At 33.2% G+C, this 136,854-nt stretch overlaps 5 protein-coding genes across 10 annotated transcripts in view; 4 read left to right on the top strand and 1 right to left on the bottom strand.

The window, feature by feature from the left end:
- Nucleotides 1-22,655: 22,655 nt before the first annotated feature.
- On the top strand, nucleotides 22,656-29,430 carry LOC147393464 (uncharacterized). 2 transcript variants are annotated; one of them, XM_086455828.1, is made up of 5 exons: nucleotides 22,656-22,885; nucleotides 25,523-25,748; nucleotides 25,975-26,148; nucleotides 26,464-26,998; nucleotides 27,890-29,430. In XM_086455828.1, exons 2-5 carry the CDS (start codon nucleotides 25,641-25,643, stop codon nucleotides 29,215-29,217), a joined length of 2,145 nt encoding a protein of 714 aa, XP_086311954.1. In that variant the 5' UTR covers nucleotides 22,656-22,885; nucleotides 25,523-25,640; the 3' UTR covers nucleotides 29,218-29,430. The 2 variants fall into 2 exon arrangements, with proteins under 2 accessions (XP_086311954.1, XP_086311953.1); XM_086455827.1 differs by having other exon boundaries at nucleotides 22,657-22,885; nucleotides 25,531-25,748.
- Nucleotides 29,431-47,565: 18,135 nt separating this feature from the next.
- Nucleotides 47,566-62,844, top strand: LOC147393463 (adenine phosphoribosyltransferase 4-like). Its single transcript, XM_086456777.1, has 6 exons — nucleotides 47,566-47,877; nucleotides 48,014-48,124; nucleotides 49,741-49,833; nucleotides 52,287-52,436; nucleotides 61,509-61,567; nucleotides 62,523-62,844. The coding sequence occupies exons 1-6, from the start codon at nucleotides 47,796-47,798 to the stop codon at nucleotides 62,574-62,576; spliced, it is 549 nt and encodes a 182-aa protein (XP_086312903.1). The 5' UTR covers nucleotides 47,566-47,795; the 3' UTR covers nucleotides 62,577-62,844.
- A 14,548-nt stretch (nucleotides 62,845-77,392) lies between these two features.
- On the bottom strand, nucleotides 77,393-78,344 carry LOC147393462 (uncharacterized). The gene has a single exon (XM_086457199.1). The coding sequence runs from the start codon at nucleotides 78,271-78,273 to the stop codon at nucleotides 77,407-77,409; it is 867 nt and encodes a 288-aa protein (XP_086313325.1). The 5' UTR covers nucleotides 78,274-78,344; the 3' UTR covers nucleotides 77,393-77,406.
- Nucleotides 78,345-97,098: 18,754 nt separating this feature from the next.
- On the top strand, nucleotides 97,099-97,969 carry LPPBETA (Phosphatidic acid phosphatase (PAP2) family protein). The gene has a single exon (XM_086455474.1). The coding sequence runs from the start codon at nucleotides 97,219-97,221 to the stop codon at nucleotides 97,888-97,890; it is 672 nt and encodes a 223-aa protein (XP_086311600.1). The 5' UTR covers nucleotides 97,099-97,218; the 3' UTR covers nucleotides 97,891-97,969.
- Nucleotides 97,970-129,608: 31,639 nt separating this feature from the next.
- LOC147393460 (oxysterol-binding protein-related protein 2A-like) overlaps nucleotides 129,609-136,854 on the top strand; it is a 17,670-nt gene continuing 10,424 nt past the window's right edge. For 3 of the 5 annotated variants that reach the window (XR_015181976.1, XR_015181977.1, XM_086455266.1), the window contains exons 1-2: nucleotides 129,614-130,001; nucleotides 130,086-130,529. Coding sequence is in view for 3 of the 5 variants with exons in the window: in XM_086455266.1 (XP_086311392.1) it covers nucleotides 130,131-130,529 (399 nt within the window). In the remaining 2 variants the exon portion in view is untranslated. Of the gene's footprint in view, nucleotides 130,002-130,085; nucleotides 130,530-136,854 lie in introns of all 5 variants that reach the window. The other 2 variants (XM_086455268.1, XM_086455267.1) reach the window with 2 other exon arrangements.

Raw genomic sequence — 136,854 nt, 5'->3', positions numbered from 1 at the left:
GTATGCTAAATAACAAATTAATTACATAAATTTGAATTTTATGACGTAGATCCCCACTCCATGGTTTGCTTGGTAATAAAGTGAGGTTTGGTGAGTGACAAACTTCATAAAGTATGATTCTTTTCAAGGGAGTTTTTGTAATAAAAATGCAACTGTTGGATCTGCTGGGTAAATGTTGTAGGACCATGTTAGTGATAAAATGAGTACACGTGGGATAGTTTCCCACTATAGTGTAACTTAAAGGAATCTGAAAGGGTGCAAGTAAAGGATGAGATCATCTTATTATTATGCATCCAAATGCATTAGATACAATCCATACACATTGAATAGGTGTGTTGGTTTTTGACAGTTGTGAATATGTGTGTTGCTTCAAAACAGTTGTGATGGTTTGAAATGAACGATTGTGACCAACACATTGGATTCTTTTCTCCATTATATATATATTAGGGATTGTATCAAAGTTAGATATAGTTTATTATTTTTTTTAAAGATTTCAGATCTCTCTTTGTGTTCATTGATGACTTAATTCGCAGCACCTAACCATCGTAATCCTGTTATTTCCATATGATCCAACAAATCTTTTTAATTTATTTCGCATCAATCATGATAAAGCTTTCCATTAATTAGCTTTTTATTATAATCCGCCTTCAACATGCACTTAAATATTTATAAAAGAATAATGAATTTTTGACATACTCCCCCATAAATAAATAAAAAAATCTATGATTCTAGCACATGCCATGTCAAGAGAGTCAGAAAATCATGACTCTTTATAAAATTATATAAGAGACGAGGACAAGTTTTTAAATATATTATATTGTACATGTGTTCCAACTTTATTTAAAATTAAGGGAATTTAAGAAAAAAAAAAAAAGTCTACAAAGCACTACTTTTAGTAGGAAAAAGGGATTGAAACAAAATTATTATAACAATTCACGTTATTTGCTATAGTAATACCATTCAAAGTACAAAAATGCCCTTAAGCTCTTCTAAAGGTTGAATAAGAAAGAATAAAAAATACCACGTTGACTCTTGTAGACGCAAAAACTTGCACTACCTCGAGATACTTAATAATTATTTGATTTATTCCTCATGTGCTCTTGAGTGTACTTGAAAAAACATCTCTCTAACACTCAAGTCAGAACCTTAGTACAAAAGAAAGTAGTATAGAATTTAAAAAAGGGGGGAGGGAGGACTCTCATACATTTTAGTGCCTCTGTCCATGTATTTATAGAGGTGAAATTCTAAAATTCTTTTTTTTTTATCATCTTTTCAATTTTACCCTTATTGTTTAGTAAGTGGATATTGATTAAGAATGTCCCTAATCGATATCATTTCCTTATTTAACTATTCATTTTCGATATTTTTCTCTAATAAAAATTTCAATTACGTTTAACTACGCCCAATTCCCGATTTTGTTGCCATTTGGGTTGATTAAGCCATTTTGCCGCGTAATCTTGACCCAACATTCCCTTGACTAATCGAGACTAGAGCTCATGGTTGGTTTGCGACCGAACTACCAAGCTTACCTTTCGGATCAGTTGGCTTAGATCTTCATGCCTAACCTGAATCCCTAGGGGTCATGTGTCACCCTTTCGTACCCAACGAAAAAAATCATCTACAACTCTTTCCTTTTCTTTGCTCTCTCTTTGGCAATGAATGTAAATCTCTCAAGACAATAAGTGTCAGTTGGTCCTTGCATTGAACACGAAATTAAATAATCACTTTTTTACTCTATCCTTCTCTCGATCTCTAGGTTCATTTTATCTCTCTAATACACAAGCACAACCTTTCAAAAAAAATGAAGTTCTCTTCAAAAAGTTTTTCATGAAAAATAGGTAGAAAAATAATTTTTCCTAGAACACATAATTTTTTAAGAGGGAAAGTTGATTCCCATCTCACCATCTTAAAAAAAATAAATGTAATTTTTTTCTCTAAAAAATAAATGTAATTTTTTTCTCTATAAAAATAATACTATAATTTGTTAAATGATTCATACCAGTTTCTAACTCTACTCGATTCAATTTAAGTTAACTCAATCGAGTTGATAAGTTGAGTCAACTCAATCAAGTTTCATGTCAACTGAACAATTATGCTAAAACTAGTTCTTTTTATGATTATATTTACGTAGGTGTAATCAAATGGTGGAATCCATTTGTCCATGGAATTCATATTCCATAGATGTAATGTGATCAATTGTTGAAAATTGACCATTCTAAGAATTTAAGTTAACTCAATCTAGATTTTTTTTTTCTTGAAAACTGACCAATTTTATCTAAATTAATAAAACTGGCCCCTTGGAAAATAATTGTAGAATCCAAACTTTGTTGTTATGGTTTTATTGGGTGTTTGAGGCATGCCCCTCCAAGTTTTAGAGAATATTTAGGTTAACCTCCAATGTTTTCAAATTGATGACATACCCCCCTTAAACTTAGTCTTCAATTAGAGACTAATGGAAAATATTGACATGTATGTCCTATCTTCAACATGTAAACAAGGTATTTTCATTCCTTGATTTTTCATCTTCAACCTTAAGACTCTATCTAACCTTCAAGCCTCAAGACAAGAAGCGATTTTTGAAAAGTTAAAAACTGTGAAATTTTGGATAGAAAATTCTAAGGTTTTTTAGCAAAGGGTTGAGACAAGTTAAAAAACAATGTAACTTTAGATAAAATATTAAATATTTTTCTTTTTTTAAATAACAAATGGTTTAGGAGGGTTAATCTTGACTTTTATAGGGGCTAGAGAGTTTGAGGATGATAGGTTTTGGGAAATAAATAAAGGGTTATGAGATTGAAGATGAGGGCATTTATTGGATTATTTACCATTAGCCTACAATAAAAGACCATTATTTTTTTCCCTTTCCTTTGCGATTCCACTAAAATAAAATCACCAAGTTTATTTTTCATTTTTTATGGTTTTCAATTAGATTTTGTGTTGAATTTTTTGGATTTACAAGTCGCATAATTGCTCTTTTGGGCTCATATAACTACTAAAAAAATGCCAATTAATATTTTTTAATGCATGATTTCTCTTTCCATCTCTTTCATTTCTCCTGCAAGTCATTATTATATATATATATATATATATATGGTCCCGTTCAATACCCTAAGCTAAACCCTACACTTTAACAAATGTGTTTTGTCCTACATGGGTTAGAAGTTTTGGAAGGGGCTAATTTTTGGTGAGGATGATCTCTATGGTGAGGAGATCATCCTCACCAAAAATCAGCTCATTCCAAAACTTCTAACCCCATAAAAATGATTTACAAAAAATGGACAGTTCACGATTTTTCAACTTGTAAACATGGGGTTAAAAATTTCGGAATGGGCTGATTTTTGGTGAGAATGATCTTCTAATCATAGAGATCATCCTCACCAAAAATCAGCCCATTCCAAAACTTCTAACCCATGTAGGACAAAACATGTTTGTTAAAGTGTAGGGTAAAGCTTAGGGTGTTGAACATTTCCCATATATATATATATAGCGTTCAATGGCAAACTTTTTGGCAAAACATTTTTCAAAACATGAGTTAGAAGTTTTGGAATGGGCTGATTTTTGGTGATGATGATCTCCTCACCGTAGAGATTATCCTCACTAAAAATCAGCCCATTCCAAAACCTCTAACTCATGTTTTGAAAAATGTTTTGCCAATAAGTTAGCCATTAAACGCCCCCCTATATATATATAGGGTCAGGTTTCATAGACACATAAAGCTACGTATAAAGCTACAACGTTTTTGTCTTATATGGTTAAAAAGGTTCGGAATGAGCTGATTTTTTGTGAAGATGATCTCTGTGGTGAGGAGATCATCCTTGCAAAAAATCATTCCATTCCAAAACTTCTAACCCCATCAAAAGTGATTTACAAAAATTGAACGGTCTAAAATTTTTCAACATGTAAACGTGGGGCTAGAAGTTTCATAATAGGCTGATTTTTGGCAAGGATGATCTCCTCACCATAGAGATTATCCTCACAAAATATCAGCCCATTCCAAACATTTTTGCCCATATAAGACAAAACACGTTGTAGCTTTATGAGTAGCTTTATGTGTATACGGATCTTACTCCATATATATATATATATGGGGACGGTTCAGCAGCCCTAAAGTTTGCCAAGTTTGGTGCCAAACATTTTTCAAAATATGGGTTAGAAGCTTTGGAATGAGCTGATTTTTTGTGAGGATGATCTCTATGATGAGGAGATCATCCTCACCAAAAATTAGCATATTCCAAAACTTCTAATCCCATCAAAAGTGATTTACAAAAATTGGACGGTCCACGATTCTTCAACTTGTAAACTAGGGTTAGAAGTTTCAAAATGAGCTGATTTTTTGTGAGAATGATCTCTTCACCGTAGAGATCATCCTCACAAAAAATCAGCCTATTCCAAAACTTCTAACCCCATCAAAAGTGATTTACAAAAAATGTTTGGCACAAAACTTGGCAAACTTTAGGGCTGCCGAACTACTCCCTATATATATATATATATATATTATATATATATATATATAGAAATTGAATAATCTAAACATAACCTTCCCATTTTAAATTTTTTGAACGAAGCATAGGCTCATTTAAGTCTTAGACGATATCGTTTTTGTATGATATTAGGCATATTGCATAAACATGATAAAAGTATCATCACCATTCACTGTACATTTGCTACATTGAACTTTTATAGGATTGCCCGCAATTTCTTACATAATTGGAATAGGTAAAGAATAAAATAGTATTATGGAGAACATCAATCTTCCATATTCAAGTAAGACATGATCACTACTTACCTTAATTTGAAAGCAATAACATGTTACAAATAAACTCACCATTAACTTTACAACAACAATAAAAGCTTACAATGGAAAATCTTCTAGAAATGAGATGATCAACTGTTAAAATTTTGTCAAGATTTGTTATCTAGATGAAAAATATCACTTTTGATGGAATGTCAGACCACAAATTGAGGAAGCTAAGAAAGATGAAGATGAAGTAGAATACAAAAACTGACTTAAAGATTTAACAGATTAAAATTAATTGCAGTCTTAGACCAAACTCAAGCATCCTCATTCTTGGGATGTCATTTATGGCTTTAATGAAAGAAACAATTGAGTGGACATCACAATTATTAATATTCCTCCATCAACCCACTCCACAAAATTTTGAATTGGTGAAATCCCTTTTATCTAAAATACCACAAAGATTTTTTAATCGGATTTTGAGGGAAGCCTCTCACACCAACAATCCTTCCAAAAACAGACCTTTATCATTTTTCAAATCTAAAAATCGATCACTCATATTTTGAAATTAGGTAAAGCATCTTAGATCCCTTTCCAAAAGTTATATCCATAAGATGAAGTGACTCTCCCACCTGAATCTTACCTTCTTCTCTTTTCTTGTTTTGGCGGGCTGGCACATACTATCCACCCTGCACGTGTATAGTAATTAAATATAACTACCTTATATGGAGGGGTATATAGAAATTCGAAGGTGTAACCTAGGAAGCAAACTCAGTCGTCTTTACCATCTCAGCTAACCCCTAGTGGGATACCCGAATCCTACTTACATGATGATATGATTCCACAAACTTTCACCTTCAATCTCAAATCTGTGCAATCATTTTTCCATCAATGTAACATTCATATTCCCCATGATCTAATCTCCTAACCTCCTCCCTTTAGTGGAGCATCAATAAGGTTCTAATTCACAATGTACAATTTATGTTATCTCTCTTTATTGTTCCAAAAAAGGAAAAAAAAAAGTCATGAGAAAGTTTATCCAAGTTCTTCTCCATACTTATGGGAGTTGTGATTAAAGAAATGAAAAAGATTGGAATACTTGCCTACACTTTTTTTTTTTTAATGGGGGTTTTCGGACTTATGTCCGACTAAAGGGATTGGATGAGCTAGGGCATGAGCCAAGGCATATGGGTCCCTCCCCCAGGCATGTGCAACGCTCACACATCACACACACCAAGTGAGGGGGTGCCCTTGTAGGTGGCCTCGAGGAAATATTGCTCTTATTGGGTAAACACACAACCTGCCTAGCTACATACATTTCAATAAGATTAGTTTTCCCTCTTTTGATGAATAAATTTATTTCCACCCTTCTAATATTTTGTTCACCCTCTCGATAATTGGATCACACATTGCTTTCTCCTTATTCCCATCATCGAGATATGATGGTAGGAAACAATCCATCTCACAACCTAAAACAGATGTCAACTCGAATAAATTATCAATGGATCCTACCCCGAAGACCTTAGTCTCAGTGGGGTTAATCACTAAGACTGAAATAACATTAAAGTAGATTAAAAGGCTTCTACGGAGCCAAAGTCGAGACTAAGAAGTGTGTACTAAAATCAATGTATCATTGCTAATTTGACATGCAACACCAATATGACTTCCTTTATTTTCCCTCAAAACCAATAATTCGCTTAAGTGCCCTTTTCACCATCCTCCCAACAGATCAACCAATATGTCAAATTATTATGATAGGTTATTTGAGAAAAACACTTTCCTTACTAACATAGTAAAATTATAAGCCTTACAAAAGGTTCACAATGTTAAAAATGCCTATATTTGGGCTGTCAAATTTTTTATTGTCAATTTTTTTTTTTTTGATTGATTGAAACCGTCAAATTAATGGAGGACGAGAGAAATTTGATGGCTCTAAGCTGTCGAATTGGGAAACATCAAAATTTCAACGGCCATGCCATCAAAATTCAGTTTCCAAAATTTGTGAGTTTTGGCCCATTGACTTTTCTTGTCAAAATTTTCAGTTTTCACATAGTGATTGTTTTGGTCAAATAGATTACCACATAAGCAATCTAACGCCACAGCCCTCTAAATTTCATCGAAAAATTCAGATGAAAAAAATAGAATTCAAAAAATAATTTCTTTTAGGCTTCAGACAAGGTTTTGAAAATGGACGGTCAACGAACTTTCACCCAACTCTCAAATTTAAAATTAAAATTCAACAGTAAAAAATAAACTTTTTTTTTTGTTTTTTAAATTGTATTTTTGAAAGTTCATAGAATTTCTATGCCACAAGGTGAGTTCAAGCAGGGTAAGCTTAAGTAGGGACGAGTGGGCCCCCACTAAACTTTTTGAAAATATAATTGAAGATATAATCCCCACATTTTCATCAATATTGTATATATACCCCTGTGTTCTTCAAACTCGCAACAAACGTCCCTCACACTGTCACACAGCCCCATTGAACTTAATTAAATAAAGATACACGGTGATTTAGCCTCCTGATTTGATGGATATTAAAAATATACCCCAGCGCTTTTGGAAGGCCAATATGTTTCCCTTGTCCGGGTCTTCTAAGATTGATAATATTAAGAAAAATACTTTCCTTACTAACTTAGCAAGTTTTTACATCTTAATAAGGTCATTTTTGATCAAATAAATTATCACATTGAAAATCAAGCACTATAGCCCTCTAGATTTCATGGAAAAACTCAGATTAAAAAAAAAAACCATTGCTTTGAACTTCATCCAAGGTTTTGAAAATGGATGGCTATGAACTTCCATGGAACTATCAAATTTAAAATTAAAATTCAATAGTGAAAAATAACATTTTTTTTTCCAGAGTTCATGTTTGTGGATGCCACAAGATGAGGTAAACGACCCTTAGTAAGAGTTGAAATCTTATTAAGTTAGTAAGACTATTCAGACTCTAATATCAATACTAATGGAAAGAAGAGGCTAATTAACTAACTTAGTAAGATAAGGGTCTTTGGATCCACATGGATTCCCACAATGGCAATCTAATACTACATCCCTTTAGATTTCATGGAAAAACTCAGATTAAAAAAAAAATCAAATCAAAAAGATCTTTTTTGGATTTGATCCAAGTTGTTGAAAATAGAAGCATATTGAACTCCCAAATATAAAATCAAAATTCAACAGTAAAAAATAAGTTGTATTAAAATTTTCAAAGTTCTTGGAATTTTGTCCTCAACAACCTTGTGGCATTGGATCATGTTTTTAGATGCCACAAGGTGACGCAATCAGAAAACTTTCCTTAGTAAGGAAATTGTTTTTCAATGGAAAATGACTTTTAAGAGCCCTCATCTTCAATCTCTATTAAAGTTTTGGGTAAATATTTAGTAATTTAGCCTCCACCCACCCCACTGATTTTGATCGATGTTAGAGATACCCTAATGTTTGCATCTCTTGCAAGGAACCCATTGAACTTAAAAAAATGGTGATTTAGCCCCCTACATTTGATTGATGTTACTAAACCTATAAAAAACTACTCCAAAGCGAGTACATAATCTTCCTTTGAAGCCTAAAGACTCAAAATGGTGGAGTCCAAGTAGATTCCCACCAAAGTTTTTGACTTAAAAAAATCCAGCAAGCAACTACTTCTAGTAGGGAACGCTCATTTCTTAATTTGTTTATTTTCTAGAGATAAACTGTAGTCAATTTTCTTTTAAATTCTCTATAACTTCATCCAAAACTTAAAAAAAAAATAGTTTTAATGCTTCTTTTTTAGTCATATTGGTAATCATCTTATGATGGAAGGGACAAGGTGCCTAACACTTTCTTATCCCTCAACTGAACATCATTACCTAGAATTCTAGGTAGACCTTTACTTATTCTTTTGGATATGAGAGTCACTATGAGCCAAGAAAAGTGAATTTCAAAACTATTTTAATGATGTCATTTACACCCAAACTCTTTGAATGGTGACGACTCCAAAACCCAAGTAGATAAGCTCAAACCTCCCCAAAGGTTTCGAAGCCCACGTATCTACAAAGTGCATAATCAATTTCTTCTTGGATACCATATTTTTCACGAAATGAAAATCAATTTCGATATGTTTTGTCCTAGAGTGAAAAGTTGGGTTTGTCGTAAGATATGTATCCCCGAGATCATCACACTATAAGATGGGAAGAGAAGAACATGGAACACGAAGTTCACCGAGTAATGAGTTTAACCAAGTTAATTATGTAGTCGTGCTTGCTAGCGCGTGATACCCAGACTACGTATTTGAGCGTGCCACCATTTGTTGTTTCTTGGAACTCCAAGACACTAGATTTGGACTCATTACATAGCATGTCCTCCTATAGATTTCTTATCATTTGGACATCCAGCTTAATCCGCGTTGAAAAATGTCAAGAAAGTAAGAAAAGATAAGCAATGGAAGGAGAGTCCAAAATGAATAGTTTTCTTAAGATAACAAAAAATTCTTTTAACAAATGTCCAATGTTCTACTGTGGGTTGATGCAAAAACTAACATGCCTTGTTAACAACATAAGCTATGTCAAGTCAGGTTAACACAAAATATTGAAGAGCATCGACTATATCACGATAAAGTGTAACATCTTCCAAAGAATCACCAAAAGATTTGGATAGCTTTGTCAAGGTGGTTATTGAAGTGAAAATGGGTTTAATCCCTATGAGATTAAACCGATGTAGAATATTTGTAATATATTGCCTTTGTGACAAAAGAATGCTTGTAGAGGTTGTGGTAACTTCAATGTCCAAAAAATAATGTAAGTGACCCAAGTCCTTGATTACAAATTCACATCCCTATAGACACCCCATTTTCACACTCGTCTGATTAATCAACTTCGTCAACCCGATTGCGACGGTTCCTAATGATGGATGAATATTCAAATGCTTTATTTTATTACTAGATATGTTTCAGAAATTTGGATGAGGTATCTCTAGCAAATAAAACTTTAGAAATCATGCTATATTAGGAAAATATGACAAAAAGCATAGAAATCGTCATTTTGAGACAAAAAGAAGTTTTACAAGTAAAATCACTAAAAAAATGATCAAATTATCAAAATACCCCTAACGTCAAAACACCCCTAGAGCCTTTCTTACGCTTAGGAAAATCCTTTCGAACATATAAAATAATAAATTAAAATCAAATAAATTGATTCGCCAATTTTCACAAAACTCTACAAAATTACGAAAACGCCCTCATAGGGTCCACAACCACTTCACGTCAAAATCCCATAAATGACACAAAACGATACTCCCATTGAATTCCTTACAAAAAATTGATCCCAAAACATCAAAAAAAGGACTTCAAAAAGCACAAGCCCTCTTTGAGGATAAAACGATAATTTTTCAACCCTAAAAATTCAAAATTTTAAAATTAATAATTAAAATATTAATGAACGTAAAGTGAAATCTTAATAAATTAAATTTAAAATTTTAAACAAATAAAATCAATTAAGTAAGCCCACGGGCTAAATTTTAAGTGGTAACCCACTTGTTCAAATGGAGCCCACCTGACATTTATTAAAAGATCCTTCCATTTGGGGTCCCAAAGAATTAAAAATATAATCAGGGGGTTCTCCCAAAAAATTAAAAAATATTCTTTCATCGTACGTAAGAATTAAAATCCTAATTCACCTTATCTAAAAGAAACTTAGTCAAACTCAAAAACTCCCAAAAAAACACTATAAATAGGAGCTTCCATAACCCAATCTCGCAGGTCAAGAAAAATCCTAGGAAATAGAGGTTAGAAATACCCCCCAGCCTTCCCAAAACCCTAAATCTGAAGCCCCAACCCCTACCTAAAATCCAAATCCCAATTTTTGCTCCAAAACTACCTAGAAACTCTCCAAAAAACACATAAAATACTCAGATCTAGGAGGATGATACCTTATCTTGGAGATCAGAAGCGAATCCAGTGACGAATAAAAAATAGAAAAACTCACACGAGGACGCTCTCCGTCAGTACTGAGGGAACCAATTGTCGCAATCATCCAGGTAATTATTATTTATTTATTTATTTATTTTTAGGTCTATTTAGCAATATAATTTTTTGGGAAAAAAATAAAGACTGGCGTTTGTCGGGTAGGGTTGGTGCCTAACACCTTCCAACCCCGTAACGTGATCCCCAGACCCGTTCTTTTTGTTGATCAATATTTTTATCTATTTAGAGTCAATATTTGGTTCCTAGACTATAATAACTAGGTGGCAACTCCCAAACCCAAAAAAGTGGATCCGCAACCCGTGGATTGAGAGCGCTTTCAATCCCAATTGTTGGATAAGTGCTTAAAGAGTTGATGGATCATTGTTAATGATAATTATATCATGCACATAAACTAGAAGATATAACAAGATCTATTTATGATGATAGACAAAAAGATATGCATCCATCTTGGAGCCTTCAAAACCACATGAGAATAGAAAATTGCTTAGACGATGAAACCACGCACATGGAGATTGTTTTAGTCCATAAAGTGAGTTGAGCAATTTGCATACATGATCCGGATGAAAGTCGTCAATGAAGCTCAATGGCTAGCACGTATAGACATTTTCATTTAAATTACCATGAAGAAATGCATTTTGAATATCAAGTTGGCGTAACAACCATCCATGTGAGATTACAATAGCAAGAACAGTACGTAATGTTGTAAATTTAATGATTGGGCTAAAAGTGTCATGGTAATCAATCCCTGGTTGTTGATGAAATCCCTTTGCCACTAAACGTGTTTTATGGTGAACAATAGATGCATCGACATTATGCTTAAGAGTGAATACCCATTTTTTACCCAAGACATTCATAGATTGAAGACCAGGAACTAACTTTCATGTTCCTTAATGAAATAATGCATTGAATTTGATTGTCATGGCATCACGCCATTCTTTAAATTTGTGATATGAAGTGACAGATGTCCCAAACGTTGATGCCAAATGTATAAAGTTGCATGTTCCCCCACAAAAATAGTAAGGACTCGATGTTTATTTTGTGATAGACAAATATGGAGCTTGTATAACCCATAATTACTTGGCCCATGAAGAAATACATTCTCCGTGGTTAGATCCATGAAAACCATTCACTACTTGGATGCATAGGAGTAGTAGAAGGGGGTTATGACCACGGCCAAACCCACAAGCATTTTAACGATAGTTTGAGTGACCTCTATTTCCATTGCTCAAGGTTTACTTTGTGGCGCCCCGCCAAATGCTAACATAAAATCCCATGTCAGGTCTCGAGGTACTAAGTGGCACCTCGAAATTTCAGCATGGTCTTCTCTGTTTATGTTAGCATTTAAAGGCGTTTAACCTGCACCTGATAAACGACATACAATCCTGTATATATACATACAAAATATAATACTAATGGAAGCCTATATATATATCTAATAACGTACTACATATCAGAGTGCGGAAGAAGGAATTAATATATAAGATTATACAAAATTCCTCACTCTAACAAAAGTCCTAACGCTCAGGACGAAATCTATAATACTTTTGGACAAATCGATACTACTAGGGGGTATAACCCCAATACTCACCAAGTGACAGACTCTGACTGTCTATCTGACCCACCAGATGATTCTCACTCATGTTCTACACCTGCCTTGCTAAGCTTCGGATCTGAAACTAAAAAAAATGGAGAAGGAAAGGGTGAGTAACAATGGTTACCCAGTAGGGAAGCAAACAATTTATGTCAATAACCTCTCCTAACATTAACGAATAAACATACTTAATCATTTTAAAATATGCAAAATTTTACAAAAAAAATTACGATTAACTGGTACATATAGCCAGGGATAAGCAACTAAACATTTTAAAATTCACATTACATCGATCAACAGTACTTACAATAACATTATCTTTTTATACAAATCTAATTGATCAAATGGAAACATTAAACATGCATTTCAGTTTATATATCAAAATAAGGCAACATATACATAATACACAATTGTGGAGTATTGGAATTAGAGAGTTGGGATTCACGACTGAATCGCTCCCAGTCGGGACATGATGTTACAATTCTTCTCTAGCTTTTAATTCCTGATTTTGTGGTCGGTCGCTGCACTTACCACACTTGGTTGACCATTTATCCGGCTCAGGTTGACCGTTTGACGTGACCGTAAGCAATGGGTCTCTTTTTGATGTGTCAGAACGTTCGACTACTATAAATTGTTAGTGATCACTGACTAATCATCTTCGTCTATGCTTATCAGGCGTACATGTGATTCTTAAATATACAAACCATTCGTATATGACTACCTTAACAGTACAAGTTCACTGGTAAAGATAGAGAGAAATAAACCCGGATTACAATTGTGACTCCACTATCATACACTTTTCATACCATGTATGAGCTTGGTGGTCTCTACCGTACATCCCAAGATAGTACACCACTCCAGATGATATGACGCACTATCCCTTCAGGTATTTACAAACTCTATAACAGCTCACAAAATAGCTATATATATATATATATATATTATTTTCATTTGAAAATAAAAAAGAAATTAACAATACAAGGTTGAGAATGAATATCCAGTTTTCTACCATACAAGTGTGGCCAGCCGGCCTAAAATAAATAACGAAACGAAAACGTAAACAGCACCTCGCGCTAACAGAAAGTAAATAAACATGCAACTAGTAATATTATCCTTAGATACCCGTTCACCAACCTACACACAACACAACAATGTAAATGCAGACATCACCCCTTGGGTATGATTCTGACATTTTACCGTTTTCATACCCTTTTTTTCCTTTTTTCGAATTTTACAATTTTCAATCTCTCAAACAAAGTATCTACTTTCTGATATTCATCAACTCAATATGAGTTAATTGAATATTAAATTATTTTTTCAATCATGAAATTCATTTTTATCAGTAACATTGAACATTTACAAAACTTAGATCAAAATGGGGTCCGAGTGGTGCACATGACCCAACTAATGGAAATAACCCATTAAAATACCCTACCCACGTATAATTTGTTAAAAATACAATTAAACATATCAAACATGTAATTTCTGACGTGAATTTTGAAATAACAAAAGAATTCTATATTTTTGGAAACTCACTACAAATTTTTAATAAAATCATAAATGCAATTTTCACAATCTACGATTACTAATAGAAATTGAGAGTTCCTTACAATCTCTGTGCGAAATGATCGAAGCGCGTACGTGAAAATCGAGACGGATTGAATTTTGAAGCGGCAGATTTTTAAATCTGACCTGGTGATTTTGAAGATTTCAATGTTGTCGTCCTTTCTCCCTTCTGCGGCAAAAGACGGTATGACTCCGAAACAGGTGAAATCCAAGGTCGAAGTTACGAAATCCCCATATATATATATATATATACGGCTGATTTTTGACAATATTTGATGAAAAAGAAAGTGAAATGGAAAGAGATTGGGAGGATTTTGTAGAGAACGCAGCTGTGGACATTTCTCCCTTCTACATCGATCGTCGACGGCGAGCCGTTTGCGAGAGATCTGAGGTGAAAGTTAAAAAAAAAAAAAAAAAAAAACATTGGCTGTTGGACAGGTTGGAGAAAACGAAGTAATAAAAAAAATTAAATTTTTATTTATATAAAATTTGGGACAAAATCGGTATTTTGCCAATTATTTTGATCGACGATAACTTGACCATCCAGACTCCAAAATTAACAAATGAATACTCTATTTTATTTAATAGTATGGTCAATTTTTACAAATTTTGTCTCTAACAAAAATTTACATTTTTGGCCTGAGGTGACCACTAAAATTGATATCGTTTTCGTTTTTGACAATAATTCGACTTTCTGTACTCCAAAAATGACAAATAAATAATCCATGTTCAATAATTTTTTGTTACGAATCCAATGGTATAATCGAATATTAATAATTCTTGCTCTAGTAAAAAATCATTATTTTAGCCTGGTCCAACTTGGTAATCGAGCATTTTGCAACTTTATTATTCTGACTCGCATTTGAACGTGGTTACATGCTAAAGTATGTTTTTCGATCATTTTGAATCTAATGGTGAGGTCAGATTCCATTAAAAATGATCAAAAATATTCTAAAGTTTTACCCCTGAGTTCCACTTTCCAGATTTTCTTAAAATTCCACTATTTATTTTTCCTCGAGATACAAATTAAAAACTCAGAGTTTTACATACTTGGTGGCAACTTGAGATTATATTGGCCTAAGATAAAAAGGGGTAGCATCTTCGGTCAAACAAATTTCTTGGCTAAGAAGAAAACATTGGAGATCTTTAAAATAAATCTCATCAGACATATGCGACACCTAGTCATCACTAACGGGTTGAGAGACCGTGACAAGACTATCTGCAAGTCTTGACTTTAAGAAGATATTTCATAACAGATAAGGGACCTTTTTTCACTAAATAGAGTTGCAACCTAAGCTACATAATACATGTTTTGGAGTGGGATAAATATGTCCTTTCTATGTGAAGCCAAGCAATGCGTGAAGTATTGATTCCTACTAGTTGAGCATGAACACTTTCTGAAAGTGATAATATGATCCAACTTAATAGGATCTGATCATGAAGTTACTAAGAGAAATAGTTAGGGTTGGGTTTAGGTGCATCTGGAACACCTTTACTGGATGAAGAGGGAAGAAATTGAGGAGGACAAGGATACATTCTATCAATGTACGCAATAAAATCATAGTCATGAAACACTGGCATAAATTGAGAATGCCACCAAAGATAGTCGGAGGGAGCAAGTTTCACTAGAAGATAGTGATGAATATTGGTTATTGGGAGAGGGGAGAGACATGGTAGACATGTTTCCAACTCTATATTTGAGTTCATGAGACTTGTTTATATAGAAATCTATGAAACCTATAACAGGATAGTTTACAAGATAGATATTACAGATAGATGAAGAATTTAAAATTCAAAAATATAGCAGAAAATCCTATCTAATAGATATGCAATCTACGAATGTTGAGGAGGTCTTCAAAGCTCCTAAATGTTAGGATTGGTGACCAAGACTTTCAGATTCTTGGATATCTTTAATAAAGGGTCCTCATTTACAACTGCCATTCATTTTCAAGAAACCTATTTATAAAGTTCGGATTTGGTTCAATTTGGTTAATTCAAATAAATTTGAAAAGAAAAAAAAAAGTGGTAAAAAGGTCAATTTTTTTTTTTTTTGAGAGTATAAAATGATGTTTTAAGTTTCTTGTCAAAATACATCATCTTCAACTACCTAAAAGCCCTTTTTATTAGTGGATTTTAAATTTAAAATATTAAACTTAAGTGAAAAAAATTTATAAGTCTAAAAGCTATGATTTAGTTTGAATTTTTTTTAATTTTTTACTTTTGTGGAATTTGGTGGCTAACCATTGTCTTTTATGACAAGCCAACATTGGCATAAAAAGAAATCAAGACTATCAGTGGATCATATTTGGCACTTACCCCCCATTGACCAAAAATTCTGACTCCATCCCTGAGTCCAAGGACCGTTAGTAAGGGTGAAATCCTTACTTAGTAAGGCCAGTCGGACTCTTATCATAATACTATCTAGCAACTTTCTCTCGTCAATGAATATTTGAGAGATTTACTTGGCAAACTTAATTATTGCATTTTTATTACAAAACCCCTAGAAGTTATTACAACTTTATGAAGTTTGTTACCCACCAAATCCTACTTTATCAAGTATATTACAAACCTTGGAGTTATAACCACATCATAAAATATGCAATTAATTTATTACTTAACATACCTTGGAGTGGATCCTAACCATTGTCATTTGTGATATCCAAAAACATGATCTGATGCCAACTTTCTAAAAAAAAAAATATTTTTAAAGTTAATTTTCATGATTGAATTTTAATTTTAAATTTAGAATTTCAATAGTCATCCATTTTCAACACTTCAATAAATTTCAAAAAAGATTGTTTTGTGAAATTTTTTTTTTTTTTAATTTGAGTGTTTCCATGAAATCTACAAGGCTGCGTGTTGTATTGCCAATTTGTTAATCCATATTGGTCCAAAATCTTACTAAGTTAGTCATGCTAATCTGATTCATAAAGTAAGGTTTATTCAGTAACAAACTTATAAAGTAAGGGATTTTTTTTAATAATAAAATTGCAATAGGTCTGCCCAGTAAACCTCTCTAGATATTTTTAAAGACAAGGCCACGTGGAAAAGATACTACGTAACAAAAAGTCTAAATCTTGTAATATTCGAATTTGGAAAGTTGTCAACTCCCAATCTTTTTTGAGTTCCTTGTGATACTAATTTTGGGCTGTTATATTACCACACCATTATATTATAAACAAACATCATGAGTGGTTTAATTGTAAAATCACACCATATAGTGTGCACATATTTTCTTTCTTGAACAAAATATCAGATTTTTGAGCTATGGCCGGTCATTTGAAAAGTTACCATCTTGATCATTGTAAAATGGCCACATATCCATAATGAAAATACTCTAATCCAATGGTTAAAAATAGAGTCATGATAATATGACACCCTCCTCTGACGCATGCCCCCCTATGCTATCATTATAGAATTGTAGATCAATTACCTTGGGATACACAAGAAAAAGATTTATAATTATGTGCATCCCAAGACAATTGATCTACAATTTTGTGATGGGGCGTGTGTTGCATTTAAAAATATCAATCTAACTAATAACTTAAAAATAAATTGTAAAATGGGATTTACAAAAGAGCCTTGCCACAGTGATTCAAAATAACGGTCAAAGTAGTATCGTGTGTTTAGAGAACTATCGATTTTCCTCAAGGGTATTATAAGACTTGTATCTCAGGAAAAAGCATATACATTTTTCTACACACTCAAGTATATTGTCAGAGTCAATGTTACTTTGAGTGTTATTTCAAGTCACTGTAAAAAATTTCTTTATAAAAAAGGTCAACTTAAAATTAGAAATATTATGTCCACCCACAAAATGTTTTTTTTTTTTTTTTTTTTTTTTTTTTTTTTTTTTTTTTTTCTGTTTGGTAAGTTGACTTTTAACAAGTTCAATAATTCGGTCCTAGTAGAAATCGATCCCAAGTCTAAGGTATCATCAGGGCGGAACTGCATAGGGCCGAGTGGGGGTTATAGCCCCCTCTGAACTTCGAAAAAACAAATTGAAGTAAAAAAGAAAAAGAGTTTTATAACGGTGGATTTTTTTGTTTGCATATGAATCCCTACACTATTCCGCAACATACATTTATTATCAGCCTTTGCTCATTTAATATTTTAAAAGTACTATTGAGGCAGAGTTTTCCGTCGTTATAGACCTTAAAAATAAGTAGAATATGAACTATAAAAATTTGTATCAAACATCCATGTTTCTACTTGGTCCACCTTTATATTGGTGCTCTTTAAATGACTAATGATTCTTCATATTTTAAGGTTCAACTTGTTAAAAATCTATGATTTTTTCAAGCCGTCGAGGGTGAACTTTAGGAAAATCTAGAATTCTTTTTCAACCGATACTACCGTCATTGTTATCCATTGGTCAACCATTATTTCTTGTGATGATCCCAACATTGGTATAGAAGGAAATTGAGATTATTAGCCAACCATCATTAGTATTTGAATCGTTTTTTATAGACTCAATTTGTGTTTGCCACATCAAGCATACAAGGGTAGTTTTATAACTAATAAAGGTACTTTTGTAAATTAGAAATATCATTCAATACACGTGAATACATGTGATTGGTGGATCCCAGATTTCTGTGAGCAATTTTTTTTTCATTAGTACTTAGCCTCCAATGATAGAAAATCATGGTTCCGCCCTGATCATCACCCAAAGACTTTACCAACTAAGTGGTTGTTACATTCAACCCACTACGCTACTTGCTTTATCATATTTTGTAATTTAAAGTAAAATCTGTTGACAATAATAAATTTTGTTTAAAAAAATCCCAACTTGTTTCTATAATATGTGAAAGTTTTATATAACATTCTAGTAATTTGGTTGACCTAATAGATTTTATACTAGAATAGAATTTATATTTTGTGTAAACATGTTAAAAGTCATAAAGATGCTTAATAAACTATATCTTAAGGAATAAAATCAATAAATGCAAAAAAATTTGCATTATCTCGAGATTCTCATCAGATTCTTGATTTTCACTTTTTGTACTCTTAGGTGTGCCTGCAGCAATACCTCTCCGACGCTTAAGTCAGAACTTTAGTAAAAAAAAATGTATAAAGTATTGGGAGGGAGAAAAATGTATATCTCATTTGTGCCTCATCATTCTGTATTTATAGATAATCCCCCCTTCTGATTCTCCTAGATTTTCTCATTAAATTTAGCCCTTTTTCGTTTGCGTGATCCCTCCTTATTAGGGACATCTCTTGATCCTCGTGAATGTGATTTAATTCCTAATTTTTAGAGATTTGATTAAACCGACCTATTCCTTCATTCCTCGACATCTTTAAGATTTGTTCTCCTATATGTCTAGCTTCCCTTATTCCGATCTTAATCAAAGGTGAATATCTATAGGCTAGATTTTCTTTATCTCTGAGACTCGAGGACTCAGTGAACACGTCCTACACCTGCCATGTGTCACTATTTGAAATTGTACTAAAAATACCCTCTACAAAATCTATGCACCAAATCACATACTCATGCAATTTTTGAGATCTTTTGTAAATTTCAGCTTTTTTCCATGTGCCTAGATCTTGACTCTCTAAGTGCTCTAAAAATTTGCTTAATTTTTTACAAACTCACTACGATAAAATTTACACGAGGGCATTTCAAATAAATGAACTCATACTACACGTAAATGCATTCAGATAAACAAGCTAGCCAATCATATACATACATACAAGTAATCACACTAGTTAGTTTTGCCAAAAACATAGATGCTACATTCATTAATCTTTTAACTAATCAACACAATGATATTTCTAAACTCTCAACATTTTGTGGTTTTGTTTCGGATTATTTTGGAAGTTCATCGTCTTGCACATAGATAAATAATACATTTGGTGGTGGCAAAATGAATTAATTATTATCAATAGAGCATTATTGGGCCCAAAAAATAATTATAATTTCAATATCTAATAGTGTATTTCTATTAGAGCTAGGAGCAAACATTGATGGATTATGGATATATCTAATATAATATAAGAGGATGTGAAAATTTGATCTCCTATTGCAAACTGTGAGATGACACAAAAATGATACCATGTTGAGGATTGAATATAGAGGGGTTGTAAATAAATATGAGTCGTGATAATATGATGCCCCTCTACGCCCCCATGACAGAATCGTTGATTATTTGTCTCAGAATATGCATAATCATCTGAGGCAAATGATCTACGATTCTGTGATGGGAGCGTAGGGAGGCGTGCGTTAAAATATCATTACACAAGAAATATAGTGCAAAAAAAAGTCTTGATTATTACATGGGTGGGAAACGCCAAAGTGCGATTCTTACAAAAAGTTCAATCGTGTCACATTCGTGGGGTCACAATAGCATTAATTATAATGTAAATAAATTATTGAGAAAATTTCATGAGAGAGAGAGAGAGAACAACCTATAAAAAAAAAAAATTATTTCTAATTAAAATTTTATTCTTTAAATTTAACTTAAAACATAAGAACTTTTTTGGTAGGTATCACATCGGTGTCATTAAATAAAGGTGAACATATGACTTAAATTGATAATATCAAGAATTATAGGATTTCGGATTAACAAAAATATCTTTTACTATCATATGTCATAAATTTAAGAATTAAAATAAAGTAATTTTGATTGATGTTTCAATATAGGCTTTGTGATAACTCTCCCCAACTAACAATCTAGCTAGACCATGGGACCTACCATTTACTCTTAAACAAGCACACATGATATTGGATTGAATGATCAAAAACATCATATTCACCATAAATAATATGGTTTGAGTAGATCGGTTGATTCACAAATTGTATATCTTTTACATGAATCATTGATTATGAAAGCCTACCTAACAAGCTACCTAGGGATTCTGCGTAGGGAATCCATTGGATATGAACCATGTTGTTTTCAACCCATCAGGCCCACAGTATAATATCTCAATCTATGTGGTCGAAGAGCAATAGACACTATGAGAGGATAAGAAATAACAATAAAACTTTGTGATTTAGACACACCCCTTCACAATTTGTTGAATATTAAAGATATCCTTATTTTTACCTTATACCATACTCTCGAACTTAGGTTTTCTACGAGAGAATAATGAAAAATTATCTAAATGCCCTCAATTTCAATTTTTAATATTAAAAAAAAAATTTCAAAAACTACATCTTCAACCTCTAAAGTACTTGTCTTGATCTTAAGATTTTGTCTCATTTTAACTTTTAAATTACAAGATAGGATATGAGAAAGTACAAGACGAGGGATTTTTAACTAGTAAAATCTAGAATTAATTAGAAGAGATTGAAGATATTAGATTAAAGATGAAACTCAGTTCGTTAAAAAAAATTATCGTAGAGATTTAAGAACTTAAAAATAATATATTTTGAAGAGATTAACAGATAAATGATTATGACTAAAAGTTGAAGATTGGTCTCTTAAGTTAATCTTTCTGAAAGATGAGCATAACACTTCAAACCAGTGAACTCGACACTTCATATTTTTTAAATGTCAAACTCAATATTTCAAAGCATCAAACTCAACAATTTATATTTTTGAAGCAATTGAACTTGAAAACACCTGCAATACATATACATATTGTAGATGATGCAAATTCAAAATGGCCATGTGTATGCCACATAGATTGTTCATATGCAAGTTGGAAATCACAATTAATGGGAAAAATGACAATTACATCATTTCATATTCATTTGTGCCTATAAATAAGATATTATGACAATAAAGGTAAGGATTTTTCATTATTTCGATCTCTAACTTTATTTTCTCGCACAAAAGACTTTTTTCCTCTCTTTCTCAGGTAATATAGATATTGTAATGACTTAAAAAATAGATGAACGATTTTTCGAAGTCTGGGGACACAGAGTCTGGATTTTGAATAAAGTTCGTGAACAAATCTTTGTATTGTACTCTCTCTCTCTCTGTCTCTCTTAGTACTTATTGCGTCATACTCAAACTTTAGTCGAGGCGTCATTTGCCTGAGATGTCATAGGTCAAAATCGTACGAAAACAAATAAAATTCGACCTAATACCAATATCGAACAACCATGAAACGTGATTTAAGTGGTGATGAGATTCTAAGTACCACTTGACACATGACGTAAACAAAGACCTTATCCTCATAATAAAAATTGGGTATCGACCCATACATAATCAAAGTGAAAAAAAAAAAAAAAAAAAACCTCTGAAATCAAAAATTATATTTAAATCCTTAAACTATAATTATGCCATTCTCTACTTGTTAGTCATATTATATCATTTTTGTTTTATAATACGTCATCACAAATCATTGCAAAAATTAATAATGTTTGTTTCCAGAATTTTTTATTTTTAAATCTTTGATTTTTGCAGATAAATAACTGCAAATATCAATGGTAACTTTGTACTCATCGAACGAAAGTGAGATTCGATCCTGGGCCGCCTTTATGGCAATTTGTTTTTGTCCTGTCAAATTTTTGTTTGCGTGAAGTGCGAATACTAAGGGGCCCACAATATTTTTGCTGGACAAATCTACCCCTCTTAGGTCTAGGTCTGCAAATATTTGCTCTACTCATGAAATAACGTATTTCTAGAAATATCGTACGGAAGGGAAAAGGATGGAGTTTATAGTAATTTAACGAACAAATATAGGACAAGATTGTAAATTAACAAGGCTATAAGTAGTGCTGATTCTGTGTGCAGTGGAAACTTTTGCAGTTGGCCTTACTGGTCGTATTAAAACTAGAAATCAAAAAAGTTAGAGAGAGAGAGAGAGAGGAATAGCTTTACTTATGAAAAAAGTAAAATATGGTGAGGTAATCCTCACCTGGCGCACAGTAGCAGTAAACAGTAACAAATGAGAGACAGAGACAGAGAGAGATTGTAATCTCTGTTGCTTTCTCTCTCTTTCTGAATCGAAAGAGAGTTTCACTCCCTCTCTCTCTCTAAAACCCTAATAAAGGGTTTGAAATCTCTATGAGAATTTGAAGGAGAGATCCGTTATTTTTGGTTCGAGATCTTTGTCCTGAAGATATCTTCTCTGATTAATCTCTATGGTATGCTTTCTTCGACCTCCTCTTGTTTATTTCTATTTAATTGTTGTTTTAATGGTTAGGAGCCTGTTTGGATCGCCATTTTTACACCAAACGCCAAAAAATCTCTTATAATATATTCTATTTGTTGTAAAAATGATGATCTAATCAGGTTTTTTATATTTTTCTTTCTGGGATTTTAAAGTTGCAATTTTGCTAACTATATAAGGCAGAAAGAGCTCTGCGTAATACATGGTTTTTTTTTTTTTTTTCAAAAAGAAAATTTTAATCTTTTTACAAATGGTTGGGGGGGGGGGGGGGAGCAATTTTTTTTTCCCTTATATTTTTTTGTTTCTGTTTAATTTAATAGGAGGGAAATAAGGGTCCCTTTGGGTTGTCATTTTGCACCCAAAAAGATAATTCGAGAGTTTTCATGAAAAAAAAAAGTTCAAGAGTGGCAATTGAAACAGATCCTAAATTTTGATAAAGAATGACCAAAAAAAAGTATTTTTTTGCAAAATTATATGTTTTGGATACTAAATAATGTATATATGTATACACACGAACAATAGAATCTGAAAGTGAGGATTGAATCCAACATTTTAGTCTTGTTTTTGAGGTCCCATACTTCCAGTGCTCGGTATGGAGCCAACCATCACAGTATAGATTGCATGTCGTGTCCAAGGAAACTGGGCTGTGTTCTTCGCAGTAACATACATGTCTAATTAGCGATACCTCCCGGTCCCTGGCGTCTATGCAGTGACATGTTATTTTGGAATTAGAGGAGCACATATATATCAGGATTGGAGGACAACTATTTGTTACATCATTTTTTACAACACTTGGATGTTGTCCATTTTATGAGATCCAATGACATCCAGCTGCGTTGGAAAAAAGATTGAAAAAATGAACGGCATCCGGGCAGTGGTGTAAAAAAAACATTGCCCCCCTATCCTGACCTATATGTGTATATATATTGCACCTCAAATTTTTTATACTATAATTTGCTTTTGAATATATAGTTAAATAATTAATCACAAGCACATTGATTGAATTAGGTAATTTCCATTGAATCAAAAGAATGTATAACAAACTTATTTTCCAACGATTGTAAGCTTTGTATCTTCTTTAGGAAATGAAGGTAGAATAATAGGCAAAGAAGAGATAGTATGAAGCTTTGAGGTGCAAAACAATCACTTTCTTCAAAGCAACAGTTGCCCCTGCTCTAATGGCAATTAGAGTATGTAAATGGGTTTTTGGCAATCTTGTTTACAGGATACATCGAAGCTTAAAACTCGATCAACTTCACACCATTTCTCAGAGTCATGCCCAATACAAAGATATTGAGAAAATTAGTAGATGAACTGAGACTCTTGGTTGTATGAGGGTAGAATAGAGTTCCAAGATGTTCTTCAATTTGAAATGACACCTCGCCTTTAAAATTTCCAGCATCCATCAATGCCACCTTTTAATTTGTGTCTGACCCACTTAAGTCATTGATGTCCTGTCAATGTGTCTTTCCAACATGAACTAGTCTGTCTTATTGGAAGCCAAACCAAGCACTGCAATCCCAAACCAAGACAATAGTGAGGGAAATTTAGAAACAGAGTGTGTAGTTATAAAATATTCAAATTCGACATTGAGGTGCCAAAGGTGAACTTTTCAAACTAACAGTCTTTGTAACAATTTAATGTGGTCAAAATCAATCACATAGAATCATTATCTCCTATATATCCGGTAGTCCCGGTTACTATTGGTATTTGGGAACTAACATATATGAGATGTGATAAAGTTCAAAAGAAACACATACAGACACACAAAGATTTGCATGATTGACCCAATGTGGGCTAAGTCCATGGAGATTCAGCCAGTTTACCATGCTCAGGCACAAGGAAATAAGAAAAAGCTTGACAACAAGATGACCAAAGCTTCCTATCCATTTTCTCCAAGCAAAGCAGCTATATGAAACGTATATGTACCATTCTCTCAATGTCACCATAATCATCAAAGCTTTATCCCAAAATGTAAGTCTCTCAATAAAATATAAAACAAACTTCCAATTTGACCGACCAATGAGGGATAAAAGACCCCCACCAAGTTAATCAACCATGATTAGGAGACTGGGGCACATGTAGAGGGTTCTGGAGCCCACTATTGATGGGTCACCCTGGAGAACTCTGTGGCTGATGATCAACATCACAAGATGATCCTAATTTTTTTATTTTTATTTTATATATAACCATATTCTTTTGGATAGAAAGCAATGGCAAATTTTCTGTCAACTCAAAAACGTGAAAGTGTGATATAGTCAACTTTTGTCTCAGCGCCTCATGTATGGGACCTCATCAAATGGTTGGTTCTGATTCCTTTTTCATGTTTGCCAAAATTTCGACACTGCTATAAATTCTCGAAGTGTGTGTGTAGAGAACACTTCCTTTGTACCTGGTTTATCTCTTTCGCTCTTGCTAAAGAATTTGGAGTTCACTCTGAAATACAATTTCTGCAAATGATTGATTAGATTTCTTTTCACCTTTTTTTTTATTATATCAAAACAGTTGTAGTCTCTTTACAATTTAGAAAAAAAATTAAAAGCATTCATGGCCTCTTAATTTATCTTAATATACTATATCGTCTAAGTATTAACATCTTTTTATGTGAAAGTTATGCAGGAATGGGACTTGAACTACTGTTCAAAAGATCATGACCAATCCTAACGACACCAAACAATTTGGGATTTTATCTGAGAGGTGATACTTTGATCAAGTCTCATGAGGACATAATGTTGACAGGAGATTTTAATCTGAATTCTATTCAAAGATATACTGATTCTCATAAGGAAGTTCTGAAGCAGAAAATACTCGAACATGAGTCTATATTGAGGAGACAGGTAGGAGGATCATATCTACGCATAAGTGGCTTTCCTATGAGCCATAATTTTGTTTCTTTGTTGGCCATCAGTATTCAAACTGTACATGAGGTTCGCCCATGTGTCACTCTAAGCAGCTCGATTGTGTACTGGCAGACAAAACAAATCTTACCAGTATCTGGAAGTAAAACAACTTTTTTATCCATTTATTTACATTTTGTTTCTGGGTACTGATTCTTGCTCTCAGGTCCATGAACTCCATCGATTATATAGAATACAACAGACCTTGATGGATGACCTCAGCTGGAAAGAGTTCAATAGATATACTTCATGGACAATAAGCACGCAATCAACCCCAATAACATTTCAAGATCCACCGAAACAGAAACCAGTGGCAGAAGCCTTTTCCACATGGCCTGTGGTAAGTAGAGGTAGCAATGCAATATATTTTAGAGAGCTTCTATTGCCACACCAACTTTTACTAATGCCACCCCAAGATGTGTGCAAATTCTTTGGTGATTTACTTATGAATTAAGATGGCATTAGCAAAAGTTAGTGGGGCAATATAACCTCTCTAGATTTTATTCAAGAGTAATACTCCAGTTAGGGGTAGAAGATGGGTGGAAGGCATACTCCCCACAAATAGCTTTGAGTATTCCTCTTTATTCAAATATCAACTACTTGAAATATTACATATTGTGAAAATTGTGTTTTAACTGATTGAAATGGCTTTCAGGCGGACCTAACTCAAACTGCCAACTGGTATTGGTTAAAAGAGAGCCAAGGAGCCTACACTAAGCTTCAGCAGAGATCTTTTGACCTTCAACTTCCAGCCGATGACTACCTTAGTCATGTGGGCACGAAGTTTCCCAAGAAAGAATCATGTTTTTCTCTCAAAGGATCCACAGAAGGGAATAATTTTCTTTATGACACTCACATATCCAATCCAGAGGAGGTGAAACTTTCCCTCAGTACTGGAAAAGATACAAATAAGGGAAGTACCAGTAGAAATTCATACGTCATTGATTTAGAAAAACCCATTGAAAGGGTATCAAACGAGGAGCCAAAACCAAAACCTCTCTCGTCCTTCAATTTTGAAGCACTAACCACCTATGATAAAAACAAACATAGTTTGCAAATTCCTATCCCTTCTGATCCAAGCTATGCACAAAGAGAAAGGAAAGACTTAGGTCACAAGCTTTTCATGAATTGCTCTGTTGAAAACTGCAGTGAAGCCTTTCGAGAATGGAAGCCATTAAGTATAGATACGGGTAAGTTTGTTATGGCTGGCTTGTTATTGGCTTGATGTTGGAGTGCATATTTTCCTTTGTTTACTTTCATGCTAGTTGTGATATGGCCTTGACATCTGTATTTCTAGCATGGCACTTCTTTAGTCTTTCTAAGGTATTAAATTTCAATTTTGGTGTCTATTTCAGTTAGTCTGGAAATAGAAATTTTTCGATCACTATGGAAATTAATACAATTTTTGGAAATGACAGAAATGTTGACCCTGTAGGAAAGGATAAAATAGGCATTAAAACACATTCATAAGTCATCAAAATACATAAACTATCGTATGGATTGTGAAATTGAAGATCAACAACATTTTGCTACACATGCACAAGTATTGAGAGTCTGACAGAGCAACTTGATATGTAAGACACCGAAATGAAAAACACTATTAAGTATGGCATTCACATGTTATTATATTTCTTTTATTTTCTGAATAAATTTGTAATGTATTAAACTAATTAAAACATGGCTAATTGTATTCATGCTTATATAAACGTGCGAATATGCTTAGAATACATTAAAATAAGATGAAATAGATAATTAATTAATCATAATTCATTTATACAAACGGATGAATGTTATATGCAATTTTTTATTAGTAAATACTATGTGTAATTTACACGTTCTAAAAGTAATTATAAGTTTTTTCAAAAAATAATATTTCGGTCGAAATTTACTATTCATCAAAATATTTCGTGAAATGAATAGTGATTTCCACCAAAAAGAAACTGTTGGTTAAATTTCGTGTCGGAACTTATGGATATGGAAATATTTTGTGGAAATATGTCGAAATTTAATCCTACAAGTCTTTCTAAGTCTTGTCCTGTCCTTCAAAGTTCTCATTGGTGGTGACCTATATGCACGTGCAGGATTGAAAGAATGCTGCCATAATAGCTCTCCTGTAAATCCGTTCAACAAGAAGCAACAGTCCACTTCATACGACAGAACACGTCTGGACCTCAACAGAGTCCTACTTGACGAATCTTCCTGTTTCTCAAATGCTCATGTGGTGACTTTTCCTTCTTCAGCAGAAAGCTCATCAGGTGTTCTCCAAGGGCTTGCCGATGAATCCCCCAAAGGGACTGATGATACCATTGCAACTTGGTGGAGAAAACCAAACAATCACTGTTCAAGTGTAACTCGTGAGTTACTTCAACAAGAGAAGTCTGTGTATTCCACTTTGACTGATTCAAGGGAAAAATATACTAGCATACCAGCCTCTGATAAAAACACCAAGTTCAAAGCAAAGAGTAGGAGTGAAGTGGGCTTAATAGATCTTGAATCTATGCCAGATGACCTACTAGAGCCCTGTGAGGACTTTGGCAATAATTCAGTTGTAACTCTCAGTTCTAAGCTTGTAGAAGATCATCTATATACATCAAAAGGAGGGGGTATTGTTTTATCCCAAACACCAAGTGATGCTGAAATTGGGAAAGTATGCTGTGAGAAGAGCGAAGAAGATACAGTATCTTCAAGTCCTCAAAATTGTGGTGTTGTTCAAGATGTAAATTACAAAGTATCTCCTACTGGGACAGAAGATAAACATGAACTAGGGGATTCAAATCTATCTGCTTTTGAAGAATTTGAAGCTAATCAGTTGGGATCTCAATTCACAGGAACTTTTGAGCACAACCCAATTGTTGAGGCTAGTGTTCATGCTTACCTTTGGGATTGTAACTACTCCAAGATGAAAGATCGGGATTATGGGGAGCAGCAACAAGAAGCAACAGAAACAGATGATTTGGATTTGGTCCGTAGAGCAGCAGAGACTCTTATTCATATTTCCTTGGAAAATTCAATTTGCTCTCGAGATTGTTTTGCTAATGCAGGATCCGAAGGGTTGGCAAATGAGCAAAGAAACGAGCGACCTCAGTGTTCTTCCGATTCTTTTGAGTCAATTGTGTTGAAACTAAAAGAAACTAGTGTGGATGAGTATTCCTTGACATCAGAGCTAATTGAAGTAAACGAAACAGAGAATCAGTCTGGAGTGAAGCTGAGAAGAGGGAGGAGACTCAAAGATTTCCAGAGGGACATATTGCCTGGTCTTATGTCGCTTTCCAGGCAAGAAATTTGTGAAGATATATATAGTATCGGGGTAGTTAGTAAATCAAATGAGTTTAGGAAGAACAGGTCGAAGAAGTTTGGTGGAAGGAATTGGATTGTGCCCATGAGAGGTAGGCGGTCGAGGTTCAGTTAATGTTGGCTGAAAGTAATTTTCTTCGAAAGTTCCATGCAAGTTGGCAATGACAAAGGGGTGGTGAATATATAGATAAATTATTAATTAATGCACATTGCTTGCCGCAGATAATTGCTACTCCATTTACTGGAAATGGTTTTCTTTAGTTATATCAGATTATTTGTTCTTCCATTGCTTGGGAGTTTTTAAGTCTATTTGCTCATCAATGGTCAACTAATGATGTGTTCAATGAAGTAAACAAGGGAACTTGTCGGCATTACTGCAAATAATTGTCACGTTCGAGATCTTTCGGTTACTTTTACCATGAGAATTAAAAAAAAATGCCATCTTTTCCATTTTTTTTATCTACACCTAGGCTATAAATGGAGGGACATTGAGGAACCACAAGTTGATGAAATGATTTACCAACCATCATATAAAGGTAGGAACATTTTTTTATTTTTTATTTTAAATAAAAAGGAATTTTCTACTGTTTTGGAATTTTCAATTTTTGGAAAAGATTTGGTAAAAAATAATTTCTAGAGCTCCTTTACAATGGTGGTGGCATGGCTCACTTGCATGTAGTATTTCTTTTTTGTTTTTTCTTTGTATGTAAGGGTGTCAACACATCAGCTTCTAGTTGATCTAGACCTGACCTGATTTCTAAGTTTCATAAAATGGATTTGAATCTGACCCAAATAATTGGATTCTAATTTCATTTGGTTCCCTTTGATAGGTGTAGATTGCACATTTTGTGGGAAAATCCATTTTTTTATAAAATAATTTTTCCAATCTTCGACCCGACCTTCCATGAAAATGATTTCCTCATCAGGCCATTAAAATCCCATGGTATTCTCTCAGGCTACCCCCATCCATAGTCACAAAGTCGGAGTACAGGTTTAAAACGGCAAGGGAAAAGTTCAGGGAAAATGTTGAAAATGGGAAAAAAAATGATAAAACTATATATTAAAAGTTATAAAAAATATATATTTCTAATGAAAATTCATAAAATCAAGTTATTATTATCAAATCTCATATTTTTACATTTATGAACCACCAATTTCTATTATGTATTAAATCCTGCTTTAAAAAATAAGAAAGTGTCTAATTTTTTTTTCTGTGAAAAAAAAAATAATAAAAAAAACGAAAATAAAATTATGTTTTTCGTTACAAATGAAAAAGTCACGTTTTTTAATCGTTAGAAATGCAAGACGTGTTTTCTGTTACTATGCCCCCGTCCACAAAACTGAAAACCAACTCTTTTCTTTATGTCTGCCTTGGAGGTGCAATAAAAAACATAAACTTTTTCTAAAAGAAATTTATTCTTGGAAAAAAAAATTTCGAAAAAACTAATTCCAAGAAAATTGCTCTCCAAGCATAGATATCCATAGTTTATAAAATTAAATAAGAATGCTTCACCATGTCAGCATAGAGATAATGTCATTCAAAGGGTACAATGGGTAATGTTGGTTGGTTAGTGGATTAGATTCATGGGCAAGTGAATAATGCAACATGACAGCAAAACCTCCCACCTAAATTTTGAATCTTTATGTTATGGTTTGAAGGATGATGCTCCTTACATCAAACACCATACACGTGGCAATCTAGGCAAGTCAAACGCCTGATCATCCATACAAATCTGGCCATTAAATTTTGTGTAAAAGCTGATGAGTAAGATTCTACAACTAAATTGATGGCCTATGATGTATATGAAGATAGGCCATTTCATGGTAATGGTTGTAGGAATGATCATCTCAAATGCTCCCCAGAGCACCATAAACTCTCTATTTCTTTAGTAGTTGTTATCCCAACTGCCCAAGCTTTTATCAGTTAAAATTATGATATATTAAAGGTGGAAAATTGCACTCTTAGTATGCCTCCATAGTCTCCTCGAGGAGCATATATACTCCAAGATTTTCTGTTTTATTGATCTTAAATTCTTCCTAAGTTCTCCTTTATTTCTTTTCTTTTCTTTTTTCCTAATATTTTTGACATAATAGTGTTTTTTTTTCTCCCTTCAAATCATATTTTAGATAGTGGGCAATGACAAAAGGCACCATTGACTATCTAGGCATGGATGATGTTTGGATCTGATCAAATTGAGCAAATCAAGATAAACCTCCTTGAAGTGAGTTTTGTATGTATTTTACTTGCAAATTCACAGAATTGAAAGATATTTTGGATTCGTTTGAGGTTTCTGAAATCTGGGTATTTGAAATTATAGTAATGGGTTGTTTATCTAACCAAAGGAGATTTAGACCCAACTAAAAAAAAAGTCTTTCATGGCTGTTAGAACTTTGAGGCTTTAATAGGTATCTTAAGCTCTTCCTTCGTTGAATTACTGTATAATATATTTATAGTTTACTTCATGAATGAAGACCATAAGATGTTTGTGTTTCTAAGATCCCAAGGTGGGATTTCAAAGTCCATGAAGTTGCTCAGAGTAGCTTCAAATATGCCCAACACCTTTTTAGTTGTATTTCTGATCAAACACAAGACAGAAGCATTCAGGAACTGAGCATGGTTGCTTGAGATGCAATAAATGAATTCAAAACAATTGATTTTCCTCCTTGATGGTTCAATTCCATCAGACTATAAGAGGATCAGAAATGGTCCATTGCCAAATTCCCATTACATCAACCCCCAAGAATTGATGGATTGTTATAATTCAAGAAATGAGCCTAGTAGTTACTCGCCATCTGTTTTGACAACCACCAATAGTTTCAATTTGTATGGGCAGGAACAAACTCTAGCATTACAACGTTGTTACTCCGAAAACAATGTTGTCATCCCCAATAACTAGTTTCCGGACCCATCCTTTGGGGCGTTCTTTCGGTTCTACAATTAGAATTGATGGTAGTAGCATTGATGAGCAAAATTTTCATTATTCCTCATCTGAAATTGTGACATATCAGGATAATTCTTAAATGATTTCTTGCAAGAGAAAGTGGGTAAAAAATAAAAAAAGTGAGTCCAAGATGTGTGGCCTCAACCAGAGGATGTCATTGGTCAAAACGAAGGTAAGTACATTGTTCTAATCCTACTAGTATGGAGCTTGATAGTAATTTTCTATTTTTATTTTTATTTTCTTCGATAAAGAGAACAATCAGAATCCGTGCCGCGAGTCCAAATTAGCAGATATTCCTTGTGTATCCTTGTTTCATGATTGGTTCGCAGCCTATTAACTAGATCAACTTCCAAAATCTAATATTTCTAATAAAATGAGTACTCATAAAAGGCAGGACAAGGGCAGAGCCATTCTTCCTGTTCCACATACATGTGGTTCACATATATGGAGTTTTGGTCCCACTTTTCGACATGTCAACCTAGTAGATTTCATCTATTATACAAGACTTACTGGATGATCGTAACCATTCGATTGCATTCTTTTAGACTATCACAAATAACATTGTCAAATATCCAGAAAAAAAAAGTCTGTAAATCCAATGGTTAATAATGCTCATCAGATCAGTTGAATCATTGACATGAGCAATATCTTTTGTGGGATATATAATGCTGGGTTCGATTTCTCCTCACATTATGATTTGAGTACCATTTATGAAGAAAGCAACGGCCGTGTGAGTTGGAAGATAATGACCTTTTTCCTCCTTTTAATGCTTGGATTCTTGTGAGGCCTACAAATTTGTAACGATGCTAACATGTCTTTCATGCTTCACTGTCAAAGGAGCTACTACAAGTGCAGCAGCACGAGAGGATGTCCCCCAAGAAAGCACATGGAACGATCTTTGGAGGATCCCACCGTGTTGATTATGACATACGAAGGGGATCACAACCACTCGAAAATTGCATTCGCTGCACCAAACATTGTAATTCAACAGTAGAAGAGGCATTACAACCAGTACGCTTTAGCATGTCAAGGCTTTGCAATTACAGCCGTGGTGAAACTTGGAGAGAAATCTCGTTTTATGCTTTTTCAAGTATAGTTCATGTTTTTTTGATTCTGCTTGACAACAGTTTGGATCGAATGCGTCACGATGCTCCATATGTAAAAAGTACTATTTTGTACATATTGGGTTAATAAAAGGTGCCAACCCCATTGGTTTTCTTATGGTAGTATAGCGGTTTTTAATTTCGCCCTAAGTACCATAAAAACTAAAATCTTTCAAAGATTTCTATTACATGGAAACTGAATTTAGAAAAATCTATGTAATACTAAAGCATATAGGCCCTTATCTCCTTTCATCATGCAAAGAGTATCTCCTTCTCTACTTAATCCATGATACATCAAAATGAAAATAGTTGTGCAATCTTTCCTTAAACAGATTTAAACTATTCTATTTCCTTTCAATACAATGTGCCATTCAGTTTTCTAAGACACCAATTTATAGAGAATGTGTGAGATATGACACTCATGGACTTAGGCCCTGTTCTTTTGAGCTTTAAGAACCAATTTTTTTTGCTTTTAAACCAAAAAAATCAGATAAATGATGTGCGTTTGGGTTTTTTTGGTTCTCGTGGATTTCAATTGAAACCTAAAAGTAGTTCCTAAAAGAAGTTGCCTAAGAGGCACTTCTTCAAATGACTTTTGCGAGAAGTCAAAAATGTAAAACGGTTCAAGTGTAATTATCAAAATATCTTTCATCTTTAATCAAATTTCCAACCAAACTTAACCTTAAAAAATAAAATGAGATTACTAAAATACCCTTCATCTTTAATCAATTTTTCAATCAAACTTAACCTTAAAAATAAAAAGAAATTATCAAAATACCCTTCATCTTTAATTAAATTTCCAACCAAATTTAACCTTAAAAAACAAAAGGGAATTACCAAAATACCTTTTATCTTTAATCAAATTTTCAACCAAACTTGACCTTAAAAAATAGAAGGGAATTATTAAAATACCCTTTATCTTTAATCAAATTTTCAATCAAACTTAACATTTAAAAAAATAATTACCAAAATACCCTTCATCTTTAATCAAATTTTCAACTAAACTTAATCTTAAAAAACAAAAGGGAATTATCAAAATACCCTTCCTCTTTACTATCAAGACCAAAAATAATTCATCATTACTATTATATTATCAAAACACCATTCATCTTTATGTGGATATTGAATTGTGTATTATACAGGTATTTTCTTTATCATATGCTCATTTTTATAATTTTTTAATATATATATATATATATATATATATATATATATATATATGGCCGGATTCCGTATACCCCTATTACGACTCACATTGCGACACACCGTTTTGTCTTATATGGGCAAAAATGTTTGGAATGGGTTGATTTTTTGTGAAGATGATCTCTATGGTGAGGAGATCATCCTTGTCAAAAATCAGCTCATTATGAAACTTCTAGCCCCATGTTTACAAGTTGAAAAATTTTAGACCGTCCAATTTTTGTAAATCAATTTTGATGGGGTTAGAAGTTTTGGAATGGGATGATTTTTTGTCAGGATGATCCCCTCATCATAGAGATCATCCTCACAAAAAATCAGCCTATTCCTAACATTTTTGCCCATATAAGACAAACGGTGTGTCGCAATATGAGTCGTAATAGGGGTCGTAATAACGCCATCCATATATATATATATAATATATATATATATATATATATATATATATATATATATATATAGTGTAATTATATATTTATTAAGATATTCTACTCATTTTTAGTGCATTCTAGGTGTATTATCAACATTAAGGGTATTCTGATCATTTTACCAGATTTTAACAATAAAAAACTGTCAAACGAACATCAATTCTTGGCTTATATGCTTTTATAACGAACAAGCTTCTTTTGAATGTGATTTTTCAGACTCTAGGCTTTTGTTTCTAGAGCTGGAGCTGACTTCTGTAAAGAATAGAATTTTAATTTCTTGTGAATGACTTGTAAAAAAAATACTAAATAGCAAAAATGACTCAAACTCACAAAACATAAGGATTTACTTTGTTTGGTGTGCTTACATCCACAAAATAGAACAAGAACAATCACAATTACAATTTTCTCATTCATTTTATAGTCCTAGAGATTTCTATTTATATAACTAAGAGTAAACAAAACAACTTAAACTCCCCAAAACAGAAACCCCCCAAAATATAAAATCTTTAAGAAAATATAAAACGATTGTCCTTTTCGTACCTCTTAAAAAATGCGAGACGGGGGTGCTGCCCACTGCACTCCCGCAACTCTACGTAGTGCAATAAAATACAAGACATCTACACAACATGACTATGGTAGATTACAAATAATGTTTAATCACATATTGTTACAACCAACTCGTGGTGAAATAAGAGGAGAAGATCATCGCCTTCCTTATAATGATAAAGAACCACAAGGAAAACAAGAGAAATAATTATCCTAAGTGAACTAAAATTTTATTAACAGTCTGAATATTGTAAAATATATCTCTCATCATTTTGAAATAGACTTTCAGGCTTCTAATTTGACTCTACTTTTACTATTATAACCGTACCTACCCAACTAGTAAACTTGCAAAGCAAAAAATTCTAATTTGACTAAAACTTAGTTACCAAACTTAAAAAAAACTAATGATGATGACCTTCTAAAATAAATTAGGATTCAAAATACCCTTAAAATACAAGACAACAAAAATTACTATAAATATATATTTGTATAACTCAAAAAGTACGATTTGACCCCCGAAATGTCCTCTTTTGTGATCATAAAACATGTCTGACAGGCTATGACAAAAGTGTTCGTCATAGTGTTCGTCATGAGCTTTTTGAATTGATATTATTGTGATTTACAGTGACAAAGTCATGATCGTTTGAAGCTAACGTATGCATATTTAGCATTTCAACCCATGTTCTTTTGGTCTTTTGTGGCTCATCCGACGTCACATATGATGAAGCATTCAAATTTTGTTGCAATAAATTTGGAATGGATGATATTAGGGACATGGAGTGTAACATCAAATACTGAGTTGTAAATTGGGCACTTTAGCAACTTCATGCTTGGGTATAGTAGGTATTCTTTTAGGTGCCTGTTATAAATCTAAGTACATTTGAATTCCATTCCTTGGGAGGATAAAAGGGAAATTGACATTATAGTGGACTAGATATCTTCCAAATGAGGTGGGGGTGGGGGAAAATGGTCCTAATTTAAAAGTTGTTTGTCTCGTTATCTTTATTTACTTTACGTCATTGTTCTCGATGCCAACATCTATGATAAAAATTATAGGAAAAGAGTCGTGCTAGAGTGACACTAAAATTGGCATTGTTTCACAAATTGCTAACATGTTGCTAAGGGAGAATGGTCCTAATTTAAAAGTTGTTTGTCCATTATCCCTATTTACTTCACGTCATTGTTCTCGATTCTAACATCCATGATAAAAATTATAGAAAAAGAGTTGTGCTAGAGTGACATTAAAATTGGCATTTTTTTCACACATTGCTAACGTGTAGAGGTAACTATAGAACCATAAATGCTTCTCACTTGTATCTCGATGAAAAGCATCTATGATTCTATACACACATCCACATCAGCAATGTGTGAAACGATGTTGATTATAATGTCACTCCAACATTCTCTTTAGAAAAAATAAGAAATTGTGTGGATGACAAGATGGATTCGCCAAAAATACCATTTGGGGAAATGGGAGATAATGCATGCCTCCAAAAGGAATGGTCGTTCAAGTAAGAATATTAAAGTTTATGAATTTGAATCTCCTATGTAATAATTGGCTTTGGAGATTTGTAGAAGAAGAGTGCACTTTTCGAATACATGTTATTATCCATAAATTTTCTCTTCTTCCCTCATCGTCCTACATTAATTTATCAGAACCCCTTATAAATGTGGAGATTAAAAGGAATTCATAACAAAAAAGAAAGAGTTAACTAAACCTATAGGATTTTAGATTGAGAGAACCAAATTTTGATCATAGGAGATTCCTTGGGCTTGGGGGTAATCTTCCAAGATATCGGTTCCCTGACCTTTTCTTCTCTAACGTGTAAAAAGAACTTACCAATCCTAAGATTTGTTAAAAAAAAATTTAATCCAACATGTCGTTTAAGTTTTTCAAATGTGCATTATTGCCACAATGTGGAAAAAGCCTATATTTGATAGTTTTGGGCTGTTGAATTTCATAAAATTTGATGGACTAAGGTGTAAAATTTTTCATTGTCAAATTTTTGTTTTCGATGGATCGAAACTGACAAATTAATAAAGGATGGGAGAAATTTGATGATTCTAAGCGGTCGAATTGGGGAAAATTAAAATTTTCAACGGCAATGAGCTGTTGAAGTGCAATTTCTAAAATTTGTTGGCTTAGGCCCGTCGAATGTTCTTGTCAAAATTTTCAGCTTTCACGTATGTGCAAAGCTACTCTTTTTTTTTTTTATAGGATTACAAAGCTACTTTATTTTAATCGATTATATTTACGCCTTGTATATGTTCATTCCTCTCAAGAAATAATTTTATTTGATTCAATTTTTAAAATAATATAGCTTCCAATTGGTAAATTAGTTTAAGAGAGAAAAATCATTCTATTTAAAGGCTCTTCGCCGATATCCTTATAATGATATCTTTGTTAAATATAAATTTATTACAAAAATTCATTTTCATTATCAACCACGAGTCCACGACATATAGAAAATGATATGATAATTAATAAAAACTTGTTCCATTTTTAGTATCAACCACGATGTTTATAAAAATAATATGATTATTCTATTTATACACTTACCTTCTTAATAAACATAACTTTTATTCATACAAAACATTCTAAAGCAATGCTTCTAAGACTTTCATCCTTGTATTGCTAAAATTGAGAAATTCTACTACCACGCCAACTTTTCTGACACCAGTCCAATTCATATGTAAATGAGATTTTTCTCAAAACGTGCACAAATTTTGGTTTCGATACACTATTCATTTTTATTCCGAAAACATGCATTTCGAGTGAATTCATCACTGGTTATAAAAATGATTAACACATGTTTTGGGAATTAAAATGGATAGTGTACCGAATTCGAAATTTTATATTATTTAGCACACGAAATGGAGATTTACCATATGTAAATCATCAGCACACATCTTGAGATGGTGTTAGCAAAAGTTAGTGTGTCAATATAAACTCTCCTTAAATTGCATATGGGAACATAATTGGGGGTAGATTATCGCTTGTGCATTCCAAAGGTTACTAAGGCATGAAATAACTTCGCTTTCTCATAAGTTGGACATAATTCAAAAACAAAAGTTGTCAAACTAACTCTAGGAATAGAACTAAAGTTACATTATTTTAACACAAATATCTTTGATATTTGGATAGTCTATTTAGTAAATTTTTCTTTTCTTAACAGTCCTTAGAATTCATCTCCATCATTTCTCACTATTGAATGCCCTAGTTGTTCAGACACGTCATTTTCATCCAAAATTTTGGAGTTTTGACATCTCAATCAAGTTTTTGAGACTCAATTTCATTGAAAAGGATTTAAGAAGAAAGAATAAGTCATTTTCAAAGATTTTTCAAATATTTAAAAAATGTATGTAAAAAAATTATGTTTTTTCATTTTTTTTTCCTTAATTTTAGATGAAAATCGATCAAGAACGATTCTTTTGGATTGAAATTATCTAAACAAGTCGTTCTCTAGAATTTTTAATCAATCTTTTCATATGTTTTAGTCGAAAAAACTCAAAAAATGGGTGGGATTTTATCAATGTCAAGTTCGACAATAAATAAAAAATGATGAACTCAACAGTAAGTAATAGTGAGTTCGACAGTAAAAATTGTGAACTCGATTCTAATTAAAAAACGTCAAGTTCGATAATAGTAAAAGATGATGAACTTGACAATAAACAAGAAAATGATGAATTCATCAATAAAAAAAACCATTAAAAAAGAAAAAATCTATAAATATCTTATTAAATTATCATGCAAAATCTAGGAATTATAAAAAAAAAATTCCTTTCACAAGAGTCTTTTAAGTAATTTTTCCTATAAAAGAAAATAATATAATTATCAAATGTCCCACATTTTCTCGAGTTTCAGATAAATTCATCCCATGTGGCCGTTAAACTTAAGGACTGAGGACAAAACAAAACCGATTTTAAATTTATTAAAAAATTATGTTAGATTGTCTTGTTATCGGATCGAATATCCAGTTTGGGTCCCATCATTCGTGCGATTAGACTTGTGATAAGATGTCAACCGTACGATTCTACATGTGATATCATAGGGAGCCACGTTGGACTTTAAAACAAAAAGGCTTTTTCATCACGCACGTGAAAACACGTGCTATAGCTAGTATTTTAGATCTCTCTCTTTTTAACAAGCGTGCTGTGTGTCTTATCCACGATGTTTACATGAAAAGACCGATGTGTCCATTCACCCGAAAAAGAACTCGAGAGGACCTACTCGTCTATTCCTCTCTATCTTGTGGAGTACTACTACCCACTAAGCTGCGGCTCACGGTAGAATGATGTTTAAATATTGGAAAAGAGTTCGACTACCCTTACTAACTTAGTAAGGATTTTGCCCTTATGAAGGGTCCTTGGGCTCAACTTGCGGCATCCAAAGCCATGATAGGATGCTTCAATATTGCAGAGGATAAAATTCTGTAAACTTTGAAAAATTAAAATAAAAAAAGTTACTTTTCACCCTTAAATTTTAATTTTAAATTTAGGAACAGAGTCAGACTAGCCTTATTAAGTTAGTATGGATTTCATCCTTATCAAAGGTACTTGGGCTTAACTTGGGACATTCAAAGTTAGTGATACAATGCTTTAAAGTTGTAGAGGACAAAATTCTATGAATTTTGAATTAATATTTTTTTTTTAAATTACTTTTCACCATTGAATTTTAATTTTAAATTTGAGAGTTAAATGATAGTTCAGTAACCACTCATTTTCAAAGCCTTGGATTAAGTCTTAATTTTTTTTTTTAATATATATATATATGTTTTTCCATGGAATCTAAATGGTTGTGGTGTTAGATTGCCAATGTGATAATCTATTTGAGCAAAACGACTCTTAGTAAGATTTAAAATCCTACTAAGTAAGGAAAGTGTTATTGATTGAAAAATACTGAAGTGATCACATATGACACTGTGTTTCATACTTTACTGACGTGGGAATACACACAAAATCGTAGTCCATAGATGCTTTCATTCGTGAAAAAAGTAGAGATATATTAGATTTTCAAGTTCAAACTAATAGAAGGATAAAAATAATTAATGAACATGTACCCGAATGTTTGAATTATTATTATTTTTTGCTTGTTGTGGGTATCCCTATCCTTTGGGTGAGACTAATCCCATGGTCACACATGTTCCCCCTTGGAAAGTCCTACATGCAACTAGTTGAGTCGAAGGTCAACTAGACCTTGGAGGGTGGTCCCAAGGAATTCATAGCTTCGTGGGATTTCAAACACTTGACCTACCCTTCTTGAGGAGTTATCAAGGCTCGGCTTGCCACTTAAGGTTCAAATGTTTGTACCTATTATATAAGAGTCATGATAAAATGACACGCTAAAAACTATGTGGCCTGTACGTGGTTGACATGGCAAGTGCACAGAACAATATATCTTCTTTTTCAAGATACACAAGGAAAAGATCTATGGCTCTGTGCACTTGCCACATCAACCAAGTACAACCTGTGTATGTTATAGCGTGCCATTTTATCATTAGTCATAATATAAATGTGAATCCGAATTACACTTGAATTAATTTCATATCCTATTATTTTTGTGGGAATTGAATCTCAATAGCCCTTCCTTTCAACATTTCAGAATTTCACACCTTTCAAAATTTACTCTCCCCCTTCGTTCTTTGATTGTCACAACCAATGATTTTAGTTGATTTTGACAGGTGCATCTAATTCTCCTCCAACACCTATGTTTGTTAACTATTTAATAAAGGGTCAGGATCCCTTGACTTTTAAGAATGACCCGTGAAAAAAAACATATGATCCCAACCCTTTAAATGCAAAATCCAATGATTGAGATTTATACTCGAAATAAGTATATTTGAGATTTGTGTTATCAAGATACTCATAGATCTCAACCATTGGATTTGTATTTAAAGGGTTGGGATCTTGTGTTTTTTTTCATGAGTCATTCTTAGGAGTCAACAAATCCCAACCCTTTAATAAAATACAAATTTTAATAGAATATTGAATACCTCTACCTTCTTTTCTCCTCCTTTATGGATGCTATACATGTTGAATCGCTCTCATATTCCCATTCAACCACATTTTTAGGTGTGTTGTAATAGTTACTAATTTTTTTAGCATGTTTGAGAGACATAGTCCAATGTTCTTCCTCTTTTTATTATTATTTTTTTCTTTTTTTATGACATTTAAGGGAGAACTTCATTGACCTCATTTTAGCCCTTGTTTAAGGGCCACATTTCTAATTATCACAGGTTTGAGTGATTCCATATTACTTTTAGTGGTTATGATAATTTTAGGATTTTGAAGTGTTCTCCTAACAAAATTGAGATTAAGCGACCTATTATAATTGTAAATGCATACTCGTGTGATATGACACATATCTAGCTGAGCGAGATTCTCGAACCATCATTTTCAATTTCAAGATTTTCATATGATAGTGCTCTACTTTAGTTCTCAAAAACCTTGATTGTGAAGTGTGTATGTGATATAGGAACACAAAATATCCCATTCCTAAGAATTAAAAAAATTAGTAAATCAAGCCAATCAAATCCATTCTAAATTTGATCTAATAAATATAGGCGGATCGATCTATTTAGCCAACCTCTCTTTTGTTCCCTCGGAGTGGTTCGACCACCATGGCTGAACCCTCATCATAATTCGTCTAGGTGGTTCGACCCCATAGCCAACCCTTCATCGTGGTACATCTAAGTGGTTTGGCCTCCTTATAAGAGTCGACCCTTCTCTAATATATCATAAGTGGTTCGACCCCATAGCTAACCCTTCATCGTGGTACACCTAAGTGGTCTGGCCTCCCTATAAGAGTCAACCCCTCTCTAATATATCATAGGTGGTTCGACCTCACTCTAGGGAGTCGACCATTTTCTCAAACACTTAAAGTGATTCAACCAAGTTCTGTTAACAACAATAACTACTATTATTTTTATTCTTCTCCCACATCTACCCAGTAGTTGATGCTACTACTTTTTCTTCTTCTCCTGCTCAGTAGCTGATGATATTGCTTCTTCTTCTTTTCCTTCACCTGCTTAGTAGATGATGTTATTGCTTTGTATTCCCTTCATAGTCATGCTCAATAGTTGATGTTACAACTTATCCTCCTTCTTAACAGCTAATGTTACCGTTGTTTCTCTTTCTCCTACTCCTATTCAGTAGTTGATATTATTGTTGTTTCTCTTTCTCTTGTTCTTACTATATAACTGATACTACTGCTGCTACTCCTCCCCTTACTCTTGAAAATTATTCTAAATAGATTGATACGCTAAAGGAATTGTGTAAATTTACTAGAGTAGCAATATAACAAAGCATTATAACTATTCACCAAAAAGTTATCCAAGTAGCAAAGGTTATTACAACATGCTCTATTGCCAAAGTAAAACATACATGATGCCCCAAAAAGTTGTAGATATATAATTCAATTGAGTAAACTCGAGCAATCGAACATTTATCAAGTTGGAGTAGTTACATATTTAAGGCCATTCCTTATGTAATGTAGGTTACAAGAATCATGAAGAATGAGTTTTCATTGCCATCAAACATCGTGGATATTTATTACCATAAATGCTAGACAACATATGTAAGTAATTACAACTGAGTTGATTACCCTTATTAAATAGCTTACTCTATCAGTAAGGAGGCTTCTCCAACTCAAACACAAGGCACAAGCCATACACACAATTCTAGTGTCTTTATTTTCTCTTTATTCGGCAACTTTTATCAAGTACTAATTTGATCGTTAAAAGCTTCTTAACCGACATTACATCGATATCTTTTCAGGTAAAGGCAAATAAAACACAATCTAAAAAATGAAGGTTCACCAAAGAAGGCAATCGAAAACTTAAAAGATCACTAGAAAAGAAAATCGAAGAATTACATTAATTATAGTGCAAATCTCGAGGAGTCAGAGATCCAAAAAATCTCTTACACTAGTGATAATAACAACTTCAGATTTGTTATCTAACATTGACTCCATTTATTTTATCAATTAAATTATTTAGGTATCATCTAATTGTAGATCAAAAGTTGAGAGTTGCACCCCAATATTTGTTTTTAATTTTTAATTAGTTGTACTCTTTCTTCACTTTATATATTTTGAGTAAAAGGATGATGAAGAAGCTCTTTCTCTTATTGAAATATGAAGAAGATAAAGAAATTCGTTCTCTCTAAAAAAAATATGTTGTTGAAGGAATGCAACTTATTTTTTTCTTTTCTAGGAGCAGCAATCAAATTAGTAAAGTGCAAGTGAGATTTTTTAACTAATGGAGTACAGTAGATTCTAGTTGATGTGTGACTAGTCGTTCCCATTATTTATTAAATGTAGTGGTCTACATGAGCCCAACCAACAAATCGTCCAACGAAGAAGACTCGGCCGTCCTTAAGGAAAGCTACATCAAGTTTTGATGATGTCGTAGAAGGAATTTATATATATAATGATTTATGAATAATTTTTCTCATTTGATTGTTGAGAATTATAATCGATGGGTACTCATGATTTTTTACAATTCCAGCTCCGATTCCACTTATTTTAAAATTAGAATCGAAATCAATAAAATATAATTGTTTTGATTCTAATACTCACAGGACCTGAACCGGAACCGACCCATTGAAACCCTTAGTTTCAATCAGGGACCACCGTCAGCCACAACGAGGCCATAGAAATATTCTACTATCATATTAAAGAGACCCACCATTAGTTAGCGTACAAATGGCAGTAATTGATTGGTTGTACTACGCTATACCCTTTGTTTGTACTTATTCTCTCAGATTTTTCACTTTTGGATTAACTGGACTCGCTACTTTTCTACGTGGCATTATATCATTGGATTCACTTTTAGTAACTCCAGTGAAGATTTACGTAGTGTCGCTCTAGACAACCTGTCTTTAGTCAAGATTTAATAATTATATCTACCTTACTATTGTGCACATAACACAAAAGATTTTTCATATATAACCACTAAAGATCTCCTCTGATAAATTTCACTCGCTTTATTTCGCGAGAAATTACAGTGTTTCATAAACCAAACGTTATTACGATTTTAAAAACGAAAAATTACTTAATTAACCCTGATAGGTTCAAAGGAATTTTTTTTTTATAATAAATATCCCACTAACTTGAGGGTGGTAACTTGACAGTTCTTAGTAAACTTTTCTTTCTCCCACTCACCATCTTTACCATTCAAATCGTCTAGATTGATGATTCAAATTATCGATCTTGATACTTGAACGTGAATTCTTCAAGATTGATGATTTAATGGTTGATTTCGACAAGTTGATTTTGCAATGAGTCATGCGGGAGTAACATTGAAATTGACATCGTTTCACACATTGGAGTGCATAGAACCATAGTTGCTTTTCACTTGTATCTCGATGAAAAGTATCTATGGTTTTGTACACACATCCACATCAACAATATGTAAAACGATGTCAATTTCAATGTTACTTCTACATTTTCCTTTTGACATTTTATAAGGATGATGGAGCATTAAAAAGAGAGATTTTATCAATTGGATTGTTAAGTCATTGCTCGAAAAACATGGTATATTTAGAAAGAAGTCCTTATCATAGCATCCATTAATTAAGTTTCTTTTTTAAAAAAGTACCAAATTTGCCCGAGTCATCATTATTTTGTGTTTGAGAAACATTTTCCTTACTATCTTAGTAAGATTTTAAGTCTAACTAGGGTTTATTTTTTGCTTAAATGGATTACAACATCAACAATCCAACACCACATCCCTTAACTTACTTCAAAAAACTTAGATAAAAAATAAATATTTTAAGCTTGACCAAAGGTTTTAAAAATGGCCCGCTATCGAACTTCCACATAACCCGAAACTGTAATTGAAATTTGACGATGAAAATAATTTTTTTTTTTTTTTTTAAATTCTTTTTTCAAGTTTCGTAGAATTTTGAACTCTACACCCGTGAAGCATCAGATCATGTTTTTAGATGCCACAAGATGATCACAATGACACTTACTGAGGGTGAAATCCTTACTAATTTAGTAAGGATAGTCGAACTCTTTAGATTGACTTGTTCAAGATCTCATAAACATGCCCTATATTTAGAAAATTTTGATAGAATTAGTAAAAATCTTGATTTGTATTTTTCATATAAAATAATTAATTTGTAATGATTTAATTATATATATAGATGATAGGGGTTCTGGACCTATGGGCTCTATTAGCAGAGGTGAGGCAAATGGCCTCTTAGACCCCCACATCTCACCCAAATCCCTTAGGTACATGCAAAATCCTACAAACCACACATACCAGGTAAGCAAGGATAAATCCTTGTGATGGCCAATGAGGGGGTTTGAACTTAAAGCCTCTCCTTTTTAAGAGGGACGCCTTGGCCGTTGCGCCCAACGCTCATTGGTTTTAACTATTTTTATTACCTAAATGAAAATCTAATTTTGCAATTGAGCATTTTTCATTCTATCTTATTTTATAAAAAAAATTATTATTATTTTAATAAGAATAGAGATTGAGTTATATTAATCAAAGTACTATCTATATAATAAAAAACAACGATGGATCCTATTCCCATTATTCTCCTATAAAGAGGGGGTTGAGATTTTATCTCTTTACGATGACATTTTTTCACTTTATTGTCTTTCATTTTTTCTCTCTTTCTAATATTATCTTTTGAATTTTCTTGTCTTTTCTATTTTACATCTTAAAAAAAACAATCCTCCAACTTTATTTTATTTCTTTTTTACAATTTTTTTTTTAATGATACCCCTCCAACTTTATTATATTTCCTATTCTACACCCTTACCCTAAAAGATGATGCCCATGTTTACAAGCACGGGCAAAATCTAAAAGTCTAAAACTCAAAGATTGTCTTTCCCAATATTTATTTCTTATAAAAGATTGGTTCAAATTCAATTTCACACACATCTCGAGGAATAGTTTCAACTTTATTATTTTTCTTTTCTCTTTTTTCACAAATACCCCTGTAATTTTATTGACTTTTTTTCTTCTACCTTTTTTTCAATAATACCCTTCAACTTTATTGTCTTTCTTCTTTTACCCCCTTAATCCCAAAGAAGATGATTGTGTCGTAGGCACGAGCAAACTCAACGAACACCATAGTCATCCTAGTCTATTTATACGAATTGAATGTTTATGAACTTAAAAATATAATAATAATACAATTTTTCACTATTGAATTTAAATTTGAGAGTTTAGAATTTGTCCATATTCAAAATCAAAATCAAGTGATAATTTTATTTTTCAAACTTAATGTAGATAATGAAATATGGAGAGTTGAAGTGTCATTTGATCCAAAGTAGGGTCTAGATAATCTAAATGAGGATAGTTTCTAAATGATCCTTTGTTCCATGCAACCTTTTTATAATTAGGAAAAATTAGTTAAAGGATCCTAACAGAAGGACTTTTTACTAAATAGTCCCTAGGTTTTAGGCGATATCTTACTAAATAGTCCATTTAGTAAAATTTTCTTTTCTTTTCTTAAAATTCCCTAGACCTCATCTCTCCACATTTCTCACGATTGAATGCTCTGACCGTTCGATCTCATCTCATCCAAAAATTGAATTTTTGGCATTTCAATCGTGTTTCGGAGATTTCATTCTGTCGAAAAGGATTTAAGAAGGAAGAAAAAGAAGTCATTTTCAAGGATTTTTTCAAATATCTTGAAGATGTATGTAAAAAAAAAGGATTTTTCATATTCTTTATTAGTTTTTGGATGAAAATTGATCAAGAATGACTATTTTGATTTGAAATCATCTAAACAAGTCGTTAACTCAAGTTTTTAGTTGATCTTTTCATGTATTTTATTAAAAAAAAAACTAGAAAATAAAAAATAGATGGGTTTTACTAGTGTTGAGTTCACCATTTTTTATTTATTGTCGAACTCGACGATAAATAATGGTGATTTCACCAATAACGAGGGACTGTTAAGATATAAAAAGTTTATTAAATGTTCTTTCAAGTTATTGTCCAAAACTTAGGGATTATTTAGAAATAAATCTCTCCACCAAGGTCCTTCAAATAATTTTTCCTTATAATTATAAATCGAGTTAGATGATAACGCCACACCAAGATGTGGTCAAATTCTTTGGTAGTGGTGTGACAATAAAATCTCTCTTTTAAAATGATGAACGGGATGGGATGTATTCGACATTATTGGAAAAAGCGAGGGTGTATTCGTCTTCTTAATCCTCAAAGAAGCGCGCCTAAATCCAAACTCATGATCTCAGATCTCTCTCTCTTTTACTTATCGAGGCGATTTAATTTCCCTTTCTCTCTCCTCTCTCTTTCTCTTTCTATTTCTCTTTTTCGATCAGAGAGCTCTCACCAAATCTCTTCACTCTCTCTATAAATAACCTTCACTCTCTCTCTCCATTGTTGTCTCAAATTCTCTGTAACAGCGCTTTTTATCTGGAACGAACAGAGCAAAAGCTAGAGAAGGAGAGCAAGAGAGAGTGAGATAAGTTCCTTCTTTGTTAAATCTACAATGTCGGCATGCAAGTGTGAGGATCCTCGTATCCAAGAAATCAAAACTAAAATTCGAGTTGTTCCTAATTTCCCTAAACCAGGTTCTCTCTCTCCATTCTTCCTCCATTAATAATCTTGACTAAATATTAACTTTCGATCGTTATTAGTTCTAATCTTTTCTAAGTTTAAATCTTTATTAGTTCTAAAAAAATCTTTTCTTGCTAATAATATTTGCAGGAATCATGTTTCAAGACATCACTACTCTTCTTCTCGACCCTAAATCCTTCAAGAACACCATTGATTTGTTCGTCGAGCGATACAAAGGAAAAAACATATCGGTCGTCGCAGGTAAGAAAACAAAAAACAAAAAACAAAAAAAACTATCTTTTTAAAAAATTACTAGTGGATCCTCGTCTTTTTTAGACCTTTTTATTTATTTATTTATTATTAAATAATTTTTTATGGCTGTTTTGAGTGATTGTAGTTGACTAGCATTTCTGTTAGTGGGATGTGTTATCAAGTATTATTTACGAAATTTTCGAACGGTTTCAGTGCCACTCTTTTGCAGGGAACTGTTCTTTGCTTCTATTTGCTTGGTGGGTGGTGGGTTTGATGGATACCCACCTTGTAAAAATGGCCCCACTTGATGCAAATTAAGTTTTCTACAGTTTTTTGGTTGGATTCAGTGTCGGTCCGCCCTTTCTTTTCCCCTTTTGGATCCTGTTTATATTTTGCTAGTGTGAGACTCTCTGTGAAGTGCTTGATGTGGTGAATTATTGTTCTAAAAGTTATTATTGAGAGGTTTACCATAAAAAGGTTTTATAACTTTTGCTTTAATTGGTGCTTTTAATGGTCAATATTCACTGATTTTGATGGAACCGTCCTAAAGATCACTGTTTGTTGTGTGGTGATAATGGGTTTTCTGTAAATTTGAGGAAATTATAGAGAAAGTGCAAAGTTGCAATATGAGTGCATGTTATTCAATTTTCCAACCAATTGAATAACAAATAGATAAGGTGCAATCTCTAACTTTGTAATTTGGTCGTTGATGGAAATATGATCACGATCACTGTATTGTCATCATCCTTGCCTTAAGCCAACTATTTTTCGTCAACAAAATGGATCCTGTTTTTATATTCTCTGATATGAACCGTGAGATCTCCATACTTTTCTTAATTTATCATGTAGAGTTTTGGGTTATTGTAAAATTAGACACTCTGCTTTTACTAAAAGCATCAACTGTTTTTTGCTTTAATTTACTGATATTTTTATTAGCTAAGTTTGACTTAGGATCACATGTTCTTGATTCCTAGTCTCTTTTGGGGTGAGATTATGGTTTGCAACTTATTGTCATATAAATTCTTTCAGCTGACCATCATGGTGTATCTTTAATGGGATCAAGAAATGCTTATTAAAATAATACTTGGATCTCAAATGAAACCTTATCTTGGAATAAAAACAATGGAGGATGTGGGAACAATTATTGAATCGAGCAGCCGCATGATCCCACTTGACTGGGATAGTGGTGCCACCAACATATATAATTTGTGATATATGATGTGAAATAGAGCGAGCGAAGTTCCATCCCAATTTATTAATTATCATGAAAGTATGTCTGCACAAAGACAATTGTCATGAAAATATTATGTTACATTATCTTGTTCCAACTTTCAAGGATGCATTGATTTGTTTAGGAACTTTAGGTGTTATATTTTATGCATTCTCTTAGAAATATGAAGGGAGGTTCTTATTTCATGTACTACCTGTAGATGTTGGTGTATTTATTCTATTACTTTTGATAGTTCTTATTTTCTGAACTTCTTAAAACTTTTTATTTTTTTGTTATCATTTCTGTTACTGATTTTCTTTGTCTTCTTTGACTTTGTTTGGTATATTATATTTTTTATTCAATGATATTCAAAGAGTTAAGTTCTTAAAAATTGGGATTGTTTTGATTTTCGTAGGAATTGAAGCGCGGGGCTTTATATTTGGTCCTCCCATTGCGTTGGCCATTGGTGCAAAGTTTGTTCCATTGAGAAAACCTAGAAAGTTGCCAGGTATTTTTCATCCCTTTGTCGTAGATGCATGATTCACGAGTTAATGCGTACATCTTACTTTCTTTTATTTGATACTTGGAAGACATTTTTTCTATGCATTCTGTTATATCATCCCATTCTTGTTAGCTTTGTGGATAGTGGATACACCATTGATACGCATCTCGTACTTGGTTGAGGGTTATAATTAATGTTTGCATGTAGGCCTTTGGACAAATTGAAAATTTTAGGCTCTAAAGAGCAAGAGAAAGACCTAGAAAGAATATGGAATTGAGATAGCGAAAGAGGGCATGAACGAACTTTCAATAATAAAAGAAGTGATTTTGGGTAAATTGTAATGGAGGAACAAGATTCGTTTATCAGACCCCAATTCCTTGGGATGGGGCCTTGATGATGATGATGTACTAATTGTGCATGTCATATTTACAAAAGAAGAGCTACTGCAAATGTTTAATGCCACCCATTTTCAAAAGGAGAATCTTCTAAGATCATACATACTTGATTCCAATGCTTACTTGTGATAGGGAGATGCACGAAATAATGATTCCATTGTTGTGCATTCTTGTATGGTGTCATAATCAATGACATCAAACCTATCCATTTGAAAAATCATTTGAGATTGAGATGACTCGGGCGTGGGATGGTTAATGTCAATTGTCTTTCACATTGATTCGTCCCAGATCCAATATGACTTGTCTGCTATTTTGAAAATATCGTCTGAGACAATAAAACATGGTTGAGCCAACTGGTTTTTTTTTTTTTTGCATTTTTTTGGTAACAATTAAACATTCATTTTCTTAGTGAAATATGATAGTGATCAAGTATCTTCTAATCTACTTATTTTATAAAAAGATTAATGGTTATTTGACTATAAATATTGGTTAATAAGTAATTATAATCGAGTTTAATGGTTTATCTCATTTGAGATGAGAGGAATTGGGTGAGTCAACTCGTTATCTGTGGGGGACGAGATGGGACAAAATACTAGATTTAAAACCATGCATATCCCTTTGTCCCCTAATTTTGGATGAAATGGCCTTGATGCCTCGTAATCCTTACTCCTGTTTTTCGAATCTAGTGCAAAGTATACATCTTTTGTTGAGGTGCCATAGTAAATTTTCTTTTCTCTTCCTTCAACAACTAATTGTCTCGTAAAATCTCTTGTACCCTAAAACATGGACTCACTTTTTTAAATCATGTGTTGGGTCCTTCAGGCTTCAACTTCAGACCAGTGCATTCATGTTGGATCCTTTCTATTTCCTCCACCGCTTATTTTTTACCAACTCTTACATTTTCCAACAAAACAAAATAAGAACAAAACAATTAAAAAAAAAAAAAAAAAAAAAACAAAAGAGTTCTAGATATAGTTGTAAATGAAGGAAAAAAGGGAACCTTAGCAAGTGCTTACATCAAGATCCCCAAACTCGTTGATCAATTTTTTTTTATGTCATATAAATCTTCGTACATGAAACACGTAGGATGCAGCAAAAATAAAAATCTGATTAGAAATGAGCTCACATCACAAACACTTAGTCTAATCAAAGAAAATTCACTTCACCAACTAAAAGAATGAGTTCTTCACAGGTTTTAAATGCAAGTGGATTAGTCATTTTTACACCCATAGAAAAAAAATTTAGTAAAACCCCTATTAAATTGGTGATAGTAGGTTTCCCCCTGCAAAATGCAAGTTTACGTTACCCCCCTTGACGGTTCCGATCACGAGTCGACGTGCCTTTTTTTGAATGAATTTATCGTTGAAATTTTGATTTTGATTTTTCTCAAAATGCCCTTTAAAATTTGAATAAAGTCAAATTTCACCTTTAATAAGAAAAGGGACCTTGGCTTTGGAAGGAAATTCGGGCCTTTTTGTAGAAATGAATAAGATGGAAGTTTGGACTTCAAACTACCAAAAGATCTGTGTTCTCCACATTGTCAATTCTCTTAAAGGGTGGTTTTGGGATTTTTGAAAATTTTCGAATAGTGGTATTGATCGTTAGAAAGGACTTAGTTGGTCAACACTTGTAAAAGTTAAATTATTTCACTTACAAGATTTGATCTATGGATTTTATATTCCAATTAATCTGCAACGACATACTTTGTGGTGATTTTCCATAAAGTCGATGCTCGTTCTTCACATTCCAAAGTAGGTTTCAAAGATGTGAGCAAGTTTTGATGAACATTGTTGCATGCTTGCTCGATTTAGTGTAAAACTTTGTTGCCATGATTGTTGTGAATATGAATAAACATTGTGCTTTAATGATGTTTGCTTCAATTGATGCTTTAATAGATATGCTCAACCTCCTTAATTTCCCTACAAATTTTATTCCAATATAAATCATTCTTATTTGTTACTCCTTATTTTGTTTTTCTACCATATGTTAGTAATTTCAATTGTAGGGTGTACATAGATTTTTTTTTGTTGTGGTGATTGATTTAATATCATGCCATAATCACAGGGAAAGTCATTTCTGAAGAGTATGTCTTGGAATATGGAAAAGATTGTCTTGAAATGCACATTGGAGCAGTAGAACCCGGCGAGCGTGTCTTGGTAGTTGATGATTTGGTGGCTACCGGAGGTACCCTCTGTGCTGCAATAAAATTGCTTGGTAAGTTTTCTAAGTTTTTATAATTGGCAGTTAGTTATTTATTATAAAGTTGCTCTAATAAAGAAGAAGAATTCATGAATCCCAAAGTTTCGTTATACTTGTGATCATAGGAAAATGCTAGTTGAAGGTTGTAAAAGAGCATAAAGAGGATGTAGGTTGAGGTGGTGAGAGTGGATATGAACTCTTGAATTAATAAAAAACCAGGGTTTCCAAGGAACATTGTGACGATTAAAATAGTGTAGATAAATACCCCAAGTGCAAGTTGTAACAATTAATAAAATCTCTGGAGTCTGAGGTTGGTCCACGAGGATTGTGTAAAAAGTACACCAAAACATGTGTGAGGTCAAAGAAAATTAACCTGAACTATGAAAATGAATAATTTTCCCCACTTTTGTGTGGAGTAAAAATTAAAAGATTTAAAACGAGAATTTAAAAATGCTAAGGCATCGGGGATCTATTAAAAAAGCACAATTTTATTTTTGATTAACTTTGTATTCTCTTTTAGTTTCGAATAAAGATTCTCCCTAATTGGATGATAAAACAATTAAATCAAAAATTTATTTTCTAAAATATTTTGAAAAATCTAAGGTTGCCACGTGTAGTAGATTCACATACGACAATGATTATATAAGCTATAATGTAACATTCATCCACAATGAATTAAGGAAAATATCCAAGCATTCAATGTGATGTTCATAAACAAAAACTAAAAAAAAATTCATAGATATGGAATTAAAAAAAAAAAAAATTAACTCACCTTAGATCAATTCAAAAAAATATAAAAGTTAATCCACCATTTTTGATCGATAATAAAATTGCAATATTCGAGTTTCACCCTTTAGCCCTAGTTAGGATTTTAGCCAATAATCTCCAAAGACGGGTCCATCAAAATTATTGAATAAAATTACAGGGTTGTTAGCGATAAAGATGTTCACCTAGTAGTCACAATACATTTGCATGGTTAATGTAGCATCACACCCATGTTGCCAAGAAGAGAATGTACCCACAACATCTTAGAAGCAGTGTGGGCCATTGCATGATACTCAACTTCATCACTAGAACGGGTCACCACGTTTTGTTTTTTATTACACCAAGTAACAAGATTTCCACAAACAAATGTGCAATAACCATAGGTGGACTGACGATTAGAACGACTCCCTGCCCAGTTAGCAAAATATCCAGAAATAGTCAAGGAATAGGAAGGACGGTATAAGAGACCCTTTCCAAGAGAACTCTTCAGAAAGTGTAGAATACAACAAACTTCTTCCCAATGAGGCTATTGAGGGGCATGCGTAAATTGATCGATCACTCCCACAACATAAGTAATTTCAGGACGAGTAATTGTAAGATAGATGAGCTTGCCGACCAACCGTCTGTATCTCCCAATGTCCTAAAAAACTTTTCGTGGTTGTTCAGCATCAAGCTTGATAGAAGGATCCATGGGAGTATCAACTGGACGAGATCCTAAAGTGCCCATTTCAGATAATAAGTCTAACACGTAATTGCGTTGGCACAACGTGAAACCTTCCTTGGAGCGTGCAACCTCAGTCCCAAGGAAGTAACGAAGAAGGTGTAAGTCCTTTGTGTGGAATTGAATACCTAAATGAGTCTTTAGCTAAGCACTACCAGCAGAGTCACTGCCAATGACAATGATGTCTTCCACATAGACGATAAGAATAATAGTGCCTGAGGTGGAATGACTAGTAAATATTGAATGATGATAGGTATAACATTAAAACCCATACCAAAACACCATAGAGTTAAATTTGTCAAATCAAGCAAGCGGAGACTATTTCAACCCATACAACGCTTTCTTCAACTTACACACCATATGTTCTTTCCCTTCAACAACATAACTTAGGGGCTGATCCATATACCTTTCCTCCTGTAAAGTGTTATGAAGAAATGTATTTTTGAGTGTAGTGGTCAATTAGAACTTACTGCGATAGACAAAAGAATTCTAATGGAGTTAGTCTAGCAATATGTGAAAAAATCTCTCAATAATCCACCCATAAGTTTGATTGTACTCTTTAGTCATCAATCAATTAATAGATTCATCCGGTTGATATTTCATTGTGTACACCCACCGACAACTAACAATGGTTTTCGAAAAGTAAGTAGAGTGAGTTCCCATGCTCATAACAGGTTTCCATCTAGAAGAAGTTAAGAGCCTGATAATAAGATCTAGGACAAAAACAATAGACAACGAAAATGCAAATGAGTGAAAAGTAGATGAAAGGTGATGGAAAGACATAATTTTATATAGGATGCTTAGTGCAAGAACGAATACCTTTTCGCAATGTAATAGGTAACATAGAGGATGAGGGAGTTGTGGGAGGTGAGAGGTCCTCAAGAGTCAAGTGATGGTGCAGGAAGATCCTCAGGAGAGACGAGTGATGATGTGGTTGCGGTTGGATCATATGATACGAATAGGTGATGATGAGTGCTAATTAACCTGTAAATATGGAGAGGACACTGGAAGAGGAATTGTAAGCATAATTAACTCTCGTTAAAAAGAAGAGACAAGATCAGAATAAAATTGGTGACTCGAAGTAAAGAAGGGAGTGAACTCAAAAAAAGTAACATCAACACTCATATAATAATGCTGTCTTACATGATCATAACAGCGATAGCCCATTTAGAATTCTAGAGTAACCCAAGAAGACACTTAACAACACGAGGAGACAACCTATCAAAACCAGTCCGAAGAATGTGGACGAAAAAACATACCCAAAGACACGTGGGACAATAAGGAAGGGCTTGGCATCTTTTAGGATATAACAAGGAAAAAGAAGTTTGACTACCCAAGACAGGTGTTGGAACTCTATTAATAAGGGAACAAGCAGTAAGAATTACATTTGCCCGATTTGAGAATGTACAATACATGTTGAACAATAAGGTGCAAGTGACACCCAAAAGTTGACGAAGCTTACGCTTGGCAATACTATTATGTTGGGAAGTGTATGGGCAAGTAGTTTGATGGATAATACTATGGTCTCTGTAAAAATCAAATATACAGTTTTGGGTGTACTCAAAGGCATTGTCAGAACGAAGTTTTTCAACATGTCGTTCAAATTGAACAAATGCTTCATTGTATAATGCTAAAAAGATTTTGGGTAGTTCAGTATGATCCTTCATTAAAAATAGCCTAGTCATTCGAGAATAATCGTCCACAAAAAGGACAACATAAGAAAAATCAGAAGAACTCTCTATCTTTGTAGGACCCTAAATGTTTGAATGGACTACATCAAAAAGACTTAATTAACGGCTCTCTAAATTAGGGGGGAAACTATTACAGTGATACTTGCTTAACTGACAAACCTCACATTCCAAAATTGAAATAAGACTTGACGTGGGAACAACTTAACGTAACTTCTACAATGACAGGTGACCCAAGTGATAATGCCTTTGTAGAGAAGAAATTGCAACACTCAAAGTAGGAATTGGCTCATCATGGTCTAGAAAATATAGTTCATTATGCTCATGTCCCGAACCAATCACTTTCTTCATCTTAAGGTCCTTAAAAATACAAGAGGTAGGAGAAAATGTTTAAGAACAGTGTAATGGTTTTGTTAGTTGACTCAATGAAAGAAGATAAAATGAAAACTTAGGAACAAATAAGCCAGAAGTAAGTGTCATAGAATTGGTTGGATGGAAATCAATAGTTTCAAGCATCAGTCGAGAAGAACCATCAGCTAAAACAATATGAGATTTAGAGGAGCGAAAATTAAAAAAGATTGAAGAGATACCCGACATGTGAGTACTAGCTCTTGAATCAATAACCCAAGATGAAGGGGATTGAGCAGCTAAACAAGTAGATTTACCTATATTGGCCATGATTGCGGTGGGGGAAAATAAAAGAGAGGGTAGACCTGACAACTTCTTGAGGATTTGATTGAGCTGAGTATTAATGTTGTCTTGAGACTCAAAATCCGTAACTATGGTCTTGGGAGCAGAGGGTTGAGGAACAGAGGTTGAAGATATATCAATAGATGCTTGTTGGGAATAATAAAAATATAACATGTGAAGAAAAGGGAGTGAAATAGAAATATAGATAAAAATATATGGGGGAGATATATGAGATCTTTTAGAATTAGACAAAATAGAAGGAGAGACTGTGTGACATGTAAGAGCATTTGTAGTGATTTTCACTTTTTGCAAACTTCTTTTTTCCTTTTTAAGCCCTTCCTTTAACTTGTCCCATAATTGTTCCTCCACCCTTTTGGATGTCTTCTTCACAAAAAATCCTCTTTAACATTTTTCTCTCATTTTGAATCTCTAACACTTGCAAAAATGAAAATTCAATTAGTTAGTCAATATTAATCAAATTAACATTAATTAATCACCATAAATTGGGGGTAAATAATAGTAATTTATGCATTTATCAAACGTGCAAATTGCAGGTTCTAAATAAAACGAGTGGAAGGCTCGATTGAGATTGTGAGAGAGAATACAAACACTCTTGAATTTACATTAGACATGGATTTCGACAAACTTGAATAGAGGAAGATGATTTGTTTAATTGGCCTCAAATCTTGCGATAAGGTTTATGTGCTGTTGAAGAATGCATGTTGTAGAAAAATTGAAGTTGGATTGATCTTTCCATGAAAGTTATTGTTACGAATCTTTTGTCCTGTAATGACTATATTTCTAATTCAAAATTTGTATAATTGATGACGACATACCTTTATACATTACATGGCATGCAAAGTTGAGAAAAATAATTTTCACACTTATCAAGTTGTCATTTATTTACCACAAATATTTGAAAATTTCCCTTATTTTTGTGAACCAAGTTTCTATTAGTTTGTATCAATCTATCCTGATTTTCATATTTAAGAATACAAATTTTAAAATTATGCTTGTTACTATCTTAAAAAAAAAAAAATTGAACATAGATTTATGAATTGATGTGAAAAAAAAGCTTGTGAAGATATTTACTTTGCATGTTCTAAAGCTGTTTGAGTTTTTATTCATTGATTCCTTATGTTTAAAATAGATTCCCCAAGATACATTCTAACCTTTGAGTTTGGATTCCTGCACAACACAAATCCTGCCAGCTCACATAATCCTATATTGTGAAAGTTATGCACTTGGTCCCTCGGTTTAATTTATACATAGTTCATTCAATCTGTTAAAGGTATTTTTAAGTGTAGTCTCTTCTTTATTGGAACAACAAATTCTCTTGGTTCATTGCTTGTCATAATTTTTTTGTACAATTAGAACAAATTCTTCTCTTGGAAAGATTCTCCACGTTCCTTGACTGTTTCTTTGTTTGGAAAAATCTTTCATATTATTTTGAACTATCCACTGAATTACTGAATTGTTTCTCATATTCTTTGAAGTGATCCTTATTGTTCTATTATTTATGTATTGAAAAATTGCCTTGCGATCTTCGAGAAAACCTTCTATATTTGAATTCATCTTTTGTCATTGCTATTTTTTTCTCAATTCTTTAACAAATTTTACATTCCTCACATTTAGTGAAGTAGAATATTTTTTGATAAATATACAATTTGTTGAGAAGAAAAGATAAGAGTCTGACTAGCCTTACTAACTTAGTAAGATTTCAACTCTTACTAAGGGTCATTGAGCTCACCTTGTGGTATTAAAAAACATGACCTAATGACCTAGGGTTGTAGAGGACAAAATTCTTTGAATTTCGTTTTTTTTTTTAAAATTCACCATTGTATTTTAATCTTGAATTTGGGAGTTTTGTGGAAGTGTGGTAGCGGTCCATTTTCAAAACCTTGGATCAAGCCCCCTCAAAATTGTTTTTTAAATTTTTTTTCTTTTTGGATATGAGTTTTCCATGAAATCTAGAGGGTTGTGTTGTTGGATTGCCGATGTGGTAATCCATTTAAGCTCAAGGACCCTGAGTAAGAGTTAAAATCTTACTAAATTAGTAAGGATTAAGGAAAATGTTTTTCAAAGAATAACACCCACCCACAAGAAACCAAATGCCCTAAAGGTCGAGATGATCTTCATAGGAAAATTATAAAAAAGTACAATAATGGCGAAGATTCTTTTCTAATGATAAGATTACATTTGGAAATTACATCCTAAAAAAAAACCCTTCATAAATTGAAAAGAAAAGACCAAATAAACAAGATTGCTTTAATGTTAATACTTTGCTCATCATCTTTCTTTTTGTTAAATTTTTTCAATTTTTTTTCTTTCCACATGCTCCAAAAAATGGTGAACAAGGGCAATCTCTAGAGAATGTGCCCTCATGAAGGATGGGAAAATGTCGGCATTGATGGAATTCAAGAGCATATACAAACAATGGTTTACCAAATTGAAAAAAAAAGGATCTCCAAATAGCTTTAGCAAAAGGGCGATAGATAACCAAATGTTTCACACATTATCCACTTGTGCACATGACAAAAATTGACAATTTCTCTTGGTCTTAGATGGTCAATCGTGAGAATCGTCTTAAAAGATGTAGTCCTCTTGAAATTTTTTTCTTGGAAGGAATCTTCAACCTCAAGACAAAAGACGTTGGATGGCAATTCATTGTTAGTGTGTCTTGATAGATATAGCAAAGTCTTGCACGAAACATTCCTTTTTGTGAGAAAGACTATAAAATTGGGTAAGCAACTTTTAGAAGGGACAAACCACAAGTCTTCCCCAAAACGGATTGTGTATCATTTGTTGGCCTGAAATTTGATGCTTTTTGAGATCTCTTATTTAGATTTTAGAATGCCTTTCTAGATAAGACTTTCTTTAGAATTTTTAGAGGAATCACTTTCCCAATCCGAATTCCCACAACCCATATTTTTCCTTTAATGAGATATCTCCACGGGGACATATTTCATCCCCAAATCTTCAACGCAACTAACGTTGAGATTTTATTCTCAACTTCCCCTAATTTGAATAGAGTAATGATCTACCAAATAATACTTGAAAACGTCGTTTTGTTCATGCGATATGAGTCTCTATTGGTTCCATCTAGGATATTTGCCATTAATTTGCATCATAAACATGTATATGAAAAAAATGGTAAGTTGGTGAGAATTTTTTTTCGTATAAGTCAAAGGTCCTATAAAAGCTCTTCACCATCCCATATAGCAAAGTCATGCATTAATCATTCCTTCTACATATTGGGATACATTTCTTTTCAGGTTACCTCTTTAGCAATACACATTTGGCTTAGCGAATTTCAATGTCTCAACATCATGTATTTGGCATTGGAGACTCTACTTCAGATTGATTTCAACAAACTCACGTTGATTGTTGATCACCATGGGTATGAGTATTAGAAATGATGCATTGTAATGAAGTGCACTGAGATACTCCAAATCATATTGATTAAGATTAATATAGATTTGATGAGATGAGATTAGATTAGGTTTTCTTACTAAAGTTTGTTTCGATTTATATTACTCTAGATTCTTTTTATAAACCCAATTAAGGTACATTGCAAATTATCCAAGAAAAAGAAATCTAATCTTATTTATCTTTAAAAGTAAGGCAATTACTCACTTGGAGCCTTCCAAGAATTGGTAAAGGCACAAATGGTGGTGAGGTGTTTTGTTTTGTCAAATCTAGAGAGCTACACCTTGCTTAGCAAGCTGCAATGCTCATGCTTACAATGTTTCTTCCAAAACTTCATAGGGTTTTATGACTGATTTTGGTGTAAAGTTTAGGTTGGTTTTTAGGGTTTTTGATTAACCATGGGGACTGAATAAGTTTTCTAGGTGTGGAGCTGAAAAAGGTGACATTTTAAGGATTTTTTGAGGTCACAATGAGTAGGGAATTTTTGGTGGTGGGGGGTGCTTTTGATTATGACACACCCAAGAGTGGAGGAAAATATACAGCCAGCTATGCCTGACAAAGTTTATTAGAGGGGTGGGATTGTTTGGCAAAGTGCTTGTCATATTCTGGAAGGTCAAGCTGATCCCACCTTGTGAGGAGGGTTATTCATAGATTTTTGGGATTAATTCCTAGGTTTTAGATAGAGGTGGTCCATTGGTTGGATAGATTTTTGGGATTAATTTCTAGGTTTTAGATAGAGGTGGTCCATTGGTTGGATTTCAGATTATTTATATTCCAATTTTAAACATTCACAGAGTCTGGGATGGGTTTAATACCTCTCACCTAGATTTGGGAAGAATCCGTCCATTGCTTTGGTTTGTGAGTTATAATATGGTTTAAATCCATAGAACATTGAAGGTGTTTGGGAGAGTTTGGACTTTAGATAGTTTTTCTAAACTTATTCAAGGCCATTTGTAGGGATTAGGGTTCATCTAGTATTGGTGGAGAAATTTGGGTCTTTGGTGGAGTTTTGAGAGGTTTAGGACTAATTATGGGATGTCCAAGAGGGATGATGTTTGGTAAACATAAGGTTTTAAAAAGATTTGAGCTTTTTTGGGTTTAGGACAACGAGCCATCTGATTCTTTGCAGCATAGCCAATTGTCTGTATGGTGTGTACTTTATATCTTGGTCCTCTGCTGTCCGACCAGCTCAGGTCTCATTTGTTTGTGGGCTTTAGGCTCTAATTTTATTTTCTTGGGCAGGTTGCACGGTTCTTGTAATTTTAGCAAGGCTACCAATTGGCTTCTGAAGGTTTGGCTTATATGCTGATTGCGCATCCTGGATGAACAGTTCTTAGGAAGAATAACTTGGGTCTCTTAGGGGGTAGTTCGGTTGAAATCTAGAATTTTCTGGGAAATGGCTGTTTTGAGCTTAAATTTGATATATTATAGGCTTTTATAACAAGCTGGCAATGAAAATTTCTATTGTTTGTGGTGCGTAAATTGGGTGGTGATCCTTGTAAATACTACATATGCCTCTTTATATTTGTGTGCTGTTACTACCATCTATTTAGTTGCACACATATTTAATATTTTCTTTTAATGTTTTGAGTTCATACCCATTTGGCTTGTATTTATTGTGAGACTTGGGTGATCTAGATTCCTATTTTAGTTTGACATCTGTTTTAAAACCCAAAATTGTGGATGCTCTACTATTTTGCTCTCATTATGTGTTATTGGGAACATTAATTGGGCCGATTTAGTTCATTATGCTCTGATTTGATTGTAACAAGTCAGTGAATTATTGCTTTTCAGAGCGAGTAGGAGCCCAAGTGGTTGAATGTGCATGTGTAATTGAACTACCCGACCTAAAGGTGCGTGAATTCTGTACATTTCTGTTTGTTTTTTTCCTTGACCATGAGTATGTTGGAATTTGGAAGGATGTGATTTGATTATTTGTGGTTATGTATTTTGATAGAAATATTAAAATAAATGTTTTTATTATTACTTGATGTGATTGGATGTTTTTGTAAACCTTACTATGTGTGTGTGTTCTGTACATTTTTTTTTTTTCGTTTTTTCCTGTCCTGTTTTGAGTATGTTGGAAGGACGGTTGTTTGATTGATTGTGTTTATTTTGTTTTTGGTAGAAATGATAAAATAAATGTTTTTTCTCATTACTTAATGTTTTTACCGGATTTTCTTTTTTGTGGTACCATAATTCCCAATGTTCGGAAAAATTCACTGATATCGTGAGAAATCGTAGAACAATCATGAACTAATTCACAACTCATTATAGAGTAAAAGAAAAACAATTTGGATTAACATATATGTAACACAAATTCTTTGTACATTAATATAGCTAGGCATGAAAAAAATTACAAGTTGGGAATTTTGAAATCATGGTTTTAAATCTCGCCTGAGACTGAGATGACTCGTCTGATATGTCTTGGTATCGTCTACCAACGAGATGGGTAGACAAGTTAAACGTATCGGACGAGATTTACTACCCTGGTTCATTTTTCTCATTGTTGAAAGAGACGACTCAAATGTATCGGAAGACTTGTCCAAGACGACTCGGTCTAGTTCATGGACGAGACGATACGTCAAAACGAGTTTTAAAACCATGTTTTGAACAGAAATAATCCACTCTAGGATCATATTTGAATGCTTGATCTTTAAGATTTGAGTTGGTTTTGATATCTGGGATACATCAGTTAATTATCACCAAATGTTACACCTTTCATAGTTAACATAGATTTTGAACTTTGTCTGCGTCACTGCGAACTAAGGAAGAAATATAATGAGTCGGTGGTGTGTGAGTTTGCAGGGTCGGGAACGGTTAGAGGGTAAGCCGTTATATGTACTCGTGGAATCTCACTAATGGTGACATGACGTTACATCTCTGTTATATCCAGGTGTTGTACATTTAGAGGGGTATATTATTGGCCATTCTGTTGTACTACTACTACTGTCTTCAAACCTGCTTTTACTTTTTCATGTTTAGATGTTGTAGTAAATTTTGATTCTCCTTTTATTATGCAGACAAATTGTTCTGATAATTGAGATTTAACTATTTTCTTGAGCTGTCAAATTCTGGAATAAAACCCAGAAACTATAGCCAAAATGATTGAAACCCCATGATTAAGATATCGAGTGAGAAGCTGAGAATGTAGTAGCGGTCACCTCAAATGTGATTTTGGCCTGGCAGATCAATCTGGGCCATGGCCTATATTGTGATGCTGAAATGTTCTTGATCGAAGAGTTTTGTTGTCTTGGTGTGTTAATGTCTTTACATGCCCAAGCACAGTGGTCCCAATTTTTTTTTGTCTGCGCTGGAACACAAATCTATGATGCGCAGCAATACTTTGCAGCTATCAAAGGTACTTTTCACTATTCTGGTTTTGTTAGGGTTCTCTTGGAGGTTCATTAAGGGCCGAATCATACATTCATGGGTTTGGTGGTTATACCTCAAAGTTGCATTCTTGAAGTAGTGGGTCAAATTGTGCTCCTCTGTAATTGGGGTGAGACTAGGGTTGTCAGTGGATTGGGTCCGGATCGGTCTTGCTCTAGATTAACCGGATAAGAATTGGACCGGACCATTGTCACATATATGGTTTACATTTGATCTCTATAGTTGATCCAGATCCAATCTGTTAACAATCGAATCAGGTCGGGATTGGATCATACAAAATAAAGATAAAACCCAGTTCTTCGACCCAGATCTGAAATTATTGGAACAAATTTCGGGGGTCGAAGTCCATTTTCTTCCGTTGTTCAAGGCAATCGCACATGTAGGAGAGGTACTGATATCGGTCTCCTAGTCCATGGGCCCTCACTTTCACCTACTCTCTTAGCTTTTTCTGTTAGTATCAGGATACTGTGCTAGTAGAGGCTGGATAGTTAACGGACTCCAGCACCAACTGAACTGTTTTGGCCCAATAGATCCATGACTGTTTGATGCACCTGTTGATAGACCTAAGTATCATGGTAGTCCCATTTCTTCATATTTATTGGATATGCGCATGAAAGGAAGACCCAATAGTTAACTAATGGAAGATTCAAAATTTATGAGTAATGTTAGATCGTGGTGTATGTTGGACATGAACCCAACCGATACATCAAAAGCATGGATGGGACCAATGAACCAAAAGCACATATATGTTAGGTGGTCGAAAAGAGTTGAGTTCATATGCATTTGGGGTTGTTACACGAGCTTTGGTGCTGCTATCTATGGTGGTCCATTGTATAGTAGCTTTCACTTCGATTTGTTCTTTCTTTTTCACTTTCATCATGATTCTATGGTGGCTTTCATTTTGGTACCCTTGTCGTAAGCTAATTATTTTTTCAAGTTGTATGGAAGGTATGCCATCATCTTGAAAACCCACTGGCATCTAAAATTTTGTTGAGTAGAAAATTTATTTTCTTTAGAAAATATTTTCGACTTTTTTAACTGATGATTGAACAGTTGGGATTTTTGATGATTGTGGCTAGAGCATCTTAGTCATGCACCTAACGTAACTTCCTTTGCATTAATTAATGTGCGCTCCAATCATACCTCCTTCAATTTGAATCAACTTGATTTGACCTCTATTCTCCATTATTGTAAAATAATCAGGTTTTCAATCATTTTTCTGCTCTCCTCGAAATTATCACCAATTTTTATTTATTTTTGACTCTTTCCATCTCAACAACCAACCTTATCTCATAGATTTCCCATCCACCAAACAAACAATTGTTGCTCATCCCTCCATTTTATCGGAATCCTTAATCTTGTCACGCCCTTTATTCTGTCTTGTCACTTCCTTTATTCTGTCTTTGAGGCCAAGTCTCTGATTCTAACTTCTTTGGAGATTTTTTGTTGGCATCGTAGAGGATTGATTAAATTTGAAAATTATCCTTTAAGTTTCATTGGGTATTAATCTTTTAAGGTATAAATTCAAATTTACATTTTGCTTTTGTTTTTTTTTTACTTTTTATGTTAATTGAAGTATAATTTTTGTCTTATATTATTTTAGTCTCGCATCGATTAGAAATAGAGTTGATTTGCAACTCTTGTAAGATTGTATTTCTATTAGTTTTAAAGTTAATGGAGATGGTGAACATACTCACATAGGATACAAGGGTTCAAGAGGAAAATTTGAGGTTCTAATTGTGATTTAGATTGTTGGTCTGAAAATCTTAATGTTTGCGTATAGAGAGTGCAAAATCTTGAATTTAAACTTCACTTAGGTACACGTAAAAGCTTGTTTCAATTATGTTTTTGTTTTTTTTCATTTTGTACTTATTGTTTAATTATCATTATGAGAGTACACATTATTGCTAAGTTTGAAGTTACTTTCCAATTAGAGTATCCTTTTGAAATGTTGATTGTTGTATTTTGGAAAGCGAACGCCTATAGATTGTGGTATCGTAGCATAGGCAAAATACGCTTTAAGATAGTGTGTCTTGCATGCCTCAACCATTACTTTTAGCTTAAGTATTTTCTCTTTTCATAGAAATCAATACCTAATTTTCAACATTTTTACCTATGCTAAGGATATTAATAAAAATTGGATAGTTGAGTAGAGAGTTCGTACAAATTGCATTCATTTAACTGTATTTGGATGTCCAACTTCTTGGAGTTGCAATCGTCCTCAACCTCCCTTGAGTTACGGCCAACTAGTGTGAGAGTTACTTGATCCCAAAAAATTGCAATCGGCCCACGACTTGTAATTGCTTCTTGAAAGTACACTTAGATTAATGTAACCATGGAAAAAACTTGGGGTATTTAGTTTGGATGGTTAGATTTTGATTTTAGATTTTAGAGTTAGATTTTGGAAATTGATTTCTAAAATCTAGAATCTCAATGGACAATGATGTTACTTGAAGTTGCTTTTTGAATCTAGAATTAAAATATCGTTTAACTGTTATAATCCAAAATAATATATACCTTTGCGCGAAATATGTCATTCTAGATTCCTTCTCCATTTTCTATGTTGGCTGATTCCTTATTCTGATTATAGGAGAATTATTTTTATAACCCAAAACATAGTGCCAGATTCTTGAATATGATTATGGGCAGGAATCAGATTGTAGAATCTGATTCAAATGTCCGCCCCTTGATTTTACTTTCTTAAAATAGATCAAAATATCACATATCTAGGGTTAACTTTGCGACCAAAGAGCCAAAAAAGATTCACTCAATATTGGAATAATTGTTTGGTCCCACTTTAGAGAGAAAAGATAGGATTCCATGTGACCTATTTATTTCCACAGGACTGTTATTATTAATATTATGAAGGAAAACTTTAGGCCATGCAGATTCCCATTGCTAGGACTTTGAGCTAAAATAATTAGAGATGTCATATTTATATTTAATATAAATATATTACACAATTTCAATGGCCAATATGAGAACCTCTGTAAAATTTTGAATCGATGAGGGTAGTTTTATGTACGCTTTCTGTAAGAGGTTTCAGGCGTGCGTCCCTATTAAAATTTTGCTATTAAATGTCATAATAAAGGATTTCATCCGTCCGACTTAAAGAGTAGCAATAAAAATTAAGATAGGCTTTGTAGCCCATAGTTAACAACTAAAAATTGCGATTAGTGTTGTCAAATGTAGTAGGAAGAGCCACAATTTCGAAGCAAGGAGGGAATAAAATGGGTTGTATTTTATTTTAATTCCTAGTGATCTGAATCTGAATTTAGTGGTTTTGGATGGGCACTTGGAATACAACCGATTAAAAATGGGTTGGATATGGGTCGATGTCCCTTGATCCGAGTTGGATATGAATCCATCATGACTTATATCCGCCTAGATCCGAATGATATATTACTTTAAAAAGTATATTTTTATATTTTTCAAAATATTTTTTTTTAATATATTATTTTAATATAACATAAATTCTTATAAAACAAAAGAATTATAATAGTAAAATAGAATAATATAACAATTATATACAAAAAAATATGGCAAGAAAATGTTGAACTGTCCGAAATTATCCTACTCAAATAATAAAGTAATTATATTGGGTCAGATTCGATTCTAATGAATGCAAAATGGTTCGGATAGTTTTAACTAATAGGATATGAGTGAAATGTTTAGATATGGATGTGGATATAATCAAATCTGGGCTGAACCAGACCCTTTTAAACCCTAGAAGCAAGGGCAAAAATCAGTTTAGATTGGGTTACATGGACCGAAAGACTGAACATTCATATAGCACTCAAAAGCCATGGTCGCGTGCCACATGCATGGACATCGAACATAAACTTTTACGAATTCCAAAAAAAATAAATTAAACCTAGATCAAGGTCTAACTGATGACCATTTTCAAAGGCTTAGATCATACAAATTTTTTTTTCCAAACTGAACCTAGATCGAGGTCTTAATTAGGTTTCATTTGGACCGACATGGCACTTCGCATGGCTAAAATCAGGACTTGTATCCAGGCACTACATGGTCATTCCATTAATGAAACCTTTTCCCTAATGAGAGAAACTTCATAATTAGTAGACTAAAAGGGGAGGGGAGGGGAGGGGAGGGGCGGGGCAGTGCACAAAGAGTTCTCGTCCAATACAAAAGTTTAAAGCGACCAGTCTACAAACTGTTGGGAGCCAAGCAGTAACGTTGAGCTAACATTCCTCGTTTGTTCATCACACGGGCAACCATTCCAAATTGAAGAGCCAACACAAATGCTTATTTTGGCGAAGCGAGAGATCTTTCTAAAACCTAAAAGTTAATCAGTATTCACAGTGATCTTATAATCTTGAGCTGCTTATTTGTCGCAAGTTATTGCTAATGCATCAAATTCATGTTCCATAGTGAAATGTGTCAAACAAGTTTGTTTTTTCGATCCCTATGGGATCAAAGATTACCCACTTTGCTTCCCTCTTGCAAGTTGTTAATTCAATAAATTCATATCCCACAGTTAAATGTGTCAAATAAGTTTATTTTTTATTTTTTTTATTTTTATTATTATTATCACTATGGGGTCAAAGACTCTACCAAGGTCAAAATCCACCCACTTGTAAATTAAAATCTTTTTTATTTTTTTACTTTGACAAGCAATGTAGGAAATTCAATCCGAAATTTTCAACCTGTGAAAAACAAAAATAGAGAAAAACACATGTCGAAAAAAAGAAAACAATCACACGCACAAGATAGTATTTACGTGGTTCGACAATTTGCTTACATCCACGGAGTTGCAGGGATTTCACTATTATCGAGAAGAATTACAAAGTGCGGCTCAAGTCCCAAAAACGACAACCAAAACCTTAAAAAAATCCTAATCACAAAAAATGACTTCTATATACTGCGCACAGGATTCACAATGGATTACAAAACGGGCCCAAAATTTTTTCTCGGGGACGTTGCCCCCAGGAGGCTTTGTCTATGAGTGCTCTGGCTTGGACTTGTCGGCCCAAGTCTTCACTCCATTGATTAAACCTCAAAAAATCTCCCATCAAAATAACACGCAACATTATTCAGGTCGTCAACCGGATCAAACATAACTAGGATCCACAAAGCCAAACAAGCAGCACGTGCCATCCTACCCCGCACATATACATTATTAAATAATTACCTTTTGATAGAAGGGCATATAAAATTTTAAAGACATGACCTGGGAAGCAAACCTAGTCAGCCTTACCAACTCAACTAACCCCTTGTGATTGTAAATTTAAAATCTTGTGAATTCCATCTAGCACCCTAATAACCTTCTAATATATTTAGATAGACAAAATAATATAATTCTTTAAACATCTAAAAATACGAATTCATGCATTAATCTAATAAGTATGTCTAAAATTACTTCTAAGCTAACTCAATTTTTTTTATTTTCTTTTTTGATGGGTAATGTATGGCCTATATTTGACAACCAATTTGACTAGAGTAATGATTTTGTAACTCAACCTCATGACATGACTAAAAAACTCATCAACGTGCCATGCTTAAAGAATCGTAGATTCTTTTGCTTGAGATACGCAACGGCAAATGGTAGGTTGGTTAGATCAGTTGTGTATCACAAGGGAAAGAATCTACGGTTCTTAGCCCATGCCACGTAGGTGAGTTTTTGAGTCACCCTGTCAGGTTGAGTTATAAAATTAGGCACTCATTTGACTAACATACTTGAGTTGCGAAAAAATCTACCATTATTCTTTATTAATTATATAGTAGTATTATAAGGCATAGAAGCAAGTTCTACATCAAAGTAACTATACCTTTCAGTTTATTATAATAATAATAATAATTATTATTATTTTTAAATAAATGATATTGTGATAAGAAAAGTTTATTATTAATTTTCAGGCAGATTTTTTGATAAATAGTATTGTATTAATGAAACAAAGCCAAGTCGGTCGAGTTGATCAACTTGGTTAGACCTTACAAAAGAGAGCTACACACGCATAGAACAACAAATCCCATCCCATCTGTACAAAAAGTCTTCAAAGTACAGTCCCCTAAACTCCTTGTAAACTTTGGACCAATAGTAGATGAGACCCAAGATAGACATAATCGTATCCGAATATTCTTTCCGTTTCCCTTAAAAAATACGCCTATTCCTTTCAAGCCATATCCCCCAACAAATTGCGAAGGGTGTAATACTCCACAACGTCCTCTTTGGCCCACTAAATGAGTAACCGATTGACAACCAACCAATAAAAACGTCCTTGACAGATTTCGGCAAGCATGTTGAGACCCCATACAACCTAATGTCAAAAGTACAACTTACCCAACACATGGGATGTAGTTTGTGCTTTGGAGAGTTTCTATGCCTACAAAAGATAAAATCTTTTGGTTGGAAGTATTTACATTCAGCTGTTTTAATTTGCTTCTAAATGTGTTCTTTGTGGAATGGCTGAAGAGACCTTTTTGCAACTATTTGGTACGTGTAGATGGCTCAATTGATCTAGCTAGAACTTCTTTAGTAGAAGTTACAGCACTCTAATTCCTAACGAAGGTACTCTATGGAGTAGATCTTTTCTTTTAAAGATCATCCAGCTTCTGTTCCTTGGATAATCTTATGGATTTTATGGCTAGCACGAAAACGCTGGAATTTTTGAAAGTGTTTGATTGTCTTCAAGCACTATTAAACTGAAAATATCCAGTTTGTTATCTGAGATCGCTGCATTTCATCCTATGCAGTAGGCAACAAATAGAAAACTTTTAAAGGTGTATTGGCTCAAACCCAAACCAGGTTGATTTAAGCTTAAAATTGATGGTTTTTCTTTGGGTAACTCGAGTGCTCCAGGGGTGGCTTGCATCATCAGAGATGATGTTGGTGAGTTGGTTATTGAGGTTAGTATTTTTGTGGGTTCAGGTTCAAATAATAGAGCCGAATTTCTTGCACTTGCACTTCTCCATGGATTAAGAGTCCGTTTGGATAGAAAGTAGTTAGGAAAAAAGTAACCTTTTGGAAGAAAATAACTTTTAGAAAATAGAAAGTAATTTTTTTTTTTTTTTTACTTTTTAAAAGTAGTTTTCTAAAATGAATCCAAACAAATTTTTTAACTTTCAAAAGTAAAAAATAAATAAAAATTTATGTAATCCAAACAGGCTCTAAAACTTATGTCCGTGATAGGTAAAAAAATTGGAGATTGATGGAGACTTGAAGTTTCTTGTTGACTCATTGAGGAGTGGCAAAGTCTCTTGGTCGTTAGAAGCCATTTGGGTTGAAGCTAAACACTAGCTTGTTAAATAATTTCCAATGGGAAATTAAATATTTTTTAGGGAAGCCAATGGATTGAGCGGCAGATGCTTTGGCAAACCAATTTGCATGCATCAATTTCCTCGTCTTCTTCCTTGTTTCGTTTGCAATTTTCTCTTCATTTTATTGCTAGAAAATCTTTTAGTTTTATTACTAGAAATTTTTTTAGAGGAAACCTCTTGGGTCTCCCAAATATTCGTCGTTTGTAATCGGGTTGATTAGCTCATTTATAAACAATACAAACTTGCTTGTTTAACAAATATATATATCAGAAATAATTAGATCTAAAACTTTTATTTTTCTTTCTACATTTTGAAAAGATTTTATAATTAGTTGGCTTAACACAATACACACATCAAATATATTAATATTCTTATTTGCATTCATAGGAATTAAATTTAATTTAGTCATATTCTTTTAATGTTGATATCTTATGTGACATAATTTGGAATTTTACCAAGTAAGACGAGAAAATTTTTACAAGATACATCATCAATGATAATATTCATGTTCTCTTCAGGAATAGAGCTAACATCCTCAACTACAAAATTTTGTTTCCACACGCTTCTAATCAAAACTAAAAAGTCCGCCACTCTCTTAATTTCCTTCCAATGAAACACAAATTTGTACGACTGTAGTGAAGTTGCTAAAAATCTGAATCCCTTTCAACAATTCTTTGTACTTCCACGAAGTTTGTATAATGGCCCCAAAGTTCTTTCACTATCTTTGTCGATTGGTCGATGTTGAAGAGAAAGTTTGTTAATGAGCTGAGAATATGACCACATGTATAATCATTATTAAGTGGCTTTCCACATGTTTCTTTCGGATTTCATTCATTGTGGAACTTTCAATAAAATGGGATAAAAAATGTTATAAAATTATGCCCTACTTTGAGGTTAATTAAAAGAAAATTAATGAATTTTCTTTTGCCATCTCTTAGAATTTGATCCATCAAAACTTTGATCAAGTCCCCATGTATTCGTGTTCAACAGATTTTGGTTTTAGATGCCATTATACAAAAAAATTGATCAACTCTAAGATTAATTATTTATGAGTTTAATTTGATGAGTACTCAAATACTCGTCTAAACATTATTTATCTCCAAGTATGTTTAATTAAATAGAAAAGATTCTTAGCATGACAGAAGATTATTCTAACATCCAATTTTTAGTGTGTTCAAATCCTTTGAAAAGACTCTTATTTATAGAAGTTTAAAACCCCTCTTTGGAGACAAAATATCTGTTTGAAGAGAAACAACAATCAAATGGATGAACACAAAGAAAGGGAACAGTATCAATTATTAATCTAGTTTACAACATAATAGAAATTAATTATGTGTGAATAGAAGATGTGGAAACAGTTTGAAAAAAAATAAATAAATTACACTTTTGGTCGATATGTCAATCTAATACTGTTAAATGGAGCCCAAGTGCCAGCTATTGAAGACAAGGACCCTTTACCATCTCTACCCTACCCTCCACAGGAGAAGCTAAGTTAAGATCCTAACCCGTGACTTCACATTGTTCTTATTACAAATAGAATTCTAATAATAATTGATGGATTACAATCGCTCTAAGAAGGATTTAAATAGAAGATTATAAGACTATATATGAAAAGACAATCAATTCTAATATTCTTTGTGATTCGAACTGTTGGAGGTTGAAATCTCTTTCAAGAGTAGGGTACTAAAGATCCGTTGTTGGTATCTAAACTCATTAAGTCGTCGTGATAACATCAAATGAAGGGATTGCACATTTGTACTTGGAATTGGGTTATCGTCTCAAGCCAATTCAAATTGAGCGATTGTCTTTTTTCAGGCAGGAATCATGTCATGACAAAGCATACACTATCATGAAGAAAGATTGTCGACGATTTGCATGCTCCAACCAAATTGGAACATGACAATAGATATTGTACATGCAACCAGAAGGATCAACCTCCATAATGTGACGCGGCAAGGAAATATTTGATTTCATGTGACGTGGCAGGGAAATATTCGATTTCGAACAAAAAATAACCCTTACAGATATTAATCTTAATTCTAATATAAAATAAGAGTCACGATCCAGTATGGTACTCCATTCTCATGCCTACATGGCATGTTTTAATTGGAGAATAAATGCATTCCACTGCATGCCATATTAAAAGTGGCTTGGTTAGGAGCCTTGTTGGCAATCTCTCTTACAATTCTTGAAAATTTTGCAAGTTTTTCGTTTTTTTCAATGAAAGTATTATTCTCCGGATTATTGAACTATTTTGAATAATTCACAAATTTTCAGATAAAACACGTTTTTTTACCAATTTACAAATTTTTAAAAACTCGGTAAAAAAAACATGTTATTGTAACTTGTTGTATGTTGCAAAGTGTAAACTTCTAAGTTGTGACATGTAACACAAGTCGACTTTGAAATAGTCAAATTTTGAAGGAATAATCCACCTTTATAGGTTACAAATGTCTCTTTTATCTTAAAAAAAAATAATGACATAACCCTCTACATTTATTTGAGATTACACCTTAATTTTTTAAATTGATGATTTGTCCATTGACTTTGGTCTTCTTTTATAAACGAAAGAACAATAACCTCATGATCAATGCCTTCATTACACCACTATCATTATTACCATCACCACTATATCATCACCTTCACCATTAACATCACCAATTTCATCATCACCATCACTATCTTATTATTGAATTTTTGACCGAATTTTTATGATTCAAAATCGAATATAACTCAAAATTTTCACATATTGAATTTTTTGCCGCATTTCGAATTGCTAACAATGATTAGGAGCCCGTATTAATTAAATTCCTACCATATAATACACCGTTCCTATTCTATAGGAACTTGACACCCTTTTGATTGAAGTGAGATCTGTTGTTTTGAAAGTTATGTGCTAAGTTGATGAACTAATGGCATGACGCCATGTGTATTAAATGAGCTAAATTGATTGGTCACTGAGATAAAAGTTGGGAACAATTTAAGTGCTTTATTTTTAGTAACTTTTCTATACACATGGCGTTGTGCCATTGGTTCATCAGCTTAGCACATGACTTTCAAAACTGATTCATAAAATGGGTGTTTTTATTGTTTAGGGCACACGTTGAAGTACAATAAATAAACTTTGGAAAATGAATTTCCCAACAAAAAGGCCCTCAAAAGATATGTTTTTACCAAAAATACCCTCAAAATACTTATTTCCAAGGTGTATTTAATGCTGCTTAACGTGTGCCCTTACGCATGGTAACAAGGAAGCAGATCCTCTAGCACAGTTTCAAGGGTTGAAAGAGCGCAACATCAGCCACACAATTAGATTTCACTCTTTAAATATTGAGAGTTCAATAGCCGTTCATTTTTAAAGACATGGATCTGAAGAAAAAAAAACTTGTTTTTTAATTTTTTTTTTATTTCTAAAAATCAGATGTAAGTCATGATCAAAAGAGGGTAGAGATGTTAATTATTTTCTAACATAACTCTCTCTCATCCATTGCAACTGTGCTATAGGAACTGTGTGCTATAGAGGATCCGCTTCCTATTAACAAAACCCTCATAAAAGAAATCCATTGGCATCAAAATTAAATACCATATTTGAATATTGTTGCCATATAAGATTTACCTAAAAATAAGGTTTAAATGGGTCGGATTTTATCCAAAATATGAGTGATCCGAATTCAAATTTAACGGGTTTGGTTTCTCTAAGTATATCCAAATTAAAAAATGGGTTGATATGCCTTGACCCGAGTTGGATTCGGATTGAATACGGATCCATATTCCTATATTTACATAGATCCGAATGATATATTATTTTGTAAGTTATATTTTTATATTTTTTTAAATGATATTCTTCAACAAATAAGTGTTGTGCATAGTAGGCAAGGCATTTTTTAAAAGAGAGAGGTCTTATGTTCAAGTTACCTTACCTTTAAACATTTTCCTTAAAATAACTTTGAATGGTTCTAAATTATTAGACCCGAACAATTAATTTGGTTGAGGATGGTTCGGATATGATTTTAGCTTGTAGGATCCGAATAAAAAATTTGGATATGAATATGTATATACTCATATCCGGTCCAAACCCAACTCGTTTTAAACCCTATTAAAAAACGTTACTAGTCATTGATAAAAAAAAGAAGATGAAAATATGCGCATTGGCCCTTTTTTAATCTCCATATGTCAAGATGGGTCTTTGGGTGGTGATCCACCAGGCTAGTTTAGGACTCCCTCCATTTCCTTATAAGGGCTATGCCCCTTTCTCAATTAATTGATCAACGCCCAGACCAAAGTCGACTTTTAAGGGAGAATCTCCTGCCCTACCTCGAAATTGCTTCCATGGGACCTTACATCATTATGGACTAACTCATTACCATTCTCATCTCTTTGGGTCTTAGTATCTCAATGTAGGTTCCTATGAGAGCATTGGTGAACCTCACTTTAGGGTTTTATTAGTCCACAATTATTTTAAAAGTTTGATACTCACCTTGAATCTTGAGCAACCTAACTCAACTCAATTGAATTTCTACGACTCGGTATGCCAATTCAAATATAATTGAGTCATGGAGTTGACTTCAAAACTAACATAGTGATGGGCATAATGGCTTGGGCCTCTCTCCAAAACGGGAAAGATCTTGAGTTTAAGCCCACAAGGATTTATCCCGACTTACATGATATGTTTAGTTTGTGGGGAATAGCATGTACTCAAGGAATTTGAGAGTGATATGATGCTCTAAGAAGCTAGTTGCCTCACCCCTGTTAGTCATATGTTCATACATGATTGTAAATGAAAAATCCAATGATTATGCTAAATTAACATCTGTAGAATATATTGAATATCTTTAATATAAATTCCAACCGCTAGATTTTGCATTTACACAATTGGGATCATGTGTGAACATATGACTTCCTTTTCCATGAGTATATGGGATCCCAACCCAAAAATAAATGAGAAAGACGTATACCAACTATTGAATTATATTTATGAGACACTCTAAAACTATGAGAAATTGATAGAACAAAGTTTAAGACCAAAACAATGTATCAAATAACCAATTTGGTATTATGCTAAGAAGATCAACTATTGACGCAATTTTTTATCTAAAAAAATGATAGAAATACATAACAAAATGAAGAAGAATCTCTAAATAATTTTCTAGTGAATAAAGACACTTTGAGATCATCAATGGTCAACTTTCAAGGCTAGTTGTTTTCGTCATTGTTGGGTACTAGTGTGGAATTTGCCAAAGAGTCTCTGATGCTCAAAGTATAATCAATCTTAAGTACAAAAATCATAAAAGAAATATTTAACTTAATTATCTTTTTCATATTTATAAACTTATCTAACTCCGAGATTTATACCTTCAATTATGATTCCTAACTTTTATCTCGTCCTAGAAGATAGGATTTATCGTTGAATGAGACCTACCCCATCAAGGAAGGACCATGCCGACAGGTGGTCCATGTATCTCCCGCATGGGACCACATCCCAAAATGGAGGGAACATGTAGACGATCATGATCATTTACGTACTTTTGCCAGTGCAACTAGTCTTATTGCCATCTTATAAAATTTTATTTTTGATTGGATTGGCGTGTGTCAATCACTTGGCACTCTAGAAGTATATCTCCATTTTTAACCATCCAATTATGATTTTATAGGCAAGAACTTTAATCTCTCATCCTTATGAATATTAAATCTGTGACAAGGAAGATTGCATATTTTCTCTTCTCTTCTCTCAACCCAAACATACTCTTAAAGTATTTTTAAATAATCAACTTTTACCAAACATTTCCCTTCTGCAATATTGCTACTAAATTTACACCCCCTTAAATAATCAATTTTTCTCAAACGTTTCTCTTCTAAAATATTAGTATTAAATGTACACCCCCCATTTACTCAATTTTAATATTAATGTTTTACACTCTTTACCACATGACTTGCTCAAATCCGATCGTAATTAAAATCAGTGTTTTAACAATCAGACTAGATCGGGCGGTCTGATTGGGTTGGATTCTCCCAAGTTGCTTTTACTGGTCGAGTCCATTAAAAAACTCAATTTTACAAAAATCAATTGGCTCACTTGGTTCTAGGGTTTAACCACTAACCTAGTCAAGTTGGTGGAAAATGATTTTTAACATACCCGTTCACAATTGATGAATATTTGAGATGTCCTATAAGATATTCCCTTATAAATTAATAGAAAAAGATCAAACTTTGAAAGATTTTAATTAACAGGCAAGATGAATTGCAATGCAGGAAAAATAACACAACCCTCTAAAATTCATGCTTAGGTCATATTTCAAATAAATAAAATAAAATGTATATTTTTCTTTTAAAATAACTTGAACCATGCTTCGAAAATAAACAATCACTAAACTCTTAAATTTCAAATTCAACATGGAAAAGTTTTCTTTTAAAAAAAAAATTTCTTAAAATCTTGTAGTCTACATCGAAGCTTAAGTTACCTAACTTTGAAAAGAAATAAAAAAACAAAAATACTTACATAATATTTTATTTTTTGTTCCGATCGATTTATCGATTCAGTCGGACCACTTTCGGTCGGCCCAATCAATCATTCGGGTCAACAAATCATTTTAAAACATTGATTGTATTGCATAATTAAAATTTTAAAATAATTATTTATTCTATAAATTAGATTAATAGATGTTACAAGAACAAAATATTATTTTACTTCAAGCACAAACATTTAAATTCGTAAAATCATTTCTATAAATACATAAAACCTAAAATCAAACCAAACCTGTTCAACTCAGCCAAAAAAATTTATTTTTATTTTTTTTAAATCCATCAATTTGAATGAAATCTTGGTCGAGTCAAAGCTGATAGGAATCTCCCACTTGTCCAGGTCAAACGATTCTAAAACATAAAATTCAAAATTAAATTTAGAGAAAAAAACAAAAATTAAGCGTTTATCAACACAATTTTCTTCCTATAATCCCGGGAAAAATGGGTTGATGGACGCAATTATAAAATTTAAAAAAAAAAAAAACATTTTCAATATTCTCTAGAGTTTATAGACGATAAGAAAACAGGGCAATACTGCTCTTGAATCGAACACTATAAGATCTCCGTTCTTTCCAATAACCGAGTCAAACCCAACTCGGCCTTCAAAAAACGATTCAACCCCGACTCGCTTAAAAACTCTCCCCGCAATGACTCGACAAACCAACATAGCCCTCCTTCCTTTCCCTCCACCAGCACTCTCGTGGGCCCCACCACTGCCGGAAAACGTACAAATGGTCGAATCTCTACCGGAAAACGTACACATCCCACCGATGTCGTAGATCGCTCCGGCAGTGGGCCCCAGACAATGAAATCTCATCATTTCGTTTCCATCAGCGATGCACCGTGCATCGTCCTCCTCGCTCCTTCTGCCCGAGATTCCAGAAACTGCCCGAGATTTCACAATCTCTCTGTATTCTTCGAATAGGGCAACGGTTTTGGGCAGATTTTGAACCTTGAAGAGCATCTCGATTTGACCTGAGAACGACTTAGCTGACCAACTCGTGTTGAAGATTATCTCCACAACGTTGCGAGATGGGTGTCCTTCTGGAAGCTCGGTTAGGGTTGGGAAAAACGAATCGGGGGTTGAAGCAGGACGAGCAGAGGTATTGGGTCGAACCCGGTTTGTTGGGGTCGAACCGAGTTCAGATTTTGGGGCTTTTGAGAGTAATCTGGCATTTGGTGATGGTGGTGGGTGTTTTTTTCTTGGAATTTTCTTTGTGGTTTGAACGACATCTTTGAGATTTTGAACGGTTTTTCTGCAACTTGGAGAGGGGAGAAGATGGTTTATCTGTTTAGGGTTTGGCATGTAGACGTCTTCGAGAACTCTAGATTTGCACTGTAACGATCTAATCCAACCATTTGCCATTAATGAGGAGAAGAAGAGCTCGAGCTTTCGTTGATTTTGTGCTCCTAATTTATTCTCACACTCATGTAAGAATCAGGTAGGTAACGCTGAAGGATGAAATATGTTATATCGCCTAACTTCACGAAATTACTAGACAACCCTTTTCAAGTGAATCAATGGGCAAGCATGGTTTTTAAAACTCGTCCGAGACTGAGACGTATCGTCCGAGTTAACTCGGTACTTTAGCTGAACGAGACCAACTCACAAAATCACTTTTTTGACCGAGATTTATGACTCACGTTCAATTTTTTGATTTGTCTCACGACAAGTTTCAAATGTATTGAAAAACTCGTCCGAGACGACTCAGTGTTGGACCTAGACGAGATGAGACGCAAAATCAAATTTTAAGACCAGCAAGCACGAAGAATGGAAGAAGAGATGTTCAAAGGTGATTTTGGATAGGATAGTGTTAAAGGTACCCCAATTATTACCAAGGGCACCCCAACACCATTGTCAATTTTTATTTTTTATTTTGTCTTATATGGGTTAAAAGTTTGGGAATAAACTAATTTTTGGTAAATCCTTACAAAAAAAAAAAAGAGCTTATAAAAAATCAACTCATTCTAAAATTTCTAGTTCTAACCCCATCAAAACAAGTTGAAGAACTATAAATCGTCCATTTTTATGTAAATAATTTTTGATGGGGTCGAAAGTTTCGGAATGAGTTGATTTTTTTGTGAGCATTATCTCCTTATAATAGAAATCATCTTTACCAAAAATCAGTCCATTCCAAAATTTTAACTCATATAAGACCAAAAATTGGTTATAGTGTGGGGTGCCCTTGGTAATAATTGGGGTGCTTTTAACAATTTTTTTTTTTGTTATCATTTGTACGTATAAGAACAACTCCACTGTGTCTTTCAAAGCATACACTATTTCCATTTTTTGGTGCAGAGCCTACTGGAGGGGTCTCCAATGCAATCACCATATCCTATTCCATTTTGGAGTTTCAAATTTTCAAACTTCAAAATGAAAGATAGATAGAACCTCCATTTTTTCTGTTTCAAAAGATTTCATATCCCAACTGCTATTTTGAAGGGCCATTTAGGAATCTTAAGAGTTTATAACACAGCCACCCATCTCAATTTCATTTTGAGTTGAATTAAAAAAATATTTATGAAAAGTATTTTGGAACACGCAGTTGGAGTGTTAACCCTTGAATATCTAAAATGGGGGTCCATGATGTTTTCTTTCTCCATTATGGAATATCATCATGGAGTTTCCCCTTGGAGTTGCTCTAATAATCACTTATTTGATAGTAATAAGTAACAAATAATAAACAATAATTTTAAATGTGTAAAAATATATATACACAATAATATTGCATTCTCGCATAATTAAATAGTTAACTAAAAATAGTATAAATTGAGATGAATGGGTAAAATTAAAGAATAGGAAATATAAATTTAGAAATGAATATTATTTATAAAAAAAAATTTGTAAACTCTCAACATGTAAAACTAAGAGAAAATCTCTTTAGATTGTCCGGACATTTTTGAGAAATGTTAATTGCATCGGACCAAAAAAAAAAAATATTCAAGTTGAAAGTCCAAACAAAATAAGAGAAAGACCTAAAAGAACAAAGATGAAGATGGTGAAAGTAGATATAAACTCTCTTAATAACAAAAAGACTTGGTGTAGATATGAATTTTTTTAAGGTCTTCATAAATTTTATAAATCAAAAGAATGTCCCTAAGAAGTATAAATGGACCCACACAATCAAATTGGGTTCTCTTAGTTGGGAATAAGCTGTCTAAATATTGAGTTATGAATTTTCGCAAACAACGCTCATGATTCAAACAAATTCAAGTGATCCACATTAATTATTGGGCCTTACACCTAAATAAATGAGTTTGACCCACCAATAACCCACAAAAACTCTATAGAAGGTTAAGCACAACAAAACTACCATTAAAATAGTTTTCTCAGTTGATCAAACGCGAAGCCTGAAGAGAAGAAAGCTATACACACATCATCCTTTTTATTACTGAAATCTTTACTACCTTTTTTTATCATCAAATCAATAAAAATACCATTTGTGATCTTATTTGAAATGTGTTGTTGAAACTTGAATTTTGACAAAATGGAATAGAAGAACATGAGGAACACAATCCATTTAATGAACTCCTAATCAATGGGATAAGGCTTTGTTAATGTCTTCTTAAAACAATGTTGTCAAAGATAGATCCATGGAACTAAGAAATACCACCAATGATAGAGATAAGTATTATAGAGCCACTTTAACCCTTGTACGCATGCATGCAAAACCTACGACATCACAATATTGGTAGTAACTTGTGCCATATATAGATAAAACAAGATAGTTGGATTCACAACTCGATAGTTTTGTTGGAGCTACACCAAGTAAGTTAGTTCTATAAGATCGTCCAATAAATTTTCAAAAGATTATGAGAGAGACCACACTTGATCTTAAAAATCACATCTCAAGATACAAACGATTAGAGAGAGTAAACCCTTGTTGCTAGTACAGCTGAACCAGCTCCCACGGCTTTCAGTTTCACCCTATCGATTTATGGAAAAATCAATTATAATAAATTTAATCAGTTTTTTCAGAGAAAAGATTGTTAACAGGACCTACCAAATACTTAATGTTTGAACCACCCTGATAGATGATTTCTATTTTCTAGTGAATGGATTTGGACTTTTATCATTTTGGGCTTGGAATCTATCCATGGGCCCATTTATAAAGTCCATAAAATAAGATGCTTTGAACTTTGAGTATATTGATAGCTATTGTTTAACAACTAAGTTTCAACAAATAAAGAGTGTATTGATGTTACTTAAAGAAAAGACAGGAGGAAGAGAGGGAGGGTCAGATTTGGTTGGTGAGCACATTTAGTTAAAACTTCCCCCTACGAATGTTATTCAACAAACCATTAAATATAGCTCCCTATTTCTCTCTCTCTTAGTTAACAAGCAACAAATGCATTTACTGTTGAAACAGTTTAAGGTCTTCCTAACTTAGAGATTTAAGACAAAAGCCAAAATGAAAAAAAAAAAAAAAGAGTCTTGATCAAGAACACGTTTATATGGTTGTTGGGACAAATATGGTTCTATTAGTCTTTAATGAATTGTCCAGTCACTAAAGAGACTTTTCTTTGGGTCGGTTGAGTCGAAATATAAGTTACTATGCTAAAACTGAAAAATCGGACATGAAAATTTGACGGGCCAAGACCCACGAATTTTAGAAACCGAATTTTGACAGCCTAATGCTGTTGAATTTTTTTTATAATCCCAAGTTTTGATGGCTTAGTGTTGTTTGAATTTTTCCATCCTCCATTAACTTGACGGTTTTGGCCCATAAAAATTTTTTTTTTAACAACGCCTTGGTCTATTGAATATGGGTTTTTTTCAAGATATGAGTCTAATTTGGATTAGCATAATGAAATTGATTTTTAGAATCTAAAATCTTGTTTGGTTACATTATTTCTCGAAACTGATTTCAAAATTAGAATCATAATTTTTTTGTTTTCAATATTTCTATAATTTTAATATGATGTAAATGCCACAAAAAACATTTTTTAACACAATTTTTATTTTTATTTATTGAAAAAAAAAAAAAAAAAAGCATAAGAAACAGATTCCAAAATCGCAAGTCTTGTACCTTTTTTTAGTTTAGTCAATTTCTGGTTTTGATTATGGGAAAAGCACTTGTATAAACCAAAGCAAAGCAAACAGTGGACTCTAAAGTTTGCTAGCCTAATCATGTAAATTATTGTTAGTCAACTAAAAGAAAAATTAATTTTCTGAAGGTATTATACAAAAATATTGGAAATTTTATAATTTAATAGTAAGTAAATAATTACAAATAAATATTGTTGTAAAGATTTCGATAAGAAGTTCCTAGCTGTAGTAATTTTATTACAAACCAACTTACTAATTGAAAGCCATGATATATGAAAAGCTCCCCAAAAAATTTACTTCTCAAGAGAGAGTGAAAGATTAGAAGAGGCGAGAAATGTAGGAAAGAGTAGTTCGCATGACAATTTTGTAAATATAGGCAACTTGAATGATGGTTTGTGTTGTCTTGTTGGGGAGACAACACGGAGCCAACATTCATGTTTGTCCTATTCAAAACTTTTAAGTCATATAGGACCATTATCTCAATGTTGTCTCCCTAACGTTGTTTGCCGAAATGACTCATGGAAAAACATGATATCAATTGTTTGAATACAATTAATCCAATGATTGAGATTTATCCTCAAAATAAATATCTCCGATACGTGTTATTGGAAGACGTATAAATCCTAACCATTTGATTTTGTATGGTTGGGATCATGTGTTTTCTCTTGAGTCACCGGAACCCCGACCCAACCATACTTGGTGAGAATAGGAGAATGGAAACTGTCCAACACATTGACATTTAAACTATAAAAATTAAAATTTTCTTTTGATTTTTCTCTCTTTGTGATTATGAGATTGAGAAGTTAGCACTCTCTCTCCCTTAAGGGTTTTGGGAGTTTTCTAAGGAGACAAAATCATTAAAAGAAGACTGCATGCAAATATATGTTTAAGCAATAAACAATTGATGCCCCACAAAGCAACAACCAACAGAAATCACGTTTCCCTATGGTGGGTGAGTGCTAATGATAATTTGACGCTCTTTTTTTAGACACCCCCTGACCTGACAGTTATAGAACTATAAATCTTTTTCTTGTGCATCTTAAAACAAAAGGATCTACGGTTCTATGATGGGGGAGTACAAGGGGCCTCTGAAAAAAGAGCATTAGATTATCACGATTCAATCGGGAAATGTTTCTCTAAAAATGGACAATGATCAATGGAAAAAGGTATGTGTTTTCTATCTCTACAAAACCTAGGTTCAACTCCTTTCCTAACTTGGGCATCAGAGAATTTGATGCAGGCATACCCAAGAGCATTCCAAACATCAACCAAATTCTAATCTCAAGTGGTGGATTATTTGGTGAACGAATAACTTCATTAAACATTTGGGTAATTATATTAAAATTTTACCTGATTTGGTGATACCTTAGTTATTAACCAAAAAATTAAAATAAAGACACTCTTATCCCTAAAAAATTAGTTTTAAGTTACCATCATCAAAAATTGGAAGTAGGAAATGGGCAACATCTATTTCCAATTCATTTTCAACTTTTGCATTTTGCAATAAGCAACAAATAAAGTTATTATCTAGCACAAATCAAACAGTAAAATGGTCGAAAATTGAACTGTATTCCCAAATAAAACCTTAAATATTGTATGCGAATCGAAATTACATGATGCAAAAAAATACTCGAAACCAACAACTCAAAATCATTGTTCCGACTGATCAATATGCATAATTTTATAAAGGAGAGGGTTTTATGTTCTCCATTTATTCACTTTTCCCCTATTAAAAAAGAGTCGTTAATTTCTTACGCCCCCTTTAACATAAGCTCCCTGATGTGGCATAGGCTATAACCATAGATCTTTTTCCTTGGGATATACAACTGCACATTCCCATAAATATGTGTAATTGTGTATCTCGAGAAAAAAGATCTGTGGCTCTAGCCCATGCCACGTTAGGGGGCGTCAAAAAATCATTAATCATTAAAAAAAACTAATGTTTCTTACCTCTCTGTTTTGTTAGGCAATACAACAAAGTTGCAAGCAAAGATTATTAGTTACATATGAAACTATCAAATAAGATATGGTTAAAAAACCTTATGAATCATTATCATTGATGGAATGTCAATTTCTTTATTGAGATGATTTCCCAAAAGAATCCCAATGTTGTTTATTAGATGCTAGAGTTTGCCCGTGTCTGCGATTAAGGGGGTAAAAGAGGAAAGAGAATAAAATTGTAGGGTTATTATTGGAGGAGTAGAATGGTAAATACAATAACATTGGAGGGGTATTATTCAAAAGAATAAAAGAAAAAAGGAAATAATGTAAAAGGGTATTCTTGAATAGGAAGGGGGGAAAGGAGAATAAAGTTGAAATTATTCATTGAGATGCATTTGAGATTAAATCCAAATCACTCTTTATAAGAGATAAGCAAATACAATAATTAATTGTGTTTTTATTTTATTTAATAAATAGTTTCTATATCAATAATGTTGAAGTGACCTCAACCTGAAACTTCATGTCGCACTTCTTGACGTGAAAGTGTATGAAAAACACAGATGCTTTTCATTGAGATACGAATGGAAATGTCTATGGTTCCTATCTACTTTCACGTCAAGAAGTGTGATATGAGGTCACTCCAGCACGACTCTTCCTCTCTCTATATATATGGGTCAAGATTTGTGGATAACATTTTAAACAACATGTTTTATCTTATATGGGCAAAAAGGTTCAAAATGGGCCGATTTTTTTGTGAGGATGATCTCTATGGTGAGGAGATCATCCTTGCAAAAAATCAGTCCATTTTGAAATTGCTAGTCCCAATTACAAGTTAAAGAATTGTAGATCGTTCATTTTAACCATTAGTTTGTAACCACTTTTCATAGAGTTAAAAGTTTTAGAATCAGTTGATTTTTTGTGAGGATGATCATCCTCACAAAAAATCAACCCAATCCGAAAATATTTTGCCATATATGACAAAACGTTGTCTAGAATGTTGTCTACGGATCTTGGCCCTCTCTCTCTCTCTCTCTCTCTCTCTATATATATATAATTGGAGTTTGGTGACCATCAATTTTTGACACCTTTAACTCTGATTAGAAAAAAAATTTGTATTTGTTTTTAAATATTTGAACCTAATTAATCATGAACCTTAGGGTTGATGTGTCATTTATGCCAACATAGCAGGATAAGTGCCTATGCAACAAAGCAGATAATAGTTAACTACTATAGTATGCCCTACATGAGAGACAACAACATCATTATTGTCTTTTAAGCCGGAATAATTTGATAAATAGTGGGTCCAAAATGATTCAAACCATGATTCACTATTAAATTGGGCTAAATCACACTTTTATACAAATTTGCATGAACAGAAACTTCTATTATAGTGCATTCATTTGAAAGTGAAAATATCTAAAATTCTATTTAATACATTGCATAAGTCTCAAATATTACTTAACACTAATGTTGGAATGACACAAACGGGGACACAGGTTGACACAAATGACGTGGTAGCACTAGGGCTGTCAACGGATAGGTATCCGATCGGATAGTGGTATATCCGAATCCGAATTCGATTTTTTTTAATGATATCCGAATCCGATCGGATATCACTAACTAATATTCGAATTCGTATCCGAATAACTTATCGGATATCCGATATTATCCGATTCGAAAATTATTCGAAACTCGAAACTTGAAAACTATCCGAAACTTTTTTACTATTAAAAAATTATCCGAAACTTATTCGAAAATTAACTTTTTTTACTATTAAAAAATTATCCGAAACTTATTCGAAAATTATTTACTATCCGAAAATTATCAACAGAAAGTAAACTCAAGAGAGAGTACTGGAAGAACCACATATAAGGTTTTCAAAAATCCGTCATAAATTTTGGGAGATTTTTAATCTTTTCATTTATTTTTCTCTTTGAAATATTTTCACAAACACTTGCAGAGCAAAGTTTAGATATACTCAAACAATAAATCAAAATCACCATTCAAACCTTTCAAAACCCCAATTTTCGTCAAGATTACTATGCTATTAAAAGAACCTAGCTTCAATTAAATCAAAAAATATATATATAAATAATTTTACTAAAAATCTAAAATTAGGAAAACAATGGGCTTATTTACCTTTCTGATTAAACCTTGATATAAATTTAAATAAAAGTGTTACTAAAAACCTGGGCTTAAACCCTCTCTTTCGATCTCCTTTTTTACTTTCACCTCCATTTGTTTGCACACCAAATCTTATTTATAAAAGACTAATCCTTTGTGTAAAGGGGTTGAGATCATGACAGCTGGGGATTGAGGTCGTGAGGCGATGCCGCGATGAAGAGGAAGAGTTGAGCCGCTGCTTGAGATCGTTGAAGAAGAACAATGAGGCGAGGGTTTTCGACTTCGAAGAGCTTCTCTAAGTTCTAAGTTAGAACTTCTAACTTTGAAAGAGAGAGAGTAATAAAGAAGAGAGATGGTAGGAAGAGAGATATGTCTCGTCTTCCAAGTTCTAAGTTAGAATTTCTAACTTTGAGAGAGAGTTTAATAAAGAAGAGATAGAGTAAGAAGAGAGATAAGTCTGTCTCGTCTTACAGAGAGAGAGAGAGAGAGAGGTCTGAGTGCAAATGAGAAGAGAGATAAGTCTGTCTCGTCTTACACAGAGAGAGAGAGAGAGAGAGGTCTGAGTGCAAATGAGTTGTCTTGTTGGTCTTAATTGAAGAGAGAGAGAGTGCATTTATTGAAAAGAGAGAGAATGCAAATGAATTATATTGTTTGTCTTTTTTATTAAAGAGAGTACAGATGCATTGTCTTGTCTTTATTTAAAAGTGAGAGACAGAGAGACAGTTGTCTAATCTTTATTATAAAAAAATAGAAATTATCTTTTTATATGTAAATAATAAAAATAGATATGTCTTATCGTAATTAATGTATATATATAAATAAAAAGAAAAACATTCGAATCGGATATTAACGAATCGGATGTAGCGTTATCCGAATTCGTATCCGAAATCTATTCGAATATTAAAAGTACATCCGAATTCGAATTCGATATCCGAAAATTTCGGATAATATCCGATTTTTCGAATTCGAATTCGGATTTGGATTTCGACTATCCATTGACAGGCCTAGGTAGCACGCACATAACCTTAGATGCTTTTTACTTGTATCTCGCGGAAAAACATTTACAGTTATGTGCGCGCCACCACGTCATTGTGCCCCCCTTTATGTCACCCCAGTACGGCTCATTACTTAATTATATTTCAGCCCTATTCCACTCTGAGTTTGTTAAGATTGGGTTAGGCTTAGTCAACTTAAGCCCAATAGCGATATAGGATTAGTTAATTTAAGTACAACATGCCTCTTTAGGGTTAGGTTAGGGCTCAACCAAACCCCCATTTGTCTTCTCAAATCAGATCTCTTATTTTTGTTTTTATATATACACTTGTGTGTTTGCTTGTTTATGAACTCTATCTCTTTATCCATAATGTGCGAGGTCTTGGGGGTCCTTCGGATCACATTTCATGTAAAAGACAATTAAAAACTGCTCATCTTGGTTCTCAATTCGATAATTTTGTATTAAAGATGCTATCAAGATACTCATATTATTGTACCATTACTAACTTTTATAATAATAGTTGATTATGAATTTTTAGTTATCATTATTTGTATTACAAAGATTATTTTCACCTTGATAATCATATGTGTTAATCTTTAATATGTTGATACCAAAAACCTTGATTATACCCATTGTCTTCAAACTATTCCATCATCTTCGTCAAAAATATATGTTGTTCTTGAGGTTTGAAGGTCAAAGGAGAGTAGAATCTCGAGGTTGTAGATCAGGGTAAAAAAGGTAATCCTAAACGTCGAAAATAATGGGATTTTGAAAGATATCAAGTGTTTTATGGTAAGAAGTTAAAGATGCATTTATTTAAGGGTTTTTATTTTTATCCTTTTTAATCTTTGGATGAACATTACTCTCAAATATTGACTCCAATATTTGTGAGCATGATTACTCTAATTTTTATGAATCTTGTATCCATATTTCCTAGGTATATATTGATCAGGGTCTAGAAAGTCGTTTTTAGAGCCCTAATTACAAAGACTTCATCAATAAATTGAACATTAAATCTCTCCATTAGACATAATGCATGGCTAGTCCATAATAATTCTTATTTTTAATTTAATTATGTATTTCTAAACTAATTATTGTTATTTACGTGTAAGAAGAATTATTCGCAAAGTTTTAAGGTGAATTAGGAAAATTCGAAATTACCACAACAATCCAAGATCCAAAATAAGATCGTAGACCAAAATTTAAGTCAATTGACCAAAACTTTACCACGGCGTTATGGTCAACGACGACGGTGTGGTCAACGAAGAAAGTCAAGCTTTAAAATTCGTATTGAAACTTGACAGTTGAAAGACATTCGTATTGAAGTAGGATTTGGTATTTTTGTAATCGCGAAATGTTTTTGAAATCCTAATTACCAAAGAAACCTTAATCTGGTCTCTGTATAAATAGGAAACCAAACTAAAGGGTAGAAAATTTCCACTCTCCCCCTGAAGGATCTCTCATCTCCTTGGAGATCAACTTATATTTTTCTATAATTTTAGTTTTAGATTTTTATTTTATGTTTCTTAGTTTTACGAAAGTTGTAAGGAGGCTTTGTCGATTTCAAGTCAATAAGCAATAAAGATATTTTCTTTCTCTCATATCTATTTTTTCTTTGCATGTTTTCTTTATTTTATTTGCACTTAATTGTTCTTGCGATGATTGTTGGCTAAATCTCCACTAGATCAATTGAGAAAGTCGGAGCAAGATTTATTAGTGTTTTATTGTTCTTGTAATGACTTCATAGTTTTATTCTGATAGTATTAGGTATTTATTATTAGGTTAACCATTGAATGTTTCTTAAAGTTTTGATGATATCTTTCTTTGATAAATTCAAGAAGAACCATGCTTAACAAAGAACAATTAATGTTTATCTAATAGTCTTGGCCTAGTTTATTGCATACTTTTAATCTTGTTTATATTGTAACTGTCCAATCTTCTGATTCACAAATATTAACTTTGTTTAGTGGATTAAGATAAATAGAGAACTATAATTTATTGATAAAGCTAGTGAAGATAGATCCAATTGATATACACCTCTCTATTGTATTTTTTTGAGTCTTTATTTTAATAATTTATTTTAGCTAAACTGTTTTTAATCATTTTCATAAACTTGAATTGGGTTGGAAGTAAAAATACTTTGGATTAATGTTGTCTCTGTGGTTCTACTCTTACTTGCCAATATTTTTCTTTTATTCTTTATTTTATTATCATTTACAGCTCGAACATATATAATTGTCTGAAATCAAGGGTAGGGTGCAACAATAGTATCTTCATCTTCCCAGAGACAATCATGATGCCACCTACCCTAATAGTGACCAAGAAGACTATTTTAGTGTTGGAGGGATTTTAATTGAATAAAAGAAATGATAAAATTTGGATAATAGTAATTATATATATGAGTTAGATCTTGTTAACACTATTTGCAGAGGCATGTAATTCATTAATATAAATGTCAGATGTTGTAACTAGGGGTGTAACTTAGTCAAGTTCAAATCAAGAATCGAACCAAACTGATAGCTTTAGGGTGGTTTGGAACAAGTTGTGATTCAGTTCCGGCTTACGAAAATGGAGAATCGATCAATTTGGTTTGATTCTTAGATCAAGCTTGTATAGAACCGAACCAAATTGAACCCTTATACATTAAATAAATAAATATATGTTTATAATAATTATTATGAATTATTTTAGGAGTTAGGACATAGATTAATGATCTTTTATGGATAAACTAATGACTTTTTACGGATAAATTAGTGATTTATTGTTTAAAATTTTATGTTTATTTTTTTATTAAAAAAATGTTACTTACAATTTATAGAATATTGGCAACACATAGAATTGAACCAAATCAACTTTAGTTCGGCTTAGATTGATTTGGTTCTAATCAAATTTGGTTCGGTTCTGGTTCTTATTTAGTTGAACTGACCTCTGTTGGTTCAGTTCCAATTTGACCTCAAACCAAACCAAGTTGCACCCCTAGCTATAACCACATATCAATCTTGATCATTTATTTATATGATTTGCTTAACAAACTTTTGGTAAGTCTTAAGAATTAGGTAATGAGATTGAATGGTTTAGATGAGAAAAATGTAATGAATTCGTTGATTTTAAATATATAAAGCAACACTATTACTTTTAAAATGATGTATTTTCCACATTCCACTAGATGGATCTTTACAAAATATCCAAAATTTTACATATAATAAAAGTCAAATAGATATTTTATAAAAAGTTATGTTCTGATTAAAATCAGGATTGGATTTTGTCGTTCTCAAACAAAGAAATCCAATGAAGTCATAGTGAAATTCAATGTTTGATATGGTTTGTAGGTGACAACTTGCTTACTTAGTAAAGTTTCTAGGTGATGATACTAGAGACCTGGGTCAACATTCAAATCTCACTTGCATTGAGTTACAGAACTCATTAAAAACATGCATACTAATAAATAAAAAATGTTTGATATTGAGAGATGATGATTGTTGACTAAAAAAATTTCTTCCAAAATATACGTTACTAATTGTTAGGATCTTTACGATAAAAATGAGTAAAATTACAAATGGCAACTCCATATCTACAATAATTTTTTTTCGTTGAAATTAAATAAGAATCTTGTAATTTTTAGTGTTATAATGAGATACATAGCCTTTTAATCTTTAATGCAAAATTCAAAATTAGTCTTAGAAATATATTCAATTAGAAGATGCCCTTGCAATAAATTTAAATTATAAACTATTTTATAAAATTAGATTATCTACTTAAAATTTATAAAATAATTATTTAGAAATTAATCTTTTAAAAAAAAAAAATCAATCTTACATAAATCCTATTTTTTTCTAAATGTAAATCTTTTTTTTTTTTTTTTAACATGCGCACCACTTATTAACTAGTAATAATAGCAAATTAGACACTCAAAATTAACAATTTAGCTTGAAGAGTTGTTCTGAATTGACTTCCTTCGACATTGTATTCAATACTGCACTAACATGGCACCATTGAGAGAATCATAGATTTGTTTTCTCAAAATACAAGGAAACAAATCTACACATTTCCATGTCAGCACAGTGGTCAGTGCAGTATCGAAGGAAGTCAATTAAGCATTTTCCAAGCTTAAATAGTCAAGATTATGAGCATGTTGCTCCTTGTTTGCCATTAGCCACCACTAATATTGGAGGTGTTTTAAAAATTAGATTGGGTGGTTGGGCAAATATCATACTTGTGTTCCCTATTTTGAAATAAGATATTTTTATTATTTATTATTTTTTCAATTTGGATATACGTAAATAAAAATTGAGGTAGATGATTTTGAAGTTGGTGAATTTCAGAATTAATAAAGATGAATCGTGATGGAAAAAGATTGTAGCCAATGAATAAAGTTGGTGAAATTCAGAATTCAGTTGTCATCAATTCATAAGGTGAGATATGCTAATTATATTACAAATCCTATCTAATCAAAAGCCCACGCAATAAAATTTGATGCATTTAATTTATGCACATGAGTTATATAAATTTATAGTGATTTCATCCCAAAATCCACTTTTCAAACCCATAACCAACACATCGGAAAACAACTTAATTGATGATTGATTGTCATTTTTATCTTCTTTTTCTATGATAGGGATTCCAGACCTGTTGGCCCAAATAGCAGGGGTGAGGCCTCTTAGAGAACCATATCTCGCTCAAATCCCTTGGTATATGCAATTCCCGAAAAACCACACATACCAGGTAAACATGGATAAATCCTTGTAGGTGGCCAACTTAGGGGCTTGAACTCAAGTCATTTAATATAATTTTATATAAAATTAATAAAAATAAAAATATTTTATGATTTTATATATTTAAATATATTATGCTTTATGTGGCTTATAAATATAAAATTATATGAATATGATCCAATCATATATATATATATATATATATGTAGGACGGAAAATGATGTTTCCTTTTTATTATCAACGTATACATAAGACTCAAGGCTCACACTCCCACACAAATGAATGAGATTACTTAGGTTTTTATTTCTTATATGAATATATGAATTACTTTAGCCCAAACTTTTGGCTTTTATCTTAAAAGGGGTGTGATCTTAAGTCTTATCATATGCGCTTGGACTTTCCCAAATTTAGATTTGCATTGGGATCTATGGATTTATAGAATGACTTGTAAAAACTCGTAATCCTAATCATTAAAACACAATATCCGATTATTGAGATTTATCCTAGAGAGACATGAATATTTTTTTAGAGGTCAAAAATTTATTTTATTGTATGTTTCATGATGTTTATTATATAAGGTAAATTTAGAGTTAAATCTAGACCATACACGTGTCTAGATCCGATAGTGGCTCAATGATCAAGTTGATTTAATACTACCTAGACTTGTGAAGCTCAGTAACTCCATTCAACACAGTTTGATTGAGTGAGCGGAGTGTTTACTTGTCCTTAAGTAGTGAAGGGTAGACCTAAGCACTGAACAAGACGAGTTGTCATGTTATGTTTGAGTTTTATTTGGTATAAAGTATTCCAAAATTCTAAGAGTGATTGATCGCATCAATTACAATTTACTTAAAGAAATAGTTTCATGTTTTATAGGATAGTTTCTTTTATCCACTTGAAAGATTTAAAATGAGATAAAATCTAAATCCTCACGAAAAAGGAAAAGGGGATAATGTATTAGAATGAGACGATTAAGGAAAGAAGAGAACCTATAAATAAGAGAGAAGATATCGAAGGAAGGGGATTTGGATGACTTTTGGAGAATGTGGACTTTTGGAAGTTAGGAAGATTTTTATTTATTATTCTTTGCAACTTTGATTCTAACTTGAGCGTCGATTGGTGTCCCAACGTATTTATGAGATAGCCTTTTGCGATTGAACCCTTTGGATGATTTTTGTTATGCACATATGACTTAGCCTTTGTAAGTACCTCTATAGTGGATACATCCACTCATATTGACGGATTTGTCACATTTTCCTTATTATATATTTAGATGAATGAGTAAGTGCACCATAATATCAAAGAAAAGTTGCAAAAATATCATCTTCATTTTGCAAAGTGTTAGAATAATCTAAGATCAAGTCTGTAGACACCCAAATTTGATCGGGCCCTCGACGCAAAATGCCCCAAAAATCGCAAAAATTGGAATGGGCTCCGAGGCCCAAACCTACAAAAATACAACGTATTTTGTCATCTTATTTTCAATAAACGGCCCAAGGCCTCTTACGTGGCCCATAGACCAAATCCCTTCCCATCCTTCTAAACCCAACTCAACTCAATCCATTACCAAAGCCCAAAATCCAAAGTCCAATTCATTATCCAAAGCCCAATTCATTACCCAAATCCAACTCAACCCAATCCAACATCACAACCAATCACCACAATCATCAAGGTGTGACACATGTCATCACCCCATCTCACCTCCCTCATCCAATCAACCAACCAACTCCATTACTTCCTTCCAAAAATTAATTCAACCCATAACCCTACCCTAACCTATCCTATCCATTCTCTCAAATCAAACACTTATAACCTATCACCCTCCCCTAATCTACTCCCATCATTCCCTACAAAACCTATCTCTACAATCTACACCTATACCCATCCTCTCAAATCAAACACCCATCCTTTCATATCAATTCATCTCAACCTTTCATTTCCACCAACTTTGACACATGTCATCATCTCACTCACCTTCTCAAAATATCATCAACCACCCCATTAAATCCTCCATCTCTTAACCAAACACCACTTAATCAATACCACCAATAATTACCCCCTTTAAAAATCTCATCCTCTCAACCACTATCATCAATTCTCCTCCATCTAACACTCAACCCAAATGGGTTGAAAGATCCAACCCATTTGGGTTGTAAACAACCCATTTAACCCCCCTTCCCTAAATACCCTCCAACCTCCATCAAATTACACCCACCCTTCTCTTAAACCCCATACCATTCTATCACTTCTCAATCCTTCACCCCATTATACCCCTAAAATAACCCTCCAACTTCTATAAAAACCCCTCCATTCTCCCTTTACAATAACTAATGAAAATTTGACAAAAAACTCTAAAAAATCACAACTCACCTCAATTCTCTACTCTTACTCTACTCTCAACACCCAACTCTCAACTCTCAACTCTCAACCTTCTCTCAAACAAGTCAAGCAAGGAAAAAGAAATCAAAGGAAGTCAAAGGAAGTCAAGGAAGGAACAAGGTGGGTTTGGACCAAGAACACCCCCTCAACTTCCCTCCTCTACTCTCCCTTTCTCTACACATTTGCACATACCCCACTATGGTCTAAATCACCAAAGGGCCCCTTCTTCATAAGGGTGCCCTCAATGATTTGAACCAACATCGAAACCCCTCACACTTGAGGGCACACATCGATTTTCTTTCAGTTTTACTTTTTTTTTTTATTTCAAAAAATCGAATCCGAGGTTACCACATTACGTGGATGGAGTAGGGTGCCTAACACCTTCCCTACTCCATAAATAGACCCCCTTACCTTTGAATCAAGGTTGGACCAAACATGCATTATCCAACGATAGTCATTAAAAAATGTCAAAACGACGTGTTTTTCAAAAGATACGACTTCGGGTGACCATTCATACCCATTTTCGAATTTGAATGGTGGCGACTCCAAAACACCCCAAAGTGGAGGGATGTTTTCAAAACATTGAAAGTCCCGTGTCCACAAAGTCTCTCTAGATCCCCTATCTTAAATACCTTTTTAAGAATGTGGACAACTCAATCAAAACTAAACATACAATCTTAAGTAAGAGTGTACGTACTGCAAATGAAATAACTCGTTGCACAAGAACATGACAATTGTGACACTTAAGGCTCGAGTTCTTGTATTATGACCTGACATTTTGAGAAATTCAATGAATAACCACATGGAACCTGAATCTCTTTTGCATTCACAAAATTTCTTTTTCGTGGATGAAGATATTGTGTAATATGTAGATGCTAATAACAATTTTCTTCCAATTGGTATGGGGTACAATTCTTTCCTTATACACAATAATTGCATATCAAAACGAGTCTTTGAATTTTTTTTGTTGACCTTTAATGTTTAACAGTGTCTCGATCACATTATCACACAAATTCTTTTCAATCGTCATATCCAAACTATAATGCAATATACACATTTTCCAATACAGTAAAATAAAAAAAAAATAATTTTTTTCAATTCTTAGGTAACTTGCAATCACCCTTTTTTTTTCTTCCTCCTAGTCCTATCTTGTCTTACTAAAAATGATTTACTCATATTCTCATAATTGAAAAAACATGTCCTATTCGGTCAACAATTTCGATGTAAATCTTAACTCTTTTTTGTCGTTAAATAAACTTTTATACAGTCAAAGTTTATGATCAAAAGGTAGGAATCAATGATGTCTCAAGTAACACTATTTATTTTCTTTGTGCAATCATACTGAACAAATGTCTTTGTGATAAGATGGATAGATAAATTTTCCTTTAAAGCCCCATCTTGATAAGTTCTTATATGCAGGAAATGTATTGATAGTCCACAAAACAACTACATGCACTCTAAAATTTTATTTTCTCGAGACATAATATGTTTCAACTCCATATATTTATAATTCATTCAATTTTTCTATCAATGACTAAAGTTACATATCGATTTCATTCCTATGATCTTTAAAATAGGAATTAGTAACGACAACTTCAAAAGGTCTGCATATACACATCCGTGGAGGCAAATTATATCGAACTAGAACAATTAGACATATGTTATGAGTAATACTCATGTAATTGAAAAGAGTGAATACATCGCATGTCAATCTAAGTTTCACATTATGAGGTTCAGAACCAAACATCAAATACCTCTTTTCTCATGCCATAGAGTCTATTGGATGCATTAACAACCTGTCTTTTATATGACAATCATCATGTCATTTTGTGTTCTTGACTATTTTTGTAGACATAAATGACCTTTTAAACCTCGATTTTAACAAAAAATAATGCAAAAATCTTTACACCTATTTTCTTGTCTTTTGCTGACGAACTAGAAGGTTCCTTAATTGATTGGCATCCAAACAATTTCAACCTAGACTCACTACATACAAGACACTTATTTGCATTATCATGTACATTTTAATAGAACATGCAGTCATCCCGGCATGCATCTATCTTTGTGTAATGTAGACAAAAATCTTGAAAGTTTTTTTTTTCCAATTAGTAGTGATTATTGGGAAATTGTTCACTAATAGGTAGTGCATATTTTAACAATTCAAACAACACGTCAAATGATTTGGTGTTCCATCATTAAGACAATTTAGGTGTAACAACTTAACAATGAAAAATAATTTCCAAAATTTAATACAGCCTGAGTATAATTCATTCTCTACATCCTTCAATATATTTCGTAAAACATATTTGCTTCTTGATTTAGTTATTCAAGGTCATACTCATTCAATTCATAAACCACTACATGATTATAGTCTAGCATTCTAATAGCATCTTGTAATATTCCTAGCATATCATCTACATTATCAAACCCATCATCATTACTATATTCAACTTTGGATACTTCTTCATGTTTGATCCAAATGAGTATATTTCTTCTTTATCCCTTATAATAAAAGGTCACCACGCACGCTTTCTTGATTCTTTATGATCACATTAATATATTTGATGCATAAACACTAGATTTTGTTACCAAACCTTGACCGAGAAAATACACAATCTACCAATTCAATGACCTCGACTTGAAATTCAGCGACATGTCTAGGAAATTGCATCCAATTTTTATTTATCGACGACATATCTACTTCACACCGACATCACCAACCAAGATTACTTTTACACATTCTATTAAAATGTATGCATAATACTTCCTATCATCACATTCTCCTCTGTAACGGATGGGGTGGTCCTATCTCTTTTAAGAATACAAAATCTTTATTACAATTAATAATAAAGTTTTTATTTCAATTTTTCGTAAAATTTTGACAACATCTCCCTATAGTCATCCTAGTACATGACTTAAACTATAGACAAATATGTCATATAATCTAAGTATGAATGCTTGTGGAAACTTTACAAAAATGGAAATAATCACTTATGTTTCCGAAACGCAATGGGGGTATCTCAAAAACTCTAAAACACTCCAACTATAATAACAACTTGGATCTACGCCGCTTCCGCTTCAGCTTGTGCCGAAATCCAAAGTCCCAAAACCATGGAAGAGAAATCTCTCACCACCACTGTAACAAAACCCAACTCTCTCCTCAACCGTCTGATCAACATAGATACCACGTGGTCTCTCCACATTCACACGATCTGCAAACCTTTCCCTCACTCCATCCTAAAAACCCTAGAAATCTCCGGCGACGGCCGTTTCTGGTTTCCGATTCCCGTCGCCCTCTTCTTCTCCCCTCTCTCCTCAAAATCCGATTATCTCCGATCTCTCCTCATTGGTCTCTTCGTCGGATCTCTTTTGGATCTCCTTCTTGTGGGCCTCATCAAGTTTTTAATCCGACGGCCACGACCCGTCTACAACAAGGGAATGCATCTTACTGTTGCAGTGGATCACTGGTCTTTCCCTAGTGGCCACTCTTCTAGGGTTTGCTTCATCGCCTCTTTCTTGTATCTGTCGTCCGCATCGATCGATGCGGCTTTGATCCAATTAGGGTATTCTGGAGATCGATGGATCGGTTCTGATGGTAAGATCGTTAATTTTTTTGTTTCGATTGTGTGTTTGTGGTCCGTGGTGACCTCGATGTCCAGGGTTTTGCTCGGTCGGCATTTTTTCCTGGATGTGATCTCTGGTGCTTTGTTGGGTGTTATTGAAGCTCAATTAGTGTTTAATTGTTTTAAATTGTTAGGTTTTGAATTGGGGGGCAACAAGTAGTTCCTCTTACTTTTGTTTTTCGATGGATGATTCTCTTTGTAATTTATATGCAATATAATAATTATTTTTTTTACTGAAATTTTGAATATTTTTTAATTTTGCATCTGTTTGCTTAGTTAAATTTACTTGGATGAATTATAATGTTCCGAATTAGTGAACAATCTGACAATCATGGGTTTCCAACCCAGACCGAATTCTCTTCTCAGACGAGTCAAACCCTTTAAAACCAGTTTAAAAGTTATGTAATTTTTTCTTAATTATAAGGTGGATGAATAGATGTTCAATTATTTATCAAAAAATAAAATAAGATAATAATAATAGATGGTCAATCACAAAATCTTATTTGATATAGATCACAAACTTTTAAATTATTAAAAATCAAACATTCCAAAACCAGTTGATCAGCCGAGTTCTTTCAAAATATTAGATGACTCATTTCGGATCTCCGTGTCTTCTTTTCTATTTTGATAAGTAAAAATCCATGTCTATGATTAGTGATCGTAAAAGTAAGTTACTTCACTTAATTTTGTGCCTCTAGATCTTCACTATTTAAATTTATAATAATAGATATTAAATTAATAAGATTAATATGATTTTTTTCTTGTGCGTCCAATAAGATCTTAGGCAAGTGAGAGTGTTTGTTGAATAGGGAGTCGGGTGAGGTGACTCATTGTTTCTTGTAAGTTGAGAGTACAACCAACCTATCATCATTGTGTCAACAAAGGAGAGAAATGAGAGTAATACGAAGAAAAAAATTGGGAGAGAAGCCTTAGAGAGATATCTTGGTGAGCTCTGATTCTTTGAATTCCGTCCCCTTCTAAGTGAGCATGGGAACTTTCTTTATAGAAGTGGGTAATGTGCAAGAACGATAATGCCCCCAACTTAGAAATGGCTGGCTGCTAGTCTCATTGGAGATGATGTGCATCAAGGTTTGGTAGTATGTGGTAGGTGCCTTAGTTACCAGAGCTTGATGTGTCATTGACCCTTGTCTTACAGGTCACCTTTTGTGGAAATCCTCGTTCAAGCACGTCCCTTGAAGTGATGAGACATCCACGACAGGTTTCCTCTACAATTACCAACCATCATACCCTTTGTGTTGTCTTTGCATACGTTGAACTTGGCTTATGATATCAAACATACCTATAAAAAAATAACGAATATGATGGACATGATTTACTATAGAACAATTTGACTTCAAATACATGTTTATCATATGCAATCCATTATATCTTAAGAGCGATTGGCATAACGTGTCGGGCTACATGGGTATGGGAGCCCTAGTAGGCTTTCTCGTGGTGATGTATGTAGTCCACGTAGGCACATGGCCTAGGAATGTGCCACCTACATTTCTTTATCTACTCTATAGGGAAAAAGTATTGCCACTTAGCTATGGACAATCCAATAATTTCCATGGACTTCCATACTTCTATTGAAATACCATACGGTCCTTAATTCCCACCTTTCTTCATATTTACTATTGGTGTTTTTACTCCCAATTCTAGGGAAATGTGTGTTCTATTGTCTCCTATGTGTCTCCTCTTAGTCCTAAGCCTCTTGTATGATCATCATTTAATAATTACTTTCAAAACACACGCACACACAAAATAAAGACGCATGGGTATTTATAGAAAGAATAACAAATACTCATGATAGGAAAAATAGAAAGAATCAAATGACTCCTCTTAGTCCTAAGCCTCTTGTATGATCATCATTTAATAATTACTTTCCACACATGCGCACACACAAAATAAAGATACACATGGGTATTTATAGAAAGAATAACAAATCCGCATGATGGAAAAAATAGAAAGAATCAAATGACAGTAGGACATATACCTTCAAATGACATGATTCTGGACCTTTTTTCCATAGCAATGAAAGAGTTCAAGAGAGACATGGCATCTATTGGAACCCAAACCAATTGATATGTTTTGGGTCTTATGGTTTGTTTGGTGGAAATGTTATATCCTGTGCCCAAAACTCTTGCCTGGAGAATAATCTTATCTATCTTGAATCATAGAATTGATTTTGAAGTCTAAAATATTTTAGCCTTCATATTATTTAGGTTAATTTTTTGGAATCCTAATCTCATGAAAGTCAACTGTACAGATATTATTATCTTGTGTTTGCACTTTTGTTTTAGGACCTATACAAGTGCCTATGGATGGGCAGGGGTTTGGCAGTTTTGGTTCTTGCCTCTTGGCCATCTCAAGCCTCAGGTCTCCCTTGATGATCCCTAGGGGGCTGCCTGCACCTAGGTGTAAAACCAGGGAACCAATTCAATCATTACAAGCATTGTTTATCTCTTTGTTACTAAAGATTGTTTGCATGCTTAACCCTTTTAAATTTAAGTAGGCAACTTTTTTTCCAATTCGTTTGCATTTCAAAATGTTTTGGACACCCAATAACTTTGTTTCGGAATTTTTTATATTGGAAAGCAGAAGGTAAAAATATTTAATTTTATTTTTCATGAAAGTTGGTTTTTATTTTGACAGACATCATTGTTAAGTATTCACTTTGGACTTTGTTTGTTTTTTAACTTGTTTACTTTGTTTTCCCTTTTTATAATTTTTGGTTTTGTTATTTTAAGATGAAATTCATGAATGCTTGGGGGAAAGCTTAAAATAAGGGAATTGGTTGCTATAAGTACCTAATGTGGAATGTAACCAATAATGAGAATTACTATAATTTTATTTCCCCGATGGCGAAATTTTCCAAGTCAAGGAGAATTGATAGGGACATCAAATCTTAAAGAGTAGATTTTAGTTTTTATTTAAATTTCTGTTTTAGGGCTTTATTTTTGTCTTTAGGATGAGTATTTTAGGTTATTTTCATGTTTTATTAGCCTATGGTATTAGTATAAGTGTTTAGGGGTAATTTGATAACTTTATATTGATTTTTTTAATGAGTTTTCATAGGCTGAAAATTCAAGGGAAATAAAGTTACAGGATTGAGACATAGATGATATTTTTGCTTTTGTTTTATTTAAGTTATTTTAAGTTTATTTACAACCATTGGATCTCTTTATTTTAATAGGATGGTTGAGATTAGATTTAGGGTTTAGAGAACATTATAAGTACTTGCTTCTTTTTGTGATTTTTTGAAATGGTGAATAAAATTGAGATTGAAGTTTTTGATAATTCCCATTAATGGTGTGGTGTGAGGCCATTTTGGAGTGAGTCCAATATCTCTTTCTTCTTCTAATCTTTATTTATTTCTTGAATTCTTGAAATCCCTTTCTTGATTTTTGATTCTTGACTCTTGATTCTTGAAACCTATAAACCTCATGTTGTTTTACTCTTTGATCCTTCCCTACTTTCTTTAACCCTTACTTCATTAATCTCCTAAACCAAATCTACCCTATATCCAAATACCCTAAATTCCTATTTTTCATACTAAAATCAAATTCTATTTTCTTACCAAAATCAAATTCTATTTTCTTACCAAAATCAAATTCCATTTTTGGTCATACTTGCCCAAAATCCTAAAATCAAATTTGCCCAAATAGCCTAAACCCTACCCTAATCCAAATACCCTCATCCAAAAACGTTTTGCAATTGTCGCCCAAATCCTTAACCCAATCCCCAACCAGAGTTTCCTAAATCCCCTATTTTTCCTATATCAAATTCCATTTTCTTATCTCCCCTCATCGTCCTGAATCAATATCATAGCTAGAAGAACATGATAGAAAAATTCAAGATTTGGAATCAAGCACCAGTCATCAAAGCTGGGATTAGATGAAAAGAACTTGAACACAACCTAATGGTGTTTGATGAGACAGTTTATGGTACGATTTATCAAAGACAAAACATTGGAAATAGTATTTGGAAGCAATATTATTGTATCAATATGCCTATAAAAGTATCAATATAAATAATAAAAAACACTATCATATCAATATGGGAGGACAAATTTGATCGAACGAGAAGAGGGTTAGGGTTTCTTGAATTTTGAGTGCTATTATAGATGCATCTATTCCTATGTTGGTTCTTCAGAATTCAGGAAATTGAATAAGAAGCATTGGAAAAGCTGCATCAACTATTTCCTCCCCCGTTACCGAGGCTTTGTTAGTTAAGACTGAGACGGAGAAATGTTGCACTAAAAAGATCACAAAAAATTTCAAAGATCTTGAATCTTGATACTGGACTGCATGAGATCTACATGGGGTCCAGCTCATCAATTCAAGTATAACCTTGATGGGAATCCTGTCATATAATTCTGAATTTTTATAAATATAGATAGCACATGCTTGGATGTGGTGTTACTGTAACTTCAAGTCTTCAACTGTATGGTTTGAACTTGTTTAGTATCTCCTCTGATACATTATTAGGTCTGGATTTTATTTTATTTTTTCTTGGGGGGGGGGGGGGGTCTATAATTAATTTGGTTATCAATTACATACCCCTTTATACTTAATTATATTTAATTAAAGCTTAGTGTGCACAAGTGCCTAGAATGCATGTTGGTAAGTAGTCGATACAGATAGCAAGTAGACCTGCATTGGAGGACTCCTTTTTTGAGGTGGAAGCTTATTTGTTAGGAAACCATGTAAAGCTTTTTGGGTTTCCTTGCTGTTTTTTTTTGCTGTTCTTCTCCTTTTCTACTGTATTTAGTAGATATCCTCAATCACTTCTGTTCCTTTGTTTGGTTTGATGAATTATATATATAGATAAAGGATAAGAAAAAAAGATGAAGAAGATAGAGCTATGGTGAAGCTTCACTGTTCCACGCTCATAGAGCTCTCCTGATTCCTGAGTTGTTTCCCAATTTCTGTTGCTTTATTGTCGTTGTTCTCATTAATATGATATTGTGCTTGGAGGGGCCCAATACTGAACTTTTTCAAAATGATCGATACCAATTCAAGTATATGCAGAACTTAACAATTTTGTATTAGCTCAACCCGAAGAAAAAAAAACCTCAAATATAATGTAACCCATATATATGTTTATCTTGTCTCAGTGGCTTCTAGATCACTTGGTTATTTTTTGTTAGGTTGGATGAATCTTATATCAAAGCATAATAAGAAATGAATAATAATAATAATAATAATAATAATAATAATAATAATAGGGAGCTATGGTGAAGCCTATCTGTTCAACATTCATGAAAACAAACTTACGAGTAATTTTCAGATCTACGGATTGAGCATTAAAAGATGTTCGCTTGGCCACCAAAGTTGGATTTTTTTCCTGTGCTTGTAGAACTTTGGGACCCTGGCAGTGGCTAATATTTTGGATTAGGTGTAGATGATGATATGTGTGTTGGTCTTTTATGGACTTGACAGCTTGCTTTATTTTTTCTGACCCTTCTATATGTGTGTGTGTGGGGAGGGAGTGTGAAGGGAAGGGGGGTATTCTATAGTTCCCATTCTTGGTGATTGAGATTCGTTGGTCAGGTGGGTTGCTATTGAAGTTAGTAGTGCTACCAAATTGAGATACTATGAGAAGAGTGAAAGGTTGCAGTCAGACATCTGGTTCAGCTTTGCTGGCAATAGAGAACTAGCTGGAGCTTATCTAATGGTGTGTTAGAGGTCACCTTGGGGGTACAGTGACTTTTTGGTCAGCCCATAGGGTGTCTTTGATTCCCCCTCCTTCACTACATTGTTTTTTGCAAGTTTATAGTTATTGACTTCTTTCTTTTTCTTTTTTTCCTTTTGTCTTTGTATGTAGATTTCTTAATATCGTATCTACACCTATTATTTTTCAAGATACATGCTCTTATCCTAGGGATTGTTTACTCTATCTTTATCCCAGTGATCATGATTTTAGGACTTGATTCAAGCATCCATCCTTTTGTTTGTACTATCAGCTGTATATCAGTGATTCTTACATGGGAATGTCATCCTGATCTCCTGCTCTAGTTATCTTGAGGTGACATGTGTCTGATTGGAGAAGGGGGAGTAATGTATTACTTTCACACAAGCTTCTAGTGTAACAGGGGATGAATTAGCTAAAGGAATTAAGAGAGTTGCAAAAGAGTTCTTTGGAAAATCTATAGGAAAAAATCATACACAAGGAAACTTGTGATTGAATGATGATGTTCCATAAGTCATTAGAGAGAGAAGATTCATTAGAAGTTGTGGTCAATGACAAGAACCAAAGAGAACTTAGAAGATATTAAAATGCAAAAAAAGAAGCAAAGAGAGTGAGAAGAGAAATTAAGCATAAAACATATATGAATATCTATATAACAGATATGAGAAAGATGTGTGCTAGTTGGCATGAATCAGACAAAGAAAAATTAAAGTACTATGATAATGTTAGGTGCATTTAAGACAAAGATGGGAGAGTTTTGGGAAGAGAAAAAGATATTAGGAAAAGGCGGTAGGGTTATTTTCAAAAATTACAAATAAGGATCTGTAAAGATACTTGGGACTCTTAAGAGATATATGGGAGATTTAGAGCACAGATATTGTTTGTAGAATTAAATCTTCACAAGTGAATAATTCTAGCAATGATGAAAATTAGGGCATTAAGACTGGGTGATATTCCAATAGATGTATGTAAATGCATAGCAAATTTTTTGTTTTTCCTTGCTTTAAAGATTAAAAAGATGCTGGATGAATGGAGAAAGAACATCATAGCACCTATATAAAAATAAATGAAACATTAGGACTTGGGATTATAAAGCTTTAGGATTGAATAATTTTAGCAATGATGGAAATTTGGGCATTAAGACTGGTGGATGATATTCCAATAGATGTGTGAAAATGCATAGCAAATTTTCGTTTTTCCTTGCTAACTAAGTTATTCAATAATATTTTAAAGATTAAAAGGTATTTTTTGAATGGAGAAAAAAACATCATAGCACCTATATAAGAATAAGTGAAACATACAGAACTGTACTCATTATCTAGCTATTAAACATATGAGTATTTTGAACAAATATTAAACGAAGGTTAAAGCAATAAATGAATAATAGGTTTTAGGCCAAATAAATCATCCATCCAGGCAATATTTTTACATAGACAAATAATAGGTAAGTGTAAAGAAAAGATGAAAAATCTTCATATGATTTTTATTGAGTAAGAGAAAGCATGTGACAAAGTGCCTAGAAATTTAACGTAAAGAAGAGCGAAATCAATTAGGGATGCTAGAGTTTAAGTGTTGGGGCGATTTGAGGGAGGTATTGGTACAAATCCTGACTGTAATTTCTTTCTCAATCACTGTGTTGTAATTTCTTTCTCAAACATAGTGAGTTGCTCTCATCTCATTTGTTGACATAGGCATTGCTAAACCACATATATCTCGTTGTGCCACTTTGGTAACTACGACGTTGGGGTTTTGCACTTTTCGCCTGAAAATTGTATTTCAATTGTAGTAATTGTTTGCTTAACAAAGTTTGTCAAATATATAGCTTTTATGTGAAGCTGTACTGTAGTTTTAGAGAAGCTTATTTTTGGCGCTTTTGGTTGCAAGAAGCCAAAAAGAACATAAAATGTAATTGATACAATTAGTAATTTGCCCACTACCTATCTTGCTAATGATTAAATTACCCTTTCAACTTCTATAAGCGATCATTTTTTTTTCTTTGGTCGATGTTGATACTGGAACAAACAATCCTTAATAATCACAATGAACGTCGTCGCCGTTCAACGATTTTGGTCAATATCGATTTCCCGATTGAGGTTGGCACAAGTTTTGATATGTATACAATATTTTTGTTAAAATCGTTGATTGATGGCTTTGCTTACAATCATTGATCAACGCCTAAGCAATCATTGATCTTGTATAGTTGTTGATTTATGTTTTTTTGGGGTATTATATATAATCATTTTTAATATATAATATTGTTACATACTCCCCCGTTGGCGTCCATACGTCCCACATGATACCCTTGGGATACGTGTCTCAAAACACATGTCAACATTAGCCCCTTGCGTGATGGGAAATTAAATTTCTTTGTCATGCAAGCCCAATGTGTTTTCAAAACAACTCGAGGAGGATAGGTTCAGAAAGTCAGGTTTGGACCACATTGGTGTCATGCCAATTAAGGGATGGCCCAAAGATCTGAGACGAGACCCCATTGGTGTCAGGCCAACGAAAGGGGTTGGCCCGGAAAGACCAGGTTGCTAACCCATTGGCATTTTGCCAATTAAGGGGTTGGCCCAGCAAATCCAAGGTTGGGATCCCATTGGACATATGGTATTTTGTATCTCCCATAGGGTGAATAACTTTGAATGTTGTGATGTTTCCCCTTATAACGCCTTCCAGGGTTTTCTTTATATCTTCCATTATTATCTTAGCTGGGAAATCGCTAACCTTGATTGACTTACTCATATCCCAATAGTAGTGGGCCCAAAAATTTATACAAATAAAGAGTATCTGTTGTCTAAAAAGTGGCGCCAGCTATGTTGTATGCTTGGTACTTCTTCTTTTTGAAATTTACTGTGTAGAGACTTGTTGACACTTAGAAAATCATAATAACGTCATCAGATAAACGGGCTTGAGGAGTTGTTGTGGAACTTTGACAGGTTGCACTCCGGGTCTTAGAGGAGATGTAGTTGGAATTTTACAAAAATGGAAATAACCACTTTGTTATTGATTGTAATAGAATTGATGCGTTCTCAAATGGGATAGGACCACCCCACCTGTTAGGGATGAGGATATGATCATATAAGCATTATGCTTGTATTTTAGCGACTTAGAATGTGATCTTCGTTTGAAAGGTGATGTTGTCGTGAATTAGATATTTTGCCAATAAAAAAGGTTGATGAAGTTTCTTTTACACATCGTTGAGTATCAAGCCAAGGTTCTTATGTTTTTGGATGGGTAATTTAGTAAAACTCCCCTTCAAAATGGGAGATATTAGGGGTGCAACTTGGTTCGGTTTGAGGTCAAATTGGAACCAAACTATCATAGGTCGGTTCCACTTAGTAAGAACGAAACCAAATTCCATTGGAACCAAACCAACGCAAACCGAATTAAAGTCGGTTCGGTTCGGTTCTAGGGATTGCCAATATTCTATAAATTGTAAGTAATATTTTTTAATGAAAAAACAAACATAAAATTTCATACAATAAATCACAAATCTATTCATAAAAAGTCATTAGTTTCTTCATAAAAGATTACTAATCCATGTCCCAACTCCTAAAATTATTCATAATAATTAATAATATATATATATATTGCATAGGGGTTCGGTTCTATACAAGCTTGATCCGAGAACCAAACCAAATTGATCGGTTCTTTGTTTTTGTAACCCGGAACCGAACCGCAACTTGTTCCAAACTGAACCAAACCACCCCAAAGCTATCAGTTTGGTTTGGTTCTCGGTTTGAATCAGACCAAGTTGCACTCGTAGGAGATATTAGTTTTACCTCCCTGCGAAATGCAATATGATGAATACCCTCCTGGACTTTCATTGACCCGGTCAAACCGTTAACAAAAACGATTGTCTCTTAGTTGAGATGGTAAAATGTCAAAAATACCCTTATGCATTGAAATTATGGAAATGTCTTCCGATTAAAACAATCCATCGTGTTCAATCTAACCATCTAAACACAATAACCATGATAATCCTACTCGTTCTTAACCCAATTTCTCATCGATCTAACCTAATATTGTAGTTTTGAATTAAATCTCATCTTTTCAACCCGTTCTTATCATTTTCAACCAGATTTCATATTTTTCAACCTGATCTCATTATGTTCATCCCAATCTCATTGTTTTCACCTCATTTCAAAGGGCATTATTTGACCCAATGCTTAGAATCTCCAGATGGAAAACACTGGAAGATAAAAATAAAATATAAAAAAAAATCGAGAGAAAAATATGAAACAATGAAGAAAATGAAATTAGTAATACTCCCTCTTGTAAATATTAAGGTTAGTTCTCCCCTCGTCCCTGGGCGCAGTAAAGAACACAAAGGTGTTTTTTGCTTAATTTTTTCCATAGAAACTTAAGCCTTGAGGTCAAATTTTTAAAAAAGCTCACCTAAGATTCCTATTCTTCACCCATTGCACAAAATATGAGACCTTTAACTTGATTAACCCTAAATTGAAATCGGATTCAAAGAGGTTAATGGTTGGGTTTCAAAGAAATGGATCTAAGGAATAGAACCCTAACACTTTCGAGAACAATCCAACAAGAACAAAAATGCTTCGTAACTGGAATAGGTGAAATAATGGTAAAATCTTAAATTTGAAGATGAAGTTAGGGTTTTCTTTTAATCCAATGGTGTAAGATCCCAATCCAACAGTTTAGATTAGGGTAGATTTTTCTATCTCAATTAAAATAATGGTATTTTGGTAAAATTTAAATGCTATAAGTGTAGTTTGGGTATTCAGACAGTAGATCGTCAACTAAACAAACGTTGGTAACGGTTTGTCTGTGTCAACGAAAGTCCAGGGAGGTAGACCCCATCTTGCATTTCTTAAGGGGAAAATTATACTTTTGCCTATTTCACAGGAGGTGCTACTAAAATACCTTTTTTGGATTTTGCATTTCTTCATTCAAAATTTGGTAACAAGATCTAGTGTCCATACGTTAAATGTCTTAACGAGATCGTAAAGGATCGAGAAACTACATAACAACTTATTATAAAAAGGGGTAAATAAAAAATATACCCATTAGATCAAACATGGAGAGATATCTGATGCTGAATATAATAGTGATGAGTTTGATAATGGTGATGATATGCGAGGAATGTTACGAGATGCTTTTGGAATGCCAAACTATAATCATGAAGAAGTTAATGAATTGAATGAGGATGGTCATGAAAACCAAATCAAGAAGCAAGTAGGTTTTACAAAATGTTTAAGGATATCGAGAATGAGTTATACTTGGGATGTTCTAAAATTTTGAAATTGTATGTCATTGTCAATTTGTCATACCTTAAGTGTCTTAATGGATGGAGTAACGAATCATTTGACATGTTGCTTGAGTTGTTCAAAGATGCATTACCTACGATTGAATTGTTGCTGAAGAATCACTACGAATCAAAGAAGATCCTTCGAGATATTGATCTACATTACACGAAGATAGATGTGTCCCCGAACGATTGCATGTTATATTTTAAGGAACATGAGAATGCAAATAAATGTGTTGTATGTGTTGAGTCTAGTGGAAAATTGAGGAGCCTTCTAATTGTTTGCAAAAGACAAAACAACAGTTGCAAAGATTTTGCGTCATTTTCCATTGAAATTGAGGCTTAAGAGGTTTTTTATGTCTTAGAAAATAGCCAAGAACATGTGATGACACAACGATTGCTATACAAAAGATGGGGTGTTGGGGCATCCAACAGACTTTATGACGTAAGAAGCTTTAGACAAGGGGTATCCAACATTTGGTTTTGGACCTCGTAATGTGATACTTGGATTGACAAGCATTGGCTTCACTCTTTTCAATTAAATGAATACTCCTCATAACACATGACCTATTGTTCTGGTTCCATATGACTTGCCTCCATGGATTTGTATGTAGCATATCTCTTTTATGTTGTCATTGCATATTCTTGGTCCTAAGAATCTTGGGAACGACATTAATGTGTACCTGCATCCATTTATGAACGAATTGTGGATAGATGGAGTTGATACCTATGATTTCTCGAGAATTTTTTTTTTAAAGGATGCATGTAGTTGTTTTATGGACAATCAACGAATTTCCTGCAAATGAGAACTTGTAGCACTCAAAGAAAACTTGCTTATCCTTTTTGTCATAGAAACACTTGTTCAGTCAAATTGTAGAAAGGAAACAAAGAATGTTACTTGGGACATCGTCGATTCTTACTTCTTGATCATAGACTCTGACTGAATAAAAGTTCATGTAACAGCAAAAGGGAGTTGGGACTTACGCCGAAATCGTTGATCGAAGATTACATGCTTGATCAATTACGAGAATGAGTAAACCATTTTTGGTAAGGTAGATAGGGATAAGACTGGAAGGAAGAGAAAAATGGATGATTGCAAATTTTCTAAGAATTGGAAGAAGAAGAATATATTTTTCAGTTTATCGTATTGAAAAGATCTTTTGTTACACCATAGTTTGGATTTTATGCAGATCGAAAAGAATGTGTATTGTAATGTCATCTAGACACTATTAAACATCGAAGGATCAACAAAAGACAACTTGAGGTCTTGTTTTGATATGAAGTTAATGGGTATAATAAAAAACAACTACACCTCATATAGACTGGAGGAAAGTTGGTATTACCACTTGCATGTTACACAATGTCTTAATCCAAGAGAAATAAGTTCTGTATTGCTTGAAAGAGGTTCCGATTCCAAATGGTTACTTTTTGAACTTCTCAAGAAGTGTTCAGGTCAAATAATGCCAGATCTTGCCTTAAGAGTTATGATTGTCATGTTCTTATGCAATAATTTATTCAACTTGCACTATGTGCACTTTTGCCTAAGAATGTATGTTTAGTTTTGATTGAACTGTCTACATTCTTCAAACAATTGTGTTGCAAGGTATGTAGGGTGGAGAATCTAGAGTAAGCTGAATCTCAGATTATTCCAACACTTTGCAAAATGGAGATGATATTTCTTTTAGCTTTCTTTGATATTATGGCGCACTTACCCAATATATCTAGCTAGTGAGGCAAAGGTAGCAGAACTAGTCAATATAGGTGGATGTATTCAACAGAGAGGTACTTGCACAGGCTAAATTCATATGTACGTAACAAAAATCATGCGGAGGGTTCAATCGCAAAAGGCTATCTCACGAACACGTTGGGCATTGGTGTGCTACTTGTCAAATACCCTCCGACGCTCAATTTAGAATTGAAGTTGCAAAAAATAATAAATAAAGCTCTTCTTAGCTTTCAAAAGTTCTCTTTCTCCAAAAGTCCTCCAAAAAAGAGTCCCCTTCCTTCGAGATCTTCTCTCTTATTTATAGTTTCTCCTATTTCCTTAATTGTCCATTCTAATACGTCACCTCCTTTCTTTACTCATGGGAAGGATTTTATCTTCTTCTAAATCCTTCGGGTGGATAAAGGAAAATCCAATAAAATATGAAACTTTCTCTTAAGTGAAGATTGTGATTGATGCATTCAATCACTCATAGAGTCTCGAGATACTTTCCCAAATAAAATTCAAACATAACAGGACAGCTTGTCTTGTTACGCTGCTCAGGTCTACCCTTCCTTACCTAAGGATGAGTAGACACTCTGCTCACTCGATCCAGACACATGTAGGGCCTAGATTTAACTCCAGATTGACACTATACAATAGCCATCATGAAGATGCAATAAAATAGATTTTTGACCTCTAAAAAGCATTGGAAAAGCTGCATCAACTGTTTTCTCCGTCGTTACTGAGGCTTAGTTAATGAAGACAGAAACAGACACGTTGCACTAAAAAAATTACAAAAAATTTCAAATATCTTGATACTGGGTCGCATGAGATCTACATGGGGCCTAGATCATCAATTCAAATATAATCTTGATGGAATCCACTCATATAATTCTGAATTTTTCTCTAAATATTGATATCATATGCTGGGATGTGGGGTTACTGTAACATCAAGTCTTCAACCGTATGTTTTGGACTTGTTTAGTATTTCTTCTCTTATACATTTTTTAGGTTTGTGTGTGTGTGCTAGTTTTATTTTATTTTATTTTTATAACAATGTTTATTAGTTTGGTTGTCAATAACATGTACCTTTATTCTTAATTATACTATACTATATTCAATTAAAACTTAGTGTGCACAAGTGGATAGAATGCATGTAGATAAGTATTCGGTTCAGATCACAAGCAGATCTATACTGAAGACTCCTTTTTTGAGGATTTTATTTTTAGGTGGGAGCTTATTTGTAAGGAAAGCTAGTAAAGCTGTTGGGTTTTCCTTGCTTATTTTTTTGCTATTTTTTTCCTTTTCTCCTGTAATAAGTAGATCCCCTCAACCCTTTTGTTCCTTTGTTTGGTTTGACGAATTTATGTAAAAATGAAAAAAGAAAGGAAAAAAGGAAGAAGTTCCAGATTCATAGTGCTCTAGCGACTCTTGAGTTGTTTCCTACTTTCTGTTGCTTTTATGCCCTTGTTCTCACTAGTATGATATTGTGCTTGGAGGGACCAAGTGCTGAACTTTCTTCAAAATGGTCGACACCAATTAAAGTATCTGCAGAACTTAACAATTTTGTGTTAGCTTCACATGAAGAAAAAATCTCAAATATAATGTACTTGTATAGTATACGTCGATCTTGTATTCAGTGGCTTCGACAACTCACTTTGTGAGTTTTTTTGGTTTAATGAATCTTGTATCAAAATGCTTCTAAGCGTATTCTGTGGAGTCTATTTTCCTTTGTCATTTCTTAGGGTTTATGGAAGGAGAGAAACGGACGCACTTTTGAGGGGAAAGAGTTTCAGCTGCAGGACCTTATTCTTTCTATTTTGGGTTTGTTATTATTATTATTATTTTTTGGGAATATGTTTAAAGAATTTAAGGGGATCTTCTCTGAAGAGTTTGTTGTAAGATGGGAGACTATTTGTAATCTAGAGGTTGACTAGTGCTGTTTTTGCTATTTTTTGATAAGTTTCTTTTTTTTTTTCAATAAAATTTTAACTTAACGAAAAGAAAAAAAAATCTTATATCAAAACCAAAAATGAAATGGCTATATATATAGTTATGGTGAAGCCAATCTGTTCGACATTTATGAAAAATTACCTAGGAGTAATATTCAGAGCTACATATCGATCATAGAAAGATTTTCATCTTGGCCACCAAAGTTGTTTTTTTTTCTTTTTCTTGTGCTTGTAGAACATTGGGACCCCACCCCGGCAGGATGGACGATGATCTAACTTCATGTGACAAATACATGATCCATGTCGAGGGTGGTGGCTAATATTTGGGATTAGGTGTAGATGATGATTTATGTGTTGGTCTTGTATGGACTTGACAGCTTGCTTAATTTTTTAAGTTGTGCTGGATTGACCTCAATTTACACTTTGCTGTCGTGGAGGTGTGCATACAACCATAGATGGTTTTCATCGAGAGGTCACTCCTGCATTATTCTTATTTTTTCTGTGACCCTTCCATAGAATGTGTGGGGTATTCTATAGTACCACATTCTTGGTTGTTGAGGTTTCATGGGTCAGGTAGGTTGCTATTGAAGTCGGTAGTGCTACCAAATTGAGATACTATGAGAAGAGTGAAAAGGCTGCAGTCAGACATTTGGTTCTGTTTTGCTGGCAATAGAAAACTAGCTGGAGCTTATCAAATGGTGTGTTGCACCATAATGCAGGTACAGTGATAGAAGACTTTTTATTCAGCCCATTGGGTGTCCTTGATTCCCCCTCCCTCACTATATTAGCTTCATCACCTCAAACAATCTTGAATAGAGCATCTCTGGATAAAGAGATTCTCAGCTGGAGCTACAGCATTCTTAATCATTGAAAGCTTCAAATTAACATGAGGCCCAGTGTTCTGTTTATAAGGCCAGAATACACGTACAGAAGACTAAAGTCTAGCCACTTCAGGCGCCTGCATCTATTGGTGGTATGGTACCTATCTGATTTGGATATTTAAGGTAGGAGATACCTCAGTAATTTGGAAACTTAAAAGTAATACAAGATTATAGATGTGATAGTGGTATGAGTCCTATTTTGTATGGTTTGAAGATTGTGATTTGGCTACACTGATATCCCAACAAATTATAAATGAGCCGAGCTAACCCCGACGGGGGGCCAACGAGACTCTCTCAAAATAAACGAGTCTGATTTGTTACATTGGAGTGGGGTTGGGATACAACTGAGTGAGATTCTGAAATCTTGGTGATTTAGAGAAACTCCTTGCAAACCTTGAGAAGCTGCTGGGAGCCATTCTTTTGCTCTTGCCTCAAATTCACCACAGGTGAGGTCTCTACCAATTATGTTTGATGCTTAAGTCAGAATTAGAATAAGTGTGAGTTTATAATTATCCTCTTCTTTCTTTTTGTTGTTGTCCATTTGTAGATTTCTAAACTCCTAATCTGCGTCTATTATTTTTTGAGATTCATGCTCTTATCCTAGGGAATCTTTCTCTGTGATCCTGTTTTTAAGGATTTGATTCAATCATCTATAGAATACCATCTCGAGTAATCAACGGATAATCAGATGCTCTAAGATTAACAAACCAGTCCCAATCCTAGTAAGTTCATAGTTATCATAAGGTGACACGTGTCTGATTTGGGGAAGGGGGGAGTAAAGTATTAGTTTCACAATTGCTAGCTAAGTTATTCAATAATATTTTAAAGATTAAAAGATATTGGATGAATGGAGAAAAAAACATCATAGCACTTATATAAGAATAAAGGAAACATTAGGACTTGGGACTATTAAGAGATACATGGGAGATTTTAGAGCACAAATATTTTCGTAAAATTAAAGAAAAGATGAAAAATCTTCATATGATTTTTATCAATTTAGAGAAAGTATGTGATCAAGTGCCTAGAAATTTAACTTGGGCCCTGCTTCGTAGGAATCAAATCATTTGCAAATGGAATCTAACTTACAAATGCTTGGTTATCTTACAAAATTTTTTTTGCAGTGCAAATTATTTGCATGAATCTCTTAAGTCTCATAAATTTCAGCAAATAATTTGTAGTTCAAAAGGTGCTGCAAATTTTTTGCATTTGAATAGTACCAAGCAGGGCCTTAGCTTTTATGTGAAGCTATACTGTAGCTTTGAGGAGCTCATTTTTGGCTTCCCATGATTGCAAGAAGCCAAAAATACTGTAAAATGTAATTGAATTGATACAATTAGTACTGTTTGCCCACTGCCCTATTTTGCTAATGATTAAATTACCCTTTCAACTTCTAAAAGAGATCGAGGTTTTGTTCTTTTTTTCTTTGGTTGACTTGATATTGGACTAAACTATCTCTTCAATCGTTACAATGAGCATCGTCGTCGTTCAACGCTTTTGGTCAAGGTCAATTTCCCGATTGAGTTAGGTACAGATTTTGATATGTATGCATGTAGATATACCTTTCTTTTGGGTGAAAATTGTGACTGATGGCTTAGCTGACAATTGAGTTCTATGAACATCGCTGATTAGTGATCTTAATCTCTGATCAATGCCAAAACAATCACTGATCTTGTACAGTTGATCATGATTTATATGTTGTATTTGATCCATTTTTAATGTAAAATATTATTTTTTATCCCCCCCCCCCCCCAAAAAAAATAAATAAATAAATAAATAAATAAAAAATAAATAAATGTTTGGATAACGGGGTGTTCAGACCTACGTCCAACTAGGGGGACCGGATGAGCCAGGGTAGGAGCCGAGGCATATGGGTCCCTCCCCCAGGCACGTGCAACGCCAGCACATCACACGCACTAAGTAAGTGAGGGAGCACCCTTACAGGTGACCCCGAGGGAATATTGCTCATACTGGTTATCGAACACACAACTCTATTGGATCTGAAATTGCCATTGAACCACACCCTTTGGGTTCATAAACTGGCACTCTGTTTTACATGTAAGGGCATTTTGATCATTTTTTTTTTCAGAATCCAACGGTCGGAACAAACAATAATCCCAGATTATTAAAAAAAAAAAAAATACGACACATCCAATTTCGTTAACAATAATTTTTAAGTCTCAACTTTTCAATTGTATTTGTTTTCTTTTCTCTAATCTTTCATTCTTTTGTGTTTTGATCTTGGGTTCAAGCATATAGATTAATAATCTGTCTTCATTTTGTTCATTATTCACTCTGGAAGGTCATCTCAATTCTCAAAACCTCTGAGGCCTTGCTCTTACTCTGTGATTTGTCTTGATATGAGGGGTTGGACAAATTTTTTTGACTATCAGACTAGCTTCCAAGGAAACTCAAAGTGTGACACAACATGTGAATTCGTACATAAATTTGGGTGCAACAGCATTGGCTACAGTTGCAAGTAATGAGGACCTGACTCAGCCTGAAAGATAGTACAATTTAATCTATTTTCCTATGTAGGTTCGCAAATAAAAATCCAAGGGGAGGGAATGCTTTTGAGAGGACTGTACTATTAAAAGGGAAATGAGAAGAAAGGAGAGGAAAAAGATCAGCCCAGTAAGGATAAGACTATCCCTTTCAAGGACATAGTTATCCTATTTTAATTCTCATTTCATTAATAGGTAATGCTTGAGATATTAGGTTGTTAAATCAACACTCCACAAGCACACCTCTCTTTAACAATATAGCTCTGATTCTACGCTTTTTCAATCCCCCTCCATCCTTATTTATAATAGATTTGAGATAATGCAAGTGGTTTTTTTTTTATTGATAAGGAAAGAAAATAAATGACCACCACCACCGGTCAGGACGAGATGACCCACCCAAGGAAAAAAATTAAAAAGGAAAACAACAACTTAGGAAATTGAATTGTTACAAATAGTATCCCGTCGGACAACGAAAATCTAAAAAAAAAATCCCTTTGAACTCTTTGAAATCTTGTACTGAAAGAATAAAAACCTGAGAATTATTTTGATCAACTCTTGAATTGATTGACCCTTTTCTTTAAAAGTTCCTGCATTTCTTGCTTTCCAAATGCTCTAACAAATCACAAACGGATTAATGCTCCAAAGCAACCTTATAGAATGCCAAAAACTCAACCCCAATTAAATCCATTCCCCCAGAACTTCTCTAACCAAGTCCGAAGTACAACAATACACCTCAAACAAAGAATCCACATGAGAATGAAGTGGTCGTTTTATAATATTTCGGTATCATAAATTTTTACTAGAAGTGTTTTTCTCACAGGTATCAGTACTAAATTTACACTCCACATACTTGGTCTTCCTTAACTCTAACGTTTCTCTCCATAATTATAGCTTTATGTTGATTCTATTTATAATCTTTGAACTAATACTACATTCACAAATAACCTACACCAAAGAATGTGTTCTTAAATGTGTACAATTACTTCTAATTGAAATTATCTTATCTTCATTCACTCGTACATTAGTTACAACCTTTTCAAACACATCCTTAATTATGGTACTATATCCATTTAGGATATTTTTTTTCAATACCTACCAAATTTGCTTTCTATTTACTAAACCATATATTTTTTTTCTAAAGCATTAAAAATTATATGGGGATTCTTCCTCTTTTCTTCATCCTTCTCTATCATTTGAATAAGTACAAAAAATTCACTTGATGGTTGATATATCTATTGTAAACCCCAATTGGATATGTGATATTATTTTTTGTTTTAATCTTTGTTCAATCATTCTTTCTCATAGTTTTCTAATGTGGCTCATGTGTTTTGTAATTATGCGATTTTTGAGTTTAAAGATCACTATTACTTGAATTTGGAGTCGTCACCATTCTTTTTTAGAAAAAAGGTGTGAATGGGCACTCGAAAAATAGCTTTCAAAAATTATTTTTATTTGTAGTGACTCTTGTATAGATAGGGATACTAATCCACTTAAGATTTAGGTAAGGGGGTTTATTTTAGGAAATAAGGAAGGTGTTAGGCACCCTATTTCCTTCATTATAGGTGGTAATCTTAGATTCGATCATCTTTTGAAAATAAAAAAGGAAAATCGATAAAATCCATTTTTGTATCCTCGAGTGTGAAGGAATGAGCCCTACTATGATCTATGCCTTTGAACACAAGTTTTAAAAATGTGGATTTGTCGGTCAAGGGCCCATTTTCATAATAATAGGGTTTAAGGCATTAGTCTCGAAATCGTTTTGTAGTGGGTGCAAATGTGTAGGTATTTTGTAGAAAGTTTTTTGAAAATGATTTTCAACCCCTACCCTTTCGACCGAGTCGTAGCTTAATCTACTAGGGATAAGAGAGGGTATCCACTGCATCTTAAGGTTGATCTAAGCCTAAAATAAAGAAAGGGGGAAAGATAGAAGATGGGAGTTGGAAGGAAGAGAAAATGGGGGGGTGTTATTTTTTTTTTTTATCCCTACTCTTCCTTGTTTTTCGTCTTTAAAAATGTAAACTTCTTGACCATGAACTATTGAACTTTGAGGGTGAAAATGAAAAGTACTTTGGTGTATTAATTAAGGTTATGAGAAAGGTGATTTTTAAAAAATTGAGTAGGAATTTAAGAGGGTTTTGAGGAGATTGAGAAAGAGTTGGGAGGTGAGAGAGTTCTTAGAGTCGAGAGAGGTAAGAGATGAGAAATGAGAGAGTTTAGGTTTGAGAGGGAGAATTCTAGCATAGGGGATTTGTGAGACAGGAGTGGGTTTTTATAGGATTTTGAGAGAACTTTTTGGGGTAAGATGGAGTGAAAGTATAAAATGGAGGGAAATGACTTGAGATTTGTTATTGTGAAGTTTGAAATTTATAGTTAGGGGAAGGGTAAATATGAAAAATGGTGTAAGTAGCTTATTTTTTATCGAAGTTGTTTGAATTTTTCAACCCATATGAATTGAATGTTAGGTGAGGTTAAGGGATGTGGGTGTTGGTTAGAAGAATAGTCATATAGAAAGAGTAGGTATTTTGATTTTGGGAGGGTGGAGGAGATGGTGACACATGAAAAAAGGGTATGGGATTGTGGGTTGGGTGAATTGATTAAGGAGAAGAGGTGTGGGGATTATTTGTGATGAAGGTTTGAAGAAAATGATGAGGGTAGGTTATGACATGGGGTGTGAGTTGATTAACTTTTTGAGAATGATGATGAGATTGGGTAAATTGATTTAGAAAGGTGGGTTGTGGTGGTAATAAGTGTCCATTATTGATGATCATTGATTTTTATGATGATTGATTAAGATCATGGATATGATTTTGCGGTTTAAAATGGGCTTTTGTGTATGTTGGGCTTATGATTGAGTAGTGGTTTAGGTTAGACTAGGTTAGGCCTATGTTTGGGTTAGGGTTAGTTTGAAAATTGATTGGAACCTTGGGATTGGATTGTGTTAGGTTTAGATTTAGGTTAGGGTGAGATTGGAAATTGATTGGATTTGGATTTAGTGGGCTTTTAGGAGGTTGGTGGGCTTTTAGGGAAATGGCTTTGGGATGCTAGAAATGAGGTTAAGAGTTGGACTTAATGAGTTTTATAGTGGACCTTTAGGTAAATTGGGCCCTAGAAATCTTTTATTTTAAATAAAAGCGATTTTGAAGGATTTAGATTTTAAACCCATTTAGATTTTAAAACATAATTTTTTTGGGCCTTTTTTGCATTGGGGCCGTTCAAATCGGGGTATCTACATGTTTAATACCTTAATAGTTGATATTGTTCTAAATTCTGTTTATTCTTATATATAGGTATTAAGATGCTTTTCTTTTTGGGAAAATTACTTAAAGGACCCTGGCGTAGGGGATTTGTTTTCTAATTAGTCCTTAAGTTCCAGGATGTTTTTTAATAGTCCATTTTGTATAACTTTTATTTCTAATCAGTCCTTGAAGCCTACTCCACACATCTCTTGCGATTGAAATGTCAAAACTGCCCTTACCATATGAGTTCACCATTTTCATCCAAAAAATTGGATTTCCGTTATCCTCGTCGAGTTTCGGAGATTCCATTACAATGGAAAAGATTTGAGAAGGAAGCTGTCATTTTCAAGCATTATGAAGATTTATGTAAAGAGTTAGGGTTTTTTTCCAATTTTTTTACTTAGTTTTTTGACAAAAATCGATCATTGATGGTTTTTTTTTTGTTTGAAATCATCTAACACACAGGTGGGTTTTATCAACGTCAAGCTCACCACTTTTTATTTTGGGTTAAACATTTTTATTGTCGAACTCAACAATAAAACTTGGTGAGCTCGATACTGTAATATTTTTTTTTTTTTTTTTGAATCTCAGTTTCGTTCTTCAATTTTTGTTTTAAATTGTTGAAATATATCAAAAAATACATTTAAATGTTTAAAATTAAAAGTATATCATTTCCATTCGCCATTCACGATAAAAAAAAAATCTTTGAAAATGATTGGAATCGCAGTTGGAAAACCTAAGTATGTGAAGAAGATGAAAAAATGGTAGTTTAGTTATTTAAAAAATATTATAACCTAAGATGAGGTTGAGGAACCATTAAGAAAAGAAAGTTATACAAAACGGACTATCAAGCAACCACCTAAAAGTTAGAGACTAATTAGAAACCCTCCACCAAGGTCCTTTGAGTAATTTTTTCTTTTTTCAGTTCAGTTGGTACTTTTTTTTATTATAAATATATAATATATTAATAAATAACTTAATTAGCCCAAATAGTCCAGATACTTATCATACTTCTATCAAAATATCATCTGGTCCTATCCTAAGAGTCTACATGCATGTTTTCTTCTCTTTCTACACTTTTTTTTTTCACTTTTAAAGCTTTAAATCTATAAAAATAGTTTGTCAACATTTTCCTAATCTCCTAATCGGTTACTAATGTTATCTAAATTTTTTTCCTTTAATGCACCAAACATTATATAAGTCTTTAGTTTTCTTCTTCAATTCATGCAAACTTGTGGATATCTTACTCACTTTCTCTAGTATCCAACTCATTGTATGAATCATTATATAGTCTATGATTAGCTTGCTTACTAGTACTTTCCTTTTTTCTCTTTAGTTTTTGAATTATGATTTTCTAACTAGAAAGTCTTCACTTGGTCAATACTTGTTGACATGGCATGAACACGGAACCATAGATCTTTTTCCTCATGATACACAACTGCACATCCTTAGGAATTCTTCTACTCCTCTCTTAATACTTTAAGATATTTTGTCGCACATCAGTCTAGGCTTTGTCCCTAACTTTAATATTTTTATTTTTTTCAAGTATTTTGCAAATCGTCAATGTCTTTTCTCAGTATAATATTTGCCCATTGATCTTTTATTTTAATTTTTAGAAAAAACCGCCTATTTGATTTTCATTAGTTTAGTTCTTAAAAGTAGCTACATATCCATGTCTTTCCTATATGACCATTTAAATATCTTTCAAATATCCTCCACCATGTTGGATGAGTTTATTCTTATCTTTCTAGCGTCATAACTTTTATTTTTCTCCTATTCCAGCTTGCGACGAATATGCATCAATTATATTTTTTTTAATTGTTAGATTGGAACTGAACCGACGTAAATCAGTTTTATTAAATATGAACCATAATCCAAGCGCATTTTTCATAGAACCAAACCAAATGGAAGTAAAGTTGGAGGTTGCCAATATCTCATAAACCTCCTTTGGGAACAACATATTTTTAATTAAAAAAATAAATAATAAACATTATCTATCCATTAAAAAAATTTATCAATCTAGCTATAAAAAATGTTATTAGTCTATGTCCCAACTCCAAAGTAGTAAGTCATTAAGTGTTCGATACCCAATTTGATTCAATTATATAAAGCCTTGAACAGAAAATCAAATCGAATTGATAAGTTCTTCATTTCATTAACCTAGAATCGAATTACAACTTATTTCAAATTGAACCAAGCCAACCCAAAGCTATTGATTTGGTTCGGCTCTCGAGAACCTTGCAACCAAACTATACAGACTGAGTTATATATATATATCTAGAGTCGGCTCATGAGTCAACTCGATTCAAGTACTCTTCAAGTATAAAAACAAAGCTTTAAGTATGTCACATTGTCCCTGTTATATTCACGTCCCAAGTCCAAACTGAGCATCTTAGGGTCTGTTCTTTACATAAGTTAACTCCAGAACTTGTATTCTAAAAGAAACAAAAGCCTAGAGCCTAAAAAACTACATCCAACAGAAGCTTGTTCGTTACAGAAGCACAAAAGTTAGAAATTGATGTTCGTTTGACAGTTTTTTATTGTTGGATTATGGTAAAATAACCAGAATACCTTAATAAATATATAATTACACTATATATATAAAATAAATTTATATTAAAAATTATAAAAATAATTATTTTTAATTTAAATAAATTTATAAATTTTATAATTCAATCAAAATTTTGACAACATTTCCTCTTAAAAATGGACATATGAAAATTTTCAAATAAAGAAAATACCAGTATAATACACAATCCAACATCCACATAACATCCCATATATACTAACATTCAAACAAACACATAATATGTATATTAACATGTTTTAAAGCATTATACTTCATCATCGTTAAAGAAGAAATGCTACTACTAATACTGTAATAAAAAAAATCAAAATAAATACTATAACTAAGATATTGCATCATATTAATGCATATCTAATATTTTTCTCTTTCTCCAGGTCATGCATAAGTTTTTTAACCACTGCATTATACAAGACACGCTTATCTATTTCATCTGCCCATAAAAATACATCATTGTGTTTTTGAAAATAAATAGTCGATCTATCAATGAATTTTTTTGTAAGAATTCTTAAATTGTATTAAATTAAATCCAACTAATTTACTTACCATGATGGACATTCAATGAAGTACTGGGTCTTTTTCCCTTCTTAACCAATTCCACACATATATCAACCCAAGTCTTATGAAGATAGGGTGTTCATCTTGCGGAATCAATATTTGACTCTGTCATTTTTGGTTATGTTACTTTTTGTCTCGCCATCTGACAATTTGATTATTCATTTATTAAAAAAAAAAAAAAGTAATGGATAAGGAATAATCAATAAATCCTAACAAGTTAAAAAATTTAATCAAATAAATTTTCTCTAAAAATGCCAAGAAATCTAGTCCATAAATTCATAAAAGCAAATAACTAAACAGGATTGGAGAAAAATATCTCATTTAGTAGAGAGAGTCATTTTTTTTTTCTTTTTCTTAATAGTAAAAGGGTTAGGATTGGGAAGGCAAAGATGGGTTCAAGGCTATTTGAACCCAGGGCATGTGAACAACACTATAGGAATCTTACCTACATGGTAACATGCACACGTTGACACATATTCTTTTACCATGCAACATGTCAATCAAATGGGTTATGGGTCTAAATCCCCATAATCATTACCGCATAGTTTGCAAAATTGTTTCAAAATTTACGAGGTCCATAAAGAATTTGCTAATTGCCTTGACAAACCACATCGATGTAAGAGAATATCGTATAACATAAATCATGTGTGATGGGTGGTTTTTATGTAATTATCTTCCATAGATTTCAAAACTACCCAAAAATATTAGTTATATCATATATGATGTATGAATATATTTGCGACTTTATATTAGACGATCTAGGCCATTAAATTACAATCTTCACTTAATTTGAAGGGTAATCCCTTACTTCTGATGAGAAAGGAAGGAAAAATAATCATGTATAAAATTTGCATTAGCCATCAGATTTGATAGTCAAGCTAGATCAGATGATCAGATATAAATATATGCAAACTAGTCATTCGGTTCGCAACAAAATACACGATTCCATGATTTATGTACCCAAAAAGATAATCACACATTCAACCCAATAAAATAAAATTAGTAATTAAAAAATATTTTATTTAGCAAAAATAAGAGAAAAATTAGAAGAAGAAGAAGAAGAAATGGGGACTTACCTTGATCACGTCAATGGCGTATTCAACGAAAAAATTACAATAAATTAAACTTTTACTTCAATGGAGATTGTAATCGATCAATTTTAGAAGATCAAAGAGGCGATGTCGTCACAAGGAGGATCAGAGAGGCGACATCAAGCAAAGAGGATCAGAGAGGAGAGGTGGCGCGAGGAGGATTAGAGAGGTAAAATGGCGGTGAGGTCAATCGATCAGTTTCAAGTTTCTGTGCTGAAAATCGAAAAAATGAAAGAGGATTTTAGGTTAAAATTTTGGTTGAAAATTAGAATAAAGATGGAGGGTATTTTGGTAATTACACATAAGTTTCTTTGTCGTGTTTGGCTTTACGTAAAAGTCAAATAGAGAAACTTCTCTTGAACGACTTCTGTTAGGAATTATTTTTGAACTTAAAAATAAATTTTTTTTTTATTTTAAAAGTTAGTTCCCAAAGCCCAAATGAACAAGCCCTAGGCTTTTTTTTACTAGGAAAGCTAACTCATAAACCCATTTGAGAGCGCATCATTTTCTTACCACCAACTTATATTATCTAATATATAATATATAATGTTAGATGCCATAACCCTTGGAAATAATGTTGCCTATACTATAAGCTGCAAAAGCTGGCAAAACTGAAACCCATGAAGAACTTTGTCTGCATCTACTTTTAGAAGGCTTGTGAGAGAGATAACCAAAGCTAACCAAAGCGATACAGACGTAATTCCTCATTAAGGTAAGACCTTGTCGCAAAAGAATAGAATATTACAATTTAGTTGATGTGTGGTTACATCATATCTTGTGTTTAAGTCTTCCTTCCTTCTAGACTTCAACACATGGGTTGTGATCCCCCACCACTATCATCACCTGCAAACACCCTCTAAGCTTCTCTCTCTCTATTTTTTTTTTTCCTTTTTCTTTTTATAAAGGGCAGTGACATGTGACAGTGGGTCCATGAGATACACAAAATTAATATATATATATATTTTTTTCACTTTTTGGATTTTTTTTTTTGACAGATCTAAGTAGTCCTCATTATTATTATTATGCAATACTTGTAATAATTTCCCTATTTCAATTTAATTCCATGTTTTCGATTCATTCTGATTTTTTTATGTGCTGGTAGGGGTTTGGCACCGAACCTACGTAATTAAATCCCTTTTTTTTTTTTTTTTTAAACTTTAGATGGGAGTTTTAAAATCCGGATCGAACCTGTGGTCAGACTCGCTTCAATCGAATTTTTTAATAAAATCAGTTCGGCTAATGTACGGTCGTTTTTTTTTATCACTTTTTAAAAAAATTGTAATTTAGAAATACCCTCTATTAGATTGGTGATATTAGCCTTACCCTCTTGCAAAAATGAAAAACTAGGTTTACCCCCCTTGACCTAAGTCAAGGTTGCATTTTCTTGATGATTTAATTGTGAAAATTTGATTTTTTATTAAAAAAAAAAAAAAAAGATCTCTTTAAATATTTATATTACTAAATCAAAATTTGAATAAAAACAAATTTTTACTGTTAAATCATCAAGAAAAAATAACCTCAAATCACAATCAAGGATGGTAAATCTAATCTTGCATTTTGCAAGGGGGTGAACGTAATGTCACCAATTTAACCAGGGGGGGTGGGTGGGTGGGGGGCAGTATTTCTAAAGTACCCTAAAAACGGGACTTTGATCAATAATTCAGTGTTGATGGTTAGTGACTGGTTTGTTACTCACTTGCGTCAGTATGTGTTTGTATGTGTGAGTGAGTGAGGGTAAATCTAATCTTGCATTATGCAAGGGGTTGTACAATGTGAAAAAATTCTAAATTTGACAGATCAAGGGGTCGAATTTTAACGGTTAAAACAAGTCAAAACTGTCAAATTAATAAAGGATGGGAGAAATTCAACAGCTCTAAGCCATCAAATCTAGAAACATCAGGGATTTTGACGGTCCTACACCGTCAAAATTCAGTTTTTAAAATCCATGGGCGGCCATCAATTTTTCTTGCTGAATTTTTCAATTTTTACGTAGTGTTGAACCTAATGAAAGTCACTGTGGTTTGCTACTCACTTACCTAAGAGTGTGTGTGCGTGTGTGTGTGAGAGAGAGAGAGAGAGATTGGTTCATCAATTCAACCTCAATGGAGGCAGACATACACCAACTTATGTACAATATGCTTCTATGTTTCTTTCCCTTTCTTCTTGGTAGTTGGTTTAATAAATATTGTCAAATTATGTTTTCGGTACTTTGCCTCAATCTTATCTTTAATGAGTTGATTTTCTGTACTCAATTTCTTTCCCTTACTTCCTAAGATAAGTTGAAAAAGATATTTCTTGGTAGTTGGTTTAATAAATATGGTCAAACTATGTTTAGGGTACTTTGCCTTCAAGTTTTTATGCCTTGATTTTTTTGTACCCCAGGAACAGTCAGCTATTAGGCATACAGTAAAAAACAGTATAGGAGAAGTTCAAGAATTCAAACCTTTTTTTTTAATATTTTCAAACTAATAATCCACAAAATTGTTGTTATTTTTATTATTATTTAATTTAGGGATTAGGGATGACTTATGTTTCAACTTTAAAGCAATTGCACAAAATTTTCCAGTTGTATATATGATAATAATATTACTTTTGCTATTTTTGAAATTTCATTTGAAGGTAGTTCATGACCTATCACTTAAAAGCCAACCCCTTAAACTATAAAAAAAATGATATATATATATATATATATATATATATATATATATATATATATATATATATATATATATATATATATATATATATATATATGTGTGTGTGTGGTGTGTGTGTGTGTGTGTTTAGGAATTTTCTCCTGAGGGGCACTACCTCAGAACACGAGGCCTTCAAGCCAATCGCTTAACCAATAGAAAAATGATCCTTTATTTTTTATTAGCCTCTTGAAGCCCAAACCCAACTCAAGAATACTAGACATCTCACAACAACATTAGAATCTTAAGGTTGAAGATGAGAAAAAGAAAGAAAAATCATAAAGATAGTAAACAATTGGTTTTGAGGAGAAAAAAAATGAAAATTCTTTTGTGTCAGAGGTTGAAGACAAGTGTGTTCAGATCGTTTTCTTTAGTCTTATATGATAGAACAAGGTCAAGGAGTAAGTCATCAAATGGAAAACACATGTAACTCAAATATTCATAAGTGTATGTCTAAATTAGGGGTGTTCAATGGGTACCCATTTACTCGAAACTAAAATCGAAAATCCTGATTCCAATTCTCTTTTTAATGGAATTGATTAGAGTCGGGTCTAATATGGAACTGAACCGATAGAAATTGGAACCATTAGGTTCTATCTAATGGCTACCAAGAATTGATTTATTTTGTCATTTAATTTTACATTATACATGATTGAAGGTTTTTTATATTTTAAAATTAAATATTAGATATTAAAATGAATCATTTCTTCTAAAATTTATTACTTGTAAAATAGATGCATTTTAATTTTTGAAAATAAAAGTCATTAAATTATCTTTTTGGTGGAAGAAATTATTATTAAGTTGACACTTCACATATAATATGTTATTTTTCAAAAGGAATTCTAATATTTTTTCTCATTTAATTCTTAAGAATCGAAATCGACGAGTACTCGTGATATTTGGTGGTTCCAATTTTATTTATTTTAAAATCGGAATCGGAACCAAAACCGTTGTGGTTCTAATTTTCATAGGAACCAAACGGAACCAACCCATTGACACCCTTAGTCTAAATCATCCTTTTTGAGGGGTGACCTTCTTTTAGGTAAAATTGTTAGTGAGTATTGACTAATGGAAATTTTTGGTCACACTGATTTTGACCTAAGATTCAAAACAATACAACCCAACTTTCTTCCAAACCTAAGTCTTGTTATCAATTTTTTACTTTTATTTTTTATGATTATAAATAATTGGGATTTTTGAAAGAGTTTCTACAAAATTTTCAATATTCGAATTTTTCGCAAATAAGGTTATTAAATTTTATATGAGCAACAAACAACCACGCAAATGAGGTTATTCATCTTTTTCCCACTTTATTCTAAGAGTTATGATCCATTGTGGTGTCTCGTTCCTATAGCAACATGTGGTGTCTACATGACACATTTTCGTTGGAGATTAGATACATGGGGCCGTGTGTGATGTATAAAACAACATGGTTAGAAACTCCAACCAAAACGTATCATGTAGACACCGATCTTATTCAAATCAACCTACTTTCTTTCTGCTCCATTTGTTTGGGTTAATGGGGTCTACTCTTTTTTGAGTAAATTTTGTACATTGAGCGTGCATGCACAGCAAGACCATGTAGGCTTTACACGAGACTCTTTTGGGTCCACATCTTACAAATAAATATTTGATCTACAAATTGGTGATTCTACAAATCGAATTGATATCAATTTATTTGAATGTAGGAGCAAGAAAAAATTACATGAGCTACAAACGTTTGTGAATATTTGAGACGTACGCTTGTGAAAATTGGAAATCTTATAAATTGACTACAAACAAAGTGTAATTACATTTAAAAACATCTTTATATTTTATAAAATTGAGATTAATTTGATCATCGAATTATAATTACAAGATTTCTGAGAGAAAAAAATAAAAAAAATAAATATAAATAAAGTACCATCAATAGGAAAAGTTCAAGGAAGCAGAAGATAAATCGAATTGGGAGTTCACATAAACTATTTTTAATCATTGAATTCAATCATTTTATTCGTGGACACATCATCCTAATATTGGATTTTCCTAGGGTTGAATCAATGAATAAAAATCTTCATGCAAGTTAATTTTTTTTATGTTGAGCCATCAAATTGTATGGCAAACATTCTTAGTTTGGGATACAAAACATGGTTTCAAAACTTGGTTTGACGTCTCATCTCGTCCATGGACTAGACCAAGTTATCTTGGATGAGTCAACTCATCTTGAACAAGACAAACCATTGGGCTTGATTTTTAATGATTGATTTACATATATTTAAATTAAAATAATTACAATTTTTTAATAAAACAAGTTAGATTAGAATTGCTTAGTTATAAAATCATATTATATATATATAATACTTAAATTAAAAAATTAATTAATTATTTTAATCAATATTTATAAAATTCTAATTGATTTCGTCGAGATTTTCAAAATATAGTCCAATATATCTTGTTTATCTTGCAAGATGATGTGAATATTGAGACACATATCTATATCATTGTTAATGAAATCGAGATGCCTTGGACGAGATTTGAAGCCATGAGTATAAGATGACAACAAATATGCCTCCTCATATCACGTGGATCATGAAGATGCAAATCCTATATCATTCCAGCTCTTACCTAGTTCTGTAAGACATGTACCCTACGTTGTCTTGTTTTCAATCCTCACTACTTAGCACACCTGGGGTTTGCAATCAAGTCTACTCACCCACTAACCTAGCCTACTTGAAAATATTAAAGGTTAGGGCATTAACATTGAACTCATAAAGATAAGGTTGGGATTAAGTAATTTAATGGATTGAATCTCGGTTGTGCCAAAGTTTAATAGTGTCCAACTTGACTTGATTGGAACTTAACTATATTTTACAGATATATTTCTAGTATTTACTTTTTCATTTGATAATGGGTGTGTCAGAACTTACGTCTGACTAAGGAGATCAGAAAAGCTAGGTCGGAGTCAAGGCATATGGGTCCTTCCTTCGCTCATACTAGGTATCGAACTCACAACCTAACATATCCTTTGATGCATGGTTTTATATCAAAATTAATTAAACATAAGATATATCCTAAATAACCATTAAAGATTAACTAAGACATAAATTTTAAATTTGATCGAATAATTTTCACACAAAAATAAACATTTAGAAAGTACAGTTTTATTTTCTTTAAAAATGTTATATTCAAAATTTCAATCATTTTTATTTGACACGAGCCTGACCCAACCCTAGTAGTATTGGGTTAGGACTTGAGACCTGATAGTGGTGTAGGGTTGTTCTAAGGTAGAGGATCCGCCTCTTATGGACCGGGTTAGGGCTGAACTAAACCCGGCATGCAATGGGTCGGATCAGTAGGTTCTCACTTCTCAAACACGGTTAACCGATCAGTCAAAAACATCTGAAGGGCATTTTCGTAAAATCGACGAATTTTTTTAACGTTATTGGCCATGTGGATTGATTGCGGAGTAGTACACTTGGGACTCGCGCTCCAGAACGTAGATAGCACGTATTTCCCCAATAAAAGTAATTAATTTTTTCCTTTAAAAAAAAAAAAAGAGTCGTGATAACATGACTCACAAAAAAACATACTCAACTGACGTGGAATGTGCACAACCATAGATTTTTCCATGTGTATCTTGAGGAATTTTTTGGTGTTCATTTTTTTTTTTTTTTTTTTTCGTCTGGTTATCAGTGTTCAAAGTAAAATAAAGGCAATATCCAAGCGTGGGTGGTCGATCCTGCACCACATGTGTCACACGTGTCATGAAAATGACGCATCTCTCCTCAGTCTCCCCTGCGCCATTGAGCGTTAGCGTTCTCTCTCCTTCCGCAATCTTCCACCAAGAATACATCTTTGAAGGGTAGTTTCGTCATCGAAGGAATTTAAGGGATGAAAACAAGAACTCGAGATGTAATATTTCCCGCCGAAGATTATATTGATGACTAAAGCACACTTCTCTTCGCAATCGTTTGTAAGAGTATTTAATGCCTAAACGAGAATTTCCAGATAAATTGTAAAAATCTCGTGAGATATTTATTACTTAAAAGAGTTATCAAACCACAACTCTCACTCTTTCAAATCCTTTAATGGCGGTTGAAGATTCTTGCCAAAGCGTCTCAGGTTTCACTGTTTTTTCTCCTAAAAAACCCTAAAATCTACAGATCTCTCTCTCTCTTCAGATTTGATTTTGATTCTTTGTTGCAGAGAAGCTTTAATGGAGATTTGAGAGATTCGATCATCGAATTCGGAATGCGAGTAAAGGAAATGCATCCATTGTGCTGCATCTCGCTCGAGAGCTCTGGAATGGAAGATCGATCACCAGAGATTTCTTCAAACATGAATGGATTTCCTACTGCTATTTCCGGCGGTTCTGACGGCAATGCCGGTAGAGAATCGGGATCTGACGTCAATGTCGCTGGAGTTCTATACAAATGGACGAATTACGGTAAAGGATGGAGATCTCGATGGTTTCTGTTGAGAAACGGTGTTGTTTCTTACTCTAAGATTCGAAGATCAGAGAATATTAGTTTATTAACGAAAAGTGATGAGGTCCGTGTGATTGGAAACGTTTCGTCTGATCGACTCTCGCGTCTCGATAGTGGAGGAAGAAGAAAGGAACAGAAAACAGTTGGATTCGTTCATCTTAAGGTACGAAAATGATGGATTGATAGATATAGAGATTAATATAAATAAATTACTAAATATATTTGAAGGATCATCCGTTCCATCAAGTCTGAAAGATCTCTGTTTTTTTTTTTTTTTTTTGGTTTTTGGTGCTAATGGAGAAAAGTTTCCATTAGTGGCAACGCTAAAATTCAATAAAATTACTAAAATAGTAAAATTTTAGTAAAAAAAGCTTAAATAACTGTGCCTAAGGATTTAACCGTTGGTTCTTCTTCTCACGTGCCTAAAGATTTAACCGTTGGTTCTTCTTCTCATATAATCTGTGAGTTAAAGTTCTTTTTCTCTCTTTGCTTTTAATAACATGGAAATCAGTCTCAACTTTTTTTTTTTAATCATTTTTTATTTTAATTTTTTACAGTTTCACTGTTTGTCGATCTGTAAGTGAGTCACATCAACAGGTGTTGGGCTCTAGGCCACTATAGGCTACAATGTAGGAACCTAGTTTTTAGCACTTTAGTTTAGAGCTATAGGTCACACACCAAGTTCCGTTTCTGCGTGGTTGCACGCTTTCGAGTCTCATATCTTCCCGTCAACCTCAGTGGTTGGTGCGAAAGGGTTTTTTGAACCTCAATTTTTTTTTTTTTTGAAAAATGGTTGATTTAATCTCCGTGATATCGAACTGTGCTTGGTTTCGTCAGCTATCGACATTGCTGTCTGTACTTCCGAATGTTTTTTAGAGTTTTGTTCCGTACTTAACTGTTCGATGTTTGATTTCCGTTTGACTGGTAAATATGGGGGGTTAAGTTTTTTATTTTTATTTTTAACCCACCACGAAGATTTGGCGTGGGGATGCTTAGTTAAATCTCAGGACTTGAAACAGCTTTAGATGGGTTTTTATTTATTTATTTAGGAAGTTTTAGCTGTGGAACAAGCCAAGATGTCTTGCTAGCGTTTCATTTAGAGTGTAGTTTTTTTTTTTGGTTTCTCCTTCGCAGTGGGGGAATAGTAACTTTTTCCTGAGAAATTGTAAGATTTATTTTTATTTTATTTGCTCTATCTGCTCCGAGTGGCACACAGTGTCGTAGTTATTAATGAAATGCTATTTATAAGAAAAAAAAAAAAAAAAAAAAGAACAGTGTCGTAGTTATAGTGAAAGGAGAATTTCACTTCGATTATTTTGTTGAATCTCTTGGTTTCTATCGTAGTTTTGGTGAATGGCTTAAAGAGTCCCAAGTGGATGTGGTTTCTAATCAGGATATATGTTCCATTTCATGTGGTTGGGGTCATTCTAATTTTTTTTAAGTTTAAGCTCAGAAATTTGAAGTTTGGTAATTTTAGTCCATTTCTTACCCTGATGTCTTATTAATAGTTTTTTAAACTAATACAAATTTTGATGTTGTATTAATTAATTGCGCTTTTAGATACAGCTCTTATAGTGTTAAATTGTAAAAGAAAAAAAAAATCGTGATAATCTAACTATTGCACGTGACAAACTCAATTATTACCCTAACGTGACAAGTTAGGGAATTGTAGATTTGTACTCCTCAGGATATACTCTTGCACTTTCCCATAAAAAATGTATCTCAGGGAGCACAACTCTAAGGTTCCCGGACTTGTCACGTTGGATAATTGATTGAGTTTGCCAAGTGGAGTGATCAGATTATCATGACTCAAAAAAAATATATTTATTCACACGCTGAACTCAATATTTATTGATAGTTTTTTTTCACACTTTCTACAAATTTTAATATTGTATTAATTAATTTAACTCTAGATAATGTTAAATTGTGAAAATAGGAGTGCACACGGTTTAGATTGGGGGAAGTATTGGAATCGAATTGAACTTAGTCGATTCTAAAAATCCTGAACCTAAATCGATCCAAACATACTTTAGAATTGAACCAATACAAACTGACCTTAATTCGATTTGATTCTCGGATGACCAAATTATGTATTCTGAATAATGAGCTTCAAGTGCCCTAATAAACTTTCAAATGACTACACATTTGGTTCACTTCTGATTTGCATTCGACTTCAAGGATAAAACCTTGTATACTTTCTGGTTGTCAACAGCCTAAAATGACAAGAAAGATGGTTATGCAAGTCAAAGTGATGTTGTCCAACTGCAGATCATCATCGTCAATAGATGGAAACAATGTCTTATCTTAACTATTTTGGGTATACAAGCATGAATTTTGTGCATCCATTCAATAATATTTAGAGTAAATGTATAATTAGAATTCTAGAAATATCCACCAAAGGAATGAAGTATAACTTAAGCATATAATGTGGTGGTGTAAATCTAGGATAGAATAGTTGAGACAGTGGAGTATCCATCATCATTTCAGTCTAAGAGTTTTTTATTTTTATTTTTTATATAGTAGTAAATACTTAATTACTTATATTTAAATGTAATATAAGTATATATTATTTATATTATAAATATTGGTTTGGTTCTAGGGGACACCCTTAAATTGTGAATCGAACCGAATCAATCGATTCTTCAAATTTTCAACCTAGAATTGAGCCGATTGTCTCTAAAATCGAAGCAAACCAACCCTAATTGCCTGGGTTGCACCCCTAAAAAAATATTCATCCACGCCATTGACCTCAATATTCATTGATAGTTTTTTATTTTTGTTTTTGTTTTATTTTTACACTTTTACAATTTTTAAATGTTGTATTAATTTATTTTGCTTACAGATATGGATCTTGTTCGACAGTCAACTATTTGACCAACATGTTTTTTCCTCTATGGGTTAGAAGTTTCAGAATGGACTGAGGATGATGTCTCCAGTGCAGAGATCAACCTCACCAAAAATCAACCCATTCTGAAACTTCTAACCCCATCAAAAGTGATTTACAAAGAAATTGACGGTCTATGATTCCTCAACTTGTAAACTAGGGTTAGAAGTTTTAAAATGAGCTGTTTTTTGGTGAGGATGATCTCCTCATCATAAAGATCATCCTCACCTAAAATCAACTCATTTCGAAACTTATAATCCATATAAGACAAAACAAGTTGGCTCTTGATCCTGATCCTATAAATATAGCTCTAGATAGTGTTAAAGTGTGAAAAAACGCCATGGACCCTATAATTGGGATAAAGTGAAGATGATGATAATGATTTTGACTCTTTCATGTGACTGGTGTGGCCGCATAATATATGCTGGTCAGAGTGTCTGAAATTCCAATGGAGACATTAATAGATAGATTGCTGAAGGTGACCTAAATGGAGAGAATGCTGATGGACTTCTCCTATTATTATTATTTTTTTTTCGTTTTTGGTATAGCTGGTCATTTGTGTTTTGCCAAGAAACATTAGTGCAATGTTCCCTAAGCACAACAATTTGTACAAAGCTGTACATATATGTGTACTATGTAGTGGAAAGATTATTGCTAATTATGTTTGTTCAACTGCCATTTGAAATTCTTTACTGATATAAAATTGTTCACACAGAAATTAAAAACTGTTGTGTAAATTAGGGGTGCAACTTGGTTCAGTTTGAGGTCAAATTGGAATCGAACCAAAGTAGGTCAGTTCCACTAAATAAGAAGTAGAACCGAATCAAATTCCATTGGAATCAAACCAATCCAAACCGAACTAAAGTCAGTTTGGTTCTGTTCGATTCTCTGGGTTGCCAATATTCTATAAATTGTAAGAAACATTTTTTAATGAAAAAATAAACATAAAATTCCATACAATAAATCACTAATCTTTTCATAAAAAATCATTAATTTATCCATAAAGATCATTAATCTATGTTATAACTCTTAAAATAATTCATAATAATTATTATATACATATATATATATATATATTATATATATATATATATATATATATTTATTGCATAAGGGTTCGGTTCTCAATTTGGTTCAGCTCTATAAAAGCTTGATTCGAGAATCGAATCAAATTGATCTGTTCTCTATTTTCGTAACCCAGAACCAAACCTCAACTTGTTCCAAACCGAACCAAACCACCTCAAAGCTATCGCTCTGATTTGGTTCTCGGTTTGAACTGGATCAAGTTGCACCACTAGTGTAAATATCTTGTATTCTATTGCGCTACGCATAGTTGTGGTGGTCCCCGTTTCAAATTTTTTATGGAATATGAAAAGGGTAATCATGTAATATTTTCTTAAGGAGTTTTTTATTTTTGAGACTTCTGTTTTAAAGAGTTTTACTTGTTTTTTGTAACTCTCGGTTATATAAATAGAGATTTCTAGGACTATAAACTTAAAAGAGAAAATAGTGATTGTTCTATTCTGTGAACATAAGCATACTGTCAAACCACGTAAATCCTTGTATTTTGTGCGATTGTATTATCTTTATTTTTACGATTTTTTCACAAAAATCAGAAGGAAAAATTCTTCTTATTAACTAATCTCCCTTTACAATGCTTTAACGGCAGCTATTTAGAAAAACTAGAGCACTAAAGGCTAACATAAGAATAAAGAACTTAATGTTTTACACCCATCTAAAACTTCTTGAATCTAACTCCGGTAATGACTAGAATACACCTAAGTCATTCCACTAACTCTGTATCTACATTTTTAACACTGTATTTTATTATTTATACATACATACATACATATATATATATTGGTATTTGTATGATTTTTAACATTTTCTTCAGTTCCAAAACTATGGAATTTTACAAAACTCTTGGAGATGGCTGTCGTGATGCTTGAACGTGCTTTCCATCTGGTCTAGTGGCTTGTCAATTGGATACTTAAACAAATATTTGTGGCCTGTCAATTGTCTAATTCTTCTATTAGGATTTGAAGATGTATGACCTTTCTCTTGATGTCTATGTAGCGCAGCTTTGCTTTGATGCTTGAGTTTTGACCTCTAGCTAGCCAATACTTGATCCAATCTTACAATTCTCAGGCGCCCTCATGGAAGCTCATTTCTAATAATCAAAAGTTATTGAAAAATTCTTAAACCAATGTAAATTTCCTTCAAAGGAAATATTTTTTATTATACAGATTTCTTAAGCTTCCATACTGGACTGTAGTTTACACCAAATCACACCTTCTAACTGGTACCCAATTATTGGACTTCGTTACATTTTAACCATCTCAGTTGACTTTACTTTATCTCATACCCTATTGGTGCTAATTCCTAAAACTCTCGAATATTGTCATTTCTATTTTTGTCTTTTTTTAGTTTTGCCACTTATCTTTCTCAATATCTACATATCTATAACACTTATTCTAGACACATGTTTCTCTGGTTTGCTTAACATTTGGCTCATAAAAGATGATTGGTCTTTTTTTTTATGACGTTGGTGTCTGGACAGTTGGCCCGACAAGCAAGGGTGAGGCAACTGGCCTCTTAGAGCACCATATCTCACCCAAATACCCCGAGTAAATGCAATACCCCTCAAACCACACATACCGGGTAAGTTAGGATAAATTTCTATGTGTGGCCAAAGAGGGGACTTGAACTCAAGACCTCTCCCTTTTGAAGGGAAGCCCTGGCCACTACGATGATTGGTCTTATTGTTGTCTTGTAAGTTGAAATATTTCCACCTTTGTTTAATCTGTACATGTGTAGCGTAGAATATTCTCGGAGCACTCCTCCACTTTATTCACCCACACTAATTCTATTGTCACAATCATAACTAATGTCTCAATTGTAGGAGTATTTTTATTAAAGTTGCATTGCATATAGCCTTTCTCAGTTCTACTTAAATCTCTTGTTTCTAATATATCCATTTTTAGTTCTGGTTTTTGAGTTTACTCCCTTTGTAGCTTCATCTAATAACTTTTCTATGCTCATTTGCAAATAAAACATACCAAGGAACCTCCCATTGAATATGAGAAGGTGTGGAAAGGTTTAGGGAGGGGTGGTAGAGTGTTACAAAAAGTTGTATACTGAAGAGTAGGAACATAGACCTCATCCTGATAACTTGCAATCCAATGCTATTTCCTTTGATTAAAGAAGTTTGGCTCGGAAAACCTATTGATATTGATGAGGTCTTTCAAGCAGTGTTTCTATGAGTGGTGAGAAATTCCCAGGACCGGATGGATTTTCCATGGCTTTCTTCAAGAGCTGCTGGGACATAGTTTGTGATGATCTGATGTTGGTGATTAAAGATCTTCAAGAAGGGAATTTTCTTGACAATGTCTCAAACAATTTGTTCATTGCTTTGATACCAAAAAAACCCGGTGCGGATGATATTTCAGATTTTAGACCAATCAGCCTTGTGGTTGCGGGTTCAACATCCAAAATCATCGCAATGTTACTCGCCTCTAGAATAAAGCAAGTAATCCAATCTATTATTAGTCTAGAACAAGGAGCTTTCATTAAAGGCAAACACAACCTTGAATGAAGTTGTAAT

This window comes from Akebia trifoliata, chromosome 10, assembly GCF_017979445.1.
Source record: "Akebia trifoliata isolate Shusen 1 chromosome 10, ASM1797944v1, whole genome shotgun sequence".
NCBI classification, from domain to species: domain Eukaryota; kingdom Viridiplantae; phylum Streptophyta; class Magnoliopsida; order Ranunculales; family Lardizabalaceae; genus Akebia; species Akebia trifoliata.
This window is presented reverse-complemented; position numbering and strand designations above follow the sequence as displayed.

What these genes read in the sequence shown, in the direction of transcription:
- LOC147393464 (XM_086455828.1), top strand. Translation starts at nt 25,641, where the DNA reads ATGTTGACAGGAGATTTTAATCTGAATTCTATTCAAAGATATACTGAT. An exon ending in CCTTTTCCACATGGCCTGTG is followed by an intron (nt 26,149 to 26,463) that starts GTAAGTAGAGGT and finishes AATGGCTTTCAG; the next exon opens with GCGGACCTAACTCAAACTGC. An exon ending in GCCATTAAGTATAGATACGG is followed by an intron (nt 26,999 to 27,889) that starts GTAAGTTTGTTA and finishes ATGCACGTGCAG; the next exon opens with GATTGAAAGAATGCTGCCAT.
- LOC147393463 (XM_086456777.1), top strand. Translation starts at nt 47,796, where the DNA reads ATGTCGGCATGCAAGTGTGAGGATCCTCGTATCCAAGAAATCAAAACT. An exon ending in TCCTAATTTCCCTAAACCAG is followed by an intron (nt 47,878 to 48,013) that starts GTTCTCTCTCTC and finishes TAATATTTGCAG; the next exon opens with GAATCATGTTTCAAGACATC. An exon ending in AAAACCTAGAAAGTTGCCAG is followed by an intron (nt 49,834 to 52,286) that starts GTATTTTTCATC and finishes CCATAATCACAG; the next exon opens with GGAAAGTCATTTCTGAAGAG.
- LOC147393462 (XM_086457199.1), bottom strand. Translation starts at nt 78,273, where the DNA reads ATGGCAAATGGTTGGATTAGATCGTTACAGTGCAAATCTAGAGTTCTC.
- LPPBETA (XM_086455474.1), top strand. Translation starts at nt 97,219, where the DNA reads ATGGAAGAGAAATCTCTCACCACCACTGTAACAAAACCCAACTCTCTC.